Consider the following 113,026-nt stretch of genomic DNA (forward strand, 5'->3'; position numbering starts at 1 on the left):
GTACTTTTGTCTATTTACTGTATTTATCTTTCCCGATTTGGACTATAAAATGGTGGTTTTCTTGAGTCAAAATGAGAGTACCCCTAAACATTTTTATTTATTTTTTTAGAAAAAAAGCACTGGAATTGGGTATAGAATCATCTGGCTTTTGGGCAGCTACATTGTTCCGCCCCCCCCCCCCAAATCTGGCTCCAGCCCGACCCACCACTGGCATGCAGCACCCAGAAAGTTCCCCCATTCCTGATCTACTGCTATACAGTGGTACCTCAGGTTAAGTACTTAATTCGTTCCGGAGGTCCGTTCTTAACCTGAAACTGTTCTTAATCTGAAGCACCACTTTAGCTAATGGGGCCTCCCACCACCGCCCCACTGCCGCCACGCAATTTCTGTTCTCATCCTGAAGCAAAGTTCTTAACCCAAGGTACTATTTCTGGGTTAGCGGAGTCTGTAACCTGAAGCGTCTGTAACCAGAGGTACCACTGTAGTTGCATCCCTGAGTCACCTGACTTTTATGAGATGGGAGGGGAAAATCAGTTTGCTTTCTCTACACCGTGGATAATTTTTGTTCTATCCTGTCCCTCCCAGGTTATCCTGTCCCACACAGCTCCAGCTAGAAAACGTGACTCTGTGAGATGAATGTTGTTGTTGTTTAGTCGTTTAGTCGTGTCCGACTCTTCCTGACCCCATGGACCAGAGCACGCCAGGTACTCCTGTCTTCCACTGCCTCCCGCAGTTTGGTCAGGCTCATGTTTGTAGCTTCAAGAACACTGTCCAACCATCTCGTCCTCTGTCGTCCCCTTCTCCTTTTGCCCTCCATCTTTCCCAACATCAGGGTCTTTTCCAGGGAGTCTTCTCTTCTCATGAGGTGGCCCAAGTATTGGAGCCTCAACTTGAGATGAATAGGGCGCTCCAAACAACTCTCCGCACTCTGAACAAACTACACTTCCCTGGATTGTTTGGGGGAAGCCATGACTGTGAAAGTGGTATAATGCTGCTTTAAATGTATTGTCCTGATGTGGCCGAAATCAGTGCCAGATCCAGGTGTTTTTGTGTGCAGGGGGTGAGCGGGGTGCTTGGTCAAGATGCCCTCAGTAGGCCTCAACACTCCCCCCACTTCCTCATTGCTGTTCCTGTTCTCCATTTGTTCCTACTTGCTTGCCCTCTCTTCCTATGGGCCCAATCGGTGCTGCCACCTAGAGGGAGAAGGCAAGGCAAGCAGAGACTGCTGCTCCTTCTGCTGCCATTGCTTGTTTGCAAGGAGGGGACAGGTGTAGAGGCAGCAACAAGTGAAGGGGAGGAGCTCCATTTTGGTTGCCTTTTTTGCCACCTTTCCCAACTCTACGTCCTTGAAGTGTTGTGACAGATTTTACACAAAGCATTGCTTGGATCTAGACCTGTAGTTCCCCTCAGAGGGGCAATTTGATTTTTAAGGGGGGCAATTTGCAAATGCCAGCTCAGGGTGCAGCAGCAATGAAATAGGCACTTGCAGTTCTAGGGTTTATTAAGAAAGGGGCTGAAAATAAAATAGCCAGCATCAAATTGCCTTTGACTGGATTTATGGCCGCCTGAAACCAATGAAAACAGTGAGCAGTGACTTAAGTTCTATTCACGTAAATGGGAACTAAATGCAGCCAACTTAGTCTAGATCAGTGGTTCCCAACCTTTTTTTGGCCATGCCCCACCTAAGCATCTCTAAAATCCTGACCCCCGCCCCCCCGTGACATATAATTCTTATTATTCAAAAAGTGAACTATTCACATGGCCTAAAAGGCCATTAACTGTTAATAACTCATTATCATCAAGCTAAGTACTGAAACCTTTTTGCTAATATTATCGACATGGCATCGTACCTGTTTGAGCATATAATGACAATGGAATGTGAATTTATCTCTTCCCTTCTTTGGTGTCATCAAATGCTTACCCCATGGGGAGGAAAAATTGTTATGGGACATGTTATGCTTGAGATGCACTTACTCATACATTGTTTGGGGAAGTTACTGTTAGTAACTGAATTACAGAAAGCTAATGTTTTACATGGCAAACATTTCACATGGCAAACATTAACGTAATGAAACCCAGCACAGAATGCCACAGATGATTATAAGAATATCAATAGTACAGCAGGGGGAGCAGTTCAAGTTACCATTTATAGTTGCATTTCCCCCCTTCTTCAAAGGAGCACCAGAAAAGGTACAAGGTTTTATATTAACGTCGCTTGACAATAGCCCTTAGATGTCGCTTAGGCTTCGACAGGATGACCTCTTCAAAGTACTTTCTGCTGAGCAGGGCTCTGAAGCTGCACCTCAATTTAAGTACTGAAGAGGTTATGTGCAATAATTCTGGAAGCAGTCTCTGGTGGAAACTAGGGCAAGACAGGGGCAAGACGCACACTGAAGCAGTTGTCATGTATATTGAACTGCGTTGGAAGGTGTGCACAGAAACTGAGGCTACACGTGCATTTCCTGAGCCAGATCGAGAAGCTGGGAAACTGGCCAAATTGCCCCTTGCTTCCCTTTACAACACGTGCAGGAACTTCTTTCTTGAGAGTTGGACCCACTATGGGTCCCATCTGCTCAATCTGCCAGAGCCTGTCTTCAAATGCAGGGGAAGTTTCGAACACACTGAGGATTTGAGACCCACTGGCTACTCTCAGCTGGTTTAGCCGGTCAATCAAAGTGTGTGGCCACTGTCATATGCTAACAGCTTCTAGGAGCCACAAGTGAGAGCTGAGTGCAAGACCAAAGGTGGACAAACAGAAGGAGCATGGCGTGTTCCCCACCAGAGGTACTACCCCTCCTCTGACACCGCATAGACTGCCACAGATATACTACCTTATGCTACCAGTAATAGCCACTAGATGGCCCCCTTGCAATATTTATCGTATAATCGGTCCAGGCAGAGCAAACTTCTGTAAACCTCAATTACTGTTACAGCTTTCGCTTCTCTCCACTGACGTTGTAAAGCTGGCACACGTGCTATAATGGGTGAGCAAGGCACTGTTTATCTTGCTAGACTATTGTATGTGATGTATATGTATATATATGAAAGAGAGAGCGGGAGAGGCAGGAGGGGATAATGTACAAAACTACTGCATATATAAGGATCTCATTAGATCAGATATGTAGCTGTTTCTAAGGAGAATTCCCCAGTGCATAATAAAGAAAGAGCTGGTGGGGCAGAAAAGCCATCAGAGGTGTGACTTCTAAAGGTGAAAAGCCTGCTCAGGCTCTGAATAAATGAATAAGCCACATCCTTACGGCCTTTACCTTGTACATTTTAAACAGTTGTCTTCCTTAGCAGCCTTTAAAAAGGGGAGGTTTAGGTTCTTGGGCTTTTCCCTTCAAGCCTATTGGGATTCTTAGGCTTGATCTTTTTGTCTCTTTACATATTAGAGTACTTCTTGTCTGCGCATATGTTGCCGCATTTATTTTTATCTTTTGCATGGTGGTGGTTTTGTATTTATCTATCCATTTACAAGGCACAAGAAACTTCAAGCTGAACCCAGCTGTAACCTAGATACTGCGGGTCTATTCCTCAAACTAAATATGGTTTGGGGCTGAGTTCAGCTTGAAGTTTTTCATACTGTGCATCTGCCAAGGTTTCATCATCATAGGATAGTTAAATCATCCACAGCAACTTTCTTTTATTAGGGCTTCCATAATAAAAAAATGGTTATGTAGAAGAGGGAATTCCACTAGTTGCAGCTTACAACGTTAGAAAGGTTTGAAGTGAGGGCTTCAAGCCAAACTTCTCATTACATCAAAGTTTGATTTATGGTATTTATATAGCCTGCTGTTCAGCTCAAATGTTTTCCAGGTGCTACACAAACAGTTCATTAAAATACAAGACAATGGTATCAAACAAAAACCAGAAACCCAACAAAGATAACAAAACAACAATGTACCAGCAGAATAAACCAATTCTTAAAGCAGCCAACACTGTAAGGGAGAAATAAGTTTTAACTTGATGCCTAAAAACAGATAAAAGTGGGGAACATCAGTATCTTCAGTGGGAAGGAGTTCATCAACTGGGGTACCAGAGCAGAGGCACCCAAAGAAGGGCCTCAGAAGAGGGTCTCAGGTTCGGGATAGGTTCATATGGAAAGAGGTGGTCCTTGAGGTATTATGGTCCTGAGCTATTTAAGGCTTTATAGGTCAAAATCAGTGCTTTAAATTGGGCCCAGAAACTAACCGGCAGCCAGTGCAGTTGGACCAGGATCAGAGCATAGACAACAGTAGTTAGGCTATCCCTGTCCAGAAAGGGGTGTAGCTGGGCCACCAGCCAAAGCTGATGGAAGGCACTCTGGGCCACTGAGGCAACCTGAGCCTCGAGCAACAGCAAAGGATCCAGGAGTACCTCCAAGCTATGAACCTACTCCTTCAGAGGAAGTGTAACCCTATCAAGAGCAGGCGACCTCCCAGCCATCCAGTCTAGGGAACCACCCACTAACAGTGCGTCAGTCTTATCTGCATTGAGCTTCAGTTTGTTGGCTCTCATCCAGTCCATTATCGAGGCAAGACACTGGTCCAGCAATTCCACTGCCTCACCTGGTGATGTAAAGGAGAACTAGAGCTGAGTGTCATCAGCATACTGATAATGTACTCCGAACCTCCGGATAACCCCACCCAGCGGGTGAGGTTATCAATAGAATTGAGCCCTGTGGAACCCCGCATTGGAGATTCCACAGGGCTGAAAAGCAATCTCTAAGTAACACCCTCTGGGAACAACCATCCAAGTTGGATGGGAACCACCACAAACCAGTGCCACCCACCCCTAGTTTGGAGAATCACTCCGGAAGGATATCATGGCCGATGGTATCGAAAGCCGCTGAGAGGTTGGGAAAAATTAACAGGGACATGTTCCCTTTGTCTCTCTCTCGACAGAGGTCATCATACAGGGCGACCAAAACAGTTTCTGTGCCAAAACCAGGCCTAAACCCCGATTGAAATGGATCCAGATAATCAGTTTCCAGAAAATCTGGCAAAGGACACGAGAGGGTGGTCCCCGGCCACGCTGCAGTTTAAATTTCATATGGCCACGCTTCCTGCCGGCGCTGAATAGACAGTGGGGCCACCCCTCGGTGGGGCCCCACCCAGCGCCGGCAACGCTTTTCACCCCCAGCCGGGCCCAACGCCTGGCCGCAACACCACCCAACAGAAAAAGTAAGTGGACTTCTTTTAAAAAGTGCATTTATAGTGAGGTTTGGCAATATGCAGCTGAATTTAAATGTTCCTGATCAGTTGATGGGAAGAGAATAAAATAAAATCAGTTAATCAGTTGACAACACTAAATGAGAAAACAGGTATAAACTGATTCAACTCCTAGCTAAACCGAAGCCCATTCTGTTGCTTTCAGTGGGATATCCAGCTGTTTGATAGAATAAATTTCACATGGCAAGATGTTCCATTCCTGTTCCTTTTGACTAATTTCATATGCAAGCTATATCTTGTAGAGAGGAGCCTGCTGGATCAAGCCAATGGCCCATGTAAGTCCCGCATTGTGTTTTCACAGTGGCCAACCAGGTGCGTGTGAGAATCCCCAAAGGAGGACCTGAGTGCAGCAGCAAGCACTCTCCCCTCTTGTGGTTTCCAGCAACTGGTGTTCAGAAGCATTGCTGCCTCTGACTTTGGAGGTAGAACATATAGCCATCACATTGATAGTCTCCTCCATGAATTTGTCTAACCTCCTTTTAAAGCCATCGAGGGTGATAGCCATCACTGCCTCCTGTGGGAGCAAACAGCCACATGGTGGGGTAGAGAGGCTTGTGACCAAATCTCCCCCCCCCCCCGCCCCACAGCTTATCTCCCAGTTTATGCTTGTGCCTTGCTCGATGGAAGCATTGCTTATGAGAGAGAAAGATAACAGCACAAAGGGAGTAGCATCTTCACTGCCACCCTCTCCTTCCATAGCCCTTTCTATGTACAATAATTGCTTGGGCCTCTTTTCAACTGCTCCTTCTCCTTGGAGACAGAGGTGGGAATCTACAGAGGTGGGAATATACTGGTATGGGTGACAGGAGAAAGACTGGACCTTGTGTTTTGAGAGTTTGGAGGCTTCCAAATCTTGGCAGGGCTAGGCTCCACTCTGACCCTATTCATGTTTACTCAGCTTCCCCTGACCCTATGCATGTTTACTCAGCAGTAAGTCCTGTGAAGTAAGGATTCACGCACAAGCAACTCTGCATAGGATCGCAGCCTGACACTTTATCTGAAGTTGGTGCAGGATGGGGAGAGCTCCAGCCTTTCCCTGCCATAAGCAGATATTCTGTTGAGAAGCTGGGGCGCTTCTTATATTCGTATGTTCTTATTTTCTCCTTGTGCAGCAAGCAAAATGGCCTCCCCCTCGCCTCCTCTTCTGCACAGCCTAACCCGTCCTGAGGATTTCTCCAATCCTCCAGAGGAAATTAGGGGACAGAGTGGGATGCACAGGTAGGGAAAGCAGAGAGGAAGGGAATCCCATTGCAATAATATTTATTGCTTGGGCCTCTTGCATGACTGTGGCTGAATACACAGATATATATTGTTATATATCAATTTAAATGATGTTTTTTGTATTTTTCTCTCATTTCTCTCTGTCTGTTTCTTTTTCTCCTTTTCTTCTATTGGAAATCAATAAAAAAAATTTAAAAAGTAACATGGCAAGGTGATGGGTTCTAGCTTCAATGTCTAACTAAATCATCTGGCTACAGGTGGGGGTTTTTTTGTTTGTTTTTTTAATCTACATAAATCAATTGCCTGAAGTCAGAAGTGTTACAATCCAAAGGGAGTAGATTCTGCTGATTTTTTTTACTTAGTTCTTTTATTGTGCATTATTAGTAACAAACTTCCAGATCTCTCTTTCACCCAAATCACATAATAAATTAAAAAGTAGATAATACAGAAATAAATGTATGGAGAGGTTTATAATGCTGAGCTTATTTATTGATAAATCAAATGAAGACATTGCAAGATATTCATTGGATAGCAGAACAGAGCATAAGCAGAGGGAATAATAATGAATTTCTTCCTGGAGATGGCATGAACAGGGTATGATGAGAAATCGACCTTCTTTTGTGGATGTTCTTTAGTCGTCAAATTTTCTGCAGTCTCCAAGGTTCCTCAGTCTAAGACGTCTTCCACTTCGGCTGATGCGGGAAAGACAATGCCAAGAACTCAGGATGAGAATTCAGAAGATGCAAGCTTCATTATTACTCATTAAACAGAAATAGTATTGGTGAGAAAGGTAAATTCATCATTGCTCTATTTCTCAGGGAAGGGAAATGGATGAGAAACAATCCTGTCCAATAACCTGAAGAGAAAGGGTTAAGCATAATTGCTTGATTCTACATTGCCATTTAAAATAACTGCATGTGTATCGCTCAAGACATAGCATTGGAAAAATCCCTTGAAGCTAAGAAAGAGCCGCAGAATGCCTAACATTTAAATGATTAACTGAGAATGTATCTCTGCTACTCATCATGATCACATGGGGTATTCAATTGCAGATCTCCATTTTAGGTGTGTGAGTTGGTCTTTGTTTTTCTGAAAAAGGGCTGAAGAGATAGGACCACTAATGACTCCCTGTCCAGGAGAAAATAGTCTCCAGGCTAATGGCGTCTGTGTGGAGAGAAAGAGCTTTGTTTTCAGCTCTGGGAAAAGTTATTTCATATTTATAAGATGTTAGGCCTGTGTTGGAACAAGCGCATGATATTATGCGACTATTGGGTGTATCATTATTGTTTTGTGTCTGGTTTTGGAACAAGTTCTGTTAGTAAAGCTTAGGAAACATATTTTTTGACTGGGCAAGAAAGACTGGGCAAGAAGACTGGGCAAGAAGAACCAGTTTTTATTCACCTATTGCTTCTAAAGAGCAATATTAATAAACACAATCGCCGCTACCCATCAATCTAGACAATACTGAGCTGGATGGACCAGGGGCCTGACTCTGTATAAGGCAGCTTCTTATGTTCATATGTTCTTTCCAGCACCACTGCTTGGTAAAACACCCCCATTTTCCAGCTTTCACTGTTCATCCATGTCAGAAGCTTCTGTAAGAGTGTATGTTAAGACTTTTCACCAGAGCAATTCTGAGATCCACATTAGGGAAGCACCTAGTGTAAGCCTTTCCTACCTTCACAATAACTTTCTTATTACCCCCTAATTCCCTGATGGACCTTTGTGTTATTTTTCTTATGGGCCAACCTTACTACCTTTTGTGTCGTGATAGGCATGGTGGGGCACTTCAACACGATTGCCCTTCGGACAGGGGCATCTCTGCTCCTTGGGGGTGGGGAAAGAGAGTGGTGAGGAGGTTGGTGGACTTGTAAAAGGGTAAAAGAGTATTGGGAAATGATCCATAATGAATTGGGAAAAAAATATTTAAAAGTACCCCCCCCCCAAAAAAAACCAGAGTCCTTTCTGTTGGGGATGATTCAGATGTCAAAAGGTGTCAAAAAATGTTACTTATGTATGCTACTACTGTGGCCTGTGCTTTGTTAGCCCAAAAATGGAAAACAAGCAACGTCCCAACCAAAGACGAATGGCAACTTAAGTTGAAAGAATATGTGCGGCTTGCAAACTTAACATATAGAATAAGAGAACAAGAAGGACATACATTTAGAGAAGATTGGAAAAGGTTTATTGAATATATGGGAAATAACTGTACAGCTGAAAATGCTGGCAGGATTAAGATAAATTCAAGAGTGTAAATAGGTTTTGATGGATGTAATAATGGAATACTGAATGGTATAGTTTGTGTAAAATATGCAGGGATTTATGATATGTAAGATGAACCATGGAAAGAGAAGAAGGGAAGTTATTGATATCTTAAGGATATAAAAATTAGTACTTCAAATAGTAAAACAGAATACACACACACACACACACACACACACAACCAAACCTGTACTCACATATACGCATTGCAGAAGTCACACTTGTTGCCATATGACATGCCATCAGAGCCACAGTGGGGATTGAGTTCCAGGGTGCACTGTGGTTTTGGATATCCTCGACAATATCTCTACAGAGAGAGTAAATTTTACAGTATTATCCATTTTCTGGCAAATCTCACGTGGTTGCTTTTACCAATCAGGTCTTAGTTGCACATCAGGTTTTTCTTGTTTTAAGAAATCATGCATACACCCACCCCCAAAATGAAGAGTACTGATAAAATGGGACAGGGCCGCAGTCTTATTTCTGCACAAAGCAAATCTGCTGAACTCAAAGGCGTCCTGCAAACCTTGCAACCAACTGTGCTGTGGAAGGACTGGCAAGGAGAGAGGCAGTGCAAAAAGCCATCTGTGCAAACTCCAATAAAGTAGAAATAGAAGAAGAAGGAGAAGAGTTTGGATTTGATATCCCGCCTCACTCCCCTTAAGGAGTTTCAAAGCGGCTAACATTCTCCTTTCCCTTCCTCCCCCACAACAAAGACTCTGTGAGGTGAGTGGGGCTGAGAGACTTCAGAGAAGTGTGACTGGCCCAAGGTCACCCAGCAGCTGCATGTGGAGGAGCGGAGACGCGAACCCGGTTCCCCAGATTACGAGACTACCACTCTTAACCACTACACCACACTGGCTCTCATGAAGTAGCCCTCTACTCCATGAATTTGTCTAATCCCTTTCAATGCCATCAAGGGGGGGTGGCCATCACTGCCTCCTGTTGGAGCGAGTTCTATAGTTTAACCATGAGCTGCAGGAAAAAGCAATATTACACATCTTGACAGCGAGTTATTATGATGTTCTGTAATAAGAATAAATGACTGCCACTCACCCGTTCAAAACTTGCTTCGGTGACAACGGCTAGAATGAAAACATATAAAATGTAAAAATTCCAAAGCAAATCTACATGTTGAATAATAGTCCATTTGAGAACAAGATACCCTTAATGAGGAGGGGAAGGTGGAGACTACAACCTCCCCTCCAACCAAACAAAGGCTTACTCAATGCCTGACTTGCTTCTCCATTTGAAAACATTTGAAAAATGAGATACATTTTATCTTACATTTCCTTTGTTCTCTTAAAAGTTTGTTTATAGTGAGGTTTGGCAATATGCAGCTGAATTTAAATGTCCCTGATCAGTTGATGGGAAGAGAATCAAATCAAATCAAACTAGCTAATCAGTTGACGATACTAATAAAGAAAACATGTATATACCCATTCATCTCCTAGCTGAACTGAAGCCCATTCTGTTGCTTTCAGTAGGGTGATAGAGTAAATCTCACATGACAAGATATTCTTTCTCGTTCCTACTGACTAATTTCATATAGAAGCTTCCTTGAGAATAGTTACATCTGAGCATTCACAAGAATATGTGAGGGTTCAACTCTCTCTCTCTCTCTCTCTCTCTGTGTGTGTGTGTATGTGTGTGTGTGTGTGTGTTTGAGATGCCTTATGAGGAACGGCTAAGGGAGCTGGGCATGTTTAGCCTGGAGAAGAGGAGGTTAAGGGGTGATATGATAGCCATGTTCAAATATATAAAAGGATGTCACATAGAGGAGGGAGAAAGGTTGTTTTCTGCTGCTCCAGAGAAGCGGACACGGAGCAATGGATCCAAACTACAAGAAAGAAGATTCCACCTAAACATTGGGAAGAACTTCCTGACAGTAAGAGCTGTTCGACAGTGGAATTTGCTGCCAATGAGTGTGGTGGAGTCTCCTTCTTAGGAGGTCTTTAAGCAGAGGCTTGACAACCATATGTCAGGAGTGCTCTGATGGTGTTTCCTGCTTGGCAGGGGGTTGGACTCGATGGCCCTTGTGGTCTCTTCCAACTCTATGATTCTATTCTATGATTCTATGAGAGATGTGCTTCTCTGTTCCCATGTCCCTGTGTGGGACAACAATGCCTCATTCTTCCACAAGCTTTCACAAATGATGCACTAAGGCTTGCAGGGAGATTTTATCAGATTCAGTGGACAACCTAATAAGAGCCTTCATGCAGTCTTTGGAACACCTGGACAATTCATGGATTTTGGGTTCCTTTCTGAGATGGAGTATCTTATGGAACATTTGTAGAAAAATCTCCCCCCCAAAGGGAACCTTTGTAATGTGAAATACGACTCACCTGAGTACAAAAAGAAGACCATCAGAGTGAGGAGGAGAAAGCTGCCTGGCTTCATGATGGTGCTGATGGGTTTAATTATGTCTTCCTCTTAGTGCTTTTCTGAGCAGGAGATCCTTCTCAGATTTCCCTGGCTGCAGTGAGGTTTGGACTCTCTGCCCTGAATATATAGAAGTCTCTGTGGCCCTGATGATGAAAACTCCCAGTCTCAAGAAATATTTACATGTGGCAATAGGACATTACAAAGGGCTGCAATGTGTTATACCAAGCATAACGGTTCCTTTCCTGTGCAGAACCCAGGCACGTGCAAGAGATATGGTAACCAGTACCTTAGGAAGTAGTGTACGAAGTAGCTTGTCTTGACCATAAGCCAAACCCATGATGAAAAAGCACTATAACGACAAATTGCATATCACATAGTATTGGTCCAATTTATTTGTGTCTTCAGACGGTCACCCTGAACCAGGCCCTATTTGGCCCTGACTGATCCAGACTTGTTTTTTTTACAAATCTCTAGAAATTTATTTATTCATTTATTTTTATCCATAATGTTGTTGCCTTTTGACAGAACAGGGCTTTCCTAACATCTCTCAACACCCTTACTTTACAAGCTATAATTGCCAGGATTCTTTTGGGGAAAGTCATGACTGTTTAGAATGGTATAAGAACATAAGACAAGCCTGCTGGATCAGGCCAATGGCCCATCTAGTCCAGCATTCTGTTTTCACAGTGGCCAGCCAAATTCATGTGAGAATCCCCAAAGGAGGACCTGAGTGCAGCAGTACGATACGATAATCTTTATTGTCATTGTCCCATACAGAACAACGAAATTGAAAAATCTACATAAGACATTCAAAACCCAACAAGCCTGCTATTCCAGACATCCCAACCTGGTTAGCCCCCTAAAAACTCTGATACCCCATTTTTAAATACAGTATACTCCCATACAGACTCCTTACAATGCATTTAAAACCAAAATCGCATTTGGGTAGAAACTGTTTCTCAGGCGGCTAGTCCTAGACTTTATAACCCTGTACCTTCTTCCAGAAGGCAGAAGCTGAAAGAAATCATTTCTGAGGTGCGCACTATCCTGCGCTATCTCTGCAGCTTTCTTATGGCACCTGGAAGCATAGATTTGATCCAAGGTGGGAAGAGTGCACCCAATTATTCTCTCTGCAGTCTTTACAACCCTGGACAACATTGTTTTTTCCCTGACCGTGCAGCTCCCAAACCACACACACACACCATAAGTTAATACACTCTCCTCTTGTGGTTTCCAGCAACTGGCATTCAGAAGCATTGCTGCCTCTGACTTTGGAGGTAGAGCATAACCATCACATTGATAGTCTTCTCCTTCATGAATTTGTCTAACCCTCTTTTAAAGCCATCAAGGGTGGTAAACATCACTGCCTCCCATGGAAGCAAACAGCCACATGGTGGGGTAGAGAGGCTTGTGACCAAATCTCTCCCCCCCCCCCCGGCAGCTTATCTTCCAGTTTATGTTTGTGTCTTGCTATATGGTGTGATGTACAAGCATAACAGTCCCTTTCCTGTGCAGAAACTAGGGACATGCAAGAGATATGTGGTAACTAGTAGCTTAGGAAGTTGCATGCAAAGTAGCTTGTCTTGACCATAAGCCAAAGCAAGGCTGAAAAAGACTCCAGTGATAAATTGCATGTCATATAGTATTTGTCAAAAAATAACAATTTATTACATGGACCTAGCCAACACTGATTTCATATATATTGGGGTAGGGGTGGGGGAGTTTAGATGTGGCTAGCATGAAAACCTATGGAAGCAGCTGTCTCCAGATTTCAGACTCCCAATTCTGACAGTCTCAAAACGAGAATCATATACAGGCCAATTTGTGATACAATGCAAGTCACTGGTCTTGAATCGGATTAGGGAGGGGCTATTGAGGCTATTAATATTACATTTATGAGAGCAACAGGATGAATAAAAATGGACTCTTCTTGAAAAAAATTGTCCAGTCCTCTTCTGCACAGCCTAACCTGCCTCCCTCGGGGATTTCCCAAATGCACCAGAGAAATCAAGGACACCCAAGTGGGGAAAAGCCTCTCCTCCTTACAGAGGGGAGGAGTTGTGGGCAGAAGCCGTTTCCCGCGTTGGCAGGGGGCGTTCTAGCCCCCTGCCCAGCTGACCTGGCTGCTGCGCCACGCCCCCAGGCAGCCAACCAACCAGCTGGAGGCTTGGGGCGGAGTTTTGCTGCTCAAACGTGGCTGCGGCAGCACTTCCCTTTCATTCCGCTGCTGGTTTTCGTCAGATCCAATTTTATCCAATGCCTAAGCCAATACCTCTCACATGCTGTAATCAATAAAGTTGTGGCCATTTTTAGCCCATTAACCTAATATACCGTGTCCATGTCTCTTTCTTATCCCCAAGCGGGTGGCGGGTCCTTGAATCACAAACAAGGAGGAGAGAAATTCCATTGCAATAACATTAATTAATAATATGAACAACATTAATTTTTGATTCAGGTACGTAGGCGTGTTGGTCTGACGCAGTTGAAATAAATATAAAAAATTAAAAAATTGTCCAGTAGTACCTTATAGACCAACTAAGTTTGTTCTGGTATAAACTTTTGTGTGCATGCACACTTCTTCAGATATTTTTATTAATTCTTGAGCTAATTCAAGGGTGTAGTTGAATACCAACCTGGGTGTTGATGGGCCAACTTGGAATCCACGATGTGGATGTTACCAAGGTGATGGGGTGTATGTTTGGGGTGACAGGAAAAGGTTGTCTGGAAGCAAAGGGTGCTGGGAAGAAGAAGCAGGAAGAAGAGCTGGGATCCATCTTGGGAAGGTTGACTGAAGGCTGCCTTCACTGCTGTGGGGTACAAGTCCCTCTTGAAATGCCCATAATTGTAATATCTAGACTCCCTTCATGCAGATCAAAGGTGTACATAGCTTAATAAACCATATTTCTTAAAGCCATGACAGTCTCTGCTGCATCCTCAATTCTCCAAAGAAACACAGACCCTGTGTGGGTGCCTGGGACCCCATGGGCTTTTGCCACCGCTTGGCAGAGAGAGGGGCAGGCATTCGACTTTTGTAGCAATATTCATTCTATTGAGATCACAGTGGTTTGGAAAGATCTTGATACTTTTAAAAGGAAGGATAATGCAGGACATATGCAGAACAGGATGATGGACCTGGTGGGCCACTGGCCTGATCCAGCAGCTGCTTCTTACATTCCCCTTGTGCAGCAGAACGGTCTCCCCTTCTCTCTCTCCTCCTCTGCATAGCCTAACCTGCCCTAGGGATTTCCCAAATCCACCAGAGCAACATAGGCAACACAGTGGGACACCCAGGCAGGGAAAGCAAGCAGGAGAGAAATCCCATTGCATTAACATTAAGTCTTCTGCTGGCACAATGATGTAGCTGGGTACCCAATTGAATAGCATATATCAATTTATATTATGGCAATTGATTTACTATGTGTATTTTTTTCTTATAACTCTGTCTGGTTTTTTTTTTTTTAATTTGCTTCGATTAAAAATCAATAGAAAAGTAAAGAAATGTATCATGGCAAGTCCCGAGAATAGCTGTGGATTACTGTTTGGGGGGCCGTCTTGTGGCTACCTCCTTCCGAATCAGAGTGACTGTATCTGCAAAAAACTTTGCAAAAGCTTTGGGACACTGTTTGGGGGGGGGGCATCTTGTGGCCACTTTATGGAGTTGCTTATTTCCAATGCTATTTAATATCTACATGATTCCATTGGGAGAGCTCAATAGGAGTTTCGGAGTGAGGTCCCATCAGTATGCTGACGACACTCAGTTCTACTTTGCCATAACATCTGAATCCAGAGAGGCTGTACAGTACCTGGGCCATTGCCTGGAAGCAGTGGTGAAATGGATGAATAAAATCAAGCTGAGGTTGAAACCTGGCAAGATGGATGCACTGTGGGTAAGTAGTCCCCGTGTCCAAGAAATTGGTCCATTGCCTATCCTGGATGGGGTACCAGGCAGAGTTCAAGGTATTCCTATTAGCATATAAAGACCTTTAAAACTTGGGACCAGTTTACCTACAAGATCGCCTAACCCCCCGAGTCAGCCCACCCAGATTGGAGAAATGAAACAGACAGCACCCCCTACTGGCACCTCGCTTGCCCCACCACTGCCAGAGAAGCAAATCCAGGCAACTTCATGATTGTAATGGTGGATTTGTCAGCCTCTTAGTGCTCTTCCAAGCAGTTAGATCTAACCTCTCCCCCATGCATATAAGGAAGTCTTTGTGGCCTTGATGACGAACTCTCCCAGTTTCAAGAAATATTTACATATGGAAATGGAATATTACAGAGGACTGCAGTGTCCTGTACCAGTTGCAACAGTTTCCTTTTAGTGCACAATTCAAGAAACATTTGGCAACCAGCCAGTTAGCAAATAGTACGTGGAACAGCTTACTGTCTCAAGCATAAGTCATAGCAAATATAACAGATATTTTCAAAGTAAATCAATAAAAATGAATTAAAAGACAGTAACATTCTCAGTTAACTTTATTGCAATGTATCACATGGGTTTCTAGAGAAGGGTGATATCATTTCATTGCTGCTGAAGTAAATACAGTTCGATATCTGCTGGACCCACTGCCAGCCAACATGTACTGTTTTCCACTTCTGCCCATGGGCTCAAATGCACACACCATAACATATACATGCTCTGGAAATGCCACTTGTATTTCTCAAAACTGCAGAAGGTTTTGAGAAGAAAAGCCCTGTTGGATCTGGCTGAGGGTCCAAGTCAAAGTTCGGCATGCAGAAGTGGCATATTGGGTGGGCCAGAGCTGTGGGGCTGGCCTCCTGCCACTGCAGCCACTGTAGCTTACCTGAAGTAAGCACTATTATGTTCTGATGCAAAGATAGTACAAAATACCTGACACTTTTAAAAAGAAGGCAATGCAACCAGCACTCTCCAAAATCACCGTACCGTTGAGTCCCATTTACAATTGTGAGACTTCTGTCCTTAGAAGTATCAAGGATTTGCCTTGCCACTGCGATCTCAATAGAATGAATATGCCACTTCAAGGACAATCTCCAAGGAAAAATGGGGGAGATATTGTTGGGGCAATACTCTGAGGATCGGAAGTGTGGTTTAATCAGAACATAAGAATAGCGCTGGTGGATCGTGCCCATGTCTCTTCTATCCCAGCATCCTGTTCTCATAGCTGACAAACAGATGCCTATGTGATACCTGCAAGCAGGACCTGAGGGCAAAAACAATGGACCCACCCTCTGTTTTCCCAGTAACTTGTATTCAGAAGATAATTGCCTCAAACAATGGAAATCCAAGATGCTCACGCCATACATTCATGGCTTGTTTTCTCCTATCAAGCAAATCTTGTTTCCCCTATGCTTGTTTTCCACTTCTGTAGTTTTAATCAATTTGAAATAATAAGTGTTTGACGTATATAATGTGTTTGTATTGCTTTCTGGGACAACAATACCTCTTTTATGGCTTACATGCTGAACGAGTAAGGCTCCTTTGTTTTTCTTTGTACTAAAACAACTGCCTATGATCAAAAGAATCCCAACATTTGTAAAACTGTTTTGTTTGTACCTCATTTCTTGTGACCTGCAACAGCAATGTCATCATCACACCAGAAGCCATATTTCTTCAGGAGCAGGTTGCCAAATGTTTATTGCATACACATGGAATGTGCATTGAAAGGGAAACCATTAAAATTGGTACAAGACATTGCAGTCTTGTGTAATCACATTTGCATGTGTAAATATTTCTCAGAAATTGGGAGATTTCATCATCAAGGCTGCAGAAACTTCCATAAATTCATGGAAGAGATACGAGACCTCATCCATAACCAGTGGAATCTGAAAAGCATCTACTGCTTGGAAAAGCACTAAGAGGCCAACAGATCCAAACCCACCAGCAAAATCATGAAGCCAAGCAGCTTTCTCCTCCTCACTCTGATGGTCTTCTTTTTGTACTCAGGTGAGTAATATTTCATATTGCAAAATTTCTCTTTCTTGGAGAGGTGTAGGGACCAAACAGTCCATAGACTATTCATGTCTTCAGATGAGTGTAGGAAGGCTCCACCTGTGTTGACTAAATCCAGTTAAAATCTCCCTGCAAACCATGGTGTTCGCTGTCTGAAAGTTTACGGAAGGAGGGGACATTGTTGTTAAGCATAGGGACACTGGCGGCAGGGACACACATCCCCCCAAAACACATACACACTTGAGCCTTCCCACATTCATTTGGGCACTGAAACATGTCTGTTCTCAAGGTTCCTCATATATGAAATGATACATGCCAGGAAGAACCAGAATGAATGTCTTGCTATGTGAGATTTACTCTATCAAATAAAGATACTCTACATCAGGGCTCTACACTACACAAGGCGCCCACCACTATTCACACAATAGGAACCTTTTTGAAAACTGAGGCTCGAAACACTAATGCCCCTTAAAGCTACCATGCTCCCTCCTTTCTTCATGGTCTCCACGTGGCTCTTGTGACATAAAAAGTGGACCTAGCCATGATTCTAAACACGCAAAGCACCACAGCCAGGCACTCAAGGGAAATCAACAGAACTGGGTCCCAGTTAGTTATGGACTAAACCAGTATATATAGTTATTTGTATTTAGTGTAGTTAACGGACTGAACCATTTCCCATTGATTTGATTGTCTTCCTATCCATGCTCAGTGGCATTTGAAGGAAATTGTATATTGCCAAGGCACTTTTTAGGATAACATAGGATGTACAAGATACAATGCACCCCACTTTTCAGTTCCTAGAAATAAATGTTATCAAATGGACTATTATGCAGCATATGGATTTACGAAATAATTTTCACATTTTCTGTGTTTTGCATCTAGATGTTGTTGTTAAAGCATCATTTGAAAAGGTAAGTGGGAAATCATTTATTCTTATGATAGAAGATGGAAGTAGCATGGAGTTAAGATAAGTGAATTTATACTTCTTTTGGAATTTTAAAATATTCTCTCTCTCTCTGTGTGTGTGTGTGTGTATGTATGTGTCAATTTTTAAAATAGAATTTAAAATACAGGCAACAAAAACACATCGACACAAATATAACATACAAGAGCTGGGTTTTTCCCGGGATTTCACATCTCTAATCCCACCCCTTTAAAAAAAAAAAAAAAAAAGTTGGTGGTATTATTATTAGTTCCAGTTGCTACCCACAATTTATAAGAGAGTCTCAGCTTGTGTTCAGTAGTAGCCTAGTGGGGTTATTCAGTTATTACTAGGCAGACCGCCCAACCTTGCAGGCATATTATTTGGCCACTGTCTTAAGAATCCAGGCACTCACTGTGTGTTTTTAAAAAGTATTTTTTTGCAAAAACAACCGTTAAATGTGTCTAGCATGAAACCCCTAGAGCTGCTCACTCACAATTTGGCAAGATTAATCTTCTCTGAGGGGACTACCATGTCTGCAAATTTTGTTTCACAGCATGAAAAAAATTGTACCTGTTCTAACCCTGCAATATTTTAAACTTTAAGGTGTCTTGCATGAAATCCCTGGCACTGACGATCTATAATTTGACAGGTGGAAGCTCCCACAATGGGTAGTCCAAAGGTTAAGTGGGGAAGCTGTTGTGTCGTTCATCTTGTCATTTGCATTCCTCATCTTTGCCTCTTTCTTAGGCATGTGATAATCAGAAAGGCCTTCCAGTCCAAAGGTTAAGTGGGGAGGACCTTTAAAACTGTTGTGTCCTTTGTCTTCAGAAATATTGCAAAGGGTATCCAAATCCAATATGCACCATGGAGTACCAGGCCCACTGCGGTTCTGATGGCAAGACCTATGGCAACAAGTGTCTCTTCTGCAATGCATATATGTGAGTATATCATGGAATCATAGAGTTGGAAGGGACCCTGAGAGTCATGTAGTCCAACCTCATGCAGTGCAGGAATCTTTTTTTTCCTCTCAGACATCTTTGTTGGAAGTTAAAAAGTAAATGATTATATTTGCAATAAGCATGGTGAGATGTAAATAAAAGAACGGAAAAGAAAAAGAGAATCAGCACCCATGTAGAAGGAAAGTCAAGCAGGGGGACACCCCTCCCCTGGGAAGTGCAGGAATCATTTTGCAGAATGTCAGGTTCTAAGCCATGGCCCTGAGTTTTGTGTTGCTTATGAGGCCCAAAGGAACATGGTGAGCAGAGCTAATCTGTAGGTAGCCCTGAATTTGAAAATGGAGTGGATTGGGAGGGCTATTCACATGCACCACCCTCCTGACACTCTTATTGCTCCCGCTAAGAGTGATGGGGGGGGGCAGGGGAAATATGCCCAGAAGGGCTCTATTGCCATCCCACCAGGCCAGACACAACACAAAAGGTAGTAGGGTTGGCCCAGAAGAAAAATAACCCAAAAAGCCATCTGGGAATTAGGGGATAAAGGTAAAGGGACCCCTGACCATTAGGTCCAGTTGTGACCGACTCTGGGGTTGCGGCGTTCATTTTGCTTTATTGGCCGAGGGAGCCGGCGTACAGCTTCTGGGTCATGTGGCCAGCATGACTAAGCTGCTTCTGGTGAACCAGAGCAGTGCACGGAAACGCCGTTTACTTTCCCGCCGGAGCGGTACCTACTTATCTACATGCACTGTGATGTGCTTTTGAACTGCTAGGTTGGCAGGAGCTGGGACCGAGCAACGGGAGCTCACCCCGTCGCGGGGATTTGAACCGCCGACCTTCTGATCGGCAAGTCCTAGGCTCTGTGTTTTAACCCACAGCGCCACCCATGTCCCACAATTAGGGGATAGTAAGAACATTATTATGAAGGCCTACATTACAAAGGCCTACACTAGGTGTTTCCTTAATGTGGATCTTGGAATTGCTCTAGGAAAAGTCTGAACATTTGCTCCTAGAGAAGTTTGACACAGATGTACGATGAAGGCGGGAGAAGGGGGATCTTCTACAAATGGTAGACCTGAAAAGAATATTGTTCTCTCTTGCTCTATATTGGCTAGGCTGACAGGAAGCTGTTTTCCAGGGTCTCAGACAGGATTCCTCCTCAGCCCTTTCCCATCCCAAGACAAAGAGCAATGATGGCATAAGCTTTCCCACCTATATAGTATTTCTCTTTAAGGAGTTATAATGAAAGCTGCATCTTATGAATTCTCATATTTATTTACTTCTTTTTTTCTCATCAGCGAAAGTGGAAGAAAGTTGAAACTGAAATACTATGGAGAATGCAGAAAAGCTTAAGATGCACATGACTATGAAACATCTACAAAAGAAGTCCCATTTCTCTTTAAGCTTCACTCATCGCATCACCACAAAAAAATCCATTCTTCTCTTTGCTTATCCTCTGTGAGCCAGTGAATATCTCGCAACATTTTAATTCGGTTTATCAATAAATAAGCTCAGCAACATTATCAAACTCTCCATACATTTATTTGTGTATTATCTATTCTTAAAAATATTATATGATTTGGGCAAGAGAATGGTCTTGAAGTTTGTTACTAATAACGCACAATCAGGGAACTGAGTCAAACAATCAGGAGAATCTTCTCCCTTTCGAGTATGACATTTCTGAGTTCTGGCAATTGAGTTCTGCAGATTAAAAAACCCCAAAAAACACCTGTAGAACACCAGGTGATTAGTTAGACACTGAGGCTAGAACCCATCCCCCTGACATGATACATTTCTTTTCTTTTCCATTGATTTTTAATAGAAGAAAATAAAAAGAGACAGAGAAATAAGAGAAAAGTACACATTGAAAATTCACTTGCCATCATATGAATTGATATAGGCCATTCAAGTGGGTACCCAGGTATATCATTGCACCAGCGCAAGAATTAATGTTAATGCAATTGGATTTCTCTGCTCCTTGCTTTCCCCACCTGGGTGTCCCACTGTGTTGCCTATGTTACTCTGCTGGATTTGAGGAATCCCCAGGGCAGGTTAGTTTATGCAGAGGAGGAGAAAGCGAGAAGGGGAGACTTCTGCTGCACAAGGAGAACGTAAGAAGCAGCTGCTGGATCAGACCCATCACCCACCAGGTCCATCATCCTGTTCTGCATATGCCCATCTCTGAGAGGCAGCAGCCACCTTGTTTTAGTAAGGGAGAAAAGCAGAAGAGCCCCTCACTTTCACAGGTATTGTTCCACAAGGAAATCTCAACAGAGCAGAGAAAATAGACAGAAAAGGTCTTTCTGCCTTTTCTACTGGAGGACTAGGAGAAGAATGGAGAGAAAGCATTGGAAGGCAACTCAACTGCTCATCAGAATATCCGCTTTTGTTAGGAAAGGCTAGAAGTACCCCCATGCTGTGCAAACTTCAAAAAAGGTGTCAGGTTTCAATCCTATTCACTCTTCCTTGAAAGCGAGTTCTTACTTCTGCCCCTTACCTCTGAGGGGCAAAGTGGGGCATGGCTCAGGCAAGATTTGGAACCCTCCAAACTCTCCAAGCCCAAGGTCCAGTCTTCGCCTGTCAACCACAATAATGCCAATGCATTTTTAACAACTGAGGGCTTCTGCGCATCTCCTTTGCTTAGTCAGTCATAAAAAGCACTGGCAGCAGATTCCTGCCCTGTCTCCAAGGAGAGGAAACAGTTGAAAAAAGGCCCAAGCAACTATCTCACATAGAAAGGGCTATGGAGGGTGAGAGGGAAGATTCTAATCCTTTTGTGCTGCTGTTTTTTCTCTCAGGTGCCGTGTCTCCATCGAGCAAGACACAAACATAAACTGGGAGATAAGCTGGCAGTGGTTTGGTTACCAGCCTCTCTGCTTCACTGTGTGGCTGTTTGATCTTTTCCACCGCACACATCTTCTCTTCCTGTCGTGCATGTGATTGTGTGTATGTGTAAGAGATGGAGAGAAGGGAGATAGAGAAGATAGCCAGGTCCAAGAGCTCAGACCCTCCAAGTGTCCCTATTTTCCAGGGATGTCCCTGATTTAGAGAAGCCGTTCCGGTTTCTGATTTGATCCCAGAATGTCCCACTTTCCCTTAGGATGTCCCTATTTTCATGGGAGAAATGTTGGAGGGTATGAGACCTACCAACTGCCCTTGGAGAGAATTGAGGGTGGGTGGAGGGGAGCTAATTTTGACGGTATGTATAGAATTGGCAAGCTATCCCATTTAATTTTTTCTAACCAAATTGAATTTATGAACCTAAGTTAATTAGCTTCAGTGGATTCACTCTGAGTGCAACTAACATTGAACCCCACCCAGTTGAGCCAGAATACATTGTGTTGATAATGATAAGGGGTGTGGGGTGCAGAGCTAATTAGAATCACAGAATCATAGAATTGTAAAATTGGAATGGACCCCAAGGGTCATCTAGTCCAACCCCCTGCAATGCAGGAATCTCAGCTACAGCATCCACGACAGATAGCCATCTAACTTCTGCTTAAAAACCTCCAAGGATGGAGAGTCTGTCACCTTCCATTGGAGTTATTTCTACTGTCGAACAGCTCTTACTGTCAGAAAGTTCTTATTGATGTTTAGTCAGAATCTCCTTTCTTGTAACTTGAAACCACTGGTTCAAGTCCTACCCTCCAGAGCAGGAGAAAACAAGCTTGCTCCATCCTCCATGTGACAGCCCTTGAGACATTTGAAGATGACTATCATATCTCTTCTCAGTCTCCTCTTTTCCAGGCTAAACAAGCCCAGCTCCTTAATCTGTTCCTCATAAAGCTTAGTTCCCAAACTCTTGGTCATCATGGTTGCCCTCCTCTGCACACATTCCAGTTTGTCAATATCCTTTTTAAATTGTGGGTGCCCAGAATCGGACACAGTATACCAGGTGTGGTCTGTCCAAGGCAGAAAAGAGTACTACTATTACTTCCCTTGATCTGTACTGGCTTAAGATCTATGCTTTCAAACTGGGCACAGGACTACTCCAACCTCTAGCTCAGAACCAGTATGTCAGTTGGTGGTCCAAGCACAACACCCAAAAAGCTTCCTCAATGGGCTGTCCCCATCTCATCTTCAACACTTGGGCTTCAACATAGCCTTTAAATTACTGAAATCACTACGGTGATCTGCGGGCCCACTCCTACCCATACTGCTCACCAAGGGATGTGAGTTTACAGTATGTTGGGACATTTCACATAGCTGAATATCTAAAGAACTTGGCAGTGGTCAGCTACCACAGACTTTTTACTAAGGCCAGACCTGAGGGCAAAAACACTGGACCTGAGGGCAAAAACACTGGACCTACCTTCTGTTTTCCCAGTAACTTGTATTCATAAGAAAATTGCCTCAAACAATGGAAATCCAAGATGCTCACGCCAAACATTCATGGCTTGTTTTCTCCTATCACCAAATCTTGTTTTCTCTGTGCTTGTTTTCCACTTCTGGGGTTTTCAAATAATTAAAGATAATAAGTGTGTTTGATGTATATAACATGTTTGTATTGCTTTCTTGGACAACCTTTACAATACCTGTTTTATTTTATAGCTTACATGTTGAACCAGTAAGGCTCGTTCCACAGGTTTTCATGATAGTCATATCTAAACTCCCCACCCCCGGAAAATATATATATATATATATATATATCTGAAATCAGTGTTGGCTAGGTCCATGTAATAAATTGTTATTTTTTGACAAATACTATATGACATGCAATTTGTCACTGGAGTCTTTTTTCAGCCTTGCTTTGGCTTATGGTCAAGACAAGCTACTTTGCATGCAACTTCCTAAGTTACCACATATCTCTTGCATGTCCCTAGTTTCTGCACAGGAAGGGAACTGTTATGCATGCTACATCACATTGCTGCCTTCTGTAATGTCCTATTTCCACATGTAAATATTTATTATATGGACTTCTAGCCAACAGATAGATATATATATCGGGGGTGGGGAGTTTAGATGTGGCTAGCATGAAAACCTATGGAAGCAGATGTCTGCAATTTGGTAATGCAATTTCTTCTGAAGGGGCCACAGTGTCTCCTGATTTCAGACTCCCAATTCCCACATTCTGAAAACGAGAATCATATACAGGCCAATTTTTGATACAATGCAAGTCACTGATCTCGAATCGGATTAGGGAGGGGTGTCCTATTGGGAAGACCCAGTTTTCTGAGTGCATGTTCTGGAAGTTGGGCAATAGGGGCAGTACAGGATTCCTTCTGGTGTACCGACTTCCCTCCCGCTGCACCAAGGATTCTCTGGCCAAGCTGCTTCAGGTCGTGGCAGATGTCTTCCTGGAGACACCTAGTTTGGTTGTCCTAGGCAGAGGCGGAGCTAGCTGCTCTGGCATCCATAGCGATGCACATGCTGTGCACCCAGGGGCGGAGCCAGCACCCAGGGGGTGGGGCGAGCATCCCAGGCCAATTTATATACAGGTCAATTTGTGATACAATGCAAGTCTCTGGTCTCGAATCAGATTAGGGAGGGGCTACTGAGGCTATTAATATTACATTTATGGGAGCAATAGGATGAATAAAAACGGACTCTTCTTGGGAAAAAATTGTCCAGTCCTCTTCTGCACAGCCTAACCTGCCTCCCTCGGGGATTTCCCAAATCCACCAGAGAAATCAAGGATATACAGTGGGACCTCCAAGTGGGGAAAACAAGGAGGAGAGAAATCCCATTGCAATGACATTAATTCTTGAGCTAGTGCAAGGATGTAGCTGAATACCAACTTGGGTGGCATATATCAATTCATATAGTGGTAATTGGATTTTCTATGTGTACTTTTATTTCTCTGCTTCTCTTTCTCATTTTCTTCCATTAAAAATCAATAGAAAAGAAAGGTATCATGGCAGGGTAATGGGTTCTAGCATCAATGTCTAACTAATCACCTGACTGTCAACAGGTGGTTTGGGGTTTTCTTAATCTGCAGAAATCCATTGTCTGCAGTCAGAAGTGTTCCAGTCCAGAGGGAATAGATTAGGCTGATTGTTTAAAACTCAGTTCCTTGATTGTGTGTTATGTACTAATTCTTGCACTAGTGCAAGGATGTAGCTGAATACTAGCTTGGATGACATATATAAATTCTATTCTTAATTTGTTTAAGAATAGATAACACACAAGTAAATGTATGGGGAGTTTGATCATGTTGCTGAGCTTATTTATTGATGAACTGAATTAAGATGTTGCGAGATATTCACTGGCTCACAGAGGATAAGCAAAGAGAAGAATGGATTTTTTTGTGGTGATGCGATGAGTGAAGCTTAAAGAGAAATGGGACTTCTTTTGTAGATGTTTCATAGTCATGTGCATCTTAAGCTTTTCTGCATTCTCCATAGTATTTCAGTTTCAACTTTCTTCCACTTTTGCTGATGAGAAAAAAAGAAGTAAATAAATATGAGAATTCATAACATGTAAGTTTCCTTATAACTCATTAAAGATAAATACTATATAGGTGGGAAAACTAAGTTCATCATTGCCTTAAGTCCTGGAGAGGGAAAGGGCTATGGAAGAATAATGCCTGAGTCCCTGGAGAGCTTCTGCCATTTGCCTAGACAATATCGAACAAGATGGACCAGTGATCTTTTCAGCTCCACCACTTGGTGGAAGACCCGTGTTCTCCACCCTTCATTGTTGATCTGTGTCACAGAACATAGAACCGATTTGGGCATCTTTCCCCTGCCCTCTCCTCCCACAGGATCCCACTTAGCAGCAGCAACAACAGTACTGTCAGGAGGGTGGTGCATGTGAACCCATTTGAGTTTAAAATTCAAGGCGGGTGGCGGAAGAGGCGTGTCTCCCTCCTGGCCAGCCTGGCAAGGTGCAGCGCTGGGGCTCTCAGCAGCATCCTCTGGCCCTTTCCCCTCTTCTCCCTGGAGGTGTAGATTAGTTCTGCTCACATGTTCATTTGGGCCTCATATGCAACACATAACACACATTGTGCAAAAAAATTTAAAAAATTCCTGCATTGCAGGGGTTTGAACTAGATGATCTTTGTGGTCACTTCCGACTCTACAATTCTATGGTTCCCTCCATTCTGAAGGAAATCATCCCTGAGTGCTCACTGGAAGGACAGATCCTGAAGCTGAAGCTCCAATACTTTGGCCACTTCATGAGAAGAGAATACTCCCTGGAAAAGACCCTGATGTTGGGAAAGATGGAGTGCCTGGCGTGCTTGGTCTATGGGGTCACAAAGAGTCGGACACAACTAAACGACAACAAAATGATATACTCACATATATTCATTGCAGAAGTGACACCGGTTGCTATAGGTCTTGCCATCAGAACCGCAGTGGGCACGGTACTCCTCAGTGCATATGACTTTTGGGTACCCTTGGCAATATTTCTGAAGAAAAAGGACACAGCACTTAATAAGGGCTCCTCTCCCCTTGACCTCTGGACTGCAAGGCCTTTCTGACTATGACTTGCCTAATAATGAGGCACAGATGACAAATACACCAAGTGTTAATTTAAGATATGCATTCAAGCAGAGGAAAAGCTGGTTTGTCATCCTGCCAAGCAGTGAACTGCGTGATAATGTTGTTCCATATTCAACCCGAGTTACCACTTCTTCCAAAGACGGGTTGATGCTCCCAGACATGACATGTGTGTGTGTGTGTGTGATTCCTGTATTCAGTTTGTAGGAAGAGAATTTCAGCTCTGTTTTGCTTTAGTTAGTATTGCTCTTCCCAACTATTAACAGGCTGGAAAGGGGCAGAAAGGTACTCCCATCTGAGGCTCTCCCAGCTCTTGGCAGGGAACGTGGATTATTTTTTGCCATTTGGACTCTGCCAGCTCCACACAGCAGTCCAGTGTTTAGGAGCCTTGGAGATTTACAGGACCTTGTATCCAGAAGAACCAGAAACTCTGGCACCCTGTGGCCACACACAGCTTTCTACTGGGGTAGTGCATGGACCCCACCCCATCCAAATTGTGGCTCTGATTTATCTAAATTAGGCCTGCTTTGTTCCAGACTGATTTGGACCCCAAAACACCTGATCCAGAGCTGATTTTTATTAATCTCCAGAATATCACAGACTTGCATTGCCAAATAAAAATGCCAAAACTTTCATCGTCAAGGCATGAGATTTGGTTACATTATAACCCCTATATGGGGGATTAAACCTGTTGAATTACAGACGGTCAATGCCGGGGTTTCATGCAAGACATTTTAAAAGTTTAAAATGCTGCAGGGTTAAAACAGGTACAAAGTTTTTTTACATTGTGACACGGAATTTGCAGATTACAGGTGGGTAGATCCAGGGGTTTCATACTCAACACATTTTACAGTTGCTTTAAAATACATCTTTAAAAATCCACAGTGAGAGTCCAATCCTGCCAGTTCTCAAGAATATTATTATTCCTGATTTCATAAGACTGTGGCTAAATAATATGCCTGCAAGTTTGGGTGGTCTGTCTAATAATAATAAAATAACCCCACTAGGCTACTGCAGGACACAAGCTGGGACTAATAGCAACTGGAACTAATGTGAAAGTGTGTGTGTGGGGGGGGGAGGAAGAGCTCTTTTCTGTTATATATATGCATATATGTTTCTGTTGCCTGTGTTTTTAATTCCATTTGAAAATATAATAAAAATCCACAGTAAATATAAATTCACTTTTCTTAACTCCATGCCACTTTCATGTTCTATCTATTAGGGGTTACCGCCCACACACTTCCGCTGCGCTTTTCTGCTTGTGTGGTGGCATCTCGGTAAGCCACTTCTTACTGTTTGTAGCTGAGTTTTCCCCGGAGGCAGAGGACAAGAACAGGAGTCATACTCAAATCCACAGTCAAGAGCTTCTTTATTGCTTGGCGGGTTGCACAAGCATTTCTGATACTATTATATACAAGCTATTTACATTCCTTCTTTATCTCTCCAGCACGGTATAATCTCAGTCCAGTAATTAACAATCCTGACACAGCAAAACTCACAGTATCAGCAGCACACATGGTCTTACTTCCAACCTTGTTGTCAGCATGTGTACTGACAGTGTGATGGCCTGGGATTCGGATTTGGATGCTGAACCTGAGGAATCCCAGCCTGCACAGGATTCCCCGCTTCCAGAACCAGCTGAGCTGGGGCTGGGGCATGAGCCTGAAGGGTCCTCACCTGTGCTGGATCCTCCGGTGCAGGCACCAGCTGAGTCTGCTCTGGCTCCTGAGGGGATGGAGGACCCATGGCCTGCAGGTGCTCCACCCTCAGCCCTGTCAGAGGAAGCTGAGGTTGCTTCTGGGTCCGGTAACCCTCCAGCCTCTCCTGAGCTGCAGAGGCTCAGGGCAGAGAGGCGGAGGGAACTAAGTTCCTGCAGGAAGAATGCTCACCTCCAGGCTAGGAGAGGCGAGTCTCCTGTGGATCGGGGCTGCCCTATGCCTTGGGGGAGATAAAAGCCAGCCAGCGCAGGCCCAGGTTGTGGGAGCAACATCATTGGTTGTCAGTACCAGCCTAACTTCCCTGCTGGAGCTCCTGACCTCACCCGATGCCCTGCCCTGCACCCAGCTTCGACTTCTACGGACTGCCGTCATTTTGCACCATTGACCTCGGACTGGACTCGGACCTCGCCTCTGGGTTAGCCCCCAGGACCAGACAGTGTGTGTGCTTTCCTCATGTGGAAATTGCAAACTTCAACTTCCTCCCTTTATTTGTACCTCCAGCTGACAACAATCAAGCCTAGAGTGCCACTCGCACACACTAAACAAAATTCTGGAACCCTCTTTAAAGCTTCAAGGAACTTTTATCTTTTTCTTAAAGAATATTTTCCTAACACTATCATAATATTTTGCACTTACCGCTTCCCATGATGCTTTAACAGCAACATCTAGAAGCAAAACACAGAAAATGTAAAGTTATAAAGAAAATCCATACAGTGGTACCTCGCAAGACGAAAGGGTTTTTTGTTTTTTGAGCTGCTTTGCAAGACGATTTTCCCTATGGGCTTGCTTCGCAAGACGGAAACGTCTTGCAAGTTTGTTTCCTTTTTCTTAACACCGTTAATACAGTTGCGACTTGACTTCGAGGAGCAACTCATAGAACGCGGTGTGGTAGCCTTTTTTGAGGTTTTTAAAGACTTTGGTGATTTTTGAAGCTTTTCCAAAACTTTCCCGACACCGTGCTTCGCAAGACGAAAAAAATCGCAAGACGACAAAACTTGCGGAACGAATTAATTTCGTCTTGCGAGTCACCACTGTATATTGAATAACAGTTCATATTAGAACAGTTATTTCTAGGAACAAAAAATGAGCATTGTATCTTCTACATCCTTTGTTATCCTGAAAGTACACCCATAATGTGGCTTGGAAATATGCAATTTACTTTAAATGTCACAGGGCATGGATTGGAAGATAATCAAATCAATGGAAAATGGTGTAATCAGTTAAATAGGAATAACTGAATATACTGATTCATTTACTAGCTAACTGGGTACCAGTTTTTTTTATTTCAGTGGACTACCCAGCTGTGGTGCCGTGTGTGTTTAGAATTGTTCCCAAGTTCACTATTTATCTTACAAGAGCCATGTGGAGATTGTGAAGGAAGCATGGTGTGTGGTGGTAGTAGCTTCAGGGGGCATTAATGTTTGAAGTCTCACCTCACAAAGAGGTTCCTATTGGGTGGAAAGTGCTGGGTACTATCTGGAATGAAGAGCCCTGATGGATTGTGAATCTCACATGGCAAGACATTCATTCTGGTTCCTCCTGACATGTATCATTTCATGTAGAAGGAACCTTGAGAATAGACATGTTTCAGTATTCAAATGAATGTGGGAAAGGCTCAAGTGTGTGTGTGTGTGTGTGTGTGTGTGTGTGTGTGTGTATGTGTGTGTTTTGGGGGGATGTGTGTCCCTATGTTTGACCAATGTCCTCTCCTTCATTTAGCTTTCAGACATTGAATACCAAGGTATGCAGGGAGATTTTAACTGGATTTAATTAACACAGGTGGAGCCTTCCTACACTCATCTGAAGACATGAATAGTCTATGGACTGTTTGGTCCCTACACCTCTCCGAGAAAGAGAACTTTTGCAATATGAAATACGACTCACCTGAGTACAAAAAGAAGACCATCAGAGTGAGGAGGAGAAAGCTGCTTGGCTTCATGATTTTGCTGGTGGGTTTGGATCTGTTGGCCTCTTAGTGCTTTTCCAAGCAGTTGATGCTTTTCAGATCCCACTGGTTACAATGAGGTATGGCATCTCTTCCATGTATTTATGGAAGTTTCTGCAGCCTTGATGATGAAATCTCCCAATTTCTGAGAAATATTTACACGTGCAAATGTGATTATACAGGACTGCAATGTTTTCTGCCAGTTTTAATGGTTCCCCTTAAGTGCACATTCCCCGTGTGTGCAAGAAATATTTGGCAACCAGATCCTTAGGAAATACGGCTTATGATGGAATGATGACATTGCTGTTACAGGTCACAAAAAATGAGGTACAAACAAAACAGTTTTAGAAATGTTGGGATTCTTTTGACCAAAGGCAATCATTTTAGCACAAAGAAAAACAAAGGAGCCTTACTCGTTCAGCATGTAAGTCATAAAATAAAAGAGGTATTGTTGTCCCAGAAAGCAATACAAACACATTATATACGTCAAACACACTTATTATCTTCAATTGTTTAAAACCACAGAAGTGGAAAACAAGCATAGAGAAAACAAGATTTGCTTGATAGGAGAAAACAAGCCATGAATGTATGGCGTGAGCATCTTGGATTTCCATTGTTTGAGGCCATTTTCTTCTGAATACAAGTTACTGGGAAAACAGCAGGTGGGTCCAGTGTTTTTACCCTCAGGTCCTGCTTGCAGGCATCTCATAGGTATCTGGTTGTCAGCTGTGAGAACAGGATGCTGGAATGGAAGAGACACGGGCATGATCCCACATCTTGGCCAATTTTGGAAACAGGAAGCTGGCAAGAGAAAGTCTGGACCTTGGGTCTGGAGAGTTTGGAGGGTTCCAAATCTTGGCAGAGCTATGTTCCACTTTGTCGCTCAAAGGAGCTTCCCCTGATCCTATGCATTTTACTCAGCATTAAGCCTTATGAAGTAAGGATTCTCTTTCAAGGAAGAGTGAATAGGATTGAAGCCTGACACTTTATCAGATGTTTGCACAACATGGGGGTACTTCCTGCCTTTCCCTGCCATAAGCGGATATTCTGATGAGCAGTTGAGTTGCCTTCCAGTGGAAAAGGCTGAAGGATGGACACTATTTTCTCTGCTCTGTTGAGATTTCCTTGTGGAACAATACCTGTGAAATTGAGGAAGAAGAAGAAGAAGAGTTTGGATTTGATATCCCGCCTTTCACTCCCTTTAAGGAGTCTCAAAGCGGCTAACATTCTCCTTTCCCTTCCTCCCCCACAACAAACACTCTGTGAGGTGAGTGGGGCTGAGAGACTTCAAAGAAGTGTGACTGGCCCAAGTTCACCCAGCAGCTGCATGTGGAGGAGCGGAGACGCGAACCCGGTTCCCCAGATTACAAGACTACCGCTCTCAACCACTACACCACACTGGCTCTTCTGCTTTTCTCTCTCACTAAAACAAGATGGCTGCTGCCTCTCAAAGATGTCCTGAATGAACTGGGCAACTGGGCATATGCACCCAGGTGGGGAAAGCAAGGAGGAGAGAAATCCCATTTCATTAACATTAATTCATATGATGGCAACTGAATTTTCAATGTGTACTTTTCTCTTATTTCTCTCTCTGTTTTTTTTTTTTATTTTCTTCTATTAAAAATCAATAGAAAAGAAAAGAAATGTATCATGTCAGGGGGGTGGGTCCTAGTCTCAGTCTCTAATCACCTGGCTGTGTACAGGTGTTTTTGGGGGAGTTTTTAATCTGCAGAACTCAATTGCCAGAACTCAGAAATGTCATAGTCGAATGGGAGAAGATTCTGCTGATTGTTTGACTCACTTCCTTGATTGTGCGTTATTAGTAAGAAACTTCAACACCAATCTCTCGTCCAAATCATATAATATTTTATAGAATAGATAATACACAAATAAATGTATGGAGAGCTTGATAATGTTGTGGAGCTTATTTATTGATAAACTGAATTAAGATGTTGCGAGATATTCAATGGCTCACAGAGCATAAGCAAAGCGAAGAATCGATTTTTTTTTGTAGTGATGCAATGAGTGAAGCTTGAATAGAAATGGGACTTCCTTTGCAGATGTTTCATAGTCATGTGCATCTTAAGCTTTTTTGCATTCTCCATAGTATTTCAGTTTCAGCTTTCCTCCACTTTTGCTGATGAGAGAAAAAGAAGTAAATAAATATGAGAATTTGTAAGATGCAACTTTCATTATAACTCCTTAAAGAGAAATACTATATAGGTGGGAAAGCTTATGCCATAATTGCTATGTGTCTTGGGAACGGGAAAGGGCTGAGGAAGAATCCGGTCAGAGACCCTGGAAAATTACTTCCCGTCAGCCTAGCCAATATTGAGCAAGAGGGACCAAAGCACTTTTCAGGTCTACCACTTTGGGGGAAGATTCCCCTTCTTCAGCCTTCACTGTACATCTGTGTCAAACTTCTCTAGCAGTAAATGTTCAGACTTTTACCTAGTGCAATTTCAAGATCCACATTAAGGAAACACCAAGTGTAGGCCTTTGTTACCTTCAGAATAATGTTCTTATTGCCCCCTGATTCCCTGATGAGGATTTTTGTTATTTTTCTTCTGGGCCAACCCTACTACCTTTTGTGTTGTGTCTGGTGTTGTGGGATGGGATAGTGTTGGGATGCTCCTAAGGAATTGAGGGCAATTGGTAAGCCCCCAGCTGTCCCCAACCCACGGGCCAACATGCCGGTCGAACTCCAGTCCTTTGTGCAGCATGAATCTGCGACCCAGAGCTTCAGAAGTTCAGAAGCTGGACACACAACTCAGCAGAGTAAACACAAAACAGAAGTGGCAGGGAGAGGCTGTGTAAAGCATATTTACAAGCAGTTTATTTAGCATACATCAGGACAAAAGGAAAAACATGTCTTCTCCCCTTCATGTCCAAAAGCAAGCAGCTTAAGCAATAGCTACACACAAACGGAAGTTCCCAGCAAGTTGTGCTGGAGTGTAAACAGGCATGTGACACACAACAGTCATGCCTGTTCCTCTTAAGGTGGAATGGAATATTCTTACAGATAGAGCCCGTTTGGGGATATTTCCCCTCCCCATCCCCCTGGATCGCTCTTAGCAGCAGCAACAAGAGGGTGGTGCATGTGAATAGCCCTCCCAAGCCACTCCATCTTCAAATCAGGGCTACCTACAGATTAGCTCCGCTCACCATGTTCCTTTGGGCCTCATAAGCAACACAAAACTCAGGGCCATGGGCTAGAACCCCACATTGTGCAAAATGATTCCAGCACTGCCCCGGGGGGTGTCCCCCCCGCTTGACTTTCCCTTCTACATGGGTGCTGATTCTCAATTTCTTTTTATTTCGTTTATTTACATCTCACCATGCTGAGTGCAAATATAATCATTTACTTTTTAACTTCCAACAAAGATGTCTGAGAGGAAAAAAAAGATTCCTGCACTCCAGGAGGTTGGACTACATGACTCTCGGGGTCCCTTCCAACTGCATGATTCTAATATATACTCACAAATATGCATTGCAGAAGTCACACTGGTTGCCATAGGTCTCGCCATCGGAACCGCAGTGGGGACGTTTCTCAAAGATGCATGCTGGGTTTGGATGCCCTTTGCAATATTCCTGAAGACGAAGGACACAACACTTTTAATGGTCCTCCCCACTTAACCTTTGGACTGCAAGGCCTTTCTGATTATGACATGATTCATAATGAGGCAAAGATGAGGAATGCAAATGACAATTCAACAAGTGTTGTATTAAGGTGTGCATTCAAGCACAGGAAATGCTGATTTATTGTCCTGGCAAGCAGGGAATTGTGTGATAATGTTGTTCTCTATTCATCCTAAGTTCCGACTCACGGGGGTTGAAACCTGTCAAATTGTAGATCGTCGGTGCTAGGGATTTCATGCAAGACACCTTAAAGTTTAAAATATTGCAGGGTTAGAACAGGTACAAAGTTTTTCACACTGCCAAACAAAATTTGCAGACATGGTAGTCCCTTCACAGAAGATTAATCCTGCCAGATTGCGAGTGGGCAGCTCCAGGGGTTTCATGCTAGACACATTTAACTGTTGTTTTTGCAAATAAATACTTTAAAAAAACACACAGTGAGTGCCTGAATTCATGACAGTGGCTAAATAATATGTCTGCAAGGTTGGGTGGTCTGTCTAGTAATAACAGAATAACCCCAGTAGGCTACAACAGAACACAAGCTGAGACTTTCTTACAAATTGTGGGTAGCAACTGGAACTAATAATAATTCCATCGCCTTTTTTTAAAAAAGGAATGGGACTAGAGATGTGAAATCCTGAGGAAAAACCCAGCTCTTGTATGTTATATTTGTGTCGATGTGTTTTTGTTGTCTGTATTATAAATTCTGTTTTAAAAATTGACACACACACACACACACATAAACACACAGAGAATATTTTAAAATTCCACAAGAAATATAAATTCACTTATCTTAACTCCATGCTACTTCCATGTTCTATCATAAGAATAAATGATTTCCCACTTACCTCTTCAAATGATGCTTTAACAACAACATCTAGATGCAAAACACAGAAAATGTGAAAATGATTTAGCAAATCCGTGTGTTGAATAATAGTCCATTTGATAACATTTATTTCTAGTAACCGAAAAGTGGGATGCATTGTATCTTGTACATCCTATGTTATCCTAAAAAGTGCCTTGGCAATATGCAATTTCCTTTAAATGCCACTGAGCATGGATAGGAAGACAATCAAATCAATGGGAAATGGTTCAGTCCGTTAACTACACTAAATACAAATAACTGTATATACTGGTTTAATCCATAAACTAACTGGGACCCAGTTCTGCTGATTTCCCTTAAAAGCCCGGCTGTGGTGCTTTGCGTGTTTAGAATCATGGCTAGGTCCACTTTTTATGTCACAAGAGCCACGTGGAGACCATGAAGAAAGGAGGGAGCATGGTAGCTTCAGGGGGCATTAGTGTTTCGAGCCTCAGCTTTCAAAAAGGCGCCTATTGTGTGAATAGTGGTGGGCGCCTTGTGTAATGTAGAGCCCTGATGTAGAGTACCTTTATTTGATAGAGTAAATCTCACATAGCAAGACATTCATTCTTGCTCTTCCCCCCATGTATAATTTCACATAGGAGGAACTTTGAGAACAGACATGTTTCAGTGTTCAAAAGAATGAGAGAAAGGAAAGAAAGGTGTGTGTGTGTTGGGGAGATGTGTGTCCCTGTCCTTAGTGTCCCTATGATTGACCACAATGTTCCCTCCTTCCTTTAGCTTTCAGACAGCGAACACCATGGTTTGCAAGGAGATTTTAACTGGATTTGGCCACCACAGGTGGAGCCTTCCTACACTCATTTGAAGGCATGAATAGTCTATGGACTGTTTGGTCCCTACACCTCTCCAAGAAAGAGAAATTTTGCAATATGAAATATGACTTACCTGAGTACAAAAAGAAGACCATCAGAGTGAGGAGGAGAAAGCTGCCTGGCCTCATGATGATGCTGGTGGGTTTAGTTCTGTCTGCCTCTTAGTGTTTTTCCAAGCAGTAGATGCTTCTCAGATTTCACTGGCTGCAGTGAGGTCTGGACTCCTGCTATAAATATATAGACGTCATTGTGGCACCAATGATGAAATCTCCCAGTCTCAAGAAATATTTACATGTGGAAATAGGACATTACAGAGGGCAGCAATGTGATGTACAATGCATAACAGTTCCCTTCCTCTGCAGAAACAAGGGACATGCAAGAGTATGTGGTAACCAGTAGCTCAGGAAGTTGCATGCAAAGTAGCTTGTCTTGACCATAAGCCAAAGCAAGGCTGAAAAAAGACTCCAGTGATAAATTGCATGTCATATAGTATTTGTCAAAAAATAATTTATTACACGGACTCCTAGCCAACACTGATTTTAGATATATATTGCAGGGGTGGGGAGATATATATTGCAGGGGTGGAGAGTTTAGATGTGGCTATCATGAAAACCTATGGAACAAGTCTAACTCGTTCAACATGTAAGCTATAAAATAAAAGAGGTATTGTAAAGGTTGTCCAAGGAAGCAGGACAAACACGTTATATACGTCAAACACACCTATTATCTTTAATTATTGGAAAACCCCAGAAGTGGAAAACAAGCACAGAGAAAACAAGATTTGCTGATAGGAGAAAACAAGCCATGAATGTTTGGCGTGAGCATCTTGGATTTTCATTGTTTGAGGCAATTTTCTTCTGAATACAAATTACTGGAAAACAGAAGGTGGGTCCAGTGTTTTTGCCCTCAGGTCCTGCTTACAGGCATCCCATAGGTATCTAGTTGTCAGCTGTGAGAACAGGAGGCTGGGACAGAAGAGACATGGGCATGATCCAGGAGGGGTATTCTTGTGTTCTTCCGATGCTCAGATTATTATCTCAAGGTCATCTTCATCATTTTCCAATTCTCTTTGAAGCAGTATATTGTCATAGATTTAAGGGGGGGGGACACCCTTAAACCCTAGAAATGACTATATGCTAGGATTTTAATTAATTGGGATATGGATTAAAATACAAGTTGCTCTGCCAGACAGAGAATTCCTGGACTTTCATATCCAAACCAGCCTGGTTGGCTTAGTGAAGAGCAAACCTGTTAACATGACAAAGGGCCAACAAGGAGGAATCCACGATGGGGATGTTAACAAGGTGAAGGAGTGTATGTTTGAGGTGAAAGGAAAAGGAAGTCTGGAAGTAAAGGATGCTGGGGGGAATAAGAAGCAGGAAAAAGAACAGGGATCCATCTTGGGAAGACTGGCTGAAGGCTGCCTTCGCTGCTGTGGGGTACAAGTCCCTCTTGAAATGCCCATAATTGTAATATCTGGACTCCCTCCATGCAGATCGAAGGTGTACATAGCTTAAGAAAACATATTTCTTAAAGCCAAGACAGTATCCTCCGCATCCTCAATTCTCCAAAGAAACAGAGACCCTGTGTGGGCGCCTGGACCCCATGGCCTGTTGCCACCACTTGGCAGAGAAAGGGGCAGGCATTCAACTTTTGTAGCAATATTCATTCTATTGAGATCACAGTGGTTTGGAAAGATCTTGATACTTCTAAAAAGAAGGATGATGCAACCATTATTCAGCAAAACTTTAGAACTAAGGAGTCGCACCTACAATTGTGAGGCGTGAATTCTGTCTCATCTCCCTCCTAATCACTGCAGCATCTCTCTCCAACTTATCCCTTCGCTTATTAGCCACCCACGTATAGTCCACACCAACATCCCCTCTCCATTCATCAGACTAGCAGTTCTCTGCCCAATTTCCCTCATAAGTTTGGGTGTCTTTTACATGATACATCTTGGCCAATTGTGGAAACAAGAAGCTGACAGAAGAAAGTCTGGACCCTGGGTTCAGAGAATTTGGAGGTTTCCAAATCTTGGCAGAGCTATGTCCTACATTTTCCCTCAGAGGCTCTTCTCCTGATCCTAAGCATTAAGCCTAATGAAGTAAGGATTTGCTTTCAAGGAAGAGTGAATAGGATTGAAGCTTGACACTTTATCAGATGTTTGCACAACATGGGGGTACTTCCTGCCATTCCCTGCCATAAGCAGATACTCTGATGAGCAGTTGAGTTGCCTTCCAATGGAAAAGGCTGAAGGATGGACACTATTTTCTCTGCTCTGTTGAGATTTCCTTGTGGAACAATACCTGTGAAATTGAGGAGCTCTTCTGCCTTTCTCTCTCACAAAAACAAGATGGCTGCTGCCTCTAAGAGAAGTCCTAATGAACTTGGCAACTGGGCATATGCAGAACAGGATGATGGACCTGGTGGGCCATTGGTCTGATCCAGAAGCTGCTTCTTACATTCCCCTTGTGCAGCAGAACGCTCTCCCCTTCTCTCTCCTCCTCCTCCTCCTCCTCCTCTGCATAGCCTAACCTGCCCTAGGGATTTCCCAAATCCAGCAGAGCAACATAGGCGACACAGTATGACACCCAGGTGGGGAAAGCAAGGAGGAGAGAAATCCCATTGCATTAACATTAATTCTTCTGCTGGCACAATGTTGTAGCTGGGTACCCACTTGAATGGCATACATCAATTCATATGATGGCAACTGAATTTTCAATGTGTACTTTTCTCTTATTTCTCTGTCTGTTTTTTTATTTTCTACTATTAAAAATCAATAGGGGAAAAAAAGAGAAATGTATCATGGCAGGGGTATGGGTTTTTTTAATCTGCAGAAATCAATTGCCAGAAGTCAGAAATGTCATAGTTGAAAGGGAGAAGATTCTCCTGATTGTTTGACTCAGTTCCCATTGTGCGTTATTAGTAACAAACTCCAAGACCATTCTCTTGCCCAAATCATATAATATTTTTAAGAATAGATAATACACAAATAAATGTATGGAGAGTTTGATAATGTTGCTGAGCTTATTTATTGATAAACCGAATTAAAATGTTGCGAGATATTCACTGGCTCACAGAGGATAAGCAAAGAGAAGAATGGATTTTTTTGTGGTGATGCGATGAGTGAAGCTTAAAGAGAAATGGGACTTCTTTTGTAGATGTTTCATAGTCATGTGCATCTTAAGCTTTTTTGCATTCTCCATAGTATTTCAGTTTCAACTTTCTTCCACTTTCGCTGATGAGAAAAAAAGAAGTAAATAAATATGAGAATTCATAAGATGCAGCTTTCATTATAACTCCTTAAAGAGAAATACTATATAGGTGGGAAAGCTTATGCCATCATTGCTCTTTGTCTTGGGATGGGAAAGGGCTGAGGAGGAATCCTGTCTGAGACCCTGGAAAACAGCTTCCTGTCAGCCTAGCCAATATAGAGCAAGAGAGAACAATATTCTTTTCAGGTCTACCATTTGTAGAAGATCCCCCTTCTCCCGCCTTCATCGTACATCTGTGTCAAACTTCTCTAGGAGCAAATGTTCAGACTTTTCCTAGAGCAATTCCAAGATCCACATTAAGGAAACACCTAGTGTAGGCCTTTGTAATGTAGGCCTTCATAATAATGTTCTTACTATCCCCTAATTGTGGGACATGGGTGGCGCTGTGGGTTAAACCACAGAGCCTAGGACTTGCCGATCAGAAGGTCGGCGGTTCAAATCCCCGCGACGGGGTGAGCTCCCGTTGCTCGGTCCCAGCTCCTGCCAACCTAGCAGTTCAAAAGCACATCACAGTGCAAGTAGATAAGTAGGTACCGCTCCGGCGGGAAAGTAAACGGCGTTTCCGTGCACTGCTCTGGTTCACCAGAAGCGGCTTAGTCATGCTGGCCACATGACCCAGAAGCTGTACGCCGGCTCCCTCGGCCAATAAAGCAAAATGAACGCTGCAACCCCAGAGTCGGTCACAACTGGACCTAATGGTCAGGGGTCCCTTTACCTTTATCCCCTAATTCCCTGATGGCTTTTTTGGTTATTTTTCTTCTGGGCCAACCCTACTACCTTTTGTGTTGTGGCTGGCCTGGTGGGATGGCAATAGAGCCCTTCTGGACATATTTCCCCTGCCCCCCCATCACTCTTAGCGGGAGCAACAAGAGTGTCAGGAGGGTGGTGCATGTGAATAGCCCTCCCAACCCACTCCATTTTCAAATTTAGGGCTACCTACAGATTAGCTCTGCTCACCATGTTCCTTTGGGCCTCATAAGCAACACAAAACTCAGGAGAGGGGTGTCCCCCCACTTGACTTTCCCTTCTACATGGGTGCTGATTCTCTTTTTCTTTTCCGTTCTTTTATTTACATCTCACCATGCTTATTGCAAATATAATCATGTACTTTTTAACTTCCAACAAAGATGTCTGAGAGGAAAAAAAAGATTCCTGCACTCCAGGAGGTTGGAATACATGACTCTTGGGGTCCCTTTAGACTGCATGATTCTTTGATATACTCACATATATGCATTGCAGAAGTCACACTTGTTGCCATAGGTCTTGCCATCAGAACCGCAGTGGGCCTGGTACTCCATGGTGCATATTGGATTTGGATACCCTTTGCAATATTTCTGAAGACAAAGGACACAACAGTTTTAAAGGTCCTCCCCACTTAACCTTTGGACTGGAAGGCCTTTCTGATTATCACATGCCTAAGAAAGAGGCAAAGATGAGGAATGCAAATGACAATTCAACAAGTGTTATATTAAGGTGTGCATTAAAGCACAGGGAAATGCTGATTTATCGTCCTGGCAAGGAGTGAATTGTGTGATAAAGTTGTTCTCTATTCATCCCAAGTTCCCACTTGGGGCATGTGATTTGGTGACATGGTAAGGCCCCATTGCGGGGGCTTAAACCTGTCAAATTATAGATCATCAGTGCCTGGGATTTCATGCAAAACACCTTTAAAGTTTAAAATATTGCAGGGTTAGAACAGGCACAAAGTTTTTCACACTGCCAAACAAAATTTGCAGACATGGTAGTCCCTTCAGAGAAGATTAATCCTGCCAAATTGTGAGTGGGCAGCTCCAGGGGTTTCATGCTAGACACATTTAACTGTTGTTTTTGCAAATAAATACTTTTTAAAAACACACAGTGAGTGCCTGAATTCATAAGACAGTGGCTAAATAATATACCTGCAAGGTTGGGCGGTCTGTCTAGTAATAACAGAATAACCCCAGTAGGCTACAACAGAACACAAGCCGAGACTTTCTTACAAATTGTGGGTAGCAACTGGAACTAATAATAATACTACCAACTTTTTTTAAAAAAGGGATGGGACTAGATATGTGTAATCATGGGAAAAACCCAACTCTTGTATGTTATATTTGTGCCAATGTGTTTTTGTTGCCTGTATTTTAAATTCTGTTTTCAAAATTGACACACACAGAAACGTTCAGAGAGAGAGAGAGAGAGAGAGAGAGAGAGAGAGAGAATATTTTAAAATCCACAAGAAAAATAAATTCACTTATCTTAACTCCACGCTACTTCCATGTTCTATCATAAGAATAAATGATTTCCCACTTACCGCTTCCCATGTTGCTTTCACAACAACATCTAGATGCAAAACACAGAAAATGTGAAAATTATTTAGAAATTCCATATGTTGAATAATAGTCTATTTGATAACATTTACCCCTTCATGGATCACTGCCTTGCCGTGGCGAAGGGGCTTGAATAACTCAGAGAAGCTATGAGCTATGCCGTGCAGGGCCACCCAAGATGGACAGGTCATAGTGGAGAGTTTTGACCAAATGTGATCCACCTGGAGCAGGAACCGGCAAGCCACTCCAGTATCCCTGCCAAGAAAACTCCATGGACAAAGACAAAAGGCATATAAAAGTTATGACGCTGGAAGATGAGCCCCTCAGGTCGGAAGGCGTCCAACATGCTACTGAGGAAGAGCAGAGGACAAGGACAAGTAGATTCAGAGCTGATGAAGCAGCTGGGCCAAAGCCGAAAGGATGCTCAGTTGCGGATATGCCTGGAAGCGAAAGGAAAGTCCAATGCTGTAAAGAAAAATATTGCATAGGAACCTGGAATGTAAGAACCATGAACCTTGGTAAGTTGGATGTGGTCAAAAATCAGATGGCAAGAATAAATATTGACATCCTTGGCATCAGTGAACTAAAATGGACGGGAATGGGCGAATTCAGTTCGGATGACCATCATATCTACTACTGTGGGCAAGAATCCGTAAAAGAAATGGAGTGGCCCTCATAGTCAACAAAAGAGTGGCAAAAGCGGTATTGGGATGCAATCTCAAAAACGATAGAATGATCTCGATACGAATCCAAGGCAGACCTTTTAACATCACAATAATCCAAGTTTATGCACCAACCACTGGTGCTGAAGAAACTGAAATTGACCAATTCTATGAAGACTTACAACACCTTATAGAATTGACACCAAAGAAGGATATTCTTCTCATTATAGGGGATTGGAATGCTAAAGTAGGGAGTCAAGAGATAAAAGGAACAACTGGCAAGTTTGGCCTTGGAGTTCAAAACGAAGCAGGGCAAAGGCTAATAGAGTTCTGCCAAGAGAACAAGCTGGTCATCACAAACACTCTTTTCCAACAACACAAGAGACGACTCTACACATGGACATCACCAGATGGGCAGCATCGAAATCAGATTGATTATATTCTCTGCAGCCAAAGATGGAGAAGCTCTATACAGTCAGCAAAAACAAGACCTGGAGCTGACTGTGGCTCAGATCATCAGCTTCTTATAGCAAAATTCAAGCTTAAACTGAAGAAAGTAGGAAAAACCACTGGGCCAGTAAGATACAATCTAAGTCAAATCCCTTATAAATACACAGTGGAAGTGAGGAACAGGTTTAAGGATTTAGATTTGGTGGACAGAGTGCCGGAAGAACTATGGATGGAAACTCGCAACATTATACAGGAGGCAGCAACGAAAACCATCATATGAAATGGAAATGCAAGAAAGCAAAGTGGCTGTCCAACGAGGCCTTACAAATAGCGGTGGAGAGAAGGCAAGCAAAATGCAAGGGAGATAGTGAAAGATACAGGAAATTTAATGCAGAGTTCAATAAAATAGCAAGGAGAGACAAGAAGGCCTTCTTAAACGAGCAATGCAAAGAAATAGAGGAAAACAACAGAATGGGAAGAACCAGAGAGCTGTTCAAGAAAATTGGAGTGATGAAAGGAACATTTCGTACAAAGATTACCATAATAAAAGACAAAAGTGGAAAGGACCTAACAGAAGCAGAAGACATCAAGAAGAGGTGGCAAGAATACACAGAGGAATTATACCAGAAAGATAAGGATTGCTCGTACATCCCAGGTAGTGTGGTTGCTGACCTTGAGCCAGACATCCTGGAGAGTGAAGTCAAATGGGCCTTAGAAAGCGCTGCAAATAACAAGGCCAGTGGAAGTGATGGTATTCCAGCTGAACTATTTAAAATTTTAAAAGATGATGCTATTAAGGTGCTACACTCAATATGCCAGCAAGTTTGGAAAACTCAGCAGTGGCTACAAGAAGCTACACTTAGAACTGGATACGGAACAACTGATTGGTTCAAAATTGGGAAAGGAGTACGGCAAGGCTGTATATTGTCCCCCTGCTTATTTAACTTATATGCAGAATTCATCATGCGAAAGGCTGGGCTGGATGAATCCCAAGCTGGAATTAAGATCACCGGAAGAAATATCAACAACCTCAGATATGCAGATGACACAACCTTGATGGCAGAAAGTGAGGAGGAATTAAAGAACCTTTTAATGAGGGTGAAAGAGGAGGAGAGCGCAAAATATGGTCTGAAGCTCAACATCAAAAAAACGAAGATCATGGCCACTGGGCCCATCACCTCCTGGCAAATAGAAGGGGAAGAAATGGAGGCAGTGAGAGATTTTACTTTCTTGGGCTCCATGATCACTGCAGATGGTGACAGCAGTCACGAAATTAAAAGACGCCTGCTCCTTGGGAGAAAGGCAATGGTAAACCTAGACAGCATCTTAAAAAGCAGAGACATCACCTTGCCAACAAAGGTCCGTATAGTTAAAGCTATGGTTTTCCCAGTAGTGATGTATGGAAGTGAGAGCTGGACCATAAAGAAGGCTGATCGCTGAAGAATTGATGCTTTTGAATTATGGTGCTGGAGGAGACTCTTGAGAGTCCCATGGACTGCAAGAAGATCAAACGCATCCATTCTTAAGGAAATTAGCCCTGAGTGCTCACTGGAAGGACAGATCGCGAAGCTGAGGCTCCAATACTTTGGCCACCTCATGAGAAGAGAAGACACCCTGGAAAAGACCCTGATGTTGGGAAAGATTGAGGGCACAAGGAGAAGGGGACAACAGAGGACAAGATGGTTGGATAGTGTTCTCAAAGCTACCAGCATGAGTTTGACCAAACTGCGGGAGGCAGTGGAAGACAGAAGTGCCTGGCGTGCTCTGGTCCATGGGGTCACGAAGAGTCGGACACGACTAAACGACTAAACAACAACAATTTCTAGGAACTGAAAAGTGAGATGCACTGTATCTTTTATCCTAAAAATGCATCTATAATTTGCCTTGGCAATATACAATTTCCTTTAAATGTCACTGAGCATGGATAGGAAGACAATCAAATCAATGGGAAATGGTTCAGTCCGTTAACTACACTAAATACAAATAACTGTATATACTGGTTTAATCCATAAACTAACTGGGACCCAGTTCTGCTGATTTCCCTTAAAAGCCCGGCTGTGGTGCTTTGCGTGTTTAGAATCATGGCTAGGTCCACTTTTTATGTCAGAAGAGCCACGTGGAGACCATGAAGAACGGAGGGTACATGGTAGCTTCAGGGGGCATTAGTGTTTTGAGCCTCAGCTTTCAAAAAGGCTCCTATGGTGTGAATAGTGGTGGGCGCCTTGTGTAATGTAGAGCCCTGATGTAGAGTATCTTTATTTGATAGAGTAAATCTCACATAGCAAGACATTCATTCTGGTTCTTTCTAGCATGTATGATATCATATAGGAGGAAGCTTGAGAACAGACATGTTTCAGTGTTCAAAAGAATGTTGGAAGGTTCAAGTGTGTGTGTGTTTTGGGGGGATGTGTGTCCCTGCCTCCAGTGTCCCTATGCTTAACAACAATGTCCCCTCCTTCCGTAAACTTTCAGACAGCGAACACCATGGTTTGCAGGGAGATTTTAACTGGATTTAGTCAACACAGGTGGAGCCTTCCTACACTCATCTGAAGACATGAATAGTCTATGGACTGTTTGGTCCCTACACCTCTCCAAGAAAGAGAAATTTTGCAATATGAAATATTACTCACCTGAGTACAAAAAGAAGACCATCAGAGTGAGGAGGAGAAAGCTGCTTGGCTTCATGATTTTGCTGGTGGGTTTGGATCTATTGGCCTCCTAGTGCTTTTCCAAGCAGTAGATGCTTTTCAGATTCCACTGGTTACAATGAGGTATGGCATCTCTTCCATGTATTTATGGAAGTTATTGCAGCCTTGATGATGAAATCTCCCAATTTCTGAGAAATATTTACACATGCAAATGTGATTACAGAGGACTGCAATGTCTTGTACCAATTTTAATGGTTTCTCTTTCAATGCACATTCCACGTGTATGCAATAAACATTTGGCAACCGGTTCCTTAAGAAATACGGCTTCTGGTGTGATGATGACATTGCAGTTGCAGGTCACAAGAAATGAGGTACAAACAAAACAGTTTTAGAAATGTTGGGATTCTTTTGATCATAGGCAATTGTTTTAGTACAAAGAAAAACAAAGGAGCCTTACTCGTTCAGCATGTAAGCCATAAAATAAAAGAGGTATTGTCCCAGAAAGTAATACAAACACATTATATACGTCAAACACTTATTATTTTTAATTGATTAAAACCACAGAAGTGGAAAACAAGCACAGAGAAAACAAGATTTGCTTGATAGGAGAAAACAAGCCATGAATGTATGGCGTGAACATCTTGGATTTCCATTGTTTGAGGCCATTTTCTTCTGAATACAAGTTACTGGGAAAACAGCAGGTGGGTCCAGTGCTTTTGCCCTCAGGTCCTGCTTGCAGGCATTCCATAGGTATCTGGTTGTCAGCTGTGAAAACAGAATGCTGGAACGGAAGAGACATGGGCATGATCCCATATCTTGGCCAAATCTGGAAACAAGAAGCTGGCAAGAGAAAGTCTGGACCTTGGGTCTGGAGAGTTTGGAGGGTTCCAAATCTTGGCAGAGCCATTCCCCACTTTGTCGTTCAAAGGAGCTTCCTCTGTTCCTATGTATTTTTACTCAGCATTAAGCCTTATGAAGTAAGGATTCTCTTTCAAGGAAGAGTGAATAGGATTGAAGCCTGACACTTTATCAGATGTTTGCACAACATGGGGGTACTTCCTGCCTTTCCCTGCCATAAGCGGATATTCTGATGAGCAGTTGAGTTGCCTTCCAGTGGAAAAGGCTGAAGGATGGACACTATTTTCTCTGCTCTGTTGAGATTTCCTTGTGGAACAATACTTGTGAAATTGAGGAGCTCTTCTACCTTTCTCTCTCACAAAAACAAGATGGCTGCTGCCTCTAAGAGAAGTCCTAATGAACTTGGTAACTGGGCATATGCAGAACAGGATGATGGACCTGGTGGCCCATTGGTCTGATCCAGAAGCTGCTTCTTACATTCCCCTTGTGCAGCAGAACGCTCTCCCCTTCTCTCTCCTCCTCCTCCTCCTCCTCTGCATAGCCTAACCTGCCCTAGGGATTTCCCAAATCCAGCAGAGCAACATAGGCTGGTTCTCCTTTTATTTCCATTCTTTTATTTACATCTCACCATGCTTAGTGCAAATATAATCATGTACTTTTTAACTTCCAACAAAGATGTCTGGGGGGGGGGGGAGATTCCTGCACTCCAGGAGGTTGGACTACATGACTCTTGGGGTTCCTTCCAACCTCATGATTCTTTGATATACTCACATATATGAATTGCAGAAGCTACACTTGCTGACATAGATCTTGCCATCAGAACCGCAGTGGGGACGGTATTCCAAGGTGCATATTTGGTTTGGATAACCTATGCAATATCTCTGAAGACGAAGGACACAACACTTTTAATGGTCCTGCGAACTTAACTTTTGGACTGCAAGGGCTTTCTGAATATGACATGATTAAGAATGAGGCAAAGATGAGGAATGCAAATGACAGTACGCCAAGTGTTATATCAAGGTTATATTATACATTCAAGCACAGAAATGCTGATTTATCATTCTGGCAAGCAGTGAATTGTGTGATAAAGTTGTTCTGTAGTCATCCTAAGTTCCCACTTGGGGCATGTGATTTGGTGACATGGTAAGGCCCCATTGCGGGGGCTGAAACCTGCCAAATTATAGATCGTCAGTGCCAGGGATTTCATGCAATATACCTTAAAGTTTAAAATATTGCAGGGTTAGAACAGGTAAGAAGTTTTTCACGCATTGAAACAAAAATTGCAAACATGGTAGTTCCTACAGAGAAAATTAATCCTGCCAAATTGCGAGTGGGCAGCTCCAGGGGTTTCATGCTTGACACATTTAACAGTGGTTTTTGCAAAAAAAATACTTCTTTAAGAGAAATATAAAATTCACTTATCTTAACTCCATGCTACTTCCATGTTCTATCATAAGAATAAATGATTTCCCACTTACCTTTTCAAATGATGCTTTAACAACAACATCTAGATGCAAAACACAGAAAATGTGAAAATTATTTCGCAAATCCATATGCTGCATAATAGTCCATTTGATAACATTTATTTCTAGGAACTGAAAAGTGGGGTGCATTGTATCTTGTACATCCTATGTTATCCTAAAAAGTGCCTTGGCAATATACAATTTCCTTCAAATGCCACTGAGCATGGATAGGAAGACAATCAAATCAATGGGAAATGGTTCAGTCAGTTAACTATACTAAATACAAATAACTGTATATACTGGTTTAGTCCATAACTAACTGGGACCCAGTTCTGTTGATTTCCCTTGAATGCCTGGCTGTGGTGCTTTGCGTGTTTAGAATCATGGCTAGGTCCACTTTTTATGTCACAAGAGCCACGTGGAGACCATGAAGAAAGGAGGGAGCATGGTAGCTTCAGGGGACATTAGTGTTTCGAGCTTCAGCTTTCAAAAAGGCTCCTATGGTGTGAATAGTGGTGGGCGCCTTGTGTAATGTAGAGCCCTGATGTAGAGTATCTTTATTTGATAGAGTAAATCTCACACAGCAACACATCATTCTGGTTCTTCCTGGCATGTATAATTTCATATAGGAGGAACCTTGAGAACAGACATGTTGCAGTGCCCAAAAGGATGTGGGAAGGCTCAAGTGTGTATGTGTTTTGGAGGGATGTGTGTCCCTGCCGCCAGTGTCCCTATGCTTAACAACAATGTCCCCTCCTTCCATAAACTTTCAGACAGCGAACACCATGGTTTGCAGGGAGATTTTAACTGGATTTAGTCAACACAGGTGGAGCCTTCCTACACTCATCTGAAGACATGAATAGTCCATGAAATACGGCCTTCTGGTGGGATGATGACATTGCTGTTGCAGGTCACAAGAAATGAGGTACAAACAAAACAGTTTTAGAAATGTTGGGATTCTTTTGAGGAACATTCTTCCACCTCTGGTGGACCTGCCCTAAAGTGAAGGCGTTCTGGGAAATGATTTATAATGAACTGAAAAAGGTATTTAAGTATACCTTCACAAAGAAACCAGAGGCCTTTCTTTTGGGTATTGTCGGCCAAGGGGTGGTAAAGAAGGATTGGACATTTTTTATGTACGCAACAACAGCAGCAAGGATACTTCTTGCAAAGCACTGGAAAGCTCAAGATCTACCCACACTGGAAGAATGGCAGATGCAACTGATAGACTATATGGAACTGGCTGAGATGACCGGCAGAATCCGTGACCTGGGAGAGGAGAGGATGGAGGAGGACTGGAAGAAATTCAAGATTTATCTACAAAAATACTGTAATTTGAGTGAATGTTAAGCAGGATGCTAGATCGTAAATAATTGAGCACCACTAAATTAGATGATTCAAGATGATAAGTGAGATTGAGAAAATATAATTTTTTTCGAGAATTACAAGATTATAAATAAATAGATGGGACATAAGAATGCAAACAAGATGATAAATTGCTGGCAAAAAGTTATAACGATGAAAGTGGGGGCGGGAGATGTGAGGGAGTCCAAAGAAGATGTGAAACTATGTTAAGACATATGCTATATTGTTTATTATATCTATTCTGTATGTTAAACCCTAATAAACATTTATAAAAAAAAAAGAAATGTTGGGATTCTTTTGATCATAGGCAGTTGTTTTAGTACAAAGAAAAACAAAGGAGCCTGTCAGGGCTGCCTCAAGTCTCAGCTCACAAAAGACCAACGCCTTTCTTTTCTTATATACAAAGGTGTTTATTGCAGTTCATTGTTTGCTTCAGATCCGAGGCGCGCAGCCCTACGTCTGCTAGGCTTAGACCGCTGAAGTCCCTTCTGAATCTGTCCCCGCCCTGCACCAGTTTAAGAGGCTTGCGCTGCTCCACCTCTTTCTCTCTTTCCTTTTCCGCAGGGTCTTTCTGCCCACTGGGGTTTCGCCCCTCCTGGATTCCTCCGACGCGGAATCAGACTGCTCTTGCCCCCTCCTGCGGGCTTTGGGACCTGGCCCCTCCTCCGGGCTCCCTGTACTTTCGCGCGCCTCTACATTTGAACTTGGCGCGCGCCCCCAACCTCTAACTTTCCTTTTGACAGCTACGCTACTCCCTTCACTACTCCCCTCCCCTTCCGGGAGGGTGGCTTGCTCCGACCTCCCTCCTTTCTCTACTGCCGGAGCCGCCTCCCCTGATACACTGGAACCTCCACCCCCTTCGCTGCACTCTGGCGGGGAGGCTGGTCCTGACGCCCAGCTGCCACTTTGGGATCCCCCGCTGGCCCCCTGCTCCTGACAAGTCCCCCCTGGGGCTCCCCTGGCCTTGACCACCGGCGCCCCCTTCTGGGAATCCTCTGATTCGCTGGAAAGACTCATGGAATCTCTAGAGTCATTGTCATCCTCTTCCTCGCTGTCCTGGGATTCATCCCCATCGCTCTCCATCTCCTGCCTACCCTGTGCCTCTGTCCCTGAACCCCTGACAGAGCCTTACTCCTTCAGCAAGTAAGCCATAAAATAAAAGAGGTATTGTTGTCCCAGAAAGCAATACAAACACATTGTATACGTCAAACACTTATTATTTTTAATTGTTTAAAATCACAGAAGTGGAAAACAAGCTTAGGGGAAACAAGATTTGCTTGATAGGAGAAAACAAGCTATCAGTGTTTGGCGTGAGCATCTTGGATTTCCATTGTTTGAGGCCATTTTCTTCTGAATACAAAGTTACTGGGAAAACAGCAGGTGGGTCCAGTGTTTTTGCCCTCAGGTCCTGCTTGCAGGCATCCCATAGGCATCTGGTTGTCAGCTGTGAGAACAGGATGCTGGGACAGATGAGATATGGGCACGATCCACCAGAGCTATTCTTATGTTCTGATTAAACCACACTTCCGATGCTCAGAGTATTGCCCCAACAATATCTCCCCCATTTTTCCTTGGAGATTCTCCTTGAAGTGGCATATTCATTCTATTTATTTATTTATTTATTTATTTTTTAAAATGATATTTATTAAGGTTTCCAATAAAAAAACACATCAATAAGAAATTAAAAAGAAAAAAAAAGAAAAACACACAGTTCAAAAATACACAATGCATAATCCAAAAAAAAAACACCAAAAGACAAAAGACAAAAAAGAAAACATTTAAAAACAATACCACCTTTTCGTCACCATTTTTTTTAATTTACTTATTTTCTGGACCTCCTCATACCTCCCTCTTTTGTATTCCAGTTCAATTTGTTTGTCCAGCAGTTTCTTTCCCTCTTTTTTAATCCCAATCCTTAATCCTAATATAATATAACATTAAATTTTTACCTCTTAAAAGCCAAATTTCCATTTCCTTTAACTTTTTTAATCCTAATCCTTAAAGTGGCATATTCATTCTATTGAGATTGCAGTGGCAAGGCAAATCCTTGATACTTTTAAGGACAGATGTCACATTTCTCGGCTGTCTCACAATTGTAAATGGGACTCAACAGTTCGGTGATTTTGGAGAGTGCTGGTTGCATTACCCTTCTTTTTAAAAGTGTCAGGTATTTTGTACGATCTTTGCATCAGAACATAATAATGCTTACTTCAGGTAAGTTCCAGTGGCTGCAGTGGCAGGAGGGCAGCCCCACAGCTCTGGCCCACCCAGTGTGCCACTTCTGGATGCTGGCAGTGGGTCCAGCAGATATGGAGCTGTATTTACTTCAGCAGCAATGAAATGATATCACCCTTCTCTAGAAACCCACGTGATACATTGCAATAAAGTTAACTGAGAATGTTACTGTCTTTTAATTCATTTTTATTGATTTACTTTGAAAATATCTGTTATCTTTGCAATGACTTATGTTTGAAACAATAAGCTGTTCCACGTACTATTTGCTAACTGGCTGGTTGCCAAATGTTTCTTGAATTGTGCACTAAAAGGAAACTGTTGCAATTGGTACAGGACACTGCAGTCCTCTGTAATATTCCATTTCCATATGCAAATATTTCTTGAAACTGGGAGAGTTTGTCATCAAGGCCATAAAGACTTCCTTATATGCATGGGGGAGAGGTTAGATCTAACTGCTTGGAAGAGCACTAAGAGGCTGACAAATCCACCATTACAATCATGAAGTTGCCTGGGTTTGCTTCTCTGGCAGTGGTGGGGCAAGCGAGGTGCCAGTAGGGGGTGCTGTCTGTTTCATTTCTCCAATCTGGGTGGGCTGACTCTGGGGGTTAGGCGATCTTGTAGGTAAACTGGTCCCAAGTTGTTAAGGTCTTTATATGCTAATAGGAACACCTTGAACTCTACCTGGTACCCTGTTATGTACTGAGTTGAATAGGATCCAAACTGTAGCAGTCTGATTGGTCCTAGAACAATAGGATCCAAAAGGCAGCAGTCTGATTGGTCCTAGAACAATAGGATTCAGAATGCAGCAGTCTGATTGGTCCTAGAACAATGCAGCAGTATGATTGGTTGGCAGGAACCACCCAATCCTGCTCCAGATAGAAGTGAATCCACAACCTGATTGGCTTACAGTAGAATTCCAGAATTAGCCAATCATGTGCAGCCCATTGTGTAAATAATGTATATAAAGCAGATACTGTGAGGGGACATCTATTCATTCCTCCTCACCACTATGAGCTGAATAAAGAGCATGAAATCACTTTGCGACTCTGAGTATATTTCACTGGCGACGAAGGTGGGATCCCGCTGAGCTGACTGCCACACACAGCACCGCAGCACCGCCAACTGCCGCACCGCTGCCTCGCACCGTGTATCCAGGCTTCAGCTCCGGGGCACAAGGAACTCAGAATGGCAGCCAACAGCAGCTTCTCGCCATTCAACCCAGCATCTGGAGACTGGGAAGCGTACGCCTCCCGTTTCACCTTCCTCCTAGAAGCCAAAGGGGTCACCGACGAAGAAGACGCCAAGAAGAGGGCGATATTCTTCAGCGTCTGCGGAGAGGAGACGTTTGAAATCGCCCGGGCTCTCCTTGCGCCTGAAGACGTCGCTACTGTTCCATACAAAACAATAATGGAACAGCTGAAGGGGCACTTTTCACCACAGCCCTCAGTGGTGGCTCGTCGAAATGCCTTCTACGCAAAGCGGCAAGCCCCTGGGGAAACCATAACGCAAGCCCCTGGGGAAACCATAACCATAAGAAGGACCTAACGTTCCAGGTCGCTCTGGAGGAGGCCCTGGCAACAGAAGCTGCCGAGAGGTCGACCCAAGAGGCACGGCCGAGCCTGCCATCCCAACCGAGGGTCCACCATGAAGACCTCACCGACGACTCAGGATCCGACAGGGAGGAGGTGCACCGAGTACAGCAGCGCACTCAAGCAGCGCACAGACCACAGCTGCCTCGACGAGAAGGAGGGAACTGCGCAAGCTGCGGGGAGAGTCACGAGAGGAGGACCTGCTGTTTCCGCAACGCAGAGTGCAGGCAGTGCAGAAAATCGGGACACATCGCCCGGGTGTGTCGGGCTCGGCCCACCCGACACCAGGCATCAGATGACCAATCCAAGAGCCCCAGGTCCCGGGGCCCAACGCACCAAGGCAACTCGACGGAGCTCACGGACTTCCAGGTATACCAGTTGCCCCACCCCAACGTAGAGAAAATTTATGTAGAGGTACAGATAGAGGGGGCCCCATGCCGCATGGAGCTTGACACGGGTTCAACTCTATCCATAATCTCGGCAAGGACCTTAAGGAAACTGTGTCCCACTGGGGGTCCCAAACTCAGGCCGGCCCCATTCACCCTCCGGGACTTCCAGAAACGTAAGGTCCCCACAATGGGGGTGGGGACCTTCAGGGTGCAATACCGAGGGCGGACGCGGCAACTGGACTTGCTTGTGGTCAAGGGCCCCTACATTAGCTTACTGGGATTGGCATGGTTTGGACCACTGGGGCTAGCTGTCACCGGGGTGAACCACACTAGCTTACAAGTGGACGTGGACGCCATATGCAAGGAATTTCCAGGGGTTTTCGATGGGAAATTGGGACAGTATACGGGCCCCCCCATTGCGCTACAGCTTGACCCCGCAGTACGACCGGTCAGGCTCAAGGCCCGCCGGGTCCCGTTCGCCTTGAAACCCCGTATAGACGAGGAATTGGACCGACTCGTAGAGCAAGGAGTGCTGGAGCCGGTGCCTAATGCTCCCTGGGAAACCCCAATCGTCACACCCGTCAAGCCTAATGGTTCGGTCCGCATCTGCGCAGACTACAAATGTACCATAAACAAGGCCCTCACGGCCCACGCATACCCAGTGCCAGTGGTCAGCCATGTCCTTGCCACCCTGGCTGGGTCGAAATTTTTTGGCAAGCTGGACTTGGCCCAAGCATATCAACAGCTGCCAGTAGATGAGGCCACAGCAGAGGCACAGACGATTGTGACGCACAGAGGAGCGTTCAGGGTAAAGCGGCTGCAATTCGGTGTCAGCGTGGCACCAGGCATATTCCAGAATATAATGGACTCTCTCCTTAAAGGGATTCCTGGCGTCACCCCCTTCTTCGATGATGTGTTGATTGCCGGCCCCACACCAGAGGAGTTTGAGGACCGCCTCCGCACCGTTCTGCACCGTTTCCAGACGGCGGGTCTCAAGGTGAAGCGGGAAAAATGTCTACTAGGAGTGCCTCAGGTGGACTTTCTGGGATTTATGGTGGACGCAGAAGGGGTCCACCCGACTGGGGACAAGGTACGGGCCATTTGTGATGCCCCAGCGCCCAAGAGCAAGACTGAACTTCAGGCCTTCTTGGGACTATTGAACTTTTACCATTCCTTCCTTCCCCACAAGGCGGCGGTAGCGGAGCCCCTACACAGACTCCTGGACAAGCGGGCCCCTTGGGTGTGGGGCCAGCGCCAGGAGGCCGCATTCCAGGCAGTCAAGGACTTGCTTGTCTCAAACTCGGTCTTGGCACACTTCGACGAGAGGCTGCCGGTGGTGCTAGCATGCGACGCCTCACCCTATGGCATTGGAGCTGTCCTGGGGCACCAACTCCCGGATGGAAGAGAGGTACCGGTGGCGTACTTTTCCCAGACACTCAACACAACCGAGCGGAACTACTCGCAAATCGACAAGGAGGGTCTGGCAATCGTAAAGGGAGTAAAAAAATTCCATGATTTCTTGTACGGGCGGCCCTTCACCGTGGTGACTGACCACAAGCCGTTGCTTGGCTTGTTTGCCCCCGAAAAGCAGACCCCCCAAGTGCTGTCTCCTCGCGTCCTCAGGTGGTCAATTTTCCTTGCCAGCTACCAGTATGCACTGATTCACCGACCTGGGAAGGCGATGGGCCATGCGGACGCCCTCAGCAGGCTACCACTACCGGAAACAGGCCCTGACCCAGCACCTGCACAAGAGGTTATGAGCCTGGAGCTGCTTCCCGACCGCCCCATTCAGGCACAAGAAGTTGCACACCATTCCAAGAAAGATAGGGTCATCTCCCGGGTCCTGGACTGGGTGTGGAGGGGATGGCCCAGCAGCAGCCCCGGGCCAGAATTTGCCGGCTACACAACCCGCAAACATGAACTGTCGGCCCACAAGGGGTGCCTGTTATGGGGAAGCAGAGTCGTTGTTCCCCAGCCCCTCTGCAAAAGGGTCCTCACAGCCCTACACGAGACACATCCAGGGGTAGTAAGAATGAAGGCCCTTGCCAGGAGTTATGTGTGGTGGCCGGGGATCGATGGAGAGATAGAGGCCTGGGTCAAACACTGCCAGGCCTGCCAAGAATCCCGCCCAGATCCCCCAAGGGCCCCAGTCCAGTCCTGGGAGTCCGCCCGAGCACCATGGTCACGCCTGCATGTGGATTTCGCTGGCCCCTTTCAGGGGAAAACATTCTTCATAGTGGTGGACTCCTACACCAAATGGCTGGAAGTCGCACTGGTACCGTCCACTTCCACGTCCGCAGCCATCCGGGTACTACGCAGGCTGTTTGCAACCCACGGGCTCCCTGACACTCTCGTCTCAGACAACGGGACTGCATTTACGTCAGGAGAATTCCAAACCTTCACAGCGCAGAACGCCATCCGCCACATCCGTTCGGCGCCGTTCCACCCTGCCACCAATGGCCAAGCAGAACGCATGGTGCGGACCACCAAGGACACCCTTCGCCGCATGACGCAAGGGGACTGGGAGTACCGCCTTGCCACATTCCTTCTAGCACAGCACAGCACCCCCAGCTCAACGACTGGCCGGAGCCCCGCTGAACTACTAATGGGTCGGCGCCTTGCAATCAGATTGGACCGCCTTCACCCCGATAGAGCTCAGGATGAGGTAGTGGTGGGGGAAGGCAGGAACCCCCGGACCTTCGAGGCCCAGGACCCAGTGTACGCAAAGAATTTTGGGGCAGGCCCAGCATGGGTACCCGCCACAATCACCAGGGTCACTGGCCCCGTGTCGTACGAGGTGCTAACGGATGGGGGGCAATGCTGGCGCCGCCACTGCGACCAGATACGGCGACGATTCCCGGGAGAAAACCAGGAGGAGGACAGGTCAGAGGAGTCCCAAGGGAACAGCGGGGCAGTGAGGCCCATAGAGCAGGAGGGGCCAGCAGGAGAGGCAGAATCAGTAAATACAGAGAGGACCCGTGAGGCCGAAAGGACACCGGAACCAGAACCACGACTGAGCGAGCCGGTTGCACCAGACCAAACAGCCGCATCACAGCCAGCATCCTTGGAACACGAGCCAGAACCCGGAGCCCGGACCAGGGAACACCCCAGGCCACAACGCACACGTAGGCCGCCGGCATACCTTGAGGACTATGAATGCGACCTCCCGGGCAGGACTGGAACTTAGAGGGGAGGGGTGTTATGTACTGAGTTGAATAGGATCCAAACTGTAGCAGTCTGATTGGTCCTAGAACAATAGGATCCAAAAGGCAGCAGTCTGATTGGTCCTAGAACAATAGGATTCAGAATGCAGCAGTCTGATTGGTCCTAGAACAATGCAGCAGTATGATTGGTTGGCAGGAACCACCCAATCCTGCTCCAGATAGAAGTGAATCCACAACCTGATTGGCTTACAGTAGAATTCCAGAATTAGCCAATCATGTGCAGCCCATTGTGTAAATAATGTATATAAAGCAGATACTGTGAGGGGACATCTATTCATTCCTCCTCACCACTATGAGCTGAATAAAGAGCATGAAATCACTTTGCGACTCTGAGTATATTTCATACCCCATCCAGGATAGGCAATGGACCAATTTCTTGGACACGGGGACTACTTACCCACAGTGCATCCATCTTGCTAGGTTTCAAGCTCAGTTTGATTTTATTCATCCATTTCACCACTGCTTCCAGGCAATGGCCCAGGTACTGTACAGCCTCTCTGGATTCAGATGTTATGGCAAAGTAGAACTGAGTGTCGTCAGCATACTGATGGGACCTCACGCCGAAACTCCTATTGACCTCTCCCAATGGAATCATGTAGATATTAAATAGCATTGGAAATAAGCACTCCATAATGTAGCCACAAGATGGCCCCCCAAACAGTGTCCCAAAGCTATTCGCAGGACTTGGTCCTGAAGATAGGATCAGGACCACTGTAATACAGTGCCCCCAATTCCCATTGCCTGGAGCAGAGGCAGACTTAGAGGAGCGTGACCAGTTTGGTCGCACTGGGCAGGGAGTCTCTGGGGTGCCTCAGGAGTCGCTGCAACTAGGATATAGAATGGAAGGTGAAAGGTAGGCGGGGGCCTCAAAATTTGGGACTCCAAGGCCCTCCACTGCCTGGAGCTGGTCCAGGAGGATACCATGGTTGATGGTGTCAGAATAAATGGCATCAAAATTATGTCAATGCTGCTGTTGCTTCTACAGTGGGCAATCTGCACCTAATACCATGCTGCCCATTTCTGATTCGCATTGGAACTCCATTGAAGTTACTTATTTTAATTAGAAAAATAAATGCATTTAAAAAGCAGGAGCAGTTTTTCCCCCAATATCCCCTTAGTACTAGGCATGGTTATTTTGCAGAGGGTGCATATATGTACCAATACATGCAGGATGACTGGTGTGCAGGGATGGTCACTTCATCCAGCAGGCAGAGGGATTTGGCAGGGGGCATCAGCGCCCTCACCTTCGTTTTCCCACTCTTAAGATCAGTTTCCCACATTTCCCATAAGTTTGCAAATAAAGAAATAAATAAATCTGCACAAAGTTTCACCAGCATTTTAGTGTGAATTTCTCCCCAAAGGCCCATTTTTTGCATGCCGTTGCTCCAGCTATAATGCATTTTTACTGTTACTTTCATGAATATGTGAATTTATATGTGTACTTTACTCTAAAATATGGATTTTTTTAATACACATTTCTTGGCAGGAGAACCGAGCTGAAAAATTCAGAGAAGTGTGAATTTCAAAAGATGGCTGTTTTTTTGGTTCACATCTTGCTGTGGAAAGTGTCAAACAGGTCCGCTTGCCATTACATGCCAACTGAATGGAATGTCTCTCTCATCCCCACTTGGGGGTTTTGCTTGCAGAGTTGTCGCTTCCAAGACCTTCTATAAGAAAGACTGACACCAGAAGCTGGTCAGCAAAACCATTGGAGCAGCTCAAGTGTTTTTCTCTTTTTTTTCATGCCTTTTCATTCTTGCTGACAGAGAATTTCAACCTGTGGGTTACTTTGCAACAACAGGAATGTTTAGATTAGGACCTGTGATACGGATCTGCACATCCACATATACAGTGGTACCTCGGGTTACAGACGCTTCAGGTTACAGACGCTTCAGGTTACAGACTCCGCTAACCCAGAAATAGTACCTCGGGTTAAGAACTTTGCTTCAGGATGAGAACAGAAATCGTGCGGCAGCAGCGGGAGGGCCCATTAGCTAAAGTGGTACCTCAGGTTAAGAACAGTTTCAGGTTAAGAACGGACCTCCAGAACGAATTAAGTACTTAACCTGAGGTACCACTGTAAATACCCAACAGCCCTACTGGAACTGCTTGCCTGTCTGGAGCTGTATTTACAGTTGAATAACTACCTCTGCCATGTAGATAATACGTAGGTGTATTTGTGGTGTTCTCTCTGGTTCTTTGTTTCTTCTCAGATAAGCATCTTTCAGTATATCAGAAGTTTTATTTCTAATCCGCTCAATGGTGCAAAAAACCCCCTCTCATTAATCAACTGAAAAAAGAGAGAGAAATCAATGGGATTTCACACTGTTAATACAATATTTGAAATATCATTTATTTCAATGGGATTGCAAGCATTGGTAGACTGAACAGTAAAACTCTACCCTTCCCTGCCTTCACCAACCATCCATCACCTTCATGTGTGTATAATTCCAATAGTGACTTAGAGTAGAGAACATCAAATAAAAAGAATAAAGGGGAAATGGGGGGGAGAGAGGGAGAAGAAAGAGAAGAAAGAAAGTTAAAAATAAAAGAGTGAAAGAAGGAAGGGAAAAAGAATGAAAAAAAGAAAGAGAAGTAAAAAAACGACATCCGATTCTCTGTTAGCAGTGGCGTAGCGTGGGGGGTGCCAGGGGGGCCGGCCGCACCGGGCGCAACACCTGGGGGGGCGCGCTCGCTGCCTCCGGAGTCGCCGAAGAGCCTCGGGCGCAGGCTGTAGCAGAGCCCCATGTCTCGTGGAACCGACGAGCTGTGCGCGCGCCCGGGCTGAAGGCGTCCGGCAGGCAGCGGCTCTCAGCCCCGCGCGTCAGGGCCGCAGAGGACGTGCCAGGCAGCCCCTCCTCACAGCCCCGCCTCCGCTGCTGCTGCTGCAGCTGCTGGGCCATGTTGCATTTTCCTCGCCTCTCTGCCCCCTTCCTCCTCCGGGCAAGCGGCGTGGTTTGGGCGGCAGCGCCAGCAGCAACTCGACTCAGATCGGCAGGTTAGGGGTTGGGGGGGCGCAAATTACTTGCCTTGCCCCGGGTGCTGACAACTCACGCTACGCCGCTGTCTGTTAGTTACATTTAAAAAGAACAGTCAAAGTATTTACTCCAGTGTGACATCCAGCTGCTCCTCCTTCTGCCAAGTTATATTTTCCCAGTCTTCAGATCCAGACATCTCAAATTCATTCATTTTCTCTTCCACATAAAAAGTTCAAAAGGGGTTCTCCAATTATTAATTTCAATAAATGTCAACGACGATTCCGGCATGTTGAAAAACAATAAATCCTTTCGTCTTTGTTCACACAAGAGCCTCTCCGCTGTGGTCATATGTTAAAACAATATTCCATAGTTATTTACGTATTGTATATTCATTAATCCACATCCAGTTCCATATCTTCTGAACCCATTTCCCGTTGTCTGTGATTTTTCATCCTAATTTAGAGGCGGATTTGGGACAGTGTAGGTGGTTCCACTGCACTGGATGCTGACACTAGAGGGCGCTGCAGAGGTTCACAACTATATTGTACTGAATTGAGCAGAATGAAAGGCGAGAGGTGGGGTGGAGGTGCCAAATTTTGGCCTGAAATTTTAAAGACCAAAGTCCACCACTGAGTTCAGAAGTGATGACCCAAGATGATCCCGTTCTTATGATTAATAACAATTGATTATATTGAGCTTCATGAAGAAAGGTGATTTGCAACCCCATCAAGTCAACAACATGAATTAAGGAAAGGACTCATGTAATTTATTCAACTAGGACACCTGAAAGCCCCTGAAAATGAGGGGAGGGAATCATTGGATAGGCTACAGGCTCAGACTCTTCTCACCCCCAAACATACCATATAATCCAATTTTCCCCATGGTGATCACAGTGATCCCATCATAGGATTCATCTTTTCTGTTACATACTAGACCTCCAAATTCTAGCCTTTTCAACACATACAGGCAATGCGAAACATTTTAGGCCTTAGTGAGTGTGGCACAGACTTATAAAAAGGTAAAGGTAAAAAGGTAGAGGACTCCTAGACAGTTAAGTCCAGTCAAAGGTGTGCGGAGCTCATTTTGCTTCAGGTTGAGGGAGCTGGCGTTTGTCCACAGACAGCTTTCCAGGTCATGTGGCCAGCATGACTAAACTGCTTCTGGCACAACGGAATACCATGATGGAAGGCAGAGCACACAGAAATGCTGTTTACTTTCCCGCCGCAACAGTACATATTTATCTATTTGACCTGGCGTGCTTTCAAACTGCTAGGTTGGCAGAAGCTGGGACAGAGCAACGGGCACAGGCTTATACATGGGATCCCGACCAAGCTGAACACTACCTGTTAACTGTGTGGGCTTGGGCTTCACAAGCTGCTTGTTTCTGAAGTCCCAGCCAAGCAGCTAAACTAGGGATTTTAATGAGCCACTGGTGGGCTTCCATGCAGGGCTGGCAGATTGTGTTGGCAAAGTGAGCACAGGTTAACTCTAAAGGTTTCCTAAATTCACTGCTCTCCACTTGTAGGGAATTTTTTAGGAGAACCCCCAGCACCAGAAGATGCCCTCAGCCTCCTCTTCCTGTCAGCTTGACTCCAAAAAAAAGCTCAGGGGTAGCTTGCCCTGCTCCCACCTGGGCAAGGGGAGGACAAAGGGATACAATCTTTCTGTCTTGCAGACCCATTCACAAGGGTAGCAGCTGAGCTGAGAACCAGAATTTCATACTGGGTCATGTTTGGGTGAACATCTGACCAAACTATGCATTCACAGGGTTGAGAAGTGGGAATCTTTGAAAGAACATTCAGACTAACTCTTCTCCTGCTTCATTATAGTATTAAAGGAGACAAGCCTAAGGAAGATACACAGCAGCACCCACTCACCCACCCCCCAAATACCTATGCAGCATACGTGTAATCCAGACACAGATTAATATTCACTTCAAGTTCCTCAGAATGCACAGTAGCTTGATATTTTGAAAATATCATTTCCTATCAACCCATCCATGTGACTTTTCAGCCTTTTACAATGCATTGGCAAATGACAGTTGTATGCTGAAAAACAGCATCTTCTAAAAATTCAGTTCCAAAGAATGACACGATTTAAGGAATAAAAATCAATTTTTAAGACTTTGTAAAAGAAAAGGGTTGAATAAATCCTTTCGCCTTTGTTCACACAAGAGCCTCTCCACTGCAGCCATGTGTTACAACAATAGTCCATCATTATTTACTTATTGTATATTCAATAATTCACATCCAGTTCCATATCTTCTGATCCCTGTACCTTCTGATTCAGGCAATGAGAAATTAAATTTCTTCCTATGTAATAAGTAGGTAGGAATGATTTTTTCATTCATTTCTCCTCACCAAAAAAGAAAAGAAAAAAATGATCTATACTCTTCCTTATACTTGTAAATAAAGCTTTGTGCAATGTACCTTCATTCCAATGTGATTCTTGGAAGAACAAAGGTTTAACCATGATATGACAAATAAATAATTTTATTTTATTTATTGAGTTCAGAAATGAACCGTTTTGTTTGGCACTGGAGAATTGGCACTCTGACAGGTTAGTTCAGATATGTTTCCTCTCCATTTTCCCATCATTGTATATGCTGTGTAATTCCCTTGTATTTCAGGTTGGGCTGCTTCTGTATCATTAGAGTTACTGTACTTTTTTTGGTGAAAGAAAACATAACAGCTTCCAGAATCAATCAGCATAAATATCAAATTCAGTGTATTTTTTTTATCAGGCCTCTGGCAGGTGCTTCTACTCACTGAAGTAGTCCTATTGATGAAATGGCAGGTAAACCCAGAGAACAATGAGTGAAACCACATGCCTGAAGTGCATGCTTGCTTTTTCAGGATAGCCATGTGTGAAAGAGCAAGGGTTAGTTTTGCTGCAGTGGTGTAGCCTTGCAGAGGAGAAGGGGCAAAGGTGTTTGGTGGAAGACCAACAGTAGGCAGAGGAAGAGCCAATGACAGCCAAAGCCAACTAAGTCTGGTCCACTGATCCTTCCTGCTGAGTTTTCAAAGGGCAACACTGAGCCTAAGGAGGAGAATGTTGACAGGCTATGGACCCTCTGTGGACTGGTTTTGCTACCTGAGGCAAAGTGGGAAGGTGTCACCCTGCCCTGCTGCCGCAGTGCCATCCCCACCAAAGCCTCCCCTATTGTGGTCCCAAAACTGCTGCTGAAATCTCACAATGCTCTCCATGAGATCTCATGAGATATCTGTGAGATATTGCCGCCATTTCACCACTAGCAGCACCACCGCTTAGGCTTCCTGCACCCAAGGCAGCTACCTCAGCTCGCCTCATGGGTGGGCCGGCCCTGAGCGTAAGGCAGCTTCCTGTGTTACTATGCATTTTGAGTCTTTGAAAAATGTCTTTCCCTCACAAAAGCAGCACTTACTTGCGTTTGCTAGGAAGCTCCCTTATCCAGTCAGACTGCTGGTCCATCTAGCTCAGTACTGTGCTCTTTGTGTGGCAATGCCTCTTGTGTGTTTAAATCTAGAGTCTTTTCCTGCCTGGAGATGCCATGAATTGAACTGGGGACCTCTGGCATTTAAAACAAGTCCTCTGCTAGGAGGGAGCTATGGCTATGGATTTTCTACAAATCCATAAAAAGTACTGGGACCCTGTTCTGTGATCCCATAAGTAAGGATGGAAGAGAGTTTGGTTTGGTTTGCATTTTGATGTGCACCTACTTAAGTCACACTTCTTGATAGTTGAACTGAAACACGGCTATCCTTCAAATTGTGTATGAAAAATGTGCACAAGAATGTTTCTACTGGGAGGGATTGTGCATGATAATACAAATATTACTGAAAATAACTTACAAAAATGCAACGTGCTGGGGGAAATTGCTTGTAAAAGTGTGTATTTTAGGACAGATTAACACTCAAATGTGGTGGACTTTTAAAATGCAAACTGAAACACAAACCGAACATAAGATTGGGAAAATGGCACACTGAGAAAGCAACATGGACAAATCCACCCATCCCTAGATCAGCAAAAATATTATAGACCTGATTAGAGGCACATATCTATAATTATATGAAATGGTTAGTGCTCAGCAAACCAACTGCTGATCATACTCCCATCTGTTTACAATCTTTTGAAAAAGTTGTTATTAGGCCCATTAAAGCATTAATTTGATATTCATAGTAGCGGTAAAAATGTCTCATACAGCAAAGGTTTAATACAACTGAGTAACTGAGTAATCTGAAATAGTTCTAGTAAGTCTTATAATTAATTTGTTCTTCTACAACACATTCTTAGTTTTAAAAAAGGAGAAGCTGTTGTGCAGCTCTTAATCTCTTTAGAGATTTTTTTCTGAATTTTTGAGAGATCAGATATGGCATCCATGTGTTTTTGGTCTTTCAGGCACCTTCGGGGATGAATACATTTGGGAGAACACGGTGAGTAACGCCGTATTACAGCTTTCTGCAGTTGGTTGTGTAATATAGATAAAGTTGTAAATGCAAGTTGGCAGGTGGAGAAGAATTTGAATTGTGTTCCTCAAGTGTAAGTGGGAAATAGTGAAGGAGAGCTGTGGAAGAGCACAGTTATTAGCAGGGATATGACTACTCATTTCAGTGGGATGTGAGACCTTCTCTTTGAATTTTGCTTCGTTTTTGTGATTGCTGAGGTTGTGGAAGGGCAGGAGGAAGATCCAGGTCCATTGTTCTCCCCAGGGCAAGGACCGCCACCTTGCCCCAGGCCCATTCCCCTCCCCCTGCACATCCAGGGACTACAGAGATAGTGGTGTCAGGAGGACAATTCTGCAGCTATGGCTCACCATTCACACTGCTTTTGGAACAGGAAAGACATTCAAGAGTGGAACTGGTCATCCAGGTGGCCACTCCCAATTGCAGAAAAGCTGATGAAAGTTTTGTACAGCTGACCCTGCCTTGTGGCTGACCACTACAGACAACCCCACACCTAGCAAATAGCATTAAATCTACAAAGCATAGCATCAGGTAATCGGGAAGCCTGTGCTTTTATCTACACACAGGACTCAGCTATACAGCTGCCAACAAAACATTTTAAGTGTCTTTTAAAGTACATTATGGAAATGTGACACTAGATGGTGATGGTGAGCTATGGCAAATTCAATATATTTTTCAAAACGTTTTTTAAAATATTTGTCTAGATTCCACCACAGAATTGTCTGGCTATTCTATATATTCCAAGTTTCAGTTTTTATATGGTGCCTTTTGTACAATGATGCCCTAGGCAAGTCCACACTTGAGAAATTTATTCAACAATTTTTCCTTGGTTCAGTCTTCTGCATGCTTTTTCCTTGTGAATAATAGGAAAGGTAAATAGGACAAGTAGATTCATAAGATACCCTCTTTTCTCCTGTGTATCGGTTATAAACTTCAAAGGATGAAAGCCTTGAGATGTTATATAAAGGATAACTGTTGCGTAGACATATAATGTTGTTTGTTTTCTTTTTACAGTTGGATTGCAGCCAACCCCTCCGGGCAATTGGTAATGGACTAATAATCTGCCCAAGGATTTATTTTCCAGTCTGTGGTACAGATGGCAACACTTATCCCAATGAATGTGAACTGTGTCGCCATAACCAGTAAGTAGCGCAGGTGCAGAAGATTCTTTGCTGGGCAACAGATCATGGCTACCATTAGTTATAATGATGTCTCATCCAATTTGTTTTATCTGTCCCTTTCCCATCCCACCCCACTTCCTTTTTAATTTCTTTTTATTAATTTTCTAGGCCAAACAACAACAGAAAAAAGAAAAAGAAAAACAAACCGAACACACCAATGAGAAGAAAAAAGAAAGACATCAACCAAACACCCCACTTCCAAGATGGGGACATGTCTTACATGGAACCATTCCCATTTTACCACTATTCCCCTGTGGTTAGCCAGAGACTGAGAGATTATTTCTGGGCCAAGGTAACCAGCTAGGCTTCAGTCCTCAGTGATCTCTGTGTAAATCCAGTGTGCTTACAACATGACATTAAACTTACTCTCTACTCTCTGCAATTCAGTTCATATTTTAATGTACTTCCAGCTAATTTGTACATCCCCCAAAAATATGTGATCCAAAACACAGATATTGTTCAAAACATATGTACAAAAATCTGTATATTAAAAATAACGTACATAAAAATATGAATATTGCTAAAAATAACATATACAAATGCACATTGGGCAATATGGCATACAAAAATGTATTAGGATAAAATGCACGCAAAAAGGAATTCCAAATATATTTTATTTAGTTAGCTTTTTAAAAACACAAACAGATGTGGAAATGGGGTGAATTAAGCATAAGACTGGCAACATGTGGAACTGAAATGGACAGATTTAGCCAGTGGTTTTTTTTCCTGGGGGTATTCAAGGGTATGCACTACCCAAATGTTAAAAGTGTGGCACTTTCTGTACAACAACCTTGTGGTGAGTACCGGCACTTTCTTTCTAAAAAAAAAAGAGAGAGAATGCACTGGATTTATCCATCCCTATAGCACATATTTTTTTTACTCCATGGCTCTGACTCTCAGCAAAGTACATAGCGGAATTAGTTCTTGTCGCATGCTTGCAGTCATGGGATTGTTTTTTATCACATGATGGTGTTTTCATTCCACATAGTGGGAAGTGACGGAGATAAATGTAGTTTAGCCAAATTGCTGTGCTGCTGAGTCTGTAACGCAAACTGCCAACACTCTGCAGTTCCTGAAGTGTGCTGATGCTTCTTGGCATCAGTCACTGTGATGTTCGGTCTGGAGAAAGATTTTGAGTCTCCCGAATGACCGCCAGGAGGGAGAGAACAATGTGTCACTGCCAGGGTCCTACATGTGAGTAGGATGCACCTCCTGACACTTCAATGGGGCATTTGCCTGTGATTTCCCAGGTCTATTAGCGCTGACCAATGTTTAGTATTAGTATTATTAACCCAGAATACAGGAAATTGTTTGCTAAAGTTCCCTAAATTCTTCTCTTATGCAGCGAAGAAAACAAACTAGTTGGTAAGAAGCATGTTGGAGAATGTGCAAAGGTAGGTATAAAGAGTTTTGTGGTGAGAAATTGAACCTGCAGGACCAGATGGGCAAAATTGTTGTGTGATTTGGAGGGAATTGAAATGTCTTAAACTTATTAATTGCTTTTCATCTCAAAGTAATCTATAGATAACTGCAAGATACAATATATATCTCAAAACAAAATAATTAAAAGCAACTCCTGGTACAGTGGTACCTCATTTTTCGAACGTTATCCATTCCCGAAGACCGTTCAAGTTCTGAAACATTCAAAAAACGAGGGAGGTCTGCAAATTTAATTGAGAAAATTGAGAAAAATACAGCGGTACCTCAGTGCAAGCCGTTCAACTTCTGAGGCACGTTCAGAAACAGAAGCATTTACTTCCAGGTTTTCAGCATTTGAAAACCGAAACATTCATCATCGGAGACGTTCCAAAACTGAGGTACTGCTGTACAAGGTAATCAGACCATAAAGACAACCCCTCTATTCCTTAACCACCAAAGACAGACACACACATAAACATGTCTGCAAAGAAGAAGAAAAATAACACTCCAAACACCTGGGGTGAAGGAAATGTGCTTCTGCAACATGAACCTCCCTTGTTGCCACCCAGAGCCATAGCTACGGTGTGTGGGGGGGGGGGGAGCCTTTTTTATTTGCCCCGGGTGAAGCCTCCAGAGGAGCACCACTGAAGCTCCCAGCCTGTGGGTGTGCAAAATGTGCATGGGGTTTTTTTGTTTTTGTTTTTGCCAAACTGGGTCTTTGACCTGGGAGAAATAAAGCCTAGTTTTACGCCTGCTGCCACCCTCTTCCTGATAACTGCCAGAGAGGCACATAGAGAAGAGTCTTGATGCTGACCTCAGGGCATGGGAGGCTAATATGGGGAAAGGTGTTCCATAACGTGTACCATATTAGGGCCCTGAGCTATATAAGTAATTTGACTTCTCACCTTTGCTTTCAAGCTGTTTTTAAAGCCTTCCTCCCACATACTGCATAATATCACATGCTCCATCTAATACATAGTCCCTTATTATATCTCACATTGCATCTAATACATATTCCTCTATTTCATGTATTATCATTTTCTTCCTGTTGCTCAAATTTCAAATCCTGGCCTCGATTTCATTTGGTTATGATATTTTTTTCAAATAATCCCCAAAAGGCTTCCACTCTTCCATAAATTAAGGTAACCAGACATCACTGTTTCCTGGGGACAGTACCCAGATTTACAAATCAGTCCCCTGACAAAATCCTATCATTCCTACTGAAGTTGAAAGTGTCCCCAGATTCATTGAAAAAAGTCGGGTAACCTTACCATAAATTGTCCATCATTTTGATCTGTTATTTTCGCTGTTAGCTTTGCCAGTTCCACATAGACCTCATCTGGAATACTGTGTCTGCATTTTAAGAATGATGTAACTCAATTGGTACAGGTTCAGAGGGTGGCAATTAAGAACATCAGCACTATGGAAAACAGGTCCTAGAAGGACAAATGGAAAGAATACTTGATAGGTTTAGCTTGGAGATGATGAGGGATGTGATAGCACTCCAGATCCTTGAAGGACTGTGGCATAGAAGTAAATATTGTTCTTTGCTGCCCCAGAGAACTAGTGCAAAACTAGATTGAATGTGCTCAAGTTATCGGAGGATAGGTTTTAGTGGGAAATTGGAAGAAACTACTTGGTGGTCATAGCAGTTGAACAATGAATGAATTACTGAGAAGGGTGGTAGGCTTGAGGCCTTAAAGCAGAAGCTAGACCATCATTTGTTGAGGACGCCTTAGTCCTGGATTACCCCCCCCCCAAAAACCCCCAATGATTCTAAGGACAGCCACAAGCCCCCTTAATACACTGAAGAAAATACAGCTAAATAGCTATCCAAATCAAATGCATTACTGATGGTGGATAACAGTGCAATTCATTATGACCAAACATTTATGCCTTCCACATTGTAGAAGTTTGAAAACTCAACTTGTCAATACATCAAACATGGACATTAGGGGTACGAATGTGCTGGAGGTTGCCATTACTACATAAAGAGAGAATTTGGGGGTGGGCATTAAGAGCTCTCTGTGTAAGCGCACAGAACTGCATCCCACACCAACCCAATCTGTGTGGGGTGCAAAATGTTTGCTTTGCACATATGAAGAAAGTGATAGACATTTCCCCATGTGCAGAATTGGGAAACAATATGTAAACAACAGCAAAGGCCCAAGGTGTAAGTTTTATTCCTGGTACACTTTACTTTTTTTATAATATATGCAAGTAATAAATAAAAACAGGCTTGAATTAGATTGTCAGAAAATATACTAATGTCAAGAAATCAGGATGCCTGTGCTTTTCAGGAAAAAAAAGCCACACTGGATAATTTTGTCCTATCAATGTTATTTGGTCTAGTGATTCATATGTTCCTTCTTCCTCCTGTGAAATAAAAAGGCATGTAAAAGGAAATGGTAGATTGAAAGTTCACTCTTCTTTTTCCATGTTTAGAATTAAAAAACAAACAAACTGGAAACATGAATGTGCAAAGGACATTATATAGAGGACTGCTGGGTACAATAAAATGCTACATGTTTCTTTTATAGATGGATTGTAGTGAATTCAGGCAAGCGAAAGGACTCATGCTCTGCCCCAAAATCGCTAAACCAGTCTGCGGAACAGATGACAACACTTATGTCAGTAAATGTGATCTTTGTCGTCAAAACCTGTAAGTGGATACTGAACATCTCCCCCCAGGCAACGGATAATGACTATGATTCTTTATAATGAAATCTCATTATATTTTTTTATATTTGGCCCTTTTCCACTCCCACCTTCTTTCCAAGCTTACACAGTGGCTTCCATGAGACCAATCCCATTGTATTCTCACAATCCAATGATCGGTTATCAAGAGAATGATAAATGATGATTGGCGCAATGCAATCCAATAACCACCAACGCTAATCAGGGATGTGAAACCAGGCCTACATGCTGTGGATAAAGTGAAACTGGCTCCTTAGCAGAATCATAGGAGTCCCAATAACTTTGTGTAGCAGGAGGACAAAGGATCTGTAACAGATGAAGGAGCTCAAGGATACAAATTATAGAACCAGCTCAGTCAAGCTTTGCCTGTAGCAGTTCTGAAGAGCTAAGCTTTGCCTGTGGCGGCTCTGAAGAGCTAAACATAGTTTGTTTTAGTAATGTGAACTACAGGAAAGAATTTGTCAACTTTTCTCTCTTTCTTACCCAGGGAATCCAACAAGAATGTGGCTGTGAAGTATGAACGTCAATGTATTCAGATTCAGGTAAACAGCATGATCGTTTTATTATAGAAATTGGGAGTGGCAGGTATCAATCTCTCTCATAACAGAATCAGAAGCAAAAAAACCCTACATTTTTGCAATTATGGAATTTTTAAATAAGGTATCAAGAGTGAAAGAAGGCATAAACTTAGTATGTTTAGACAGAATTGGGTAAAGTCTATTGAATACTGACATAACAAAGCACATGCTTCACATGAACCAAAATACTTATTTGAGATAATATAATGCATATGAAATTATGACTGTTGTATTTCCTATTTCTTCATTTTTTTGGTTTTTGTTTCTTTGTTGCAAATATGTATGACTCTACAAAATTGAATACAAATTGCACTTTAAAAAAGAAGTTATGTTGAGCTGGTGAGCAAATGTAAAAGTTTGGTGGGTACATCACTATTTCTTTTGTAAAGTGGAACTTAGTTTTATTTAACAGGGTGACAGATTTAGAATGCCACTCTTTTTGCAGGAATATTGCAAGGACTTTGGCCCAGATAAAACATACTGCACCCTGGAATATATGCCTCACTGTGGTTCTGATGGAAAGGTCTATGGCAACCAGTGTAATTTCTGCTTTAATGTCCGGTACGTATAGAAATAATTATTTCTTTTTATAAAACAAATTAAAGTGATGATAACATGATAGAAGAGAAAGATATATTCAAAACCTCCAAACTGTTCCGTATCTACTTACGATGACACTGGGAAAGTTTTGGTAGGATGAGAAGTAGTCACCATACATATATCCTTACTGTGTTTTTATATTTTGTTGGAAGCTGCCCAGAGTGGCTGGGGCAACCCACTCAGATGTGTGAGGTAACGACAACAACAACAGTGATTCTCCAGAGCTGGGATACAGTCACATATTCAAATTCCTTGATTCACTTTTGTCAGTTGAAAGGCATAAAAATATGGTCTCATAATCATGCTTCCATCCAGACCATGGGTAGGCAAACTCAGGCCCAGGGGCCGGATCCGGCCCAATCACCTTCTAAATCCAGCCCACGGATGGTCCGGGAATCAGTGTGGTTTACATGAGTAGAATGTGCCCTTTTATTTAATATGCATCTCTGGGTTATTTGTGGGGCATAGGAATTCGTTCATTTTTTTCTCCAAAATATAGTCCAGCACCCCACAAGGTCTGAGGGCCCCCTGCTGAGAAAGTTTGCTGACCCCTGAGCCAGGCTATACTTTGAAGTTTTTTCCTAATTTGTAAACTCTCACAAAAATATGGTGTCTGTGTTACTGATCGACCCATGATTTGCCAAGCAACTATGGCATCACCCAGACTATACATACCACTTTAAACTATGGTTTCTCCTAAGGAATCCTGGGAAGTGTAGTCTGTTGTTTGCAGCTGAGAGTTGTTAGGAAACTCTATTCCCCTTACAGAACTACAATTCCCAGAGTTCCATGGCATAAGGAATTCTCTGGGAATTGTAGCTCTCTGAAGGGACCTTTAACAAAGTACGCTGCTGCATAGTGCAGATGTTGCTGAAGTAAGGTATTCCGAAACAACGCTGCTCATATTGACAGTTCCACTTGCAATGTCTGTTGTGTTTATTTAAATGGGAAGATTTTACTAGTCAGAATTCTGACTGATTTTCTGTGGCGAAAATGGCTTACATTAGGAACCAAAATGTTCCCTTGCAGTTCTAGGGGACAAGATGGAATGCAAGTTATTGTGTTTCTCAAACTAAGAGCTGCTCTTAAAATAGAAAAGAAAATTTATATAACTTTCTTTTACGATTCCAGTTACCCACAGTAATAATTTCAATATATGTTACCTTTTTCTTTCCAGGAAGAGCAAAGGGGCTCTGTCGCTCCAACATTTGGGAAGGTGCTGAGAACTTGACAGATTTCCAAGAGACCTCTTTGCCTTATACTCTAGTAGCAAATGTTGCAAAAGAAGGTCTGATTTGCCATTAAAGATGTCTTACCTGCAACCATGCATTGTTTTGATCTCTCCTATAATGTCTCGTTTTGCGCCATGGAATGTATTGTTATTTTGGTTGTTCTCTCATTCAATACCAGGCTCATGTATATTTGAGGGTCTGTGTAGGGTTTAGGGCTTTAACCTCAGGAAGAAAAGCATTTTTGTCCATTGTGATATTCTATCCTTTCCGAGAAAGTGTCACTCACAGTAGTATACATGTCAGGAGATTTGAGCAAGTTGGGGAAAGCAGAGAGGGAGAGAAAGAGAGATAACACGTGGCCATGGACGTTTAGAAAAATACCGTATTTTTTGCACCATAACACTCACTTTTTTCCTCCTAGAAAGTAAGGGGAAATGTCTGTGCGTGTTATGGAGGGAATGCCTACGGGTGGCATGCCTACGGATTTTCCTCCTCTAAAAACTACGTGCGTGTTGTGGTCGGGTGCGTGTTCTAGAGCGAAAAATACGGTAATTCAGGAGTTACCGCCAGGCAAATGTGAAGGCATGTTGGACAACAGACATAGAACAAATACTTTTTGGGAGACTGTTTCTTCAGAGAAACAAGAAGGTGATGTATTTGGGATAGTAGGATGAGGCCTAGCATGAGGTAGACATAGCACTGGGGTGGGCAATTTGGCCTGGAAAACTTGAGACCAACGTAACAGGAAGTTCTATATTCCCAATTCCATACAGCTCTTAGAGAGACCTCAGAAAGTCTCTCTCTGTCCAGGAAATTGAGGCTGTGTACACATTACTATTTAGTATGGCTCCAGTATGTTTCATGACTGGTGCATGAAGCTGAGTATGCATGACATTAGTCCAATCCATATGTATCCTGTAATATCTTGAGACATAAGGCTCTTTCTCTTGAAATAGGCTTCCACCTGATTTGAAAAGCAAGCTGTGGTTAAGCTGAAATGTGTGCATTTCAGACATACATTGCATGTCCAGGTGACAGCTTCACTGAATAGGAGTTTAGGGGAGAGTTTCTGTTGTGAGGAAACCAAACAACTAATGTGTATCCCCTCCCCCTCTCTGGTGTGTACAGCAACATAAAAATGTGACTTGAAATGCAGCAGGAAGAAACGACTGTTGGGTTTGGAACTTAACAGGTTAAGTTGTTCCCATGATGCCTCAGCATTCTGACGTCAGCTTTCGAAGCTGGGCGGAGTCTGGGAGGAGTTACGTTCTGTTCCCCTCTGTTCTCTGAGGGAAGAGGTGGCAGTTTGTCATGGCTGCTGTGAGCCCAGGAGATTCCTGGGGAAAGTCGGAATAAAGGACTGATATTAGACAAACCTGGTCTCTCTGTGTGTTTGTCGGAAGCTGAGTGAAGCTATGTGACAGTTTTCACCGCTGTGTTTAACTCTGCTGAGGCGTGACTGGAGAGCTACTGAAGACGGAGCTGAGTGGCGCAGCTAGGAGGAAGCGCGCCGGGCATAAAGAGCTAATTGTGGATCGTAAATCAATTAGCGGGGGTCACGCCAAACCAATAAATCAATTCAACAGGTTATGGACCCTTAATCACCGATCGTAAAAACTGTCACAGGAACGCTTTGAAGTGCCGGAATGCGTTTGGAGACGCTGGCAGGAGTTTTTGCCTGGTGTTAAGAGGCAAAGGAGAGCTGCGGAGCTCAGAGCAGCTGAAAGACGCAAAGTGTTTGCCTGTGCTGAGAGCTGAGTGCTGGGAGCTGAGAGCAGCTGGAAAATCGTTTCCCCACGGATGGGTGCCGGAGGAGCTTGTAATCTGTGAGTACAGCTTGGGGCCCCTTGGGAGAACGGAAGACAATGGCAGGCAGCCAGGTCTTGGAGGACATTGCGTTTGAACAGCTCACTCTGAGAAGTTGGGCAAGGGCGTAAAGTCAGCAAGGGCTGCCTGGGATGTGCTGTGAAGCTTCAGCAGGAGGCCAGAGCCCCGGAGAAGTATTGAGAAAAGCCTAGAGATGGCTGCAGCCCCTGTTCCTGATGATTTAGCCTCAAGGAGTGCTGGTGAGCGGATCGGGGGGGCGAAGGATTCCAAAGGCAAGTGTAAAGGCTTGTCCACTGTGCGTGCTGGAGTGGAATGTCAACAAAGCAGGTTCCCAGAAAGCCGCAGTGGGAGCCAGGCCAGAAGGGGCGAAGCTGGCAAGGAGTGCTTTTCGGGAAGAAGGAGAAGGAGGGCCAAGCCAGCTGGGAGGAGCCCCGGGCAGTGTTTTTCCACTGGAGTTCGTCGTTGCTGCCCATGGAGAGCGGAGACAGCTGGGCAGGAAGGTCCCAAGGTCAACCAGCTGAGTTCTCATGGGAATCAGTCTCGGAGAGGAGGCCAGCGTGGGAACGCAAGGGAAAGACGTGGTTCAGACGCTGGGGAGGGTTGTTTTCTTATCACTGCTTCTATGGCAACTGTGAAGAACAACTCCAGCCAGGACACGGTGACACGCTGGGTGTTGAATACTGCTGTTGGTCATCACCTAAGCGAGCCTGCTGGCGAAATGCGGAACTGCAGGGCTGTTTCAACAGGACACAACTGTGATGTTAGCAGATGGAATGAGAAAGTCTGTTTCTGCTGTGGCTAACATGTTTTTTTCTCCTTTACAGGAGGAGCAAGAGGTCTACGTTGTGCCGGGTCTGAATTGTTGTTTGTTATCCATTTTCAGAGGGGGGAAACAAGTGGCCAACGTGAAAAGGGGGCAGAACAATCTCTTTGTTCTGGAGTCACCTCTGGAGGGTGGTGGGAATGCTGGAAAAGCACAGGCGCAGTGTGCTAAGGTTCCCAGTCATGTGCAAAAGTTGCACAGGTGCACAAAAGGGTACAAACTCCGGAAATGTGGGAGGTCCCTAGGGTGCAGGGCATGCAAGGGTGCACAGGTACATGGTTTTCCCGGGTTTGGGAGGGTAGCCAAAGAGCCCTTTGAGCTCTTTGAGGCAGGTGGTCCAAAGGTTCAGGAAATGATCTTCTGTGGATATGATCCTGCAACCAATGGGTGGAAGTTTGCATACCCAGAGGGTGATCAAACCAAGCTGCTGGTCAGTAAGCAGGCTGAGTTCTGTGAACAGGATGGGTGTTCAAGACTCAGGGATAGTCCTGATTTTTCTCTCAGAATGTCTGTCTGATTCTGAGGAGGAAAGGGAGCCAGAGGCTGATCCCGGTGATGGGGGCCAGGTCCAGGATCAGGGTTCAGAACCCGGTGATGGGGACCAGGTCCGGGATCAGGGTTCAGGGCAGGTCTGGGCATTTCCAAAGGTTGTGAAAGGAGTGTCCAGGTGTGAGGCTTCATCTCCGGTTAGCGTAATGGAGAAAGCTCACAAACAGGGTGTCAAGTCAGAGGGGGAAGAATCTGACGGAGAAGACACAACTGCTGGCCCAAATGGGTCAGTAGGGTATCAGGTCACAAGTGCGTGGAAAAGTGTCGCACAGTGTGATTCTGGGAATGTTGAAGGGGTTCAACAGGTGCCTGGGAAAGATGCCGGGAAGGGGCACAAGGCAAAGGGAAGGTGTTGAACTCAAAAAGGTCTTGTCAGAATGGTTCGGCAAGAGGGGGTGTTGGGTTTGGAACTTAACAGGTTAAGTTGTTCCCATGATGCCTCAGCATTCTGACGTCAGCTTTCGAAGCTGGGCGGAGTCTGGGAGGAGTTACGTTCTGTTCCCCTCTGTTCTCTGAGGGAAGAGGTGGCAGTTTGTCATGGCTGCTGTGAGCCCAGGAGATTCCTGGGGAAAGTCGGAATAAAGGACTGATATTAGACAAACCTGGTCTCTCTGTGTGTTTGTCGGAAGCTGAGTGAAGCTATGTGACAGTTTTCACCGCTGTGTTTAACTCTGCTGAGGCGTGACTGGAGAGCTACTGAAGACGGAGCTGAGTGGCGCAGCTAGGAGGAAGCGCGCCGGGCATAAAGAGCTAATTGTGGATCGTAAATCAATTAGCGGGGGTCACGCCAAACCAATAAATCAATTCAACAACGACCTCACTGCATTGCAAGCCACTAACTAATACCTAGCCTAAATGTTATAAAATGCATATTTTCCGTTCCCCATCTCCTCTCCCTTCCCCCATATATATATATATATATGTGTGTGTGTGTGTGTGTGTGTGTGTGTGTGTGTGTGTAGATCAACAGCCTTATCTCTTTCTTCTACTCTTTCTCAAACGTTTGTTGGGGTACGCTCCAAAGAATTAGAGAGCTGGAGCTCTTCTTGGAAGCAACAGAGCACACCGTCTCCACCAAGGAGGAGACAGGGGACTCCCCTGAGAAGGAGGCTAGTTCACCAACACAGGAGCCAGATATATGGAGAAACGTGACTCAAAGAAGTAGGAGGCCCAGGGTTCGCTCTGATTGTTTAGAAATACACAATCGCTTTGAGGTCCTATCCCCTAGCATGGAAGACGAAGAGCAGACTCCATTTGAGGATCTCTCCCTCATTACAGTCGATCAGGTATATGAAGACGAGCAGCAAAGTCAGTCCTCAGGGAATGTGCAGGCGACCTTGGAACGGACAGCTCACGGAAGAACCCCGACCAAACCTAAGAGGAGGCGTGTAGTGGTGATAGGGGATTCCCTACTGAGGGGAACAGAAGCAGTGATCTGTGGGCCTGACAAGATGTCTCGGGAAGTGTGCTGTCTCCCCGGGGCTAAGTTCCAAGGTGTAACTGAACGACTGCAAGGAATCATAAAACCCACTGACAAATACCCCTTCCTCTTGGTTCATGTGGGAACCAATGACACTGCAAGCAATAGCCTCCAGAAGATCAAAAGAGACTACGAGGCTCTGGGCAGGAAATTGAAGCAATTAAATGCACAAATTGTCATCTCATCTGTCCTCCCAGTTGAACGACGTGGCCCAGGGAGAGAGGGGAAAATAGTGGAAGTGAACAGCTGGCTTCGCAAATGGTGTAAACAGGAACGGTTTGGATTCTTAGATCACGGACTGCAGTTTCTTGAAGATGGACTTCTGGCAAGCGATGGGCTAAACCTCACAACTGTTGGGAGGAATGTTTTTGCCAAAAATCTCAGAAACCTCATCAGGAGGGCTTTAAACTGACTAATGTGGGGGAGGGAGACAGTGCTCCTGAAGGTAGGAGTCTATCAATCGATGAAGGTGATCATCCAAATGTCATAGACCAAATAGAGCAAACAGACCTAGTGGTGGGAGGAAAAAATCCTTAAATAGGAGACACGGGGGAATGCTTAATGGACTTCAATGTCTGTACACTAATGCGCAAAGCATGGGAAATAAACAAGATGAGCTTGAGCTCTTGGTACAGCAAACTAAATATGACATAATAGGCATCACTGAAACCTGGTGGGATAAGTCCCACAATTGGAATGTAATAATGGAGGGATACAATCTATTTCAGAGAAACAGACCAGACAAGAAAGGAGGAGGAGTGGCGTTATATGTCAGGGATGTGTATACCTGTGAAGAGATCCAAGATTTAGAACCTCAAAGCCAAAGTGAGAGCATTTGGGTCAAAATTAAGGGAGAGAAGAATAACAGTGACCTCATTGTGGAAGTTTACTATAGATCCCCAAGCCAAACGGAGGACATAGATGATACCTTCCTGGAACAGATGGCCAAGCATGCAAAAGGAAGGAAGATAGTAGTAATGGGGGACTTCAATTACCCGGATATTTGTTGGATGTCAAACTCAGCCAAGAGCATAAGGTCAAACAGATTCCTCACTGGCCGTGCAGACAACTTCATTGTCCAGAAAGTGGGAGAAGCAACAAGAGGAACAGCCATTTTAGATCTGGTCCTAACCAATGCTGATGACCTGGTTAGTGGGGTAGAAGTGGAAGGATCATTAGGCACGAGTGATCATGCTCTTCTGAAGTTTACTATACAGCGGGAAGGAGCAGCCAAGCATACTAGGACTCAATTTCTTGACTTTAAGAAAGCCGACTTCATAAAACTTAGGGAAGTGCTGGGTGAGATCCCATGGACAGTAATACTAAAAGGAAAGGGAGTTCATGATGGCTGGGAGTTTGTTAAGAGGGAGATAGTAAAAGGACAACTTCAGGCAATACCAATGAGACAGAAACATGGAAGGTGCCTAAAGAAGCCAGGGTGGCTATCTAAAGAACTTTTAACTGAGTTAAGATTAAAAAAGGATGTGTACAAAAAATGGAAAAGGGGGGAAACCACCAAAGAGGAATTCAAACAAATAGCCAGCACGTGTAGACACAAAGTCAGAAAAGCTAAAGCACAGAATGAACTCAGGCTTGCTAGAGAGGTTAAAAGCAACAAAAAAGGCTTTTATGGGTATGTTCGTAGCAAAAGGAAGAACAAAGAAACAGTGGGGTCACTGAGCGGAGAAGATGGTGAAATGCAAACAGGGGACAGAGAAAGGGCTGAACTCCTCAATGCCTTCTTTGCCTCAGTCTTCTCCGATAAAGAAAACAATGCCCGACCTGAAGAATTTGGAGCAAATGATTCAGCAGAGGAAACACAGCCCAGAATAACTAAGGAGATAGTACAAGAATACTTGGCTAGTTTAGATGTATTCAAGTCTCCAGGGCCAGATGAACTGCATCCAAGAGTATTAAAAGAACTGGCAGATGTGATCTCAGAACCACTGGCAGTCATCTTTGAGAATTCCTGGAGAACAGGCGAAGTCCCGGCAGACTGGAGGAGGGCAAATGTTGTCCCTATTTTCAAAAAGGGGAAAAGAGAGGACCCAAATAATTACCGCCCAGTCAGTCTGTCATCAATACCAGGGAAGATTCTGGAGCAGATCATTAAGCAAACAGTCTGTGAGCACCTAGAAAGGAATGCTGTGATCACCAATAGTCAGCATGGATTTCTGAAAAATAAGTCATGTCAGACTAACCTGATCTCGTTTTTTGACAGAATTACAAGCCTGGTAGATGAAGGGAACGCAGTGGATGTAGCCTACCTTGATTTCAGCAAGGCATTTGACAAGGTGCCCCATGATATTCTTGTAAAGAAGCTGGTAAAATGCGGTCTTGACTATGCTACCACTCAGTGGATTTGTAACTGGCTGACTGACCGAACCCAAAGGGTGCTCATCAATGGTTCCTCTTCATCCTGGAGAAGAGTGACTAGTGGGGTGCCACAGAGTTCTGTCTTGGGCCCAGTCTTATTCAACATCTTTATCAACGACTTGGATGATGGACTCAAGGGCATCCTGATCAAATTTGCAGATGACACCAAACTGGGAGGGGTGGCTAACACCCCAGAGGACAGGATCACACTTCAAAACAACCTTGACAGATTAGAGAACTGGGCAAAAACAAACAAGATGAATTTTAACAGGGAGAAATGTAAAGTATTGCACTTGGGCAAAAAAAATGAGAGGCACAAATACAAGATGGGTGACACCTGGCTTGAGCGCAGTACATGTGAAAAGGATCTAGGAGTCTTGGTTGACCACAAACTTGACATGAGCCAACAGTGTGACGTGGCAGCTAAAAAAGCCAATGCAATTCTGGGCTGCATCAATAGGAGTATAGCATCTAGATCAAGGGAAGTAATAGTGCCACTGTATTCTGCTCTGGTCAGACCTCACCTGGAGTACTGTGTCCAGTTCTGGGCACCACAGTTCAAGAAGGACACTGACAAACTGGAACGTGTCCAGAGGAGGGCAACCAAAATGGTCAAAGGCCTGGAAACAATGCCATATGAGGAACAGCTAAGGGAGCTGGGCATGTTTAGCCTGGAGAAGAGGAAGTTAAGGGGTGATATGATAGCCATGTTCAAATATATAAAAGGATGTCACATAGAGGAGGGAGAAAGGTTGTTTTCTGCTGCTCCAGAGAAGCGGACATGGAGCAATGGATCCAAACTACAAGAAAGAAGATTCCACCTAAACATTAGGAAGAACTTCCTAACAGTAAGAGCTGTTCGACAGTGGAATTTGCTGCCAAGGAGTGTGGTGGAGTCTCCTTCTTTGGAGGTCTTTAAGCAGAGGCTTGACAACCATATGTCAGGAGTGCTCTGGTGGTGTTTTCTGCTTGGCAGGGGGTTGGACTCGATGGCCCTTGTGGTCTCTTCCAACTCTATGATTCTATGATTCCCATAAGTTCTCTCTGGGCATTCCAGTCCCATATAAAAGTAATGCATGAGGTGCTTCCATTGGTGTCCACATCTCACCTTTAGGCACTGGGCAAAATTTTTTCCTTTTTAACCAAGCCTTTGGTTGATCTTATTGACATCCAACACCCTTTTCGAATGTGGTACTTGTGTGTGTGTGGGGGGGGGTTATTGTGTTATTGGGTTATCCGGGTTACAGGCAGTCAGAGTCCTGTCTTGGTACGTCGGGACCGGGGTAGAGGTCGGGAAGCAGGCATCAGCAGTCCAAGGTCAGCAGTCCAGGGGTCAGGAAGCCAGGAGTCAGGAAGCCAAGGCTCCAAGATTGAGGATACCAGGAGTCAGGAAGCTGAAGCACAGCTAGGTAGGAAGTGTGTTGCTGTGGCAAAGAGCCAGAGGGAACTGCTGGTCTTATATACCCCTCCTGGCCCTTGCCACCAGGTGCTACGAGTCTTCTGTCAAGCCTCACCTGTGCAGCCGTGCCTTGCCCTTCCAGGCCAAACTCAAGAAGGCCCCAGTCCTGTGAGACCCTACCAGTCACAGGGCCTGGCACCTGCACAACCTCCTGACACCTGGGCCGACTGTAAGTAAGAAGGTGGGAAGATGAAGGCTGTGAGTGCAGACTGAGGTTGGTGAGGCCGTGCCCTGCTTTCCCAAATAGACCAGCGTCCATTGCTCACTGGGATGCTTGGGCCATTTGTCTTCACCTTAGGGGGTTCCCCTCCACCTCAGATGCTCTGTACTTCTGAAAACCTCAGGATGCCCCCAAATCTGCTGGTTGTGTATGTGTGTTGCTACAATGATAGGCAGTAACTTTAGCAATAAAAGTTGGATAGTCCCCCTGGTGCACATGGAAAGTGTTCCAAAAATGTTGTTCCTGCAGGTAGCTCAGGGGGACACATTTTATCTCACCCCTCCCAGTTCCAAGATGACTCAGGAGTGCTTGCAGCTCCTGAAGGGAGGGGGAGGGGAAGGGGGGAGGTCCACCTGGTGGGTTAACCACCAACCAGAAGAGAGTGGGAGCTTCACTTTATAAGCCAGCCTTCCCCCCAAGTCTGTTGGCTAACAAGCTGGGTACATCTGCCATGTTGATAGCAATCTCCTGGGGCTGTGCTGATGTGGATAGTTTTTAAACACCTATATCAAAATCTGAAGGTTTCCTAATCCAACAGTAACATGAGGGGGAAGATTTTGTGTGCTAAACAAATATGTGTGTGTGTGAATGGGTTCTATCTGTGTGGTCTCTTAAAATTAGACACAAACACACTATACTGTCCCAGCTTTATATGTGATTGGGTCCAACCCCCATTCAAAGGGGAAAGCCTACCATCATCAGTGTCTTCTCATGAAGAATGCTTCCTGCTCATAGGTAGCAGGCCAGCAGTAGGAACTGGTGCCCATTGGGACTGGTAGAGCAGAAAACAGGGAAACCAACAATTGATGGATTTGGAGCCAATCACATCTGCTGGGTGGTTGTAAGTAAGAAGCCAGTCAGGGGGAAGGAGGCTGAAGTTGGCTCCATTTGCCCTAATGAATCAGTGGTCAGTGCATACTAGAAGGGGTCTACCTTAGATGTCTCCCTAATGAGCTGGCTTTCTACAAGCAGGGATGTTGAGTGTGTGTGTGTGTGTGTGTGTGTGTGTGTGTGTGTGCATATATGCATGCATGCATGAGTGCAAATCATATTGACAGGCAATCTAAGTCTGAAGTAAATTTATCTTGAGTAAATTCTGCTGAGTGTTTAGCTTTACTCCTTCTCTCGGTGTGTAATTATTAACAAACTTCCAAATATTATATTGTCCCCCAAATTACATAAATATATTACTTTTCTGTGTGGTGCTGAAAAGTGGGGGGTTAATTTTAAAAAAAATAGATAATAGGTTAAACAAGCAGAACATAAATAAATATACTGAGAGATGTTATTCTCAAGAGAATAATACAAGGCTGATAATGCTGCTTAGCTTATTTATTTATTGATTAATCAAATTAAGATCTTGCAAGATATTCACTAGCTGGCAGAGCAGAGTATAAGCAGAAGGAAGAATATATTTCTTTCTGGTGATGGTATGAGTGAGGCATAAAGAGCAAGGGACATTTCCCTCCATAGCTGTTCCTTAGTCTTTAGCATTTTCCAAGGTGCCTCAGTCTCAGTACTCTTCCACTTGCGCCGATGAAGGAAAAACAAAACCAGGAACTCAGTGAGATAATCCAAAAGATGCATGCTTCATCATTACTCCATAAACAGAAATAATACAATGATGAGTAGAGATGGATCAATATGTCAGTTTGGGTTTCTGTCATTTTCTTATTTCTGCAGTCTTAAATCTAGTGCCTCATATTACTTAATCAGTCTGTCATTTTCATTAAAAAATGCCAACATTTTTGTGCACACTCCCCCCCAACTTTGATAGTATTGTTTTTCTAATATAAAAATTTTTGCACAGTTTTTTAAAGCTGCAAAACTGCATCACAAAAGTTAAAGACGTGGAATTTGAAGGATAGCTTTGTTTCAGTTTGTGTATTGGTTTGTGAAGTGTGAATTAGGTAATTTTGCATTAAAATGTGAACTAATCTAAAATCCTGCCCCCACCTGGCACCATGATAGGTGAATGAGGCAAGTTAATTATTGCTGTATATCTTTGCTGCAGCACCACTTTGTAAAATATTCTCCTTTTTAAAATGTCATTTTATGTCAGATTTTTTTTGTTTAAGTTGAGTTGAGACTTAGCAATTCCAAAATCCACATTAGGGATTTATTTATTTTTCTTATGGGCCAATATTTCTACCGTTAATATATACTATTAAAAGCAGGGATTTGTACTATAAAGTACAAATTGAAAAGGTGAGCACAGCTACTTTGTAGGCAGCCCAGAATTAGTAAAATATTTGAAAGAAATGCTACAATGAATCCTTCTCCCATTTTCACAGATATTAACTGTAGACATATTGGCCCATAAGAAAAATAAATAAATCCCTGGTGGGGCAATAATACAGTTATTGCAAAGGTAATAATGACCTAATACAGGTGTGGCCCTGATGTGGATTTTGGAATTGCTAAGTCTCAACTCAACTTAAACAAAAAAAAAACCTGACATAAAATGACATTTTTAAAAGGAGAATATTTTACAAAGTGGTGCTGCAGCAAAGATATACAGCAGTAATTAACTTGCCTTATTCACCTACCACGGTGCCAGGTGCGGGTGGGATTTCAGGTTAGTTCACATTTTAATGCAAAATTTGTACTTTATAAGTGAAATGTATACTCACATATGGGACGCGGGTGGCGCTGAGGGTTAAACCACAGAGCCTAGGACTTGCCGATCAGAAGGTCGGTGATTCGAATCCCCGCGACGGGGTGAGCTCCCGTTGCTCGGTCCCTGCTCCTGCCAATCTAGCAGTTTAAAAGCACGTCAAAGTGCAAGTAGATAAATAGGTACCGCTCCAGCGGGAAGGTAAATAGCTTTTCCATGTGCTGCTCTGGTTCGCCAGAAGCAGCTTAGTCATGCTGGCCACATGACCCGGAAGCTGTACGCCGGCTCCCTCAGCCAGTAAAGCGAGATGAGCGTCGCAACCCCAGAGTCGGTCACGACTGGACCTAATGGTCAGGGGTCCCTTTACCTTTACCTTTATACTCACATATATGCATTGCAGAAAATACACTTCTTGTCATAGGTGATGCCATCAGAGCCACAATGGGGATTAAGCTCCTTAGTGCATGCTCCTTTGGGATACCCACGACAATATTCCTGCAGAAAAAGTAAATGACACTGTTGAATTATTCGCTCCTTGACATTTCGACTGCAACGGGAATTCCATAGTGACCAATGTGACATTTGTAAGCTTCTTTGCATCATATTATTTTGTTTGGCACTGGAGAATTGGCACTCTGACCCGTTAGTTCAGATATGTTTCCTCTCCATTTTCCCATCATTGTATATGCTGTGTAATTCCCTTGTATTTCAGGTAAGGCTGCTTCTGCATCCTTAGAGCAACTGTACTTTTTTTGTTGAAAGAAAACATAACAGCTTCCAGAATCAATCAGCATAAATATCAAATCCTTTTTCTCACACATTCTCAAACAAACCACTATTGTCAGACACCTTCTTTCCAGCTGCCACTCACTTCCGTAGTTCCAACATTTCCTTATCCTTTCTCCTGCTCTTTCACATGAGAAAACTAGCTTTGGTCACTATGGTGGGTTCAGTGTATTTTTTATATCAGGCCTCTGGCAGGTGCTTCTACTCACTGAAGTCCTATTGATGAAATGGTAGGTAGACCCAGAGAACAATGAGTGAAACCACATGCCTCTTTGCCTTTTCAGGATAGCCACATGTGAAAGAGCAAGGGTTAGTTTTGCTGCAGTGGTGTAGCTTTGCAGAGGAGAAGGGGCAAATGTGTTTGGCGGAAGACAGGAAGACCAGCAGTAGGCAGAGGAAGAGCAAATGACAGCTAAAGCCAGCTAAGTCTGGTCCACTGATCCTTCCTGCTGAGTTCTAAAAGGGCGACACTGAGCCTAAGGAGGAGAAAGTTGACAGGCTATGGACCCTCTGTGGACTGGTTTTGCTACCTGAGGCGAAGTGGGAAGGTGTCACACTGCCCTGCCGCCGCAGTGCCATCCTCACCAAAGCCTCCCGTACTGTGGTCCCAAAACTGCTGTGGACATCTCACAATGCGCTCCATGAGATCTCATGAGATATCTGTGACATATTGCCATCATTTCACCACTAGCAGCACCACTGCTTAGGCTTCCTGCACCCAAGGCAGCTACCTCAGCTCGCCTCATGGGTGGGCCGGCCCTGAGCGTAAGGCAGCTTCCTGTGTTACTATGCATTTTGAGCGCTTGAAAAATGTCTTTCCCTCACAAAAGCAGCACTTACTTGCGCTTGCTAGGAAGCTCCCTTATCCAGTCAGACTGCTGGTCCATCTAGCTCAGTACTGTGCTCTTTGTGTGGCAATGCCTCTTGTGTGTTTAAATCTAGAGTCTTTTCCTACCTGGAGATGTCATGAATTGAAATGGGGACCTCTGGCATTCAAAACAAGTCCTCTGCTATGAGGGAGCTATGGCCCATCATTGAGACTGAGTTGTATCCAACAAAGTGGTCCCATTAGCTCAAGTACTTGTTTGCGGGATTTCCTCTCCTTTCCCATTCCCTCCAAATCCAAAAATCTTTTTTCTGTGTTTCAACCCACCTTCCAGTGATGATTTTGGAGGGGCACAGAGGAAGAGGAAGGTGAGAGAAAGTTCCATAGATCACATGGAAATCCTTGTGTGAATACAACCCTTGGATACACATTCATAGCTGGATTCCTTCAACAACTGAGCAATGAGTTCTTACCAAAAGCCTGGTTCTTTTAACCATCGATTACAATTTTCTTCTTTCTCCTTATAAAAACCTCTAGTCAGCTGTAATACTTTGCTGAACTTTGGGCAGGAGAGGAGACATCAGCAGCCCTGGCAACCAAGATTGTAATAGGATTAGACAATATGTTCTTGTCACTGTTGTGCTCATTGCACTTGGGCAAAAAAAATGAGAGGCACAAATACAAGATGGGTGACACCTGGCTTGAGAGCAGTACATGTGAAAAGGATCTAGGAGTCTTGGTTGACCACAAACTTGACATGAGCCAACAGTGTGACGCGGCAGCTAAAAAAGCCAATGCAATTCTGGGCTGCATCAATAGGAGTATAGCATCTAGATCAAGGGAAGTAATAGTGCCACTGTATTCTGCTCTGGTCAGACCTCACCTGGAGTACTGTGTCCAGTTCTGGGCACCACAGTTCAAGAAGGACATTGACAAACTGGAACGTGTCCAGAGGAGGGCAACCAAAATGGTCAAAGGCCTGGAAACGATGCCTTATGAGGAACGGCTAAGGGAGCTGGGCATGTTTAGCCTGGAGAAGAGGAGGTTAAGGGGTGATATGATAGCCATGTTCAAATATATAAAAGGATGTCACATAGAGGAGGGAGAAAGGTTGTTTTCTGCTGCTCCAGAGAAGCGGACACGGAGCAATGGATCCAAACTACAAGAAAGAAGATTCCACCTAAACATTAGGAAGAACTTCCTGACAGTAAGAGCTGTTCGACAGTGGAATTTGCTGCCAAGGAGTGTGGTGGAGTCTCCTTCTTTGGAGGTCTTTAAGCAGAGGCTTGACAACCATATGTCAGGAGTGCTCTGATGGTGTTTCCTGCTTGGCAGGGGGTTGGACTCGATGGCCCTTGTGGTCTCTTCCAACTCTATGATTCTATGATTCTATGATTCTATGAAAGAGAAAAGTTTACCTCAGAAACCATTTTTCTAACAGTGAATTCTCCCTGCTCCCAGAAGATTTCATTTCATTGGGAAAAGACTTATGAATGGCTTCAGAACAAATGCCCCTCTCCAGTTGTTTTTCTCTTAAAAGATAAAGTAAATAAAGGAACTGTACATCTTATCTTGGTGGCAGGAAAAGCAAATATGAACAGTAAATTAGGTGAGAAGACCATTCTACCTTCTGCCTTCATCTTGTCCTGATCCTTTGGGTGTGGAAAGAATCCCCCCAGACTGTCAACTCCTTATGTTATGAAACTGTCCTTAGAGTGCCAAGTCTTTCACAATGAAGAAATCTAAAGTAAACTCCTGTGCATATATATAGAGGTGCTTGCACGTGTCCATCTGATATCCTGCTGGTAAAGTTGCTCTACAAGACAATCTTCTCATCTGAACATTGGTGCATTCAGTGCTCAGTGAAGAATGGGTGCATTTGTAGTTGTTGCTCTGGCACTTTGGTGCTTCACAGGTGAGTCACGCAGAAAGAGTGAGAGAGAGACTGAGAGAGACAGAGAGAGAGTATTACTGCTGACATTCTGAAAAAGTCTTCTATATTGCTCAGATGACTGGCCTGATATGGAAGAAAATATTTAGTTTAAGAGGGAATTTTGGCAGGTGCAGCCTGCCATGAAAGGCTAGAAGAAAGCTAAGCTGTCCCACTGAAATTCCCTTACTTACAAATCCATAAAAAGTACTGGGACCCTGTCCTGTGATCCCCTAGGTATGGCCATAAGTAAGGATGGAAGAGAGGTTTGGTTTGGTTTGCATTTTGAAGTGCGCCTACTTAATTCACACTTCTTAATAGAAGCAACATGGACAAATCTACCCATCCCCAGAACAGGAAAAATATTATAGACCTGATTAGAGGCACACATTTATAATCATATGAAATGGCTGGCGCTCAGTATACCAACTGCTGATCATTCTCCCATCTGTTTATGACCTTTTGAAGCCATTGTGCAGCTCTTAATCTCTTTAGAGATTTCCTTCTGAATTTTTGAGAGCTCAGATATGGCATCCATGTGTTTTTGGTCTCCTTTCAGGAGTCTTCGGGGATGAAGACATTCAGGCAAACACGGTGAGTAATGCCGTATTATCCTTACAGCTTCTGCAGTTGGTTGTGTAATACAGATAAAACTGTAATTGCAAGTTGGCAGATGGAGAAGAATTTGAATTGTGTTCCTCAAGTGTAAGTGGGAAATGATGGTGTTCTCACTGCTCCTTGTCAACAACAAAGCAGACACATAAACACACACACAGCAGTTCTCCAGTGCAATTATAGTGAAGGAGAGCTGTGGAAGAGCACAGTTATTAGCAGCGATATGACCACTCATTTCAGTGGGATGTGAGACCTTCTCTTTGAATAATGCTTCATTTTTGTGATTGCTGGGGTTGGGGAAGGGCAGGAGGAAGCCAGTGTGGTGTAGTGGTTAAGAGCAGTTGTCTCGTAATCTGGGGAACAGGGTTCGCGTCTCCGCTCCTCCACATGTAGCTGCTGGGTGACCTTGGGCCAGTCACACTTCTTTGAAGTCTCTCAGCCCCACTCACCTCACAGAGTGTTTGTTGTGGGGGAGGAAGGGAAAGGAGAATGTTAGCCGCTTTGAGACTCCTGAAGGGGAGTGAAAGGCGGGATATCAAATCCAAACTCCTCCTCCTCTTCTTCTTCTTCTTCTTCTTCTTCTTCTTCTTCTTCTTCTGCACTAGCAAGACCAATCCATTGCTCTCCCCCATTCACACTGCTTTTGGAACAGGGAAGACATTTTATTTACACACAGGACTCGGCTATACAGCTGCCAACAAAATGTTTTAAGTGTGTTGTAAAGTGCATTATGCAAATGTGATACTAGATGGTGATGATGAGTTATGGCAAATTCAATATATTTTTCAAAACATTTTTTTAAAAAGCATTTTCACTGCGTTTTTTTAAACATGTGTCTAGATTCCACCACAGAATTGTCTGGCTATTTATATATTCCAAGTTTCAGTTTTTATATTGTGCCTTTTGTACAATGATGCCCTAGGCAAGTCCACACTTGAGAAATTTATTCAACAATTTTTCCTTGGTTCAGTCTTCTGCATGCTTCTTCCTTGTGAATAATGGGGAATGTAAAAAGGAAAGGTAGATTCATAAGGTACCCTCTTTTCTCCTGTGTATTGGTTATAAACTTTAAAGGATGAAAGCATTGAAAAGTTATATAAAGGAAAAACTTTGTGTAGACATATAATGTTTGTTGTTGTTTTCTTTTTATAGTTGGATTGCAGCCAACACCTCCAGGCAACTGGTAACGGACCAATAAGCTGCACAAGGATTTATTTTCCAGTCTGTGGTACAGATGGCAACACTTATGCCAATGAATGTGAACTGTGTCGCCATAACCAGTAAGTAGCACAGATGCAGAAGATTCTTTGCTGGGCAACAGACCATGGCTACAATTAGTTATAATGATGTCTCATCCAATTTGTTTTATCTGTCCCTTTCCCATCCCACCCCACTTCCAAGATGGGGACATGTCTTACATGGGACCATTCCCATTTACCACTATTCCCCTGTGGTTAGCCAGAGACTGAGAGATTATTTCTGGGCCAAGGTAACCAGCTAGGCTTCAGTCCTCAGTGATCTCTGTGTAAATCCAGTGTGCTTACAACATGACATTAAACTTACTCTCTACTCTCTGCAATTCAGTTCATATTTTAATGTACTTCCAGCTAATTTGTACATCCCCCAGAAATATGTGATCCAAAACACAGATATTGTTCAAAACATATGTACAAAAATCTGTATATTAAAAATAATGTACATAAAATATGAATATTGCTAAAAATAACATATACAAATGCACTTTGGGCAACATGGCATACAAAAATGTATTAGGATAAAATGCACGCAAAAAGGAATTCCATAAGATTTTTTATTTAGTTAGTTTTTTAAAAACTCAAACAGATGTGGAAATGGGGTGAATTAAGCATAAGACTGGAAAGATGAGGAACTGAAGAAGAAAGCACTGGATTTATCCATCCATATGCCACATATATTTTACTTCATCGCTTTGACTGTCAGCAGGGTACATAGCAGAACTAGCTCAATGGGGCATTTGCCTGTGATTTGCAAGGTCTATTAGTGCCAACCAATGTTTATTATTAGTATTATTAGCCCAGAATACAGGAAATTGATTGCTAACGTTCCCTAAATTCTTCTCTTATTCAGGGAAAAAACCAAACTTGTTGGTAAGAAGCATGTTGGAGAATGTCCAAAGGTAGGTATAAAGAGTTTTGTGGTGAGAAATTGAACCTGCAGAACCAAACGGGCAAAATTGTCGTGTGATTTGGAGGGGATTGAAATGTCTTAAGCTTATGAATCACTTTTCATCTCAAAATAATCTATAGATAACTGCAAAATATAATACATATCAAAACGAAATAATTAAAAGCAACTCCTGGTACAGTGGTACCTCTTTTTCGAATGTTATCCATTCCTGAAGACAGTTCGAGTTTCAAAATGTTCAAAAACCAAGGGCGGTCTCCAAATTTAATAGAGAAAATTGAGAAAAATACATGGTACCTCAGTGCAAGCTGTTCGACTTCTGAGGCACGTTCAGAAACGGAAGCATTTACTTCCAGGTTTTCAGCATTCGAAAACCAAAACGTTCGTCACTGGAGACATTCAAAAACTGAGGTGCCACTGTACAAGGTAATCAGACTATAAAGACAACCCCTCCATTCCTTAACCACCAAAGACAGAAACAGACACACACACACACACACCCGTCTGCAAAGAAAAACAACACTCCAAACACGTTGAGGAAAGGAAATGGACTTGTGCAACATGAGCCTCCTTTGTTGCCACCCAGAGCCATAGCTACGGTGTTTGTGTGGGGAGCCAATTTTTTTTGCCCTGGGTGAAGCCCCCAGAGGAGCAGCACTGAGGCTCCCAGCCTGTGGGTGTGCAAAATGTGCATGGTTTTTTTTTGGGGGGGGGGGTTGGGGTTTGTTTTGGCCAAACCGGGTCTTTGACCTGGGAGAAATAAAGCCTAGTTTTACCCCTGTTGCCACCCTCTTCCTGATAGCTGCCAGAGGGGCACATAGAGAAGAGTCTTGATGCTGACCTCAGGGCATGGGCAGGCTAATATGGGGAAAGGTGTTCCATAACGTGTACCATATTAGGGCCTGAGCTATATAAGTCTTCATAGGTTAAAACCAGCACCTTGAAATGGGCCTGAGAATAAAGGGCTATTAGCTTCTGGGAATAATCAATCCTCATTTACAATTTGCTGCCCCAGAGAACTAGGGCAGAACTAGACTGAATGTGCTCAAGTTATAGTTAGATAGGTTTTAGTGGGAAATTGGAAGAAACTACTTGATGGTAATGTCAGCGCAACAATGAATGAATTACTGAGAAGGCTGGAAGGCTGGAGGCCTTCAAGAAGAAGCCAGACAGGTTGAGGATGCTCTAGCCCTGGATTTCCCCTGCCCCCAAAAACCCCTGCCCCTATGATTCTAGGGACAACCACAAGCCGCCTTTATACAGAGAAGAAAATACAGCTAAATAGCTTCTTTTTCCATGTTTAGAATTTAAAAAAACAAAACAAAACTGGAAAAATGAATGTCAGAGGTAATTATATGGAAGATTGCTGGGTACAATAAAATGCTACATGTTTATTTTATAGATGGATTGCAGTGAATTCAGGCAAGCGAAAGGACTCATGCTCTGCTCCAAAATGGCTAAACCAGTCTGCGGAACAGATGACAACACTTATGTCAGTAAATGTGATCTTTGTCGTCAAAACCTGTAAGTAATGTGGATACTGAACATTTCCCCCCAGGCAACGGACAATGACTATCATTCTTTATAATGATATCTCATTATATTTATTGTATTTGGTCCTTTGCCACCCTACCTTCTTTCCAAGCTTCCATAGTGGCTTACATGAGACCAACCTCACTGTCCAATGATTGGTTATCTAGAGAATGATAAATGATGATTGGCGCAATGCAATCCAATAACCACCAACGCTAACCAGGGATGTGAAACCAGGCCTACATGCTGTGGAAAAGTGAAACTGGCTCCTTAGCAGAATCATAGGAGTCCCAATAACTTTGTGTAGCAGGAGGACAAAGGATCTGCAACAGATGAAGGAGCTCAAGGATACAAATTGTAGAGCCAGCTCAGTCAAGCTTTGTCTGTAGCAGTTCTGAAGAGCTAAACATAGTTTGTTTTAATAATGTGAACTACAGGAAAGAATTTGTCAACTTTTCTCTCTTTCTTACCCAGGGAATCCAACAAGAATGTGGCTGTGAAGTATGGAGGTCAATGTATTCAGATTCAGGTAAGCAGCATGACTGTGTTATTCTAGATATTGGGAGTGGCAGGTATCAATCCCTCTCTTAACAGAATTGGAAGCAAAAACACCTTCATTTTTGCAGTTGTGGAATTTTTTATAATGTATCAAGAGTGAAAGAAGGCATAAACTTAGTATGTTTAGACAGAATTGGGCAAAGTTTATTGAATACTGAAATAACAAAGCGCATGCTTCATTTGAACCAAAATATTTATTTGAGTTAATATAACGCATATGAAATTATGACTGTTGTGTTTCCTATTTCTTCATTTTTTTGGTTTTTGTTTCTTTGTTGCAAATATGTATGACTTTACAAAACTGAATACAAATTGCACTTTAAAAAAGAAGTTATGTTGAACTGGTGAGCAAATGTAAAAGTTTGATGGGTACATCACTACTTCTTTTGTAAAGTGGAACTTAGTTTTATTTAACAGGTGACAGATTAAGAATCCCTTTCTTTTTGCAGGACTATTGTAAGAACTTTAGCCCAAATGCTCTCATGTGCCCGTTGAATTATATGCCTCACTGCGGTTCCGATGGAAAGAACTATAGCAACCAGTGTGATTTCTGCATTCATGCCCAGTACGTATAGAAATAATAATTATTTTTTAATAGAAAAATAACTAAAGTGATGATAACATGATAGAAGAGAAAGATATACAGTGCCGCTCAGGTTGTGAATGTGATCCATGTGGGATGCACGTTCGCAACCCGCAGCATTCGCAACCCGCGTCTGCGCACGCGTGAGTTGTGATTTGGAGCTTCTGTGCATGCGCGACCGCCGAAACCCCGAAGTAACCCGTTCTGGTACTTCTGAGTTTCAGCAGTCTGTAACCCAAAAAAAGGCAACCTGAAGTGGCTGTAACCCAGGGTATGACTGTATTCAAAACCTCTAAGCTGTTCCGTATCTACTTATGATGACACTGGGAAAGTTTTGGTAGGATGAGAAGTAAGCCATCCTACATATATCCTTACTGTGTTTTTGCATTTTGTTGGAAGCTTCCCAGAGGGGCTGGGGTAACCAACTCAGATGTCCAAGGTAACAACAACGGTAACAACAATGCCAAGAATTCTCCAGAGCTGGGATATAGTCACATATCCAGATTCCTTGATTCACTTTTGTCAGTTGAAAGGGTTACAAATATGGTCTCATAATCATGCTTCCATCCAGACTATACTTTGAAGTTTTTTCCTGTCAAGCAACTATGACATCACCCATACCACTTTAAACTGTGGTTTCTCCTAAGGAATCCTGGGAAGTGTAGTCTGCTGTTTGCAGCTGAGAGTTGTTAGGAAACTCTATTCCCCTTACAGAACTACAATTCCCAGAGTTCCATGGAATAAGGAATTCACTGGGAATTGTAGCTCTCTGAAGGGAATAGGGGTTTTCTCAGGACCTTTAACAAAGTACACTTCTGCATAGTGCAGATGTTGCTGAAGTAAGGTATTCTGAAACAACGCTGCTCATATCGACAGTTCCAGTTGCAATGTCTGTTGTGTTTATTTAAATGGGATGATTTTACTAGTCAGAATTCTGATTGATTTTCTGTGGTGAATGTGGCTTACATTAGGAACCAAAATGTTCCTTTTTTGCATAGTGGGAAGCAGTTCTAGGGGATAAGATGGAATGCAAGTCATTGCATTTCTCAAACTAAGAGCTGTTCTTAAAAAAAAAACCCAAAACCTTATATAACTTTGTTTTATGATTCTAGTTATCCACAATAATAATTTCAATATATGTTACCCTTTTCTTTCCAGGAAGAGCAAAGGGGCTCTGTCGCTCCAAAATTTTGGAATGTGCTGAGAACTTGACAGATTTCCAAGAGACCTCTTTGCCTTATACTCTAATAGCAAATGTTGCAAAATAAGGTCTGATTTGCCATTAAAGATTTCTAACCTGCAACGATGTATTGTTCTGATCTCTCCTATAATGTCTCGTTTTGCGCCATGGAATGTATTGCTTTTTTGGTTGTTCTCTCTTTCAATACCAGGCTCATGTATATTTGAGGGTCTGTGTAGGGTTTAGGGCTTTAACCTCAGGAAGAAAAGCATTTTTGTCCAGTGTAATATTCTATTCTTTCCGAGAAAGTGTCACTCACAGTAGCATACATGTCAGGAGATTTGAGCAAGTTGGGGAAAGCAGAGAGGGAGAGAAAGAGATAACACACGGCCATGGATGTTGAGAACAATAATTCAGGAGTTACTGCCAGGCAAATGTGAACAACAAATGTGGACAACAGACATAGAACAAATACTTTTTGGGAGACTGTTTCTTCAGAGAAACAAGACGATGATGTATTTGGGATAGTAGGATGAGGCCTAGCATGAGGTAGCCATAGCACTGGGGTGGGCAATTTGGCCTGGAAAACTTGAGACCAACGTAACAGGAAGTTCTATATTCCCAATTCCATACAGCTCTTAGAGAGACCTCAGAAAGTCTCTCTCTGTCCAGGAAATTGAGGCTGTGTACACATTACTATTTAGTATGGCTCCAGTATGTTTCATGACTGGTGCGTGAAGCTGAGTATGCATGACATTAGTCCAATCCATATGTATCCTGTAATATCTTGAGACATAAGGCTCTTTCTCTTGAAATAGGCTTCCACCTGATTTGAAAAGTAACCTGTGGTTAAGCTGAAGTGTGTGCATTTCAGACCAGTGGCGTCGCAACAGGGTGGGGGTGAGGGCGGTACACCCCGGTTCCGTGCCTGCAGAGGTGACAAGAAGTCACCCCGCGGAGGCTCATGGCGGCGTGAGCAGCTGTCTTCTCTGCGGTGGCTCCCCGTCCATGGAATGCTCTCTCCAGGGAAGTTCGCCTGACCCCTTCATTTAGACACCTTTAGGCGCCAGGCAAAAATGTTCCTTTTTAAACAGGCCTTTGTTTGAGCTTATTGACATCCAACACCCTTTCAGACTGTGGTTTTTTTGGGGGGGGGGGGTTAATTGGGTTATTGCTTTTGGTTTGATTTTATATGTTGTGGTCTTGTTGTGAACCACCCTGAGACCTCTGGGTATAGGGCGCTGTATAAGTTGAATAAATAATAATAATAACAACCCTGGGCTGACTGTAAGTAAGAAGGTGGGAAGATGAGGGCTGTGAGTGCAGACTGAGGTTGGTGAGGCCGTGCCCTGCTTTCCCAAATAGACCAGCCTCCATTGCTCACTGGGATGCTTAGGCCATTTGTCTTCACCTTAGGGGGTTCCCCTTCACCTCAGATGTTCTGTACGTCCGAAAAACTCAGGATGCCCCCAAATCTGCTGGTTGTATATGTGTGCTGCCATTTTGGCTACACAATGATAGGCAGTAATATTAGCAATAAAAGATGGATAGTCCTCCTGGTGCACATGGAAAGACTGTTCTAAAAATGTTGTTCCTGCAAGTAGCACAGGGAGACACATTTACTCTCACCCCCCCCAGTTCCAAGTTGACTCAGGGTGAGGTCCACCTGGAGGGTTATCCACCAGTCAGAACAGGGTAGAAGAGCACACACTACTGTCCCAACTTTATATGTGATTGAGTCCAACCCCCATTCAAAGGGGGAAGCCTATCAGCATCAGTGTCTTCCCATGAAGAATGCTTCTTGCTCATAGGTGTGTAGCAGCATGCCAGCAGTGGGAACTGGTTCCCATTGGAACTGATGGGGCAGAAAACAGGGAAACCAACAATTGATGGATCTGGAGCCAATCACAAGAGGAACCATCTGCTGGATGGTTGTAAATAAGAAGCCAGACAGGGGAAAGGAGGCTAAAGTTGGCACCATTCGCCCTAATGAATTGGTAGTCAATGAATACTAGGGAGAAGGGGTCTACCCTAGATGTCTCCCTAATGAGATGGCTTTCTACCAGCAGGGAGGTAGTGTTTTGTGTGTGTGTGTGTGTGTGTGTGTGTGTGCGCACATGTGCATGCATGCATGCTTGCATGAGCATAAATCATATCAACAGGCAATCTAACACTCTGAAGTGTTATAGTTCATGTTGAGTAAATTCAGCTGAGCATTTAGCTTTACTCTTTGTGTGTGTGTGTAATTATTAACAAACTTCCAAATATTATATTGTCCCCGAAATTCCATAAATATATTACCTTTCTGCATGGTGCTGAAAAGTGGGGGGCTAATTTTTTTTTTAAAAAATTAGATAATAGGCTAAACAAACAGAACATAAATAAATATACTGAGAGATGTTTGTCCCAAGGGAACAATACAAGACTTATAATGCTGCTTAGCTTATTTACTGATTAATCAAATTAAGATCTTGCAAGATATTCACTAGCTGGCAATGCAAAGTATAAGCAGAAGGAAGAATATATTTCTTTGTGGTGATGGTATGAGTGAGGCATGAAGAGCAAGGGACATTTCCCTCCATCGATGTTCCTTAGTCTTTAGCATTTTCCAAGGTGCCTCAGTCTCAGTACTCTTCCACTTGCGCTGATAAAGGAAAGACAAAACCAGGAACTCAGTGAGATAATCCAAAAGATGCATGCTTCATCATTACTCCGTAAACAGAAATAATACAATGATGAGTAGAGATGGACCAATATGTCAGTTTGGGTTTCTCTCATTTTCTTATTTCTGAAGTCTTAAATCTAGTGCCTCATGTTACTGAATCAATCTGTGACATTCATAAAAATTGAGAGCATTTTTGTGCAAACTCCTGCCCCCTCAAAACTTTGTATTGTTTTCCCAATTTACACATTTTTGCAGTTTTCTTAAGCTGGAAACCTGCATCACAAAATTTACAGACGTGAATTTTAAAGGATAGCTTTGTTTCCGTTTGCGTATTGGTTTGTGAAATGTAAATTAGGTAATTTTGCATTAAAATGTGAACTAACCTGAAATACCACCCCCACCTGGCACCATGATAGCTAAATAAGGCAAGTTAATTATTGCTGTATATATTTGCTGCAAAACCACTTTGTGAAATATTCTCCTTTTAAAAATGTCATTTTATGTCATTTTTTTTTCCAATTGAGTTGACACTTCCAAAATCCACAAGTAGGGCAACACCTGTATTAGGTCATTATTACCTTTGCAATAACTGTATTATTGCCACACGAGGGATTTATTAATTGTAGCATTTCCTTCAAATATTTTACTAATTTTGAGCTGCCTACAAAGTAGCTCTGCTCACTCTTTTCAATTTGTACTTTATAAGTGAAATGAATACTCACATATATGCATTGCAGAAAAGACACTTGTTGTCATAGGTGATGCCATCAGAGCCACAGTGGGGATTAAACTCCTTGGTGCATGCTCCTTTGGGATACCCACGACAATATTCCTGCAGAAAAAGTACCGGTAAATGACACTGTTGAATTATTCCCTCCTTGACATTTAGACTGCAAGGGGAATTCCATAGTGACCAATGTGACATTTGTAAGTTTCTTTGCATCTTATTTCATGTTTTAGCTCAGACTTCCTCAACCTTGGCCCTCCAGATGTTTTTGGCCTACAACTCACATGATCCCTAGCTAGCAGGACCAGTGGTCAGGGATGATGGGAATCATGGAACTTTGAAGTGTCAGGCATAGCCCTATTGGCTTTAGCCCAAACGTAGCAGAGTTTTCCTGCACAGCAAGGAAGCTAGTTGCAGCGGTAATGACTAGTCAGCTAGACTCAGAATAACTATTTACAGGATTTATTAAAAGGAAAAATAAAACCAGCAGAGTTTCTGCATACAAAACAAAGCAAATAAATCCTTTCTTTCTCTCTCTCTCTCATAACCATACACAGCACTTCTAACTCCTTCTCCTAACACACCTAACATCACACTGTGCTAGCAATCCTAGATAACAGAGTTGAGTGCTGGTCGTTAACCAATCAGAGTAAGTAGTTTCTAGGTCAAGCAGACCTTGGCTTTCTGCCAAGAGTAAATTGACACTGCCTTGAGTTAATTGTGTGAAGCCAGAATCTGCAAGTTTCCCATGAGAATCAATTAACAGAAACTGAACACCCCCTCACAGATTCTGCTGGACAATTAACATCAAATAACACCTATGTAGGAGATTATTTTTCCAGCAAACCTAAACCCTTGCACATTTGCTTGTTCTTTATCTTTGCCAATGGTTTAGTTAATACATCTGCTACATTTTCTTCACTTGATACATAAGTACATGTGATTATATTGTCTTGTACACAGCAACGTACATTTTGGTATTTTACAGAGATATGTTTGGAACGTGATTTGAAACTCTCTGTTTTACTTAAGGTTATACAAGCTTGATTATCAATGTAAACTCGTACTGGTTCTCCACAATTTACATTTAAATCTGCTAACAAATGCTTGAAATAAATCACCTCGTTGCACAATTCACTCAATGCGGCGTACTCTGATTCCGTTGATGACACACTTACAATGTCTTGCTTGCGTGACCGCCAGCTGATTAAAGCTCCACCGACCATTATAACTAGTCCTGTGACAGATTTTCTATCTGGCAAATTTCCCCAGTCACTATCACAGTAGCAACTCAACATTTCGTCCTCAGAAGAATTTAATTGTAACATATAGCCAATTGTCTGTTTGAGGTATCTCAGAACTTGTTTTACCCCTTTCCAGGCATTTAGTGTGGGTTTTGAGACCAATCTACTTAATATGCCTACTGCGTAGCTAATATCAGGTCTGGACCACTGTGCTAGATACAATAAACTTCCAATTACAGAGTGATATACATCAGGATGTTCAAATTCAGGACTCTCATCTATGTGAAGTGTTTTTATGAAACCTGGATCCATAGGCACCGCTGCCCCTTTGCAATCCTGCATCCTGTATGTAGTCAGTAGTTGTTTAACTTTGTTCTGCTGACTAATTAGGCAGCTGCCATCTTGGGCCCAGCACACTTCCAACCCTAGATATGTCCTAACCGGGCCTAAGTCCTTCACTTTGAACTTACTGGACAATTGCTTGGCAAACCTTTTAGTTTGTTTATCTGTTTTACAGGCATACAATACATCATCTACATAAATCAGACAAAACTCTTGATCACTGCCTGTACCACGTACATAAACACAATTGTCAGCTGTACTCTGCTTGAAACCAAATGACACTAAGGCCTCATGGAAACACTTGTTCCAAGATCTTGCAGCCTGTTTGAGACCATATAGAGCTTTGTTTAATTTTAACACTCTATTGGAACCTGTCTCATAACCAGGCGGTTCGGCTAGATACAGGTCTTCTGATATTGATGCATGTAAATATGCAGTCTGGATATCAAAATGGTTTAAGAGGAGTTTTCTCTTTGCTCCAAGCGTTAAAATCAGCCTTACACTGTCCCCCTTAGCAGTAGGGGAAAAAGTTTCGTCATAATCTTTTCCAGGCCTCTGAGAATATCCTTGAGCCACTAAACGAGCTTTGTATTTGTACTTTCCTGTCACCAGAGGTTTAAGTTTGTACACCCACCTGCAGCCTACAATCTTTGCCCCCTCAGGCGCTGCTACTGGTGTAAAAACCTTGTGCTCATTCAGAGAGGACATCTCTTCCTCCATTGCCTGTTTCCAGAGCTCTGCCTCCTCTTTTGGTAACTTTAACACCTCCTGAAAACTCTTGGGTTCTGCAATTACACTAAACACATTTGCAGTATCTGGAGAAAAACGCACCGGAGGCACTCCTTTGTTTTGTCTTTTAGATCTTCTGGGAGAAAATTTTTCTTCTGACCCACTTTCCTCCTCAGAACTACGACCTCTCTTTTGTTGCTTAGCAACTGGTCTCTGGCTAACTCCACTTTCTTGAGAGCTCTTATCTGAACTTTCCTCCCCCTCAGACTCTGATTCTCTGTGTCTACCTTCAGAGTCAAGGAGCCCCTGGGAAGGTTCAAACCAAACCTCAGTATTGGCATGTAGTCTCTCCCAGCCACTATGTTCACAAAAACTGGCATTCCTGGAGATCACAATGCCATTTGTCCCTTCAGCAAAGCGGAAACCTTTTCCCAGCTCCTGGTAACCCACAAACACTAATTGTTTGGTCTTAGGATCTCCCTTCTTTCTCATTTGTTTCGGAATTAATACCCAGGCTTTTGATCCAAACACATGCAAATGGTCAATTTTAGGTTTTTTCTGAAACAATTTAAAGTACGGGGTTGTACCTATTGTTTGATGAAAGAGCCTATTTTGGAGATAACACGCGGTGAGCATACTCTCCCCCCAATAAGACATTGGGAAATCAGCATCATCAAGCATGGCAAACATCATATCTTGTAAAGATCTGTTTTTTCGCTCTGCAACGCCATTCTCCTCTGGGGAAAAAACGTTTGTTTTTCTATGCCCAATGCCACGCTTTTGTAACCAATCTCTAAAGGCATTTGACATAAATTCGCCACCTCTGTCCGTCTGAACCCTTCTGAGTTTAATGGACAGAAATCTTTCCACAGATGCCACCCAGCCTTTAAACTTAGTGAATACGTCACCCTTATTCTTCATGGGAAAAACCCAAGAGTAACGCGTGGCGTCATCCACAATTGTTAGTGAAAAGCGCGCTCCACCCCTGCTTACAGCAAATGGACCAATTACGTCCATGTGAACCAGCTGTAGCAGTGACTCACTAACTCTGTCACTTCTGGGGTAAGAGACTCTGTGGGTTTTAACCTTTTTACAGACATTACAATCAAGGTACTTGTTACAACTCTTTAAATTACCCCCATCAGCCAATTCAGACATTTTTAGTACATTTTTCCAGCAAGCATGCCCCATTTTCCTATGCAATAAGTGCACACAGTTGTCATGTATAGCTTTGTTATTCACTGCAGGCTGAGATTTACTGACTACTGCTGCAACTTGAGATCCTGCTTTAAGCCAAAACAAGCCTCCCTCTGACTTAGCAGTGCCTAAAATCTCACCAGCCTTCTTAATAATGCAACTGTCTCCTTCAAAATACACTTTAAACCCAGCTTTTAGTAAACAATCTACAGACACCAGATTGCTCCTTAATGAAGGCACACAAAGTACATTTTGCAGGCATTCACGAAGACAAGGAACAAAAACTGCACCCCCCGAAATCACTTCGGAAGTACTTCCGTCTGCTAGAGCCACCTGGCTGCGCTGTGCTGAGTTCTTGGAAACAAACAATTCATCTGAATTTACGATGTGCCGAGACGCTCCAGAATCGACCACCCAGACAGCTTGTTTCTCATCAGCAATCTTGACCTCGGCGGTCACCAGCTGAGCCGACTGTTTTTGTTTGAAGAATTTCCTTTTACGCTGCTGCTGCTGCTGATCTCGTCTCTGCTCCTGCACCGGCAACTGAGACTTGACCAACTCCGGACATTGTCTTTTTAGATGCGCTGAAGACCCACATCGGAAACAACGCCTAACAGCAAACGCTGACTCCTCACCAGTATGCTGCTTTTGCTTCACCTCTGGCACGGCATGAGAACTCCTTCCAAACCGTCCACCAGTAGAAGCCTCTGCAGCCAACGCCCTTTCTTGCCTCTTCTGCCATTCTTCAATCAAACGCCCAGTAACGTAACTGACTGATAAATCATGCTCCGGTATGCCTTCTAGAGACAAAACTAAATTATCCCAGCTTTCCGGGAGAGAACTCAAAATAATAGCCACCTTCTCCTGCTGGTCTAACGCACAGTCTCTTTCCTGTAGCGCAGCGAACTTTAACTGTAAACTGTGTAGGTGTTCCTGCATTGTAACCCCAGGCTGTAACATTGCCTTGTACAATGCCTTGCGAATGAACAGCTTGGAAACCGCTGTCTCACGCACATGGAGTTCTTTAAGTGCTTGCCACACACCTCTAGCTGTCTTGATTCCCCTCACATACGGCAACTGGGAATCTTCCAGCCCCAAGACAATTGTGGCCCTTGCTCTTTGGTCTTTATCGAGGTCTTCATCATCAGGCTTCGCAGGAAACTTACTCACCACTTGCCAGAGACGATCCCTCTGCAGCACTGCCTGCATGCGTTCCGACCACAGCAAGTAATTGGAGTCATTCAGACGCTCAAAAGCCATCTGAACTGGTTGTGAGGCCATCTTGAGAGCAATGTCCCTGGAACCCGGAACCAGCTACTCACGACCACCGAGAGAGAAAACAGGAACCACAGCACCCAGCACTCACACGCTGCAGCTGTTGTCCTTGCGTCCACTGCGTCGCCAGCTCACAACAGTCAGGAACCAGCCAGTGTCCATCTGCTGCACCAACAGGAACAACAACTTCTGGAACTACTGGAACCAACACCGTTGATGCTGACACCACCGCAACTCAGGCTGGCAGCACAATGCCCATAACCTCATGGAACTTTGAAGTGTCAGGCATAGCCCTATTGGCTTTAGCCCAAACGTAGCAGAGTTTTCCTGCACAGCGAGGAAGCTAGTTGCAGCGGTAATGACTAGTCAGCTAGACTCAGAATAACTATTTACAGGATTTATTAAAAGGAAAAATAAAACCAGCAGAGTTTCTGCATACAAAACAAAGCAAATAAATCCTTTCTTTCTCTCTCTCTCTCATAACCATACACAGCACTTCTAACTCCTTCTCCTAACACACCTAACATCACACTGTGCTAGCAATCCTAGATAACAGAGTTGAGTGCTGGTCGTTAACCAATCAGAGTAAGTAGTTTCTAGGTCAAGCAGACCTTGGCTTTCTGCCAAGAGTAAATTGACACTGCCTTGAGTTAATTGTGTGAAGCCAGAATCTGCAAGTTTCCCATGAGAATCAATTAACAGAAACTGAACAGGGAATTGTAGTCTCTAAACATCTGGAGGGCCGAGGCTGAGGAAGCCTGTTTTAGCTAATACACTTTAACTCCAATTATTATTCAATTATTTGTTAACTGCCTTGAGCTCCACCTGCAAAAATTATAACAGAGTAGAACACAAGTCGCTTAAACACTTCCTTTGTTTTAAAAGCTGTGACCAATGCAATGTGTCTTTATTCTTTTAGTGATTGCTTTGTGTTATGTATGCGCATTACCTGTATTTTTTAACTCTTTATCAAAATAAAATAAAAATCCATGAGGACTGCAGTATCACAAAGCTTAACTCTAAATAACTAAAGAGAAATAGCATAAAAATAGATAACTAGCACTCACTCGTTCATTTATTGCTTCAGTGGCAGCACCTAGAACCAAAACACCAAGAACATAAACATTATAAAGTCAATCCATATTTACCGTATTTTTCACTCGATAACACGCACCTGACCATAACACGTACATAGTTTTTAGAGGAAAAAAACAAGAAAAAAAATTCTGAATGAAACAGTGGATGTATCATTTTTGTGCTTCATGCTGTGGCCACAGACATGTGATTTGACGGTGAGTTTGGGGTAGCCCAATGCAAAAATCCTGAGAATCCATGTGGATCTGTGCTTTGTAACCACGTTTTTGCACCATTGCAGCCCCAGGCAACAGTGGGTGCGTGATTTTTTTGGTGCAGGCTGTAGCCATGGACATGCTATGTGATCTGATGTTGAATTTGGGGTGACCCTATGCAAAGATCCTGAGGATCCATGTGGATCTGTGCTTTGTAACCACATTTTAAGTGGGGAGGGAAGGAAAAACATAGAAGGGACAAGGAGCACCTAGAGGGGTGTGCAGAGAAGCAGCTGGCTAAGAATGCAGGAGAGGGATTTTACCGGAGGGAGGAAAGGAAGGCAAAAGTTCCCCCACGCACCCACCCAAGCCAGCCAGCCAGCTCTCTCTCTCTCTCTCTCTCCCCCACCTGCATGTTGCCTGCGAGTCCCTAGACGCAGCAGCAGCATCAGAGCACGGAGAGGAATTAGAAGGAAGGACGCTCTGCTTTCCCCTCTGCTTGCCTGGAGGGGAGAGGTTTTCTCTGCTCTTTGTTCCGTTTGAGCAAACACAGTAACGAAACTGAAGAGGGTGGGCAGTAAGACCCTGAGGCAGAATGCAGGAAAGCAACAGCTTTCTCTCTCGGGAGGCTCGAACGCACGTGTGGCTGCCTGCAATCAGTTTACCACACCGAGAATGAAGATAAACTGGTGAAATAAGGGGGCTGGGTTAAAGCTAAAGGGAAAACCTCAAAGATCCCTCAAGAACAAGGCAGGGGTTCAGGGCTCCCAAAGCCGAGCTGCAGCCTTAGAAGGGAAAAATGGGGCTTTCGGAGGTGGTTTTTACTGCCCCGCTGCTTCCAATTTTTTAAAAGGCAAATTGCAGGAGAAGATGCAGCAGTCAGTCACTCTCTCACTCCCTCCAAGCACCCACACTAGCGAACAAACACACAGGCAACCACACACTCACAAAGCACACACACTAGCAAACACACAGTCACGCTGCAGAGTGGCCAAACCTCCTAGCAAGCACTTCCCTGGCTTCTGCTGACTGCAACGAAGACGACCCTCGAAGAAAATGTGTGATGCACTCGGGCCAGTCGGCTTCAGGGACCACACATTCACTCAATAACATGCATAGACATTTCCCCTTACTTTTTAGGAGATAAAATCTGCGTGTTATAGAGGGGAAAATATGGTATTTATTATTTGTTTGTATGACTGAGAATACTGTGTTTAGGGATTTCAGGCACCTTTCCTGAAATCAATTCTGTGTCCAGGGCAGCTGTTTACCAGCTCCATCTGGTACGCAGGCTGAGACCCTACCTGCTCGCGGACAGTCTCGCCAGAGTGGTGCATGCTCTGGTTATCTCTCGCTTGGACTACTGCAATGTGCTCTACGTGGGGCTACCTTTGAAGGTGACCCGGAAACTACAACTAATCCAGAATGTGGCAGCTAGACTGGTGACTGGGAGCCGCCACCGAGACCACATAACACCGGTCTTGAAAGACCTACATTGGCTCCCAGTACGTTTCTGAGCACAATTCAAAGTGTTGGTGCTGACCTTTAAAGCCCTAAACGGCCTCGGTCCAGTATATCTGAAGGAGCGGCTCCACCCCCATCGTTCTACCCGGAAACTGAGGTCCAGCGCCAAGGGCCTTCTGGCGGTTCCCTCCCTGCGAGAAGCCAAGTTACAGGGAACCAGGCAGAAGGCCTTCTCGGTAGTGGCACCTGCCCTGTGGAACACCCTCCCACCAGATGACAAAGAGAACAACAACTACCAGACTTTTAGAAGACATCTGAAGGCAGTCCTGTTTAGGGAAGCTTTTAATGTTTGATGCATTACTGTATTTTAATATTTTGTTGGAAGCCGCCCAGAGTGGCTGGGGAAGCCCAGCCAGATGGGCGGGGTATAAATAAATTAGTAGTAGTAGTAGTAGTAGTAGTAGCACGAGGAAGCAACCTCAAAAACAACCATGCATCATTATGTTTCTTTCTGAGATGGAACATATAATGGGAGCCTCAAAATGCAAATCTCTCCAGAAGGGGAACCTTTACAATATGAAATATGACTCACCTGAGTACAAAAAGAAGACCATCAAAGTGAGGAGGAAAAAGCTGCCTGGCTTCATGGTTGTATTGGTGGGTTTGGATCTGTTGACCTCTTAGTTCTCTTCCAAGCAGCAGAGGCTTCTCATGTGAGATCTCTCTCCCGTGCATATAAAAAAGTATCAGTGGCCTTGATGATGAACTCTCCCAGTTTCAAGAATTTTTTACATTTGGAAATGTATTATTACAAAGGACTGTGGTGTCCTGTACCAACTTTCACACTTTCCTTTCAGTGCGCAATCCAGGATTATGCAAGAGACATTTGGTAACCAGCTTGGTAGTTTACTTTCTAAACCATAAGACGTAGCAAAGATAAAATATTAAACACAGAAAGAAATTGAATAAAAATGAGCTAAAATACAATAACATTCTTAGTTCACTTTATAACAATCCATTGCTTTGGTTTCCAGAGATGAATGATATAATTTCACTGCTTCAGAAGTAAATAGAGCCCCATTCTTCATGCCAATCAACAACTCTGCTTTTTGTTTTTTTGGAACTTTTTTAAATTAAAAAACACACACAAACTGTTCCACTTTAAAAAGTGAGCTGGATACTTGGTACTTGGTTCCTTGAGAAGTGTTTATTTTCAATGCCACAAATGAAGTAGCTGTGTGTAGATGTTGAAATGGGATCAAAAAAGGAGGCATGGAGGAACTATTGAGATCATACCCACAGGCCCCACTTCCAGCTACCATGTACTGTACTAGTTTCCACTTCTGCCCATGGGCTCATATGCACATACCTCAACATTTACAGGCTCTGGACATACCATTTGTACTGTTCAGACTTCCGGAGGTGGCGCCAACGGTAATGGCGGATTCCCTCTAACTCGGAGGGAAGCTGCTCCACAAAAATCGGGTCTACACCGCTTCGGCGCAGCGGGGACCCTTCAAATCACAGGCGGGTGAAGCCTGTGACCCTGGGACTCGGCGGGCACTGTTTGCGCCCCCCCAATCTGCAAAGGAACCCGGCAAAGGGCTCCGGAACAGAGCGGGGAAGTGGCGCTGTGCTGTGAGTCATCTGCTTCTTTTGTGGAGTGAAGCCGCGTAGCTGTTGCCGGAGAGCGCTGCCTTTTTTCCTGGACAATTCGGACTTTAAAATAAACACCCGTGAGTACTTAGAATTTGAACAAATGGGACAGTAAATGAAGATTTGCGAAAAGGACAGAATTGGATTATAAAAAAAAAAGGAAAAAAAACCTATTGAATTTGGTACGGGAAGGGCTAAACAGGAAGTCACCCTTCCGTTCTTTTGTAAATAGAACAAAGCAAAGGCAATTTACACTAGAGCTTAGAAAATCGCTTTTAAAAGAGTGGATTCCAACATTTTAAACTGGGAATATTTTTTTGGACTATTTGAAGGAGTAAAAGGAAGTTATTTTCGTCCTGATCCTGGAGCGGGGAAGTCAGGACTGACGTGAATCTATCAAGATAATTGTGTGTGACAGATAGTTAAAAGAAGAAAATTCTTGCGACTTTACTGTTCCCTTTCGCATTTTAAAGGAATATATATGGATAAAGTATTTCAAGTATTTTGGAAATGTAGCAAAAACAAATATAAGTCTTCCCCCTAGGGGGAGCCTTTGAAACTGTAACTAATCCTAAGGACTTGACAGTTGCTACAAAAATACCGTGGGAAAGCGTAACAATGTTTTCAGAAGTCTGGGTGAGCCTGCTCTACAAAACAAATACTCTACTGGAAGAATTACATGATAAGGTGAACCGGATGGCTAATTCGACTAGAAATCTTAGACAGGCAGTGGAATGTTTTGACCAGACTGTGGGAATATATGTGGAGTCTATCCAGGACTTAAACCAGGAGTGTGTTTTGACAGAACAGGGGTTTGTGGCATCAAATCAGGAGAGTGTTTTGACAGAACAGACCCAACAGGAGTTTGATCCTTCGGATTGGAAAAAGGAACTTGGAAAAAACCAGATTTGGGAAGGGAAAGTTCGGTGTGGTCTGGAAATGGGGGGCTGGATCGACCCCCCTATGTCGGGATATCTGGACTTCTTAAATACGGTAACAGGCTGCGATATGTTTGGGATTGTGGGGGCCCACAATTATGGAGGGCCCATGAAGTATGCTTTTAAACACTACATGGAATGCAGCGATGAATACGGAAAAGGGTCTGATCTGATGAGAAGGGCTAAAAACACTATTAAGTTGGAGTTACCACGAGCAAGAGACTACAGCCACAAATATGAAGAAGAGCAGCAGAAGGGCCATGGAAGTGACCTGAGGGCCTCGGACATAAGGTCACCGGGTTAGATTGGGGAATAAGGACTGACAAATCCCGGAACCAGGAGGAAGGGACGTTGGATAAAGATTGGACTTGCTTATGTGCTTCTTTTTCTCTTTTTTAACTAATAGAATGTTTTATAAAGTTGATGAATGATAGAAAAATGTTGGAAGAAATTACCTGGCTTTAGTAAAGATGTATAAAGAATTATGAAAGAACATTATGAACACAAGAAGTTGGTAAAGTTAAGACTTAAATTTTAAACTTTAAGGTTTATTTTAATATAGAAAGATAGGATCAAATTAGTTTAGAATTCTTTTTATGCCTTATTTTTTTTTGAAATATGGAAAGGAAAGGATTTGCTGGGATAGTTAATAACTAGAATACAAAGGAAGGGAGGAGGAGGAGGTCTAAGAAAGAAGGTAATGACAATTAAGGATTTGAAAATAATGAACTTGTTTTGTTTTTTTTCTTTATTTTTCTTTTATATTTTCTATTTTCTCATATTTGTACCTTTATTTTTTGTATTTTTATTTTTTACTTTTTGTTTCTGTTTTGTTTTTGTGTAAGTTTTGTATTTTTCAAATTTCAATAAATATCATTTAAAAAAAAACACAACCATTTGTACTGTTCAAAACTGGAGAGGGTTTTGAGAAGAAGAGCCGTGTCAAGAGGTATAATCTAAAACAAACACAAACCTAGAGGGAAATTGACTAGAGAGCTGCTAGTATGCAGGGGCGAACGAAGGCATTGTGACACCCAGGGCGGGGTGTCGCTACATTGGGCGCATGTGCGATGTCACTACGTATGACGCATGTGCTGTACGTAGTGACACCACACATGCCCTGTACATAGCAGTTTGCGGCTGGCCCGTACACATGCGGCTGAGGCGGTGCGATGGCTGCTCGCACCACCCTGCCCGGGCTGGGGTGGCAGGGCAAGCACCCTGTAGGGGGCCTTCTTGTCACCCTCCCGGATGTGGAACCCAGGGCGAGCCGCCTGTCAGAATCTCCACTCGGCCAAGCTGATAAAGCTCATCTTCCGGCCGAGCCTTCAATATCACCTCCGATGAATAATTAATGACCTGAGCCTTTGATGAGGCTTCCAGGCACGTTCCAATTCCGCAGAGAATCAAAGCAGCACGCGGAAGTGATGAGATTTATGGCTACATCGCTATGCTTTATTTCTTACTACACAGACAGCAAAGAAATATGCATCCTCTCTCTATGAAAGCAGAGACCAACTGAAACAAAGGAACAAAGGAAACAGAGAAACCAGTACGTCACATCCGTCTCCCTTCTCCCATGAGACTTCCAACAGTCTGGAAGGTCTCTGGAATGCAAACAGAGTCCTGTGACTCTAAGCAGCTGCTCAGTGGCAAACAGAAACTAACACCGCCCCCCCCATTGCAACACCACTGCTAGTATGCTGGATGGAGATGCCATGTTGGTGTGGACTATTCATGGGTGACTAATAAGCAAAGGCATGTGGGATGGACAGAGGTGCAGGGATGGTTGGGAAGGAGATGAGGCAGAATTCATGTTTACAGACTGCCTTACAACTGTAAAAAAGACTCATCTGATCTGTATTTCTGGAGCATGCTGGTTGCATTTTTCTTCTTTTGAAAAGTATCAGTTGTTTTGCAAGATCTTTGCATACCACTGTGCTCTCAATAGAATGAATATGCAACTTCAGATAGAATCTCCAAGGAAAAGTGAGGAGAATATGCTGGGGCAATACTTTCATCATAATAAATATGGTTTATTAAGAACATAAGAATAGGCCTGTTGGATTGTCCCTGTGGCCTATCTGTCCCAGCATCCTGTTCTCACAGTGTACCTACAGATGCCTATGGAAGCCTGTAAGCAGGACCTGAGGGCAACAGCAATTGCTTTTTCCCCAGTAACTTGTATTCAGAAGCAAATTGCCTCAAACAACGTAAATCCAATATGCCCCTGCCACACATTCATTGTTTGTTTTCTCCTGTCAATCAGATATTGCTTTCTTGGTGCATGCTTTTCACACCTGTGGTTTCAAAACTATTGGATAGAATAAGTGTGTTTGATGTATATAATGTGCTTGGATTGCTTCCTAGGACAACCTTTACCATATCTATTTTATATCTTACATGCTGAACCAATAAGGCTCTTCCTCCCCCCCTCCCCCCCGTACTAAGATGTTGGGAAAGCTGTTCTTTCGTATTGCCCTGTGGTCAAAAGGGTCTCATCATTTGTAAAACCGTTTTGTTTGTACCTCTTTTCTTGTGACTTGCAACAGCAATGTCATCATTGCACCATGAGCTGCAACATTCTCGGCAAAAGATGCACATGGCAAAAGTATGCATAGCTTCTGAAAATTTGGTCAATCAGGTGGTGTTGCATGTGGGATCCCAGATCTGCAAGATTGCACCTGTTTGTCTTCTTTCTTTCTTTCTTTCTTTTGCACAAAGAAGCTTCATCTGGAGGGCAAATCTTAAAGATGGTGGGTGCTGTTGCTGGATCAAGGTGATTACTTTTGATATATATGTGTACACACACACACACACACACACACACATATATATATTCTTAAGTTTTCCTGTTAGTGAACCTAACAGACAAAATGATCCCTCCTCTTTCCCCCTGCACACTTTGCAGGGCGCCCCCCAACCTACCCCCTGGCAAGTTTCACAGGTGAAGAGGGTGTGCAGGAGGAGCGGGAGGCCACATTCTGCAAGCACAAGCCCTTGGACGAATCCTGCCTGAAGCCCAGTGTTTTTGCCTTGATCAGGTTGAGAATTTGGGTTCCAGATGAATCCTTGTGAGTACTCCACTGCCCACAAGTGTTTCAAACACTTTAGTCACATGCATGCACACACACGTATATGCATTGGTTTGTTTTGCACACCAAATCTTCTCCCTCATGTTGCTATTGGCTTAGGAAACCTTCAGATTTTGATGTAGATGTTTAAAAAAGTGTCCACATATGCACTGCCCCAGGAGATTGTTATTAACACGGCAGATGTGCCCAGCTTGTTAGCAAATGGCTGGCCCGTACAATGGCCAGACAGCTTGTAACAGTTTCTCAAGAAAAACAATTGATAGGTTACTTCCAGGTGACTTTTTTTTTGCTGAGCGTTCATCCTGCACAAGTCACATCCGCACCATAAAGGGGTGCCAACTTGAATGAAATATTGGGGGGGCCCTGGCCCCTCAAATATTTTATCGGCCCCTAGGAGTTGGCTCCTATGGTACCATACATGGCTCCCCCCAAGGAATCCTGGGAAAGCATAGTTAATCCCTCAAAGAGATACAGTTCCCAGCACTTTTAATTAACTACATTTCTAGAAAAAATGCACTGGTTATTTCACACTTTCCCATGTATTTTTCATCGTTTTCTATACTGCAAGAAGTCCAGGGGGTTGTTTCTTGTTTTCGTTTTGTTTCAAAACGAATTTGTTGGCGAGAGTTCTATATCCACTGTAATTGCAAAACTGCTTGGTTTTTTGGTTTCACAGTCCCCCAAAACTCTCAACCCCAGCTTTTCTCCTTCTCACTATTTGTGAGTTGAGGGAGAGGCCCCACCCACCTGCCATTTCCCACCAAACCCCTTGATCCCTTTTAATGGCTCATTAAAAGCTAGCTTGATTAGTTTTTAGCACTTGCTAGATTCAGGGATTCGAGGAGTCTGGCAACCAGCTTAACACTCCAAACTCATAACAATATTGGCAGAAGCTCTTATGTGAAGGAGCAGGAGGAAGGGTAAGAAAGTGATGACTTTATGGAAATGGGTGGAGGCTGGGGGGAAAACGTGGCTGACCATAGGGGTGTGTTTGTGAACGTGTGTGGGAAAGAATTTGCTGCATGGTGATTGATTCTGGAAGCTGTCATGTTTTCCTCCAATTGAAAAGCACAGTAGCTCTAAGGATACAGAGGCAGCCGAGCCTGAAATACAAGGGAATTACACAGCATATAAAATGATGGGAACACACAAAGGAAACACACCTGAACCAACCGGTCCGTATGCCAGCTCTCTGGTGCCAAAGTCTACAAAATGGTTCATTAATGAACTGTATAAATAAAATGAGATTATGTATTTGTCAAAGCTAAATTTGCAGGGACAAGGAAGAGTATAGATCACATTTGTTTTTGTGAGGAGAAATCTTTAAAATAATTATGAAAAAATCATTCCTATCAGCTTATTATGTAGGAATAAATTTAATTTATCTATGCTACCTTTGTGAATAAGCCAGCAATGCAGAAAGAATATATCTTCTCCCCACCCCCAGCCTCTTGGCCAGTGGGGAGAGGGGCAAGCTATGCCTGAGGTTTCTGGAGTCAGGCTGGAAAAAAGAGGTCACTGGAAACAACATCTCTAAGGATCTGATAATGCTGGTGGTTCTCCCAAAAATGGAGAGCAGTGAATTTCAGACACCTTTGGAGTTATCCTGTATCTTCTTCTTCACCTATGCCCACTTTGCCAAAACAGTCTGCCAGTCATGCATGGAAGCCCACCTGTGGCTCATTCAAATTCCTTGTTTACCTGGGTTACCTGGGACTCCAGAAACAAGCAGATTGTGAAACCCAAGCACACAAAGCTAACAAGCAGTGTTCAGCTTGGGCAGGGTCCATGTGTGCCACACACACTAAGGCCTAAAATGTTTCATATTGCCTGCATGTGTTGAAAAGGTTAGAACTGGGAGGTTCAGCATGCAAACAGAAAAGCTGAAGCCAATGATGGAATGACTGTGATCACCATGGGAAAAATTGGATTATATGATATGTTTCGAGGTGAAAAGGGTCTGAGCCTGTAGCCTATCCAGTGATTCCCTGACCCCTCATTTTCAGTGGCTTTCAGGTGTCCTATTTGAATAATTTCCCCGAGTCCTTTCCTTAATTCATGTTGTGGATTTGATGGGGTTACAAATCACCTTTCTTCATGAAGCTCAATATAATCAATTCCTAATTAATCAAATGAAGTTATGACCCATCTGGGGTAATAACCTCTGAAATACAACCAGATTCATGAAAAACAGCCATTGAATTTGCTTCAAGAAATTTTATTATGGAACAAGCAAACATAGGGGAAAGTAAAGAACTGTCAAAAATCATTAAGGTAATATTGTGGGTTATCTGTAAATGTCAGCAGATCAGTAGCAAAATCTTGGAGCAAAATCTGAATTTGAGATCATTGTTCACACAAAACAAAATTTAAAGGTGCCTATCCAATGTTGTTCCTCTGCTGATGGAAGACTCTTTGATCCAACATTGTGGAATGGGAGGGGAGGAGATATTTTAAGATTCAGACTCCACCTTGCAGCCTTTTTGGTACCTCTCCTAACCTCCTGGAGCAGATACTTGTGTGTGAGTGTGTGTGTGATGGGAGTTGCAGGGTGAGGTGGGAGGTTGAAAAAATTGCCATTCATTTCCTGTTTTGCTGATGGAAGCCTCTACTGTGTTAAAGAGCCTTCTGTCATTGGAAAGACACCATTAAATACGACTCAAATTGTAATGTTGGATGATCAGAAAGTACACAAGTTAGCATTTGGAAACCAATATTTTGAACAAGTATCTTTGACTAGGATCCAAAGAGGTCAGCATGTGTACACAAAGCATTTTTCTGTGTGTACATGACATTCCTGATGGTCTTTTCTGGAAGCAGATTTTTATACCCTAGTGAGATTATAATGACTATCAATCACCTTTTTGGGGAGCTGGGGAGACTGTCGTTGGTTGAGAGTCTGAAAAGCCCCCATATACAGATGTAAGATGACACGTGAATCCTTGGATTCTAGTCTTCTTTCATTATTGGTGCTTGCATAGTTGATCTGTGAGGGTCTAGTGGTGAATGGTCCTGAGATGTAGCAGGGAGATTAGACTAGGAGGTCCCATTCATTGTTATATGATTATATGATTCCTGGATAATCAATCAGCACTTAACATTCTTTGAAATGCTGGAAGGTAAGAGTCTCCTCATTATTTCTACAAAGAAAGAAAGAAAAGTTCATCATTAGTCACTTTCTTCATTTCACTGGTAGAAGAGAAAGCTGAGAGGTTTTTCTACCAGAGCTATCTAGATGGATTGCACTGGGTTTTTTATATAACAAAAGATGGAAGGAAGAAAGTATGGGGTGCATTAATTACACTTGCTGAAACTTTGCTCTGTACAAATAAAAGAAGTCTTCTCTTTGAATTCACAAAATGGTAATTCTACCATCATGATAAAGCAGCTATTTTGAAATTTTTTATTTTATTTTTTACCCATAATCTTTTAAACATTTTTGCTTACCCTCTTGCAAGGACCATAATGCATCCTGCCAACATTGTCGTCAGCCTCTCTGAAAAAACAAGAGAGAAGGAATGTGGAACTCAAGAAGTAAACCCATTTTTTACATTCTGCTGGTAAAAAGAAGACTTTACATATGAATGCTGTGGTGGGGTGAGGTAGTGTTGTACTTTGTTTTTTAAATACATCCTACACCTATGAGAACCAAGTATAAAACAGTGTATGTGGGGGAAGCAGTCCTGTTTCACAGAAATCCACTCCTAGTATTCCCTCCCCAAGCTTTTCTCGTCTTCCAGAAGTCTAAGAGCATTTGTGTTGTTCTACTGCTAAACAATCGGGACTCCAAATCCTTATTGATGTATTACAAGTCACTCAGAGATCCACCAGTAGATCCTAATCAATCTTTTGCCTACCCTGGGGCAACTAAGGCCGCAATAGAACCTTTCCCATATTTATTTTCTGATCCTAAGACATTATCATGTTGTTTCTCAGTTTACCCATGAATAATCTGCTTCCAA

General features: G+C 43.5%; 6 protein-coding genes across 10 annotated transcripts; 3 read left to right on the forward strand and 3 right to left on the reverse strand.

Moving 5' to 3' along the window:
* Positions 1–6,956: 6,956 nt before the first annotated feature.
* Positions 6,957–30,053, reverse strand: LOC308467608 (ovomucoid-like). 3 transcript variants are annotated; one of them, XM_080989352.1, is made up of 4 exons: positions 29,933–30,023; positions 9,750–9,778; positions 8,891–9,000; positions 6,957–7,123 (listed from the first exon to the last, which is right to left on the reverse strand). In XM_080989352.1, exons 1-4 carry the CDS (start codon positions 29,985–29,987, stop codon positions 7,063–7,065), a joined length of 255 nt encoding a protein of 84 aa, XP_080845478.1. In that variant the 5' UTR covers positions 29,988–30,023; the 3' UTR covers positions 6,957–7,062. The 3 variants fall into 3 exon arrangements, with proteins under 3 accessions (XP_080845478.1, XP_080845476.1, XP_080845477.1); XM_080989350.1 differs by lacking the exon at positions 29,933–30,023 and adding an exon at positions 11,039–11,158; XM_080989351.1 differs by lacking the exons at positions 6,957–7,123; positions 8,891–9,000; positions 9,750–9,778 and adding exons at positions 25,050–25,262; positions 26,130–26,239; positions 28,685–28,713 and having other exon boundaries at positions 29,933–30,053.
* Positions 16,877–20,416, forward strand: LOC308467643 (ovomucoid-like). The gene is made up of 4 exons (XM_080989374.1): positions 16,877–17,004; positions 17,893–17,921; positions 18,764–18,873; positions 20,187–20,416. The coding sequence occupies exons 1-4, from the start codon at positions 16,950–16,952 to the stop codon at positions 20,239–20,241; spliced, it is 249 nt and encodes an 82-aa protein (XP_080845500.1). The 5' UTR covers positions 16,877–16,949; the 3' UTR covers positions 20,242–20,416.
* A 1,884-nt stretch (positions 30,054–31,937) lies between the features above and the next one.
* On the reverse strand, positions 31,938–104,207 carry LOC308467654 (ovomucoid-like). 3 transcript variants are annotated; one of them, XM_080989380.1, is made up of 4 exons: positions 103,968–104,207; positions 34,481–34,509; positions 33,475–33,584; positions 31,938–32,130 (listed from the first exon to the last, which is right to left on the reverse strand). In XM_080989380.1, the coding sequence occupies exons 1-4, from the start codon at positions 104,020–104,022 to the stop codon at positions 32,076–32,078; spliced, it is 249 nt and encodes an 82-aa protein (XP_080845506.1). In that variant the 5' UTR covers positions 104,023–104,207; the 3' UTR covers positions 31,938–32,075. The 3 variants fall into 3 exon arrangements, with proteins under 3 accessions (XP_080845506.1, XP_080845505.1, XP_080845507.1); XM_080989379.1 differs by lacking the exon at positions 103,968–104,207 and adding an exon at positions 35,401–35,526; XM_080989381.1 differs by lacking the exons at positions 31,938–32,130; positions 33,475–33,584; positions 34,481–34,509 and adding exons at positions 94,876–95,087; positions 95,831–95,940; positions 101,690–101,718 and having other exon boundaries at positions 103,968–104,205.
* Positions 38,351–44,776, reverse strand: LOC308467632 (ovomucoid-like). Its single transcript, XM_080989368.1, has 4 exons — positions 44,651–44,776; positions 40,893–40,921; positions 39,827–39,936; positions 38,351–38,565 (listed from the first exon to the last, which is right to left on the reverse strand). Exons 1-4 carry the CDS (start codon positions 44,703–44,705, stop codon positions 38,511–38,513), a joined length of 249 nt encoding a protein of 82 aa, XP_080845494.1. The 5' UTR covers positions 44,706–44,776; the 3' UTR covers positions 38,351–38,510.
* LOC308467531 (ovomucoid-like) lies at positions 64,304–71,013 on the forward strand. Its single transcript, XM_080989330.1, has 6 exons — positions 64,304–64,353; positions 65,738–65,786; positions 68,352–68,473; positions 68,996–69,050; positions 69,532–69,647; positions 70,864–71,013. Exons 3-6 carry the CDS (start codon positions 68,352–68,354, stop codon positions 70,907–70,909), a joined length of 339 nt encoding a protein of 112 aa, XP_080845456.1. The 5' UTR covers positions 64,304–64,353; positions 65,738–65,786; the 3' UTR covers positions 70,910–71,013.
* On the forward strand, positions 85,669–92,566 carry LOC308467450 (double-headed protease inhibitor, submandibular gland-like). Its single transcript, XM_080989203.1, has 8 exons — positions 85,669–85,796; positions 86,371–86,405; positions 87,579–87,706; positions 88,533–88,581; positions 89,992–90,113; positions 90,597–90,651; positions 91,130–91,245; positions 92,422–92,566. Exons 1-8 carry the CDS (start codon positions 85,751–85,753, stop codon positions 92,465–92,467), a joined length of 597 nt encoding a protein of 198 aa, XP_080845329.1. The 5' UTR covers positions 85,669–85,750; the 3' UTR covers positions 92,468–92,566.
* Positions 104,208–113,026: the final 8,819 nt, after the last annotated feature.

The sequence above is a fragment of the Podarcis pityusensis genome, assembly GCF_964106645.2.
Source record: "Podarcis pityusensis genome assembly, chromosome: 2".
NCBI classification, from domain to species: Eukaryota; Metazoa; Chordata; class Lepidosauria; order Squamata; family Lacertidae; genus Podarcis; species Podarcis pityusensis.

Excerpts from the sequence above, each read along its gene's own strand:
- LOC308467450 (XM_080989203.1), top strand. The coding sequence starts at position 85,751 with ATGGGTGCATTTGTAGTTGTTGCTCTGGCACTTTGGTGCTTCACAG. Across the intron at positions 86,406-87,578 it reads AAGACATTCAGGCAAACACG|TTGGATTGCAGCCAACACCT; the intron begins GTGAGTAATGCC and ends TTCTTTTTATAG. Across the intron at positions 87,707-88,532 it reads GAACTGTGTCGCCATAACCA|GGAAAAAACCAAACTTGTTG; the intron begins GTAAGTAGCACA and ends TCTCTTATTCAG.
- LOC308467643 (XM_080989374.1), top strand. The coding sequence starts at position 16,950 with ATGAAGCCAAGCAGCTTTCTCCTCCTCACTCTGATGGTCTTCTTTTTG. Across the intron at positions 17,005-17,892 it reads GGTCTTCTTTTTGTACTCAG|ATGTTGTTGTTAAAGCATCA; the intron begins GTGAGTAATATT and ends TTTTGCATCTAG. Across the intron at positions 17,922-18,763 it reads TTAAAGCATCATTTGAAAAG|AAATATTGCAAAGGGTATCC; the intron begins GTAAGTGGGAAA and ends CTTTGTCTTCAG.
- LOC308467654 (XM_080989380.1), bottom strand. The coding sequence starts at position 104,022 with ATGAAGCCAGGCAGCTTTTTCCTCCTCACTTTGATGGTCTTCTTTTTG. Across the intron at positions 34,510-103,967 it reads GGTCTTCTTTTTGTACTCAG|ATGTTGTTGTTAAAGCATCA; the intron begins GTGAGTCATATT and ends TTTTGCATCTAG. Across the intron at positions 33,585-34,480 it reads TTAAAGCATCATTTGAAGAG|GAATATTGCAAAGGGCATCC; the intron begins GTAAGTGGGAAA and ends CTTCGTCTTCAG.
- LOC308467632 (XM_080989368.1), bottom strand. The coding sequence starts at position 44,705 with ATGAAGCCAAGCAGCTTTCTCCTCCTCACTCTGATGGTCTTCTTTTTG. Across the intron at positions 40,922-44,650 it reads GGTCTTCTTTTTGTACTCAG|ATGTTGTTGTGAAAGCAACA; the intron begins GTGAGTAATATT and ends TTTTGCATCTAG. Across the intron at positions 38,566-39,826 it reads GACTTCTGCAATGCATATAT|CGAAAGTGGAAGAAAGTTGA; the intron begins GTGAGTATATCA and ends TTTTCTCATCAG.
- LOC308467531 (XM_080989330.1), top strand. The coding sequence starts at position 68,352 with ATGGATTGTAGTGAATTCAGGCAAGCGAAAGGACTCATGCTCTGCCCC. Across the intron at positions 68,474-68,995 it reads GATCTTTGTCGTCAAAACCT|GGAATCCAACAAGAATGTGG; the intron begins GTAAGTGGATAC and ends TTTCTTACCCAG. Across the intron at positions 69,051-69,531 it reads GTCAATGTATTCAGATTCAG|GAATATTGCAAGGACTTTGG; the intron begins GTAAACAGCATG and ends CTCTTTTTGCAG.
- LOC308467608 (XM_080989352.1), bottom strand. The coding sequence starts at position 29,987 with ATGAAGCCAAGCAGCTTTCTCCTCCTCACTCTGATGGTCTTCTTTTTG. Across the intron at positions 9,779-29,932 it reads GGTCTTCTTTTTGTACTCAG|CCGTTGTCACCGAAGCAAGT; the intron begins GTGAGTCGTATT and ends TTTTCATTCTAG. Across the intron at positions 7,124-8,890 it reads GACTTCTGCAATGCGTATAT|CCGAAGTGGAAGACGTCTTA; the intron begins GTGAGTACAGGT and ends TTCCCGCATCAG.